This window comes from Vanessa tameamea, chromosome 6 (assembly GCF_037043105.1).
Source record: "Vanessa tameamea isolate UH-Manoa-2023 chromosome 6, ilVanTame1 primary haplotype, whole genome shotgun sequence".
Classification (NCBI taxonomy): Eukaryota; Metazoa; Arthropoda; class Insecta; order Lepidoptera; family Nymphalidae; genus Vanessa; species Vanessa tameamea.
Window position 1 is genome coordinate 9960086 of NC_087314.1, and position 144179 is coordinate 10104264.

The 144179-nt window shown below is 32.7% G+C and overlaps 1 protein-coding gene across 3 annotated transcripts; it reads left to right on the forward strand.

Moving 5' to 3' along the window:
* The first annotated feature begins 911 nt into the window (after positions 1-911).
* On the forward strand, positions 912-85150 carry LOC113393260 (GATA-binding factor C-like). Of its 3 annotated transcripts, none has more exons than XM_026630050.2 (9): positions 912-1229; positions 5752-5846; positions 8574-9013; positions 31579-32115; positions 41655-41806; positions 62147-62281; positions 82697-82910; positions 83291-83430; positions 83639-85150. In XM_026630050.2, the coding sequence occupies exons 3-9, from the start codon at positions 8758-8760 to the stop codon at positions 83663-83665; spliced, it is 1461 nt and encodes a 486-aa protein (XP_026485835.1). In that variant the 5' UTR covers positions 912-1229; positions 5752-5846; positions 8574-8757; the 3' UTR covers positions 83666-85150. The 3 variants fall into 3 exon arrangements, with proteins under 3 accessions (XP_026485835.1, XP_026485836.1, XP_026485837.1); XM_026630052.2 differs by having other exon boundaries at positions 913-1229; positions 41655-41800; XM_026630051.2 differs by lacking the exon at positions 5752-5846.
* Positions 85151-144179: the final 59029 nt, after the last annotated feature.

Below are 144179 nucleotides of genomic sequence, written 5' to 3' on the forward strand. Positions count from 1 at the left end.
CTCCTTCAAATGCAGGATTGTATTTCAATCAGTCTTTATTTAGCGGTTGAAGCTAATTCAATTTTACTTTGATATATTCGTCAGTAACATATTATATTACGGACTTATTATACAAATTTAACAGAACTTAAAGTAATGCTATCTCCTTCTTATACATGCGATTGAAAGAGGAAGCAATTCTTAGTGATGTCAATGTTACCTAAATAGCAAATAATAATCAATGTCATATTGTAGTTAGTATATTGTTTTAGTGTAACGGATAATAACATATTTATTGCTATATTTAAATTAATATTATATAATGTGCTCATAAATCTACCTACTCTACTTTTATTCTAGCCTTTTAAATGTTATTTATTACATTTTAAATAACATGTATCGAAATGTTAGCTTGGTTCAAAAATAAACAAGAAGATGATAAAGATACTAGTATTTTAGGTAGATAATACCTAATGATAAGCTCTACTTAGGTATTAAAAATAAAATCGGTTACAAACTTTTTATTTTATAGTGCTCTTTAAATTACAATTGAAGTGTCAGAATTCATTCAACGAAGTTTCCACAAGATCATAATATACTTATATAGTATACATAAAGTAGACTTGAAATTGTAAAGATGAGTTCTAATGTATTAATTAATCAGTAAATTTTTTTTTCAAATAAATAAACATGACCATTCATATTAACGAAACAAAGTCCTCTGTAATACGTCATCCATCACTCGCGGCGCGAGCGCGACTGACGCACACCACTGCACGCCCAAAAAGAGAAAAAGAAAATTTAAAAAGAGAACACTCCCATTGCAAGTCACGCCCTCAAACCGCCCGTGGAGGTTTCCACCAATGAGGTTGGATGTGTATCGCAGCGGCGGTTGTTACCGAGCGGAGCCGAGGGCGGCCGACGCGTTCACAACAAAAAGTCACACGACTGGTTTAGTGTCGGGTCGCGTCCCAACGACGCCGCTTCACGTGCTGCGGTCTGGCTTCACGCGCCTGCGCACTTACTGAACTATATTCAAAACATCTTTATATCTCCTTACTTAATCGTATATAGCTAAAGCAATAATTATTTTACACAAGTTGTGAGCTGTGCTAGATAATATACTTATTGAAAATGGACTCGACGGAATGGAGCGTATGATTTCAGTGTGTTTTTATATCGCAACGATAAAAGTGATTAGTGATAGTGAACGATATTTAAGTGATACGCATCTTACGAGGACAATTAAGGTATTTAATGGTGTTATGTTATAAATATTATTAGTTTTACATATTCAATCTTTGGTTAATACGTTAATATGTAGACTTTTCTTTATGAGGCTGCATTGACGTTACTGCATATGATTTGGACTAATACAGTAAATACCAATTGAAATGATAGAGTAAAAGCGCGGCTGATAACTCTACTAAGGTTTAAGAAATCCAGTGAAAAATACTAATAATAACCGAACTGTTTTTAACTATGACTAATCAAGTAAATATATTAATGTAAAAATTATGAAATAAAATACTAATAAGCTGTAATACCTACAAAAATATTTATCTATGTATCTATTTGATAAAAAAATTGGTTAGAAGAAAGTAAGACCCAAAAAGTCACCTGGAATATTAAAGCCGTCGGGACAAACATCTTCTGATAAGATCACGGTTTCATTATATTAAACAACCAACTTGTTATTAAATAAATAAATGAATAATGCCTATTAAATTTGCTTTTAATAAACTAATAATAAAAATAATAAAATTAGCATTTACGGTAGAGTCGTTTCTTTGATTAAATTTATAATAAAAATAGTTATTTTAGGGAGAAAATATTTATTCTAATAACTGAATGATAATGATGTTTCTAATACATAAGTACATAAAAAAAACATTTTGGCGATTTTATTTATTGAAACTGTATATATTATATTGTATGTCTTTTTTATAATTGTAATATTATTTGAAATTAGTAGCAGTATGTCAAATAAGATTTTTCACATTTGCTAGGTATTATATAAAATTTCAATTTAAAATTATGAATTAAAATTGATGTATGAAAATTTATTGACTTTATGTTAGATAGAGTCCAAGAGTATCTACAGTTACTACCTAATTATAAAAATATATGTATTCTTGGCGAGAAGATACCTTCTTATTTATTAAATTTTGACTGTTGTTGTTTTTAAATAATTATGCGATCTGTATTTCTAAAAATAATCCATTAAATAAAATATATTTTTTTTAAAAATAAACATGAAATTATTACATTGAACTTAGTATTTTTTATAGGCAATTTATTTTTGAATTTCGAAGCATTGCTCTTAAGTATTCAGAAGTAGATCCGTCTTATACAAATACAGAAGTAACAACAAATCAATGTCAATGTCCCATCACTGTTTTCGTATCAACGTTCAGTTTTCGGACGTTACGATTGGCCGCCATGACAGTTCGCGTTCGAAATTTGAATGCGGGCCGAGATGCGCAAAGGCTGCCATCGATTAGGCTTCGATAAGCTTTATATGTGTGTGTTACGTATATACAAGTTTCCGCCGGAGATACATGTAGGAGCATCCGGTTGCTTTGCTATTTTTTATAATAAATACTTGAGTAATAAAACCCTTAGAAAATTGAAATTTGGTCAGACAATGACGATTTCTTTCTAATAATCTACGTATGGAATTTGATTAGAATATATATAAACTTAATTGCGTATAGTCCACCAAGCATATATAACTATTACAGGAAATTAATGCAAATAAATTCGATAAATTAATTAAAGTATTGAAACATTTTGATTCGAGCCCGTCGTCCGCGGACGAAATCTATCGAAATAAAGCTAATATATATAAGATAAACGTCCTTTTATTACGATGATTTTATAGCTCATTAATTAACATTTAAATGCTTACAATAAAGTATATTGCTTATTTGCAATTATCGACACAGATTTGTATTAATAAAACACCATATAAAGCTTTTAATAAATATTTAATTATTAGTTATAATAAGTGACTATTCTATGTAAAATGTCGCCAAATTTAAATAAATTGTTTTGTTATATTTATATTGTGTTACAAATTATTATTATCTGCTAATGAATATTTAAATGGTGCGATAAGAGCCGATCAAATGGTTCAAACTGTTTTATGTTATATAGAAAAAATGAATCAAGTCCAATAAATTATTCAATCTGATCTTTATTTTAAAATGCATCGATCAAACCCTATCAGGTTAACGTCGAGGAAATAAAGTAAAATGGACTCGGATTCTATTCTCGGTCGAGATTAACTTGGAGACGGCTTAAACATTATTAGGGGTCCGTTGGCTATCATATTTATCATTCTAATATTTTGAAGTTTATATTTGATTCTCACGCAAAATTTTTTTTAATAGTTGGAGTTTTTTGTCTGAAAATTGCTTGAAGTAAGAAAATAACTTTGTTGCTTTATAGTACATCGGTCGAAAAGCACTTTCACACAGACTTCTTGTGTTTCACTAATCCTGTTAAAAGCGCATATTTCCATATATATTTTTTTTAAAATGCACTATACATGATACTTTTATTTATTAAAAAAAATGTCTATACAGAACCAGTTTATTAGTAAGCAGTCAAATTCAGATCAAAATTATTATCTCATAAACGAAGTAGAGTTTTAGAGAGCATTATTATAATCTTCTTTGTTTCGACATGTTAGGATTAAAATACTATTATTAAAGAGTTGAAAGTTTTATAAGTATCTGCCATTAATCAAATTCCTCCTCTTTTTTAATAGATCTTTGACATTTATTGTCAAAACACTACACAGCGTCACTACACGTAATCACTCATTGCAATTTTTTTTAAATTAAAAATGTTAAAATCATTTTATACATTTTATCTGTTTTGTAAAGGTTGTTTCACGTCACATCTCGATAAAGGGCCGGGGATTGTGTCGGACATTTTTTTTTTTGGCCTTACCGGCGGTCGGAGAGAAATCAATTATCTTAATTGGAAGTTAGCCTAATCTTAATAAGGTGCAGTGATAACCCAACGGGTGTAAGTCAACATGTTCATATTAATATTGTAACTCGTTTGGTAATGGCTTTCTGATTGGTGTTATGACTATATTGTTTATTGGCGTTATAATGGATGTATTAACTTTTAAATTTAATATTGTAGACTTAGCTTTATATTGCATCTGTTTTAAGACACAGAGTTTAATTTAGTTTATTCAAAATTTAAATTTGATGTTCTTTATTGATATTAACAAAAAATATATAAAACAAAATTAAGTAAATCATGTTAAATAATAGAGTTTTAAAATAATCATAGATATATATTTAAAATAAATAGGTCATTAATTTATAAATGTCAATCAACTTATAAGTAATCAAAGAAACCATTATATATGGTACAAAAAGTTTATTTAATAATGCATTGACATTATATTTACCTATTGTTCCACGTGTTCCATGTTTTGAGTTGATATGTTGGTATGTACGTGTGATCTGTCGTAAATAATGTGATACAATAAATATACATTGCATGTATTAAATACATATCTTATTTAGTTATGTTATAGTGTATTAAATTAATTCAAAGTAAAATACATTAAGTCTACACTTAAAGTTATGATCGTTTAGTATAGATATGCAGGTTTCTTTCGAAAACTGTGAATACATTTACTAAGTATAAAAATAACTAGTAATGTTATAATATATTATCAAAAATTAAGATTATATTTTATAAAAAATATAAGTAATTTAAATTGTAGCTTCAAGATATTTTAACTCATAGAAATGATTATCACATCCTAGAATAAAATTAGATATTCATTAAAATAAAAAATAAATACTACGTTTCGAATTTATAATTCAATACAAATTAATAAACGTATGTAATGCGTCAATTTTGAATAAAGTTTATTGAATTGGACTTTGGCTTATAGATATTTATGTCTAATTATATCATAAACTTAAAATTATTTGAAGTTAATTATTAAAGTCGACTAATACAATATTGTTTAGAATTATTTTATATAATAAGCCACAAAAAGGTAATGTTCTAATGAAATGGTTGGCAGACTTCTAATAATGCAAAGAATTCCAATATAAAAAAATCGTGACTTCACGATACATCTTCCCTTGTTTGAAACTCAAATATTTACCCCAAATTTAACAAGAACATTATGAAGTTAATTTAGTTTTATTTATTTTCTGAATGAGCTTCTATGAAATATTCCTGGAACTCACTACATTGATATGCCGTATCTATAATTATATATGTAACTAAAATGGACGAACCGATAAAAAAATAAAGTAAATAAATAAAAATTGTAACAATTTTTTTTCATGTAAAGCATGAAGTAACTAAGAATCTGAATATGTGAGCATAGCGTAAGTTTGTTAACACATTGACACTATATGAGTTTATATATCCTGTACGGAAGTCCGACGGCATTAACACGTCTGATTGTCTCTGACGAAAGTCAAGCTTTTGATAACGTATGCATATATTGAAACATATATAAAGAAAACATGTTTTATTTTCATTTATCTAATGTAATACCGAATCAAATAACGTTGTAGTTACATCATAAATTAGTAATATTATTAAATAAAACGTCTTGTTAATTAAAATATTTGATAGTATTACCTTGAATTATTAAAATCTAGTCCTTGTGAACTTATCTCCTTATCATATGATATTGCGAGGAAATCGTATAATATGGACGCAAATTGCGATAAATATGTGATTTCTATTTATTTATCTGCAAAATGATTTTTTCAGTCGATCGTCAGATAGCGCCTTCAGCGGTTGTGATAGATAGAAGATACCTAAGTAGTAAATACCAACTTTTGCCCTGATCACATCTTATCGTTCTGGTGAGAATTTGTTATGTTTTTTTTTTTATTATCGATTTACTATTACTTGTGAAAAGGTTGGATATGCTGTTTTGTAAATTTAAGTTTATTTTATTTATTTAGTTCTTACTTTGAAAACGAATCGTTTTGCTACAATTTAAATACAAATGATATTTAAATTTTGTAATCGTATATTTTTAAAAATGTATGCAACCACAAAAATCTAATTTGTCTTAATTAATTAAATAAAAAAGAAGCCAATTATTTTATTAATAGAAGTGTATATATTATATTTATATAGATCAAAATTTGATACTAATTTATGTAACAATTTTGCTCGCTCGAAATAGTGGAAAGACTTCTAACAATATTTCCCCGTGGCTGTTCAATTATATTTAAGTAGAAAGTAGGTAACTTAGTAAATTATTAGAACTACAATATTTATAATAAAGTCATAATTAATTATGTTTTTCATAAAACATATGCGGAATGATGTTTGATTGAGATGTAATTATGCACTATTAAAAAATGCGATTATTCTATTTTTATTAATATCAATATCAGCGGCAAGATCTAATCTTAAATCTTATCTCGATTGAAAAAATAAAACAAGTAGCTAATATTCAATATTAATATTTTTATTGATCAACAGATCCTTGAGATCCACTCAACATAATATATAAATGAATACAAGTACCTAATATTCAATATTAATATTTTTATTGATCAACAGATCCTTGAGACCTACTCAACATAATATATAAATTTGCTAATTAGTGTTCAACAAGCACTTGAATATGTTATATTGTACGTAATAAAATAATATCTTCATGTAGTTAATGCTTTTTCGTTTATGGAATTAAAAAAAAACTAGATTTTATCATTGCACTCTTCTATGAAACTCTATATCGGAACTATAAATTATTTACTAATCGGTTAATTTACAAATTAAAGAGATTAATTAAAATTTTATAATAATGTAAGTAATAGCTATAATTTAGGCTATTTATGGTGTTTTATGTGATGTTAAATGCGGCTTACATTTTCTTAGTCATTTGTCTATTAATGGTACCTATTAAGTATATAATACACTTGTAAATTAAAATACATTACATTTTAAATGTGTCTAGTTACTGTCTTAAAAAAGAATACAGATTTTAATAAAATTATTTCCCATTTAGGCCATTGTAATTATAATTAAAATTATTAGTTTAATATCTACTACTTTTATTACATCGTAGACATTCGGAAAATTAAAATTGATTTTGTTAATTATATTTATTTAACACTCTATATACATTGCAATGAGTTACATTAGTTATATTACGCCACTGTATAATTTATGTTTTAAATTTTTGTCGAAATATTATTCAAAATTAAGTTAATCATAATTATTATTAAAAAAGTATTTATTTTGTATGAAAATTTTAATAAATTTGGTATGACGGCATGAAGTAAACGCATGATCTTAAGATTTGCATTTACTTTATCTGTCTGACTCGTGCGTCAACGAGCACTTGAATGTTATCTGCTAAACGCCAGGCTTAAAGCCCTATTTGGGGGACGTTCACTTGACCTCGTCTTAATATTAAAAATAAAATATTTTTATTAGAATTCGCTATAGGATGTCCAATAAGTGTACTATATACAGGTTGTAGTGATGATACCCAAAGCGCTTGCATACACGGCCCTAATTATTGTAAAAAACGTTAGTTAAACAACAACATTTATAAAAGATTTACAAGTGCACGTATACCTAGGGGATTTGTTAAATACTTATATTGGCTTTGATTTACATTGTTCAGGCAAGTATCGTGTATTATTAATTTGGACATTGGATGCGATTAAATCTAATCGATTTTATCGTTTTCAATTTCTGACGTATCTTATCTTAATACAAATGAATAGACATGAGCGTAAGTGTTAGTACCTAATCGTTGCTTGAGTTTTTAGCATTATCAAGCGGATACGATTTGATTTTAGTTTTCATGTTGTAATTGTATGCATTCACTAAGTCCTATATTTATTTAGTATTTTAATCTTAAAATCGATTAATCTTTTAGATCGATGGCCTTATCTATATTAAGAATATTTTAATATCGTCGTCTGAAATGTATGCATTATATACAATGTAGAGTCAATTCATCAAATCAAGCAAATTCTTGTGCAGCTATCAGTTGGTTGAATAAATAAGTAGTTATTTATTCGCGAGGCGTTTCACATGACACCTACTGTGAGTTGTTTCATAGAAACCAAGATAAATATATATGAAGGTATTCCACACATGTCACTCTGTTACATTGAAAATTAGTCGATATAAAGAGAACATAAGACTCTGTATAGTAAGATTAAATAAATGCCTTTTGTGATGAAACGTTAAAGAATAATATTTCATATTAATTAAAAAAAAATTGAATATGTTAAATAGTATATTATATCCGCGGTAACTAGATACAACGTAGAGATATCTTCAGTGGGTTTAGTAGTAATAAAAATCAGTGCTCGGTTAGCTAACAACGCTTAATGCGCGGTTACACCTTATCGCAGCGTATCGAGTGTTGTTTGCGGTATATCAGTTAATCAAATTGGGAGCGTGTCGATATCGCATACGTCTTTCGATAGTGCACCATTTTTATCTTAATTGATTGTCACATTTTTGACATAATACTAGCTTATTATTTTAGTGATTTATTCCTTTGATGGTGCGAAAATAACCCGCTCATTTCTAATCGGTGTTCGTCTTTGCAGATACGGGTATGAGTGGCCGTCGAGTCGAGTGACGCGTGATCGTGTGGCTCTCGGGTTCGATGATGTCAAGACTGTACTGGGTTGCCTCTCAGTAAATAGGCCAACGCGAGCGTACATCGGGCGATTGACTTTTGAAATGCGGATAGGGGTGCGGACTTAAAGTGCGTGTATATAAAAGCGATGCATGGTTTGTGAGGTCGGAGCGGCGGTCATGGACATGAGCGGTGAGGGCGGCGGTGCGGGCGCGGGCGCAGGGGGCGCGCTTCAGCAGCGGTGGTACGACAGCCGCGTGAACGGCAGCCCTGCCGCCGGCGATGTCAGCTCCGAGACGAATGGAGACGGCTTCTTCCACTCGCCGCTGGAGGGCGGTCACCATAGCCGCGCCCGCTACTACCATCAGCAAATGCACGCCCCTTACTCTACAGCAGTCGGCTCGCATGGTAAGTCATATTTTTTTATTATTATTTTAAAACGAATATTTCGCACATATGTTTTATTAACTATGCATTTGTAATTCACACACATAAGATTAAACGATAATGTATTCATTTCTTAGACACCCTGTAAGTTTCCATTGTTTATAAAAATAATAATAAACTGGATTATATTTTTAAAGTTCTATTATCTTTATTAAGCAGGTAAGTAATAAATTACGCTCATTTAGATTAGCCAGCGAAAAATTTAGCAACTTTGAAGAAACAATTAAATACATTATATTCCACATAAAAACTGCCAGTATTTAAACCGTATTGCGGACAGAGAACGGTAGGCAGCCGTCTGTCGAACCTTATCGCTCATCAGACGATATCTCTCCAAAAACTCGACAATTAATTCAACGGGTCCGGCCAGTCAAAATCGCCATTCTGTAAGGTGACAGCTTAGGTAAACACGATCTAAAATGGGCTCCGACCGTAAAAGAAAAAAATCATTCCATACTTTTTGTTTTTGTCTTTTGAGGTTTAAATTTTATGGCCGCTATAAAGTTTTTCGTGGAGACAGGTGGCTCTTCTTTATAATTTAACTACTCGTCCGAACGCCCATACGATCTCACCTAGAGGGTCCGTAAAGGCTAGATTGGCATGCGGCTGATACTCTTTAATTTATTAAGCGGTGCGTCGGTAGTGATGTGACATTTAAGAAACTGTGTCACTTCTCAGAATCGGAACTGGGAATCGATTTTGTCGCGCTCACCCGACGCTGTAATGTGCCGTAGTTTATGTGAGCCCTCATTCGACTCAATTTTTAGCCCGTTTGTAAATTCACTCTCTTATCGTGTTATGTCCGCAGTGACGATGCGGCTCCTTGTCGCTTTGATTACATCTAAATTTTGTAAATTCATTTGTCGACAAAGGCGACGGTTGACTCGATTAGGTACTATAAAATTACGTGAAACATCGATAATCCTCTTTTTTTATTGGCCGTTCATTTACGCCACTGAAAATTCGAAAAAAATGCTTTAACATTTGAAAACTCTATTGAATTTCACTTAGTGCTTCCGAAGGTATTTGTTTTATTTATATGCTCTTTGTTCTGTCTTTTTCCGGCCGGTAAAAAAGTAATAAAACATATTTTTAAGTTGGCTGAGGTGTATATAAACTTGCTACGATGACAACCCGGATCGTTTTCACTTAACATTTTACGAGCGGCTCCGCGGTTCGCCCTCGCTCGCCCTCACTTGCCCGTCGCATAATTGTATTAACTTTATTTATTTAATAAACTTTAATGCCTTATTTTTTACATCATCTTACAATGGCGGGTTTCTTGCAACGTTCTTTATTCCCACAAACAAGGTTTTTTTCATAATTTTATTAATCTTTAACAAACATTTAATATAAATTGTAGATTCATATCATAAACTTATTTTTGTCACTTTATCAAATGTATTTAAACATACAAATAAAAATGTACGATGTATATCTCTTCAGATAAGGACGAAGGTGCGTGTTCGATAAAGCCTCGATATCATTTGTAAGAATTCTTAATATTATACAAGCTATAACCAAACTCTTTACCCAATCAATATAAGATCACAACTAGAGGCACTAAACGTGTGACAATAATAAAAAGTTTTTAAATGACAACCTTTCAGCATTTTATTTTATGAGCGTTACTTTTATTTATCGAGATATTAAAATCCCCGAAACATAAAAAGTATTTACTTAAATATAAACTATATATTTTTTAAGCCATTGAAATAAGTTTCTAGCTACACACAGTTTTTGTAATGGGTTCGTTGCAACGCGATACAGGGCAACCGATTTGACGCTCATCCAATAATTTATGGTTTGGCGACGCGATTGATGGCACGGATAAAATTATTTATTTCACACCGTTTTAGATTCATGGCTAGTGGCTTTTTCTTCTCCGAAATTTTTAATTAATAAATAAGCACCTAATGTCTTGTGAAACGCTTACTCGTCTCGTCTCGTCTCTATAAAAATGTAAAATACCGTTGAAAATCCAAGTCTTATTATGTTTATTAATTTGAATATTATGATCAACAAGAATGAAATTAAGAAGGTAGAGGGCAATGTATGCTTGTAATTTGACTCTGAAAGTATTATTAGTTTTGTGAATGTGAAGTTGAATTTGATTCATGAAAAACAATTAAAATTCCTGTGAAAATAGTTTAAAAACATAACAATGAGTCATTCATTGTTTTTTTTCTTATCTTCTAGATGTTTACGTGATGAGATCGAAGATAACTGAAACATTTTAAAACTTTCTCGTTCAAGACTAGGTTTTTGTAAGCAAATTCGATAAAGCTAGCCAAAACCTATTAAAATTGGCTCATACTAGAAATGGTATTTTAATGTTTTTTATATAAAAAATGAGGTATCTTAATTTTTTATTGAATTTTAATAAACAAATTACAACAGCTGGATCGTGATCCGATTAAATAGGAATGTAAAGTTTTTCTTGTAAACAAGCTTAAGTAGGTACAATTACAAATTCTTTATACTTAGAGATCGTAGTTAAGAATATTTTTTTATATACTAGATTGTTTTTTTTTTTTAATTTTTTAAGTAACTATACTTAGAAACAAGTAGTTTAAGATAACCATTCCAAATTTTTATTTTTACTTATTTGTTTGTACACCACAAGAGGAATAGTATCTATAGAAACATGCTTAGAATGAGTTAGACAGTGCCTAGTGCAAGTGTTTTGGCTAATTAAGCAATTTTCTAAACATAACACATTAAAATGAAAATTAAAATAATAAGACCATTACCTTATACCTTTTTTATTTCTTAACTGGATTATCTAATTAGTATATAATGTATGACGATACTTTTTCTAAACACAGACTGACATATGTATGTAAATTTTGTATTTATTTATGAATGCCCATTATAATTCAATTATTTATTTAAACTCGAAATAAATGTTATGTATATAACTACCTACTTATGTAGTTTACTTCAGAAATAGAAAAATGAATATTTTTATAAACGGTGTATTTATAAGTTCTAATATGTATAGCAGAGTAGTTAAATAACAGAGGCAAATTATATGATGCTTATTTTATTTGCAAAGGTAATAAAATTAATTTGTAGAATTGCCACAAGAATACCTCCTACCTATGTATAAAGATAAAGAGGCCTTCGTTCAGCATTTAGGTACATGTTTGAAGATGAGAAAAATTAAATACCTACTATCGAAGTGAGTGAGAAAACTGTAGTTATTTTGTTATTTTGATGTTTCGACAGCTTATTGATTTCACTGAATAACATTTTCTTCCCTACTTAATATAATTATCGTAGATAGAATTTACTATTTTGTAATGGGTACGAAATTGACTTTATATTATATACCTACCTTATTAAATATATTTCTTACCAATTCAGAAAATAATATCGTTACATTGATAATATATTTTTTATTTTTTAAAATATATTACCCGACTTGTATTTTTGAAAACCTGTAAAGTAGGTTTTATGCATGTAAGTATGATTTCTCTAAGAGTATCTATTATTTTTTTTAAATCGGTTTGGAGACTCTTAGCTTTTAAGAATATATATGTATGGATAAGTGAATGATAAATAACATATAAAGGTTCTTCTTAGTAAAATTTAAATACTATATTATTCATAGTTTGTTCCTACCGTATGTAAATACTTGTACTTACCTAAGTTATTGCGTTTCGTACGTACAAAAACAAGAAACACAGATAATAAAATGATGACAGGTCGTTTAATGTATATACATCATTTAAATATTTTATTATTTAGACGCTTAAAAAAAAGGAATATTTACTTTTTATTAAGACAACAAATATTCCATAAAAAACAAGTTTTTTAACGTACGACACATCTAGAAAAAATGTTATAGGGTAAGGTTGCCATATTGTAGGACTAATTTTAAATAGGTGTGGAACTTAAAGTAATTATATTATTTATAAAAAAAATATCTACTTATGGCTGATACAGCTAGGAATAATGTGTTTGTAGTGATATCAATTATTTCAAATAAACTTTTATCAAAAAAATATTAATACCTAATCTAATATTATGTTGAAATAGACATGGCATACACTGATGCTAGGGGACCACTACGATATCCAAGATCGTAATAAAGTCCATTCAAAACGCTGGTCCAAAGATAGCAATGTTTCCTTTTTTTTTTACGCTGGAAAAACGCATAACGCGTTTCCCTGCGTTGACCCTCTGCGATCTCCGCAGAAGAGCCTTGTTACGAGCGGTGAGCGAGTCCACTTAAATGGGTGCACCGTACAATGCCATAGAGCGCACCACGCCAGCATATAAACGCCGGCAAGGTGTTTCCGGTCCTCCTACGTTGGGTAGAAGGCGACCTAAGGTCGCAGCAGAGTTGATGAGCTTCGGGCTGAGTTGGACAAAATGGTGTCCGAAGCTCCATCTTCCGTCCAGGATGAGGCCCAGATACCTCATCTGGGCCTGCCCCTTAATCACCGTCTCCTGAACGGTGATAGACGCTCCTCGAGGGGGACCTCGGCGTGGACTGTGGAATAGGAAGGCCTCTGTTTTAGTTACAGAGACCCTCAAGCCCAGCATCCCGATTCGATCCACTGTGAGCGACACTCCGACCTCAGCTAGGCGAGCCGCCTCAGTAATGTTACCCTAGTTTTAATGATTAAAGTTTACAATTACATTATCTAAGAAAAAAATATACCAATAATCTGAATACCAATTACACGTTATACGACCAACATAGAGTTAGAAGTGCTTATGTGCCTCTATAGTATGCACGTCACTATGGTCGATGCGTGCTTTAGTACGTGTAGGTATGGTAGGTACCTATGACTATAAAGAGCGGGAGCAATTATTTAAATTGACATTAACGTGGCCACAAAAAGCCGTGAGTGAAGACATAATGCTCATAGTAACATGTTCCGAGTTACTCATACTAATTAAATTTATCAAAAACGGCAAGCGATTTTCAGAATCGTATAAAAAAAGTATGTTTCCATTGCCATTTACGCTTAACTACCAAAAAACATGGGCAAATTAAACAGCTGTCATTTGGACCACTGTTTAAGTAGAATGGTTATGAATGTTTACGTTTTTTACACAAATTTTCTGCGTGACACAAATACCAGCGTCATGTAAGAGATGATATAAAATATGATTCCAACATAAATTCATTAATACGTTATGTCAAACGACATTCTATGTTATGAGTTATGAGAAGATCAATACATTGTCCTGCCAGCCGTCCACCTGCCAACTGGTTGGACATCATTGTCTTTTTATAACCAATCCCTTAACAGACTAGATTTTTTTTCAATTACCCGTCTGGTGAAGTAAATGAATATGAAAGTGCCGGCCTCATCACTATACCAATTAAATTGACTAAACATTCGTTTTGCTCAAATATGCTCTGCTGCTGTCCGTCCGTCTCCTATAGACACTACCCGTCATACGACTTCACGAACCTATTACTTCGACTGTTTTCATGATGCCTTTTTCTTTTCTTTTATTTAGTCTTGCAAGTAGGCAGATATGTAATGCGAAATGTTTGCAAGCTTACATCGAAGCCTATATTATAAATATATAATGATGGAGTATAACTATTCATTACGTGGTAGTTACATTCATTTCTTTTGTAATTCAACAATGAATGAGCGCCGCAAAAAATCTGTGCGTGCATTTGCCTAATAAGCTATACGTTTTACTTGTCAATCGTGAATGTGTGGTGTATGCCGGTTGTGTGAGTTCGTAAAAATGCGTGTGTGCGTGAGACGCGTCCCGCAGATTGGCGCAATTAGTTGCGGGGGGCGGGGCCTGCGTCTGCGCAGCGACATCTCCTCCCAGCACGCACACATGCGTTATATGGCACAAAATAATGATGCCATGAAGCATTAATTATTTCCCCCATTCTCAACACACATTAGCAGGTGGCAATTGTGGTTGCGAAAATGCTAAGTAAATTACTTTTATTCCAGCAAGGATACGCAATGTTAAACATTTTAATGTTTTATTTGGATAAAACACGCCCTTAATGTTGGCTTGATGACACTTTCCTGATGTCTTGCAGGCTTTAGTGGGCACCTGGCGTGTCATAGAAGTAAAACTGCTTACACTTCATAAAATATCTTTTTGTTTAACAAATTAATGAGATATATTAAAAATTTTATAATTAATTTGTTTTAACGATACGACTTGACATTAACAAACAGAAAATGTTGTGTGTACATAAATACTGTTTGTTTAATGCTTCTTTATTCCATATTAGCTGGAAGAGCTTTTTATTCCTTACTTAAACAAGTAATGTTTTACTTTTATACTGCCTAATTTGAAGTAATTTCAGTCCGTTGTAATATAATTGTATCTTAACTGTTTAATAATTATAGACTTTTTAACTTTTACATTACTTTATATATTTATTTTCATTACGTTATATATCAAAATTAAAAAAACATTTTTTTTTAAATTTGGTTATAAGAATGGTTAGTTGGTAAGGTGACAGGCATTTTTATTTTAAGCCTTCTTCAACGAAGTAGGTTACATTAGGTACATAACATTTTATCAACAACAACAACAATAACATTTTGTCTACTGTATATGATGTGTTTATCGTTAAGGTCTTTTTAAAATAATATTTCAATTAAAATAAAATTTACGTAACCTACTTGAAGTAAACATAACAAAAGTATAATTTGGGATGATTTTGCTCATGTTAATACAAGAAAAACTATTATAGTTATACCTACAGTAAAATCTAAATATTTGAAAAAAATATTCTGATACAATAAAATTTACTTTAAATATTATCTATCGTGTAAAATTTGTCGAAAGAACGATGACAATCTTATCGATTAGATTAAATAAATATTTTTGCTGTTGGATTTATTTAATTTCATAATCAAATGCGGCAAAATAATATGTACTTATCTACTGTGAAGGAGAGTGATTTAAAACTACAAGTCTTTACTGACAGTCGAAACTAATTTCAAGTAACAATTTACAATAAAAACGTATAATTTTGTATTAATTATCTATATTAATAGTTAAGCCATGCTAAATTGAATCTAACGTAGCTTCGGTTAAGGCATGTAGTACTATAGGCTATATTATATGCCTGTATCTTGCATGAAATGTGTATCGTAGCTGCTGTATGAATAAATAACGCACTCCTATAACCTTCCTCAATATGGGCTTTGTAACACTAAAATATTTTACAAGTGTAGACTCTCTGGCTTTGTATTGTAACATGTATTAAAGCTAAGGATATATCATATACATTATGATTTTTACTGTACTGTACTGTAAATTGTCTATGACGTAGTCTTAGGGGCGTTTTGGACGTTTTGATTTTACTTGTATCTCTTCTCTCTATCTGTCCGTGTTTTTATTCGTGGCTGTAATGGAAGTATCTTCATAAATATGTATTTAATCTAGTCGATTTTTTTTAATGTATCTGTTTTATTTCTGCTACATAAATCATATTTAGAGCATATGAATTATTCAATGTTTATCATGAAATGAACAAAGTAATATTCAGAAAAGCCTGTTATTCACACAGAAACCGGCAGCCGAAAGTTCAACATTAGCTACTCATATCTGAGTAACGTTCGCAATGTGTGTATCCAAGTGTAGTATGAGATGAGCCCGAAGCGCTCACGGAAATGGAATATTGCCGTAAACTTTCCAGACGAGACCGTTTTGTTGCTAATTACAACCAATACGTAACAGATTCTTGTTTTAATATCGATGCTTGTCTTTAATAATAATTGCCTGAAGAGTTATAGGTATATTATTATATTTATTAGGAACAGAAACTTTACTATTAAACTAAATTGTGTCAACAAAATTAAAAATAATTACTGGTTAGATCTTGACCGCGTGGAATTGTGGCACGAACATTTTATAAATTCTTCTTTTTTTTGTAAGAAGAAGCAGAAGAAGCCTGGACGACTACGTTAATGAATAAAATAGTCAATGCGACTTTTTATCGAAACATTATTCAAAAGTATATTCAGAATTATTAATTTTATATATCACTCATATTAAAATACATTACATACAAAAACAAAAAGAAAATATCCAAATTAAATGTCTGCATACAGACACTGGAAATCAGAGTAAATTAACTTTTAAAATAACATTTCTAATAAGATATATGTATGTAGTTCACAGCTTGATTGAGAAAATAAATAGAGAAGTGGAATGAAAAAAAGGCGTTTACTATTAAAATTAAAATTTATTACACGGTGCATCACCTTTTTGCAGCCACATTCAATTATCTAAGACATGCAAAAACTCAGGAATTGAATACCTTAGACTAATGATTAACATTCACAAGTAAGAAAAAATCGAAAGTCGCCAGCAGAAGTTTCACGATTAATTAACCGGGGTACCGTTATTCATTAGAGCTGGCGTTTATTAGCCGTCACAATACATTTAACAAGCGGTCGCTTTGAACATTTTAAATATTGAGGCAAACTATATGTAAATGCTAAGTCATACAGGTCGAAGACGGTGCTCGTTTCTAGTCGTTAAGGTACTGTGTAGGTTTTATTTGTTCTTTTTTAATGTTATATTTATCTGCGATTTATAGTAATGTGAAATATTGTGTCGTTTTCGTTACAAGAATATAACTTAATAAAATAATTAATTGGTAATGACTTCGTATATTTAATATAAATTTAAAAAAAATATTGGATAATTTAAAATCAACTTGGTTCCTCTGGAATTTATATGCCACCTATAAATTCCATATTTGTATATTTTTTAATAATAAGATATATAAAATACTTTAACACATAGTTCATGTCAACACTATATTTATTTTAATAGTAAAAGCTTGCATGCCGGTTTTTTAGTGACGTGAATGAGAAACTACTTTCTGCTGAACCGACGACGCCTGTTACAATTAGAAAAATCGATCCAGCGACCGCTAACAAATAGTGGAGCGTTTAATTTTATTGCCTACAAAGTAATTGTACACACAAACAGACGCTGAAACTAAAAAAAAATAATCTCAAAGACTTTCTATATTAAATTTTAAATGTAATGTAGGTGCTGTTACACAATTTACAATTTTTTCGTTTATTTATACGTTACGATGATGTAATATATAAACAAATTAAAAGTTAAAAATAGTCTGTTATATGGTAAGTGGGTAAGTCGTATCTATAATTTTGTAACAGCAAAAAAAAAACTCTAAAAATATTCTATAATTAATTAACATGAATCAAATAAGTAACGTAATGTATCCGTTCTTAATATATAATTTCACATTTGTAATCGTGTTGCATAAGTACGTTTTTGAACGAAATAGGTGTTTCAAGACAATGTTGTATGTGTGCGTTGGTGGTTGCAAGACTGCCCCCATCGATCCATATAGCTTCTAAACAAGGGACGAGTTGACCTAATTAAGAAAGTTTTTACTCGACTTTAATATTATCCTTGTAACACGCTTGAAAGAATTTATTGCTCAGTCATTTAGTTGTAAATTTAGGTATACATAATTCTATATATACTTATGTATGTAACTCACGAAGGTCTGATTTTATCAAGTAACGTACTTATCAGTTTATTGGTTCATATTAAACTATGTTTAGTTATATATTTATTTAATAAATTTGAAACTTAGAAATGTGGCAAATGTCGTTTATGACGGTTTGGCATCAAATCAGTTACGCTGCGGCAGGCAGCGCACCTTAAGTGTGAAATACAAGAAGGTTCGATTCCCGTGGAGTCTCAGGTTTTGATACGATTTTAAAATTTATAACTCACGCTATACGTTCATAAAAAATGTTGTTGAAGTGAAACTTCTTTGAGTAGGTACGATAAGATTAACAAATTTGCAAAGTTAAATTTGCCCTACTGTATGCGTTTGTATGAAATGCTACCGACGAAAAATAAAAAAAAACTTCTGTCACGTGTAGTAGTTGTACTGAGTTACAAGCTCATAAATTTTTCAAATTAATTGATTTAAGTAATTATTGTTTGATCAAAATAATAAGCTTCATATAAAAAATGTAATTCAAAACACACTGTTTTCGTACACCTTGACTCATCTTATTAAAAGTTAATTAATGAAGTTGCTGACGTCATGAAAATAATGTTTAATACGGCGGGTACACGGTTCCCTGGCGAGTTCTTTTTTCATATAAGCGCTTATTATTAGATTCTTATAAAAACGATTCTGTTCGCTTCGGTGAGCAGCCGTCGCTCACTAGTTTAATGTATTCATTTTGCTTTTATGTTTTTCGCGTGATTAGGTTTGACTGATTGCATCCAAATATTGATGCTTATTATCAAATCCAAGCCGCACTCAATGTCAAGCGGCTATTCCAGTTACATCCCTTGTGGCTGGAATTCCACTGGCTTACCATCTGATGGTATTTCAAATAATAAAATCAAGTAGGTATTACATTTTTTATTAATTTCTAAATGTCGAACACGTAAAGTGTCTATATGACTGTATGGATGATATCGTAAGTGACTTTTTGTTTTATTTACCTACTTATGTAACCGGCTTCGGGACATTTTTTGTCGAATTATATACTGTAAGATTGATAGTTTTGTTTACATTGGGATTTATTTGAGGACCTCGGTCCAATTTGGAGTTTCGGGTCCCTGTTTCCGGTCGATTGCTACGATGAAGGTGATGCGCGGAGAGCTTGATGGATGAAGGTAGCGAAGTCATGCGACCCGGCCACAAGAATTCGTGTGCGTTCAGACAAAAAAGGACTCTAACATCAATATCCGTTAAAATAACACGATAGAAACTTCTGTTATATCGTCGTAAGGTCGACTTTCGTTCGTCTCTATGTTTTGGTGGCAGTATTTGTATATTTGCAAGTAGAGCGGTGTGGATGAGTCGGTGGTTATGTCACGATTTGTCATATGTCGCTTTGCGGTTACTAACATCCCCTGGGTAACATCAGATTTAAGCAGCAGCTATTTAAAAAATGTTACTCTACTCTAAAGAGACTTCAAATATATAATTTTTCTAATTTTAAAACTATTTTAGTCCTGAAAAATACCTACTTGAAAGTGTCGAGCGCTTAATATGTAAATTAATAATTGTAGTCCAACATTTCAATGTAGCTTATTATAATGTGAACTTTAACTTTAACGAGAAATTTGAAACCTTGGCTCCGTGTCAAGACATATATTATAATGGGCGACAAAATTTAATAAATCAAACACACCTCACTTTTGCAACGAAACGAAAGGAATTTGGAATATTCAGCGAGTGCTATACGCTTAACACCTTGCTGAAATCGCTTAAATGAGATTTATGTTTTCATTATGCCATATTTTCTAGGTTAAAACATTTAGGGCAGAGGGCGTTAGCGTCGCACGAGTCGTTCCGCCTGGAAGGCTATTTTCGCAGCACATTACTAAGGATGAATGATTTCCTGGCGAGCCATGATTTATACGACGTTGCTTTGTGCTGGCTACCAGCGGGCACCCTACATAGACTCATTACAGGCCGTTCGCAAAGAATGGACCTATCCATTCATACCTTTGTGTAAAGTTTCCAGCATTTGTCTTTGTTGCGCTCGAGACGCGATATCACGCCGCATCTATCTTTGTAATCGTTATCGAAATTTGCTATAAACATTTCGATTATATTATGCTGCTACGAGCTAATGTAAAATACGAAGTATATCTTAATGAATCAAAGTGCCTTTGTTTATCAATTATCTATTTGCGTCAAATTAAACATTCATATCTTTAATTTATTACCAAAAGTGTTATCCAATATGAATTATACACAAAAATATTATAGTTTATTAGTATTTTCTTTATATTCTGTAAGTTAATAATAATGAAGGACATTGTTTTCGTTTTAATGTTTCTCCGAGTAGGTATGTGTCTGTCAACTAAACATACAAATCACGTAACACAGTAATAAAATATCGGACAGTCCTTTATTATTTCGTTAACATAGTATCAAATCCTTATTCATCCGTCGAACGTGGAATTTGTTATGACTATAAGGATAGACGATTTAAGTGGATATATAATCTGTGGTTGAGCGGCGCGTGCAAGCAAAATAACTATCATCAAGCGCTGATCGCGCTGCGGGTGCATTCCCTAACTCTTAGTTATCTGTGCCGCTAACTTTAAGTTTGTTTTCGACAAAAATTATATTGTTTGCTTATCTGTGGTAACAAAACTAGTATTTGACACATTATATTTAGCTGACATACGTCGTGACATGGTCTAATTTTTAACAGTGTTATGTAACATTGATAGATAAGTGTCTAGAATTATTCAAATAAATTGTAACACTTTTGTAAATTCTACTAACATACTTATAAATATATTAATTTATCTAAAATACTTAATAACTATTAAGCATTACCAAATGTTCATAAACATCACAATGATAAAACAATTACAATTTTGATAAACTTATTTTTATATACAAATCTTTTAAATTAGTTTTCAAACGATATATTTTATTCTAAGAAGAGTATTTTTGTGTTCTTTAAAAAGCATTAGTTCTTATAAATGTTTACGTAGTTTTGATTATTGTGATAATATAGGAACTGTTATCGTATATGTCGCTGAAATCAAAGTAAATTTTTATTCTATAAAGTCATCTATGATAAAATAATAGATAAGGCTTTCTGGTTTCTCATTACAATAGAACTTGTTACAGTCGTTTGGTTGTATATTTACAAACATAAATAGTAAAACGAATAAATTTGATATAATATAGATATGATGCCCTTTCGTTACGTAATCTTAGTAATGTTATAACAGTTTTGCCGCTGACTGTACATGCAATGCTAGTGTTGGCACCACGTCACAGGTGACGATTGCTACAACCTGTCAGCGCATGGCAACATTGATTATAATGTCCGCTTTATGTCCGCGAGTAAGTCGTAAGACTGATTTATTAGCTATGATCGCTGATATAGATACATTAGCGAATTCTCTTGCCACATTACATTTTAACAGTATTTAATATATCATACCGAGCTATTAATTATTAATTTTTATAAGTGTATTTAACTCGATTATCGATGTCACGATATATCTTTATTAACAGTATCGATTTTATAATTAAAGATTTAAATTTGTTGCCAGGTGAGCTGTACGACTTTTGAGTAATAATCTTATTTATAATTAACGTCTTAATCACTAGAAGTCTTTAATATTTTCATCTGGCCAAATGTACATAAGAGATTGATCCGGACGTAAAAGTCAACTTTGCTTGGACGAAAATATAGGCCCCTCATAAATTTTATTTTATATTTTACTTTACTTTTGTGAATTAAAATCTAACGCACGACACCTGACATGACGTCACTTCTTGATATTTAATCATTTACATTTAATTAATAATATTTACAAGAATTTCCTCAATACATATATGCATTTATTAAAAATAGTCGGTCTAACCTCACTATGAAATTATCCGTTGTAATATAGGTATTTCTATTTCTTGCAACCAATATTACATATCCTTAATAGCTATAAAACTGTTTTGTATTGATATACGATGTAATTATATTAAAATATAACCTATATTCAAATCAAATATTGATTATTTGAGGTCGGTTAATAGTTTGGAGCTCGGTAAACCTGCTCAAGTCGATACCGGATTAAGTTATAGGTTGTTGACGATCAACGAGCGGGTAAGACACCGTACGCACAGGGGCGAACTTAATAACAATAAAATCTATTAAAAGTACTGTTTATTTTCACGTGATAATTTGATTTGTCTTGTTTGAAGTATGTAACTCGGTCACAGATAATTTTCCATACGTTAATCAGTAAAAATTTTGCAATTTTACATGTAAATATATAAATTGAGCATGAAGATGTCAACGTAATTGAGTAAACAAACATCAACTATGTTTGTTTCGAAAGTCCATCAAAAGTCACACGCTCCTTTCACTAACTACCTACGTTCATACCAATAAATATGTAGCAGTCGCCTGCTCCGTTTGTAATGATTATAAAATAGCAATTCCAGTGAAACATAATTTAACAAATACATTATAATGTGTTCTGTATCTGTGTGTTGTATTAATGAATAGTATTACATAGAATAGTTGTAATTCCGTCCCTGTGCGTACTTGTATTTTTCTCCCGATACCGTAATGCGCAAGTCACGCGGTTATGTAAGCTGCCATGGCTGCCGGCCGGCGCCGTCATTATAGGCATTATTATTGGAACACTCGGTCTCTCACCCGACCATTGTCAAGATTGTGGGGTCAGAGAGACCCAGACGTTAGCCAGCTACGTAATTTCGCTATTCGTATAACCCTATAAATCCTATCGTAAAACAATTTACCTGATTCCACGTTGAAAAGCCGAGAGCTTAGATCACGTTTAATGGTAGACATCGTGAGCGCGCGGATATTAATTATTGAAATGATTACGGCAACTCATATTCTGCTCATGTCGTGTCTCGGCCGTAGCTGCTGTACGTCAGAGGGCTATTGTCATAACTCAAATGTGCTATGAGTTAGGCCGCTAAGTGCCGCTGAATTATTTACCGCTTACGATGTTAATATACAAAGCCCTTTATAGTAATATTTTATATTAAACTTAATAATGTTTTCATAGAATACATCGTAAATATTAAATACAAATACATTGAAATTCTGTTATTTATCCTTTTTATCCTTGTAACACATATGTATAAAGATGTTTATTACTGCCTTCTGTATAACTGTCTATGCGCACGTCTTGTGTGTAATACTGAGATGTATAAATCGTAGTCAATGCAAAAAGCGTATAAAATATCCTTCGCTGTCGCTGCGAATATAAATAATAAATTTAACGTGAACCGTATTTGCAGGGGATCGAATTAATATTAACAATTAACTAGTCCATTCCGTACTTAACTGTCGAGTCAAGTGTAGTGGAAATTTTCTAGGCTGCGCGTACGCCGCCGGCATCGCAAAGCGTCGGTGTGTTTGATCAAGTGAATCACAAGTGTACCGTGACATATCCGATGCTGTGGTCGCGGTCGCTATGAGATACTTTTACGGATCTATGAACTCTGTCCAAAGTTAAACCGCCGAACTTTGATCCGAAAATGAAACATTTCATTGCTCCATTGCTCGATTGCTCATTGATATTGAGTTTAGTTCCTTTCTATAGTTATTTATTTATACAACGAACGTAATGCAATAGTAATGTTTCTTTATGATAATATTTTGAATTGTTTAGAATCCGAGTATTGTTCATAGAGTAACGTGTAGGTACGTTACAAATTCGTGTTGTTGATTTGTTTTTGAGCAATAAATTGAGATAAGATTTGACATGTTTGTAGTAAGTAGAGTTACAGTAAGTTTTTATTCAAGGAATGTCCAAATCTTCCCAATAAACAGAACTACAAGATGCTACTTCCTTCCTTAGTCGGAAATGAAAGAGAACCATTGACAAGTCTTCGAACAATGAAATTTATTAAAATGCAATAACAATAAAATTCGTGTCCGGACATTAGCGATGTTAAGTTATTCTCCAAACGCCACTTAATGAGAAGTGATGGGTTCGTAAGAAAATAAAAATACAATGTACCCACCCCGGGTACCAACGGGCAACGACGCATTGCGTATGCAGGGCGCGTGCACTTAAAATTACATGTCCTGTATGCAAAGAAATGCTCGCCACCGCTGTTGCAACTGAGAAGAAATTGTTACAGAAACTATCTATTTTAATATAACAAGTAAAAAGTAACAGTACCAAAATGTATGCACCATAAATTAGGAGTAACATGATATTTTACCAAAGTATCAATCTTTCGATAGGCTAGTAATAGTTGATACGATTTTATCATCATAAAGTTCAGATATCTAATAAGGTAATAAAAAGACGGCGAATGCGACGTAGCGTCTATTAAAAACCAGTTTCCCCGTATTAATTCACAAAACAATCGTCGGTTGATCAGTTGCCCGCTGTTTTAAGCGTTTCACAATTCATCTTTATTAACAGCAACGCGTTATGTGTAGAGGAACTTTATAGCTTCGATACGGGGCTATAAATCACTACGAGACACCCACGACGACTCGAATCTATATTCGGCATAATCCGATTCGGCTTAACGGCTCCTGTCGTTTTTGAAGACTGACACTCCACATTATCAATTCGAAAATTGACGCTTTATATTACATAATGAGTCTAAGTAAACCAGTCGCCAAATTTACAATTAAAGAAACGGACGCCTTATCTAAACACATTACATGGTTACGTAATGGAATAAATCGATGATTTCATAGAGCCTAATTAAAACTTCTCCACGCAGCGAATTCGTCAAACGGAATATCGACTAGTAAAATTGAACCCGGATATTAAGCGGGCTCAAGTTCGAATCGATCGACGCGAGGCTTGTCGTTCGGGCGAACGTTCTTCCGCTCACCGTCACTAGTTGTTATTCCCGACGTCGCCTGTCACACGCCACGGTAGCCAACCGTAATAATAAGAATCGTAATATAATAGCATTATAATCCAATCAAAACGTAACGTGAGGTGACCGCCCGGCTGAACGATTTACCATTCGGAACGCGAGTGCTGAGCTCGTAAAACATTTTTTGGGTGTACAAGTACAACACTTATAAGAATTAGAAGGATACTTTGTATTGAATCGGCGCATAATGGTTACATAAATGTAAATGATATCAACTACATGTGTGGCGTAACTTAGAAGCGCTTACAATAGTCTGCCTGTACCTAAACATACGACTAAAGCACTTGCAAACATGAAAAGTGTTTCAAAGCTTGTTTCACGACGTTGACATTTGCGACTTCGCAATAGAGGCGATATTTGCATCCATTAAATTCTTTAATTCTATTTATTTATGCTTAAACAACACGTTAAGCAAAAACTAAACAGTGGATTACTGGCACGTCGCACCTAAGTAATGATCCAATGTGCATGCATGACTTATTTAAGGTACTTTACCTAAAGTATAATAAGTATTAAAAATAATCAAAGTAAGACTGGCATTGTTTCACTTTGAATTCTTCGTTAAACAATAATACATTAAATTAATTATAATCCTTTTTTATAGCGGATTAAATTAACGTTTTCATTGTGTAATAAACACTTATTTATTTATATTTAAAATTATTTTCGTAGAATTTTTAATTGGTTTAGAATCAATGAAATGTTTTATGTAAATGTAATATTCTTATTTTACATAAAACGTCGGTATTTGTTTGAATTCATATAGGTAGTTTTTTTATTGAAATTGTTATTGTTTGTAATATTAACGTCAATTATATCTATCAATATATAGTTACATGCTTATGCTTTTTCAATTTATCAGCGGATGTTAATGAAGCCATTAGACGTGTTGAAAGTATAGATAAAAAATTAACGTTAATTTATTTTAAAAGTATAATAATGTCATGCTTGTCGATACATGTTTAACCTCGCTGTATGTAAATTTGATAGATAGATGATAGTAATCTGAAGATTATGTTAGACTAACATATGTTAAAATAATACATTCCGAAAGCTTTTTCAATTTTAAGATAAACTTATCAGAAGCGTCAAAGGCAAATAAATTTAAAATGACTTGTATCATGTCGAGTCGAATATCACGTCGAGGTTTAAAACTGCATAATTCTCACGATATTAATGAATATATTTCAATAAATTATTTGTTTCTATCGCTACAAAGTTTGTTTTTCACGTTTCGCGACTTCGACATCTACTTTTTCACGTGTGTCGTGTAACTCATGTGTGTCATCAGGATTTTTTTCAATTTCCTACTTTAATTAAATTAGTATGAGTTACTTTAACTTTTTATACACATTGTTGTTAATAGTCATTAAACAAGCGACCGCTGGCCTGCCTTAGTAGGTACCTAAAATACTTGGCGTCGATACGACGATCAATAAATTAAAATTAATTCGGCGTGCGAACGGCGAGATCCGATACGCGATACTGACGCCTACATTTATCATTCGCTAACACGTCGGACATTTCACAAGAGACGCATGTCGGGGAATTGTAGCGTTTACAACGCACGGCATAAGGGTCACGGGATCGCCGATGACGAAGTACATAATGATCTGGTGCTGGAACAAAGGATAACACTACTAAAGACAATAACTCGAAGGGATAAGTTGGCATGCGTGTTGGCGGTTAAGCCGGCGACACACGCGCCAGCACGCACTCCGCATTCGGATGCGGCCGCGGCCGTGCAAATAAACCGCAGCAGACTGGACGACGCTGCCCGGATGGCCTTGACGCTCGCTGGGAACTTTCTCACGATACACTATTTCTACACTTGATACATTTTATTTAGTCTGTAAGACTAATGACATTAATTTTAATTATTCATAAATAAAGATTACGCTGTTCCTGTGTTTCTCTCGTTGCCGAGATCATTTAATCTACTTAATATTAAAATGGCATAAAATAAATGTCAGGATATACGAATAACGTTATATTGTGTTTAATTAAGACGCAACGAATATCATTTTTATGCCGTATTTAAGAGAAAACAACATGCAATTCATTGACAATTAAAAAATAGGTACATAGAACTGATATTATGTAGAACTTGGGTACCTACCTACTCGCGTGTGTATTAAGGTGAATAGGGTGCGTTTCCCAGTGCGAAGGAGCATATAAGAAGGGCTGGCTGTCAGACCACGCCTTAAAATATAATAATAATTGAGAAACCAAGAAACCAATGCATTTTTAAAGAATTCATTTTTATTAAATGATAAATTTAGATAAATTAAATTTTCTCGTTATTTTACTTATTAGACATATTCTATACTATTGACATCAAGTTAGTGAAGATTTTTTCAAGTTGGTTATGCTTTTTGTCAAAAACTTATGTAATACGAATATAAGTACCTAAGTAGTATTAGCGGTCAATGATTTGTGAAACGTTATTAAATATTTATTTGGGTCAATATGGATTACGTCGTCGATGTATAATATTAGGTTATAAAAAATAAATACTCTTTGATTTTCGTTATTTGATTTAATTTTAATGCTTTTTAAAATAATTTACTCATTAAATTATTATTAAATGACATCGTTGAGCCAGAATGCTTCGTTGCATATAAAGTAAAATAATTTAATACGCTTAATTGTTGTTTTTTATTAAATATTTTAAGCTGCTTAACTTACTAATAGCGGAATTGGTATTGAACGTCTATACTATTTTTTTTATTTTTTAAATTTGAACGTGTAAACCAAGAAAAAGTATTATTATATCTTTAGCAACATTGTTTTATGCACATTAAAAAAAAACAGTTGCAAATTAACATTTTCGGTAGTATTAAGGCTGTGATTATTTAAAAGGGGTCTCACAAAAACCGTTACAGAATAAACTTACCGTCAATTTGAACAACACTTTCAGTGCCCTGTGGCGCGACGTGATGATAAGATCTCGGGCTGCATCTGCCGGGGGTACATGGGGGCAGGGGTTGGGGTTCAATTCCGGTGTTTTGTTTGCCGGCTGTGAGAATTTGCTATGATTGGTTTATGATTTAATTTATTATTTACTTTAATTAAATTCACTGGTCACTGTTTTATTAAAAGTGATTACATTAACCACCATGGTTAAACATCTTCAAAATACATTAAAATTTTATCGATAATTATAAAATAATATCATATCGATAATTTCTGAATGTATGTCTAACTTATTTAGTTATCGTATTGTATTATGTTATTTGAAAATTTGAACCTATGTTTAGATAAATATGTTAAAATAATTCCATGTACTTAAACGAAAATATGTTCAACGGATATGATATTATTTATTATTAAATGAAAATAATAATTAAATCTGCTGCAAAATCCCCAAACAATCAAGGCTTAGCACAAATATCCGACACAATGGTCGAAACTAGCTGATCTAATGAATAAAAAGCGTCGGCAGTCCCCGTACCATGATACGCGCACGAACAATTCCAATTCTATGTTTTGTTCGAGTAACATATTATAGAGTCGCATCGTTTGCCGATTTTGTCATCATGGTATGGGGCGAGATGGTGCGATAACAGGAATTATTCATACGTTATCGGGTTGCCATCGCTGGTGGCATTGTGAACGAGGGGTGGCTGCCGGTGTCGTGGACGCTGTCAAAACGTTGTGTGTGTACTCGGCTTAATGTGACGCTGGCGACTGATTATTGTTTTATTTCGTGTTTGCTGTAATGACGAACAATATACTAAACATTACAAAGATTTAAAGAAACTACTGAATATTATCGTATGTTTACTTATTATTACGTTTTGGTTTTTTATTAAATTTAACATGAAGTCCTTATGTGTAGGTATAATTTAAATATAGGTACATCTTTAATTTGCTTCTTAATCGATATTATTATTTAAAATATATATTTCATTAAATCCCTAGTGTAAAAGAAAAGGGCGAATAAATCTATAGCCTTTAAGATGACAACTACAAGAACTAATTAATATTTCGACGAGCAATACTAAATTCACTTTTTTTTTCGACTACGGGCGCTTTGATAAGAATCTCTGGTAATCTCTCGCTACGATCAGCACCTGGATCTACTCGATGCGGGCAGATCGTTGCAAACGAGGCACGTAAGACCCAGTTTTATTAAGCAGATAGTTTATAACATCAACAAATCGGTGTTGGGCCTTAAAAAAGGACACGATTTCCATTTAATCGACATTGTTGACTTGATGTTGTAGTTAGTCACCGTTATTTGTTTATTTTATGCACACATATATAGTAATTCTTATATTTATTTCGATGCGTCAGTTTTGGCATAATTTATATTATGTATAATTGTTGAGTTTTAACGGGTCACCTAAAGCCTCCATTGTTAGTGTAATTTTAATCATAACAAAATAAAAATATAAATTTATTATTATAAAATGATGGCCTTACAAATTGATGTATTTTGTCATTTTTTTACTCTATTTTTCGTTTTGTTTAGTAAAATATTAAAGTAATACGATATGCGTTGGTTTCTTTTACTTTTTTTGTAAGGTCAAGGCGTTATTGTCATGTTTAAATAAATTTAGGAAACTAAATTATAGATAAGAAATGTTGTTAAGATAAGGAATCGAGGCCAATTAAGAATAAATTTATATAATTAATTTGTATCGGCAATAACACAGTTCTACTTAATTTGTACGATTGAGTCAAATTTTATATCTGTCTGTGTTTAGTTAAAACTTTTTCTAGGATTTGAAAATAGAATAGAAAATTGACGTCATGATTATGCCATATAAAATAAAGTTTTAAATTGTTTAACGAAATTGATTCATTTTTCAATGCGTAATTATAGGTAGCTTTACCAATGCTTTCAAGCAATATTTTTTGTTATAAATAAGTATTACATAAAATAATCGAATACAGAAATAACATACCAACTATGCACTTCGCAACTTTGTAAGAAAAATACAATGTATTATCTATAGATTTATATCGATATGAAATAAACATAGGTTTCGATATGAACCGACTATTAGTTACCCGCAGTGCGCCGCAGGCAGACCATAGAGTACAGTTCTTACCCTGTTTTATTTTATAAGGGTATAGACAAGGGATGGTCCCCCCGTGTAGATCCACCAATCCACGAGTTTCAATCGCACAATTATCATTGCCCTTGCATTGTACATATGTTTGCGTTCAATGTTAAATATAAATTTCTGAATAAATTGAATAGGGTGATTTCGTATACGTGTTTTATTTAAACTTAGATATATATTGACGCGTTTATTTTGCTTTTTTAAACTTTTCCGTTTAGTTTTATGTACTGGATATTTAATGCAGAATGATATCTCAATCGTTTGTATAATTAATATTATTTTTGTTTGAAGACAATAGTAACAGTTCTGTTAAAACATGAGAATAATCTAAAGTACCAACTTTGTTGTGGTTGTCTTTTAGAAATCATAACGCATATAATAAGTTAATTATAATTTGCTTTCCTCATTATATAAATAAGTACATATGATACGAAACTAATCACGGCTGTGTACAGACGCTGAGTATTTAATTAATGAAATTTCCAGTTGGCCCACTATTTTAATTGGCCGTTGTTGTGACACGACTTTTGTAATATTTCGGAATGGCCCGCCTTTGTTCTCGCGCGCAACCAACGCGACCACAACGCTATTATAGAGGTTATTTGTTTATCAAATACGCATTAAAGCTTAGAACATTCATGGTCATGTTAATTTTAAAGAATAGAGATGTCGTGTGAAAGAGTTGTTGAGTTCAAATGATATTAATTTCGGTATCACGGGCGGGTCGTAACGCCTCCAAATTGTCCGCCCTAATGATGGTTAGTTCGGACAATGACTCGGCTATCGGTCGATCTTTGTCAGCTGTGCTTAAATAGTTTAGGGCAGCTAGCTTTTGGAAATACTAATATTTTATAAAACTATTGATTTCATTAAATCTAAAAGTTTTTATAGGACTGAGCTTAGCAATTGGACAGTAACAGACCTTATATTTTACCATAAGATGTTTATTAATTATAGTTAAATATACATTTATTTATTGTTAGGTATTTATTATCACTAAGTATGGTATATTCAAAATATATCTGCGGTTTTGTAATTTATTATATTTTTTTGTTCAGGTCGAACGCTAAGCGGCGGCAGCGGGCAGGTGTGCAGGCCACACTTTCACACACCGCTTCATCCCTGGCTAGACTCCAAAGCCCTGGGCAGCGGAGCTTGGGGCGGCGGCTTCCAACAGGATAGCGCGCCCGCCGACAAGCCTCTCTCCCCAGCGCAGCACCCACATCCCCATCCCCTGTTCTCATTCCCTCCCACGCCACCGAAAGACTCCACGCCCGACTCCGTCGCCGCGGCAGCGCTCGGTCAGCAAGATTACCAAGCGGCCGTCGCGCACGCCACGGCGATGAGCGTCGCTTTCATGCAGCAGCAGCAGGAGCTGCCGCTCTGCGGTGACGTCAAGCCTATGATGGGCGCACCGCCCTCCAAGCAACGTGAAGGTGCGCAGCCGGACTCGTGTCCCCAGGAGAGTCAGCCCTCTGGGGAATACAACACGCAATACAATGCCGCCGCCGGCGACTACTACAACTACCAGGGGAAGGGTTATAGCGGGCAGCAGCAGAGTAAACCGCGACCGAACAAGACGCGAACTAGCGCCGGTGAGTCCGCGCGGACCGAAAGCACTGCACTGCCCTCGCTCGCACTCACATTCATGTCCTCACGCTTATCCGATCACATACGGTATGACGAGATTACTAAAATATATAAACAACCACCTAACGATGACTCCAAATGAACTAATGATATCGCTGATTTTCTTCTTTGGGTGAATTTTCATTTCGATTAAATCTAAATACTGCTTTCCAAATCCGTAGTTGCTAATCAGTGAAATCAAATAATATAATTGGTCTGTTCGTTCGGACGGTAACGAGATGGTGGGCGCTAAAGTAGCTATAATTAGAATTTCATTGCTGTGTCGCATCGGGCGCCATGATTAATTCGACGGTATACACTTAAAGTTAATTTCTATTCGATTACTATTTGTGGCAATGATGTGGTCTGATAAGCGTGGTTGCACTGGGGATGGTTACACGGTTTTTTGTACATCACGGTGGTTTCTTGTTGGTGTCACGAGATTAACGCTTGGTTTAACAACTAAATCGGTGGAGGTTACTAACATTATATATACATTAACCTAATATCTAATTACGTTGAACATAAAGTATTAAATTGAGACAGATTGAACTTATAATTATTTTAATCCGAACATTTAGGTTTGACATACATACATATTACTCCGGTAGGTGAGTTTCGCTGTTTAGTTTGAAAAGTTATGACCTAGCTTGAGACCTTAACTGTCTGTGTAAATAATAAATTCAAAACGCAGTCACGTTAATTAATTCAGATATGAATAATGTACTGACGAAATATACCGTTTTAAATCCGGACGCTTTTTACATTTACATGCAATTTATTGCATTGTTTATATGCAAAATATTATTTTAATTAAAAATATGAAAATATCAAATTTAGTTAAAATTATATTCAAAACAATTTTTATCATAATTAGGTATAATTTGCGATTTTATAATTTTAATATCGTTTTAAGATATTTATAAAACGTAACCCATATAAGTGTATGTATTTTGTATATTATAAACCTAAATAATCAAGTAGGAATATATCGCTTTTGGTTATAAACGATTTAAAAATATATTAAACATCGTTATATATTTATGTAAATAATTTGTGATAAGGTACAATACCTTATCGCAAAGATACAACCTTCTCATAATGAATTCTACCATCACATCACTTTGCATTTCTGTGTTCCGGTTTGAAGGGTGAGTATGAGGAATTGTTACATTTCTCACAGTGCTAATGCCAATGTTGAACCAGCCTGCCTGCCTTTCAATTATACAAAAAAACCCTAATGTTGTACAATGATAAAACTATCGTTGTTAACACGCTGATTATTTTCTGAGAGTCGAGTTCGTCAGTTTCCCATTACCTAATTGTAGAGCTATTGTTTTTACGTGAGTTTTAACGGATAAAGGGATTTTTATTTAATTTTCAAGACAATCTACTGAATTAACTTTTTATGAAATCGTCGACTCATCTTTGTTTGCTTTATATTTAAATAAGTAAGATTAACTCACTGTAACTCGACATTACATATTAATTACCTACGTTTTACTGAAACGATATAATTAATATTTTTTTCATTGAAATTATTATTTAAATTAAAAACAATCAATAATAAATATACGTTACGATTCCTTTCACACAATTCACATTTACAAAATTATTCAACAGCTTCTAGAGATGTGTTTTAAATTTTATAAACGGATTCTAAATATATAATTACGTGTTAAATATATGTATGTATAAAAATGGCGAGTTAATGAGCATTATTTAATTTAAATAACATTATAATTATCTTGGAACAATAAACGTACTTATGTATGTGTGTATTAGTACATATTAAACACCAAATTCGGAGATGCAATTAAAACTTATATTCGCGTAATATTGTTCCACTAACCTCTGCTCTTAATGCGACCATTGTTACCTCAACAATTGTACCAAGTTTTCGCAATAACCAACACAATAATATGACGAATATTCATATAACTAAGAATTACTCAACAGTAATTGTATTACGTTCGCTTTATTTTATACATAAATATGTAATTATAACTCTCATAGTTAACCATTGACAATGGTAGGGAACAAAAAGCGGCCGTTTATTGTCTCTCATTAAAGACTTTAATTTACATTACATTTTAATGTTGGCAACATTCAATTCAGCACAATTATGGTTATTCAATAATTTGTGAAATTTCAACTTTTATTAACATGTTCCGATCTCACGGGCGTGGATCTAATCTCGTTAATGGGTTTCTCATGGATAATTAGATTCGTAGTGAAAAAGACGGCGTTAATTACGATAGAAAAAGTGGAACCGCGTTGTCAATAAGCCGTCTCGCGATTATAATCATACCGCTCATATCGGTGGAGGAAATCGCAATTCTTATTGAATTATGTGATGATTTATAGATCGCTGGTACATCGGCAATATCAATGGAATATTAATGGCGTACTTCGTTAGGGACTTGGATGATATTCGCTTCTGTTTGAACCGAAATGTTATTAGGCCGGACGGTGTCGAGCTAGCTCAATATTTCCATCTTTGATTTTTAGTTGTCTCTGAAACAATCGTTTATTATATTATTTTTAGTCTCTGCATACATACATCATTCGTTCGATTAAGGTGGAACTTTGTATAGTATCGTTGGTACAAGACTATAATTACAATAATTATGAACAAAAACATTTAGAGGGAATCAAACGAATACGTGCGACATATATATTTAGATGAGTAATCTCTCTAATTACTCAAAATAATATCCGACATTCTAAATAATCTGGTTTAGATATTAGAAGACAGTTTTATTAGAGTTAAATTTATTCATATTAACCTAAATGATTATTACGGTCTTTATAATAATTTCATATAATAAGCCTTATCAACCGGTTCCAGAGCGAACTCGTTCTTGACACTATTTGTTAAAAAAAAAAAACTTGAATATTTTAAATTGTAAAGGCAATTGATAAACATTTATGAATTTTTGTAATTTATAACTGTATTCTTACGCTACTGAATAGAATCTTGATCGAACATTAATTCTACGTGTAACACCTCGTTATATTTATGACATTGTATACTTGTTAATACAAGAACAATAAATAATTGTACCGATCCCCGCTGTGATATTGATTTTAAATGAATGTAACTTCATTTTGAACTATTTTTATATTCAATTAACAGTTTTACTTGATATGATTTTAATGACTGTTTTAACTCGATATTCATTCGTAATGTTGAACTTTTGCGGTAGTTCTGAGTAAACGTGTCCGACCTCTAAATCTCGGTTCAAGGAAAATGTTAGTTAAAGTCACACTCGCTATTCAGTAAACGTATTCACAATAAGAATTGAGGATTTATTGGTAGCCTTAACATTATCTATTAGACCGTAACTCAACGGATCCCTCTGCAACACTTGCGGGTTCGATCAGCGCTCTTGGAATATTTTGTTTTATCTCATCCGCACAAGATACATGACATCCTATACTGGCGTCTAAAGAGGTTTATATATATATATTCTTGCAGAGCAATCTATGAATGTAGGTATCCCAAAAAATTAAACATAATAAGAAAAGAAGAGCACTTTCGGTTAAAAACTGGAGTTTATATGGATTTAGCATAACTTTCCGAATATATGATCTTTTCTATGAGTATAAATAGACTGAAATATTTATATTTTTAATTCGTTTATCATATTTCAACTTCATTAAGAGGTATGTTTGTGTTAAGGAATTCCGAGTAAACGCGCCCGACCTCTAAAACTAGGTTCAAGGAAAACATTTGCGAAAGCCTCGTTCGATATTCATTCAGGATGTTTATTTGCTAACAGAGCCGATGTGGATGTCAAATATAATCAAAGTGATTATATTTGACATTACATGACATTTATTACATAATTAAAATAGTTAACCACACTTATGATCACTTAACAGATGCTTCCATTTTCAAAGTATTGTTTTATGTAAATTGTATAATAAATAATCGCTAGACGCAATCCGCCCGCTTCGTTAGGCATACATTTAAATCATAGTTTTTTCTTTAAATTAAACAATAGTGTCTAGATATCCCATATTATATTCCATGATATAATAGACTAGATACACATCCAGATACATAAACTGATGCAATTATAATGTTGGTAAAATAAAATATGATGATAATCAGATCATTAATAAAAATATAAAAATCGTTTGTAATTATCATACTGTTTAATTTCGTATTTTTTTTATAAATAAGTATTTGTTGACTTGAGATAGTTCTTTATTATTCGATAAATTCCTTCACCACAAAACTAAATATTGAGTGGACTAACTTCGCATAAATTGATGCCATAGGCCCAAATTTATACATAGCGTCGGATTCTTGGTAATAATCAAAGAATACGAAAGCTGACAGAAATAGCATCACGTATATTGCCTAGGGAAACCAAATACCAAAAATATAATAATGATGTAAAAAGTATTATAGTAAACTAACTGATGGTATTTCTGTGTTTTATGTTCTTTGGTGGAAGCAATATTATGATAATGCGGCTGCCCGGATGTAGCCCATTCCATTGTTGCCGATCTGACCTCGCTGTAGTGCAATAAAACAAGCGGATTTTAGAAGAAATTAAAATTTTCAATCTATCACAATTGTTTTGTTAATATCATTTGTTGTTGTTAAAATCATTTACAGTTGCTTTTTTAGTTCATCGCAACATCAATCAAACTTTCAATCCATAATATTTAGAACATTAAAGGAAATCATCTCATGTTCTATGCAAGTTTATAAAATTTAATTGAAGACTTTAAAGACAAATACAATGATCCAATACCGAGTTTAAACTTCTAAATGGTTTCTTTGTGTACTTTCTAAAACAATACGTTCGGTACGTTCACTTAAATGGCATTTAATTTAAACTACAATTCCAGTGTTTCAACGATAATTCAAATGCATCGTATCTCGAGTCCGTTGCACCTCTAGCTAGTCCTTAACGAAAGGTCTTATGACTCATAATAGACTGTTTTTATCCAAACTATAATACAAAACGACTGTTTCTATGCAACTCACGTAGTGTTGCAGCAACAAAGATGTTTCGCAGAAAGTTGCGCAACCAATTAGCGGAGTCATACATTTCACGAAAAAAGTTAAGTTCAACTGACAAAAATAATGCATGTAATTATGATCTCTATGTAGTCGATGTAAATATTAGAATTGTATAAAAAAACAACATTGAATTTTCCGTCGTGTGATTGTACGCCACGGACCGCCGGCTAAGAGGAATGAAGCCGGGACGGCTCTCTTAGTGTGTTATTATTTTTGTTGAGTGCAATTCTTTCATATTAGAATCATACTGTAATAATTTTACAAATCATCTCCGTACTGTTTCGCATAGATAATATTATTGATGTTTAATTTATTTTTATTTATTTTAAAGGCCAACTCCTAATATAGCTAACATTTTACATTGACCGAAGCAAAACTTTATAACAATCGTTGAAATTTATATCAATTTCAAGTGTATAAAATATTCAGACATAGCGTCATATATACATAATTTTAATGTTTTAGTACATGCGCATTTTACTAGATTAGAAAAAATACAGTAAAGAAAATATAAACAAATATAAATTACCTATATTCAATCTCTAAAAATATTCAAATTCAATATTTAAGCTGTGGTTTATAAAACTATTCGCACAGGGGTTTTTTCTCTCAAAATAAAATTCTATGTAATTACTTGTTTTGATAGTTCTTAAAGAGTACAAAGAGATTTATAGCTGTTTGGAAACGAGCTACTAATGAATATTTTGTGTTAAATATTCTTGTACTTAACAATATGTGGTAGGTAACAATACAGTGGTCCGTCACGGTCTGTCTGTACAGCGCTACAGTGTGGGATACAATGCAACACTCGAAATTTGCATATGACTTCGGCGGAACTTCAGTGATTAATTCATTATAAAAGTGTACTTGCAGGCCGCTAAATGTGTTTTGTATTTATGTAATTAATGGGTTCGTACACCCTTTATTATTATCTAGATATGATTAAAACAACGATTATTTTAGCATCAATATTATTTAGATATTAAATTAATGTATTATTAAATTCTATGTTGTAGAGAAATATAATGTTCGGCTTCTTTAACTAGCAAAATATTCCTCACGGACACGATCAGCCGTCTTAATAAGCTCGCGTCATATCACCGATGTGTGTAATTATACAGGGTTCGATGCAACCGCTCGTTGCAGTGCCGTCACACGTAATTATCTGACCGTATGATAATAACCAATGCAAATATGAGCGCCGCAGTATTGGTCTGTGCAGGCGCCGTGAAAAATGACTTTATTCCTCCGCTTCGCATAGGCATGTCATCCTTATTATAGCTTATATTTAATAAAATAATAAATTAATTAATCTATTGGGCGAAAAACACCAAATAAAAGTACCAAAGATCATCGTCGTGAATACAATTTTCTATTTGCATAGAGACCTATAATTAAGGCGTAATAACAGCCTCTGTGGCGCAACAGAGAATAAGTTTTAAGCAATAATTTAATGGTTTGTATGCAAAATAGCCTCACCGTTACGTGTTGATGGGCCGATGCGCCGAGAGAGCGCGTCACGGTAGACGGGAGCAAATTAGTCCTTCATTTAAATTACATTACCCCGCTTCGTATAAGCGTTATACGTGACTATGTTCCAGTTTTTATGGCGAGATTTCATTCAGGAGTAACATTCTGTCTTCTTTTATTGAACGCATCGATAGTTCCAGAGAGGTTAGATTTATCCGTTAGTCGCGATGTCAGCAGTCCTAAAGGGTTAATATCATGAGATATTTTCCCAGCGCGAGAGGGGCGTGTGAAAACTTTGTGCGCACTCTTCGAGGCCGGAGTGCGCTCTCTTGGAGGCTCTCGAAAAATAAAAACCGCCCACTCGGCTACGTAAATATGGCAGATGAAAATCTTTTATCGCGGTCACGTAGCATCGCCGCGTCACGACCGCGCGTCACTCCGGGCTATAAAGAGCGCGCCGCATTCTAATTTTGAACAAACACTGGAATTTTTTGCTCAAACTTCTGCAGTCGTTCAGGATAGGTTTATCTCTAGCTGGACAGGCACCGTTACGTGCCCACTAAATGATATCTTTATTTCACGTCAGAATCACGTCCAGTGAGCGAGCGGCGTTAGATCATTCGATAGTCAAAACAAGACCAGAAATGAAATAATATTTCTCACAATTTAAAGGAGTTAACTTTGATGAAAAATCGGATTACAGCGACTCAAACTCTAACCTAGCTGTCGACGAATTAAAGAAAAATGTCCATCTTTAATAATACGGGTGAATTTAATATCGGCAGAGCTGGTGGTTGTAAATTTAAACACTAATGCCTAAGGCCAGTCCGACTTTCATAAATGTTTAAATCAATGGAGATGTTACTATTGAATTTGATAGGTCTCCGTGCGAGAGACACTATCATAAAACTTCACGTTGCTTTTAATATCCTGTTATTTTTTCGTAATAATCGTTATTGGTGTTTATTTATTAGAAATCTCGGAACAAATTACAGGCTTTATCGACGTACAAAAAATAAAGGGTTAGCCCAAAAAGTGAGTTGTCGGTTCGATCGCAATAAGTTTTCGATAAGGTCCGGGCGATTTAATTGCCGGTTGTGATCTGGTTTTACATAAAAAAAGATAAATGGCCATACTGCCTTAAGCTCGAGAAACATTCTGAGCTCGGTCGGGATGTTTTTTCTATTCGATATTCGACCACTTTCACCTTTCTTGTTAGATTCCTGCGCGGGAACCATTATTTATTCAGTGCGCGGCAGCGTCTGCCTGGGGACTTTGATGATCGCATCATACCTACGTACTATCATCGCGTAGATATCTAACGATAAACTACGCCAATATCGTCTCTAGAGCAATAAACGTGTTGCGTTCGAAATAATGATTCGCACTTCCGTTTAAGTTTTACGTTTTTTTTAATAATGTCTAAAAAAACGCGCAATTCATCTTTGTTTGTGAATTATTTTTTCTATTTTCAATTTATAATCTGTGAACACGTTTTAAAGATAGGATGCGAACGAACTAAATGGGTTTTTAAATCGATCTCGATAAATAATCGATTTGGTAATCGAGTTTAGAGAAAGATTAGGGGCGGCTTGTTTTCTATATGAATATCCTCCGTAAGTAATGGAACGATGTGAAATTGATTTAGCGTTAAAAAAATTACAACATCCTAAGTTTTTAAAGTTATCTTATATTATAGATCATACTCATAAGCGAATTTTATTGAACAATAATAATTTAACCTCGGCAAAATTGGTAAATATGTTAATACCTAAGGAGTAAAAGTATAAAAAAGTTGCTTGAAGACACACTTATTTTCCCGGAGGGCTACTCGTCTGGGGCTGATTAACAAACTATTGCATGTATTTTAATAAAAATAGAGCATGCTATGACGATAGTACTTGTATCTAATAATATTTTGTTCAACATTCGAGATTAGATTTATTGCTTTTGTAGGAAAAACAATTGATATAAAATACGCCATTAAAATAAGCCTTTTTATAGATCTGCGGATGCGTTTTACGGTTGAAATGCTTGCCTTTGAAATTATAACTTGTGTACGTATAATACAATTACACATAGTGAAAATTAGCATGTTGGTAATACTTTATGGTTCCTTAACGCTCTGTTTGGTAAATCGCTCTCGACTGTTTGTGCAATGTTTTTTTTAAGGAACTCGCTTTTTGTTTGTATTATGTACGAAAAAAATATATCAAGTATTCCTATAAATATTATGCTAATTTTAATTGTAGCATTTATAAAATATTACAGAGATCTTTTTTGACTTTGTAGTTTATATTTTTCATTTCATTTCGATTCTTATTTCAAATTTCAATCGCATTAGATACATTTATTGTAATGTTGGTAATAAGTACTGCTTGAGACTTTGTTAGCATTTTTAATAATTATAGGGTATTCGCTTTAAGTAATAAGCAACGTTACTTTCACCATGTTTTTCCTTGCGTGTTAAAAAAATCTTGATATTTTTCCACGAGTGAAACTTGACTCGCTTTCCCTTGTTAATTGAATATTTTTATATTTTTCTCAGTAATTGCAATACAGTTTGTAACTACATGAGCCGTAGGTCATGTTAGAGTATTTAAATAGCGTGTGTTATTGCATGTTTAAGTAAATAGTGAAATTTGATTGGTAATGTTTCTGAATGTGTTTTCTCTCGTCTTCCCAGCCTGCCAGGAGACAGGTAAATCATCCATTCAAGAGTTTTAAATCGCTTTCTCATATTATTTTATTAATGGTTTATGTATTGTTTTTGTTATTTATTCACTTTAATTAACAAATTAATTATTTCATTTAAAATATGTATTGTACTAAATTTTCATTAGAGTACACATTAAATATTCCAATTCTATTAGAAATATAGTTTTATCCATTTCAAATATTAGATCTTTTAATTTTCGAATTTATTTTCCACTTATTTGCAACCATCGTATACAGGATATAATATGTTAAAGAGAATTGTTGTGTGCACAGAGGGTCGGGAGTGCGTCAACTGCGGGGCGACAAGCACGCCACTCTGGCGACGCGACGGCACCGGTCACTACCTTTGCAACGCGTGCGGACTATACTACAAGATGAACGGACAGAACCGACCCCTCATCAAGCCCAAGCGAAGACTGGTGAGTGTAAGAATCCGACCAATTTTATGAGTTTTTCAAACTTTTTTAAGTTAGGTCGTTGTCTGCTTAACTAATACAAAACAATTCAGTACGGACTGCGTACTGAAGTACTGTGTAATGTACATGAAAAGTAAATCTCGATATAATATTTATTTATTTATTTATTAAGATTCACCAGTGGTAATGACACTGTTAAAGTAATAATTATGCTAAGTTACATGGTTTGTACATGCGTGAGATATTTGTGTCAGCTTAAAGAAATATTTCAATATTAAAATAATACAAAGAATGGAATTTTCTTAGAGTCATTATTGTAAGAAAATGAATCTAAATTGAGTTATACCAATTAAAACCTCGAATAAGGCCTTACCAAAAGCCAGAATGGGTGTTGTTTACAGTTAGGGGCAGCAATAAAAAAGGCGGGGCATGCATACGAGCACGACAGCGCATAAGCGCTCCCACAAATTGGGCTCTTAAGAAACCTGAGCGTTTCGTCGTAAGATCTCTCCGTCCACGAAACTAGCCTGTCTATGACCGCTATAAATCTTCAAGTTAACGTTTAATCTAAGGTCGGGCACGCATAAAACTGAAACAATGCGACATCGCCGCTCAGACGTCACGTCGGCCCGGCTCGTCCGCGACCGCTAACGATCGGCCCGTGCCCACAATTGTACAATTTACCTTAATACCCTTCCCGCGGACATAAACTAGAGGTACAGCTCAAAATATTCGCCTTTTGTTCGCTAAATTATGTAATGTCCAAACATTATGATATAATCGCACGGACTCGTAACGGACTTTGAGACAATTTGCACGTTGAACTGGAAATATGTCCAGACGTAATACGTTCATGGCTTTACAACATTTTGTCTTTGTTTTTTAATTTCACTTGATTTTGGATAACGTAAATATTTCCGAGCAGCTTATACAGTCATGGCTTTTAAACCCGGATGTAATGATACCGACGTAGTTTTAATATTTAAAGTCAGTGTACTGTACAGTGTTACCGTTAATGCGGCGTTGGAGATTGAATTCTCACTTTTAATTTCGTTGTGGGAAATTACGAAACAATGCTTAAGTCGAACTAAACCAAGGAGGCGAGGGCGTTAATCCTCATATTCAGTATTATGGAAATAATCAGAATTATTTACAATATTTTAAAACACCAAAGCGTTATAAGTAACAAATTAATTTGTATAATAGTTTAAATTTTTAATTCGAAGTAGAATGTAATAAAGGCAATTATGAAACGGAGACCTTGTCTGAGTTAAGCAGAGTAATTGGGAGGCAATAGTTAAAACAATCATTATAAAATAGTCTAATTACTTAAACGCACTTGACACGAATGAGAATTGAAGTGGGAATCTTTTGACAATACAAATTAGGGGTATAGCCGCAAATTTGACATTGATTGTTAGATATATTAAAATAGTCAACAATGAAGTGATGAAATTAACAATTAAAGCCTTGAATATTATCTAAATTTTTTTAAGAATTTTGTCTGTGTAATATCAACGTGGAATTATTTTGTTTACCGCCTCAATATTGCTATCTGTGGTTTGCAATCGTATTAGTTTTGATTTAAGATAACAATAATACAGATAGATATTAATAATATTTTTTGTAAATTTATATTAAAGTAATAATAATGACCGTATTTAGGTCAGCGGCAGCCGTATTCAATTGAACTCAATGTTACAAATTAAAAATGGCACAAGGTATAATATAAAAGATGTGAAACACAAAGTCTCAATGTTATCTTATTTTTATAGTCCCATGAGGCCACAATCAGACGCGATAGAAGAGATTAGTCGCAGGACCGACGGCTTTCAAACACATATGAATGTATCACTGGCATCTTCCAAAACCCCTATAAAATTAACCAACCATAATTCACCCTTCATTCATCTCATGCTCGGCTCGGTAGGGAAAATATCGTGGGTCACCTTATGTCGGATGTAAATCTGGTAAATGTCTTAGCCCAGTAATAGGACATTCATAGAGTGTCATTTTTGTCATAATTATGTATTGAACATAATGCGGTACATCAATTACTTTTTAATAGAATTTTGTTGTTTGTAATAAAATACAAATATTTTAAAAATGCATATTCAGTGGTATATGCCTTTTACACTTTACATTATATAGTAGAGATGGGTGTACGATAAATTTTATTATACAGGTTTAAACCTGTAAACTGCATGTGTAATTGCTTTTTTTCGTCTTGCAAATAGTTTTTAACAAAAAAGGTAACACATATATTTTTATAATAAAAAGTAAATTATATTCATGTAATCAGAAGACGTGCAGTACGTTTCTTATTAATTATATAAATAATTGTGTTTTTTTACATTTTTTATTAATTTATATACAAATAAACGTTCGAAAAACATTGCTAATTAGGTTGCTAAAGAACTCTATGAGGATTGCTTGTATTATCTATGTCTTCTAAATTTATTCGTATTGTATTCAAAATTATGATATCTCAAACTTCACCTGAGCGAGATAGGAATATCATAATATAATTACATATAATTATCATGAGTAAATAATACTTATGGAGATAAGCTTGACACGTCGGGGTACAGTAGTTTGTACTTACAAAAATAAATCGCACGAAAACCGAGGAGCGCCCGCGTATATACTTATTACTTTAGGATAGTGTTACATTCGACAATTTTTATTTTTAATGTCTTTAAATATATTAACATAGCTGGCGGACCATATTAAACAATTCAGCTTTAAGTTAATATAATACTACAAATTAATAGTAGATATTTAAAAATCATCTATCTTTATATTATAAATGTAATGTTACGTGCATATTGATTTATGAGTCGTAATGACGTTCATTCGAAATAAAAAAAAAGACATTCTAGTATAATCATAAATAGAGTATAATGTGCATTGCCTATGTTTTTAAACCTAGTTGTAACATTAAACTATCAGTTCAGGCTAACGAGTAATAAATGTTATTTTTTTCTCAAAAAAAAAGAAAATAATGATAATATCCTTTTTTATGCATTTATTCAGTTAGATAGAGGTTATATAAAAGATTAGGCGTAAGTAAATAAAAAATTAGGCGTTCAATCAAGATTATTAAAATTGCTTCAAAAATGTATTTCCTCTTATATCGCACTAAAAATCTCCCACGCTATCTAATCGATCCAGGTGGCTTGCAAATGTCTCAATTACAGCCACTATATAGTACTATCACACAACTAAATCAGTATATTCTCGTTCTACGCATGAGCAATTCAAGCAGAAGGCGGGCGGTCATAGAACTTACCTATTTGGCATTCATGGCCCTAAACAAGTGCCAAATAAATATTACAATAAGAATTCTATAGCCTTAGCTTATGTACGGGACGGTCCCACACTGTCTGCCTTACGTGCCTCGCCATGACGTCATATGAGAATGAATAAGAATGTTTTTAAAAAGAATTAATAAAACGTTCGCTTTGTTTAAATTTAAATTCTGGGAAAATTTTGAAACATAAATATTAGATATTTCTTTATTTTTATAAACACTTTGATGTAGGTAAGTAGGTAATATAAAGAAATAAAATTGAAATAATAAAGAATGATTAGTTTTGAATGGTAATATTATAAAGCTAAATAATTTTTAAATGAACCCATTAAACGTGCATGTCAATAGTTTATTAATTATAATTTGAGAAGGAGGTTTTTATTGTTGATACAGTAGTGACCGTTGTCGATGTCGCCGGAGACCGCTGGCCGCTCATCGATCACCGCGACCTGTCGAATAAATCTTGCTTTAACCTCTGGCGCAGGGTAAAAGAGTTAGCGGGAATCAAATAAAAGCTAAATTTAGATGGAAAACTGAATATAGAAAAAAAACTTTATAGAATGGCGATGATATTCTTCTATTAGGTGATTTTAGTTACGACAGCCATTTTGAGGGGAGACTAAAAACATCACTGATTGGACGGTAAATCAGACACGTCGGCAAAGTGTTCAGGATATAACCAATGCTGTTCCGTGATTTCTGAGGCAAGGGTCCATTACTTTTAAAGGGCCCAACTCGGGTATTGAACTTAATACCTCCAGATCAGCAGCCCTTGTAAACTAGATCATTGAGGCAGTTAATTCTAAAAAAAATAATAAAATGACGAATGTCCTATTTTATAATAAAATTATAATATCGTTAAAACGACTAAGTTTATTAACTTGAAATATAGTCTTAACAACGTTTGAACCGCAGCTTTGTTTCTAGAAAACTCCTTTCATTAATTAGTGTTTCTTAGAAAAACTTATTATAAACAAAATTAACGAAATAACATGCGAGGTGAATTTGAGTATCGTGATTCGATTGACTTACTCATGTGTAGTTAGGTCGTTCACGTCGGTCGGTCGGTCACTGATTCAAAGATTACGGCGAGCGCTCGTTACAAATACAATTACTTACGAAATATTAAGCTCTGAATAAATTATTTACTTTCTGTAATAATTTTCGATACTGTGGTGATATATATAACCCAATATAATTTACATATGAGAATATATTTAAAATTTGACGAAACATTTTTTTTTATTGTGACTTAAAAATGTTAATAATGTTAAATAATAATGTCTGAGGTTTTCTAGTTCGAAGGTTAAAACATTAAATTAAACAAATACGTTGTAACGAATTTATTTTATCCGTCTATCAAAATAATTACCTGTCACACGGAATGCCGTAAATTGTTAAACATATCTGAACATATTTCGCGTCCTAAAGACGATACAAGTTGATGAAATTCTAATGAGGTAGGTAATGAAATTAATGTACCGCTGATCTTAATTTCCTTTAATGTCTCGTTATTATTATCAAAAGTTAAAATTATTAATAAAGTGATGTTGCCATTTATATGTTTATATTATATTCGATAATGGTCACTCTGGTTAAGTGTTTTCTCTAAAATAAAAACATTTATCTTTACATTTTTAAATTATCGTTTCGTATAAAATACTTTTTAATAACCTGCCAGTGTTAACAATTGTAATATTTAGAATACTTTTTAATACAAGTAGGTACAATAGGTTCTCACGCAGGGCCGTGCCCGGTGAGTGACACGGCCTCGCGGCGGGGGTGCACTAACTTTTATCAATCTTACTCGAGACGGATACCTGACCAACCTGTGCGCCACCTGCAAGTAAAGCAAGGTTCGATTCCTAGCGTTATTTATTACATAGCAGATTTCAAGTGATGCCTTTTAAAAATAATTTTTAACTTGCTGTTTCCCACGCGTTTAATTATTGTTATACGTGCCTGTTACATACACTTCACGACACGACCAAGTGCTCGTCAGGGTGATAGGGTGAATTGATATAGCCGTTATCGCAAAACTGGCAATTTTTTAAAATCTCTTTTCAAACACTTTTCTGCTTTATAATTTAGTATTTATTAAAATAAATAAAAGCATCAAAAATCAATACTAATTTAACAAGTTATAAATGTGATTTTAGTGACATTGAGTTCAATCCAATACTTATACGTTTGTAAACTAACAGTGAAGAATCTAATTATATTTTTTTTACCTTAGATTTAAAAAATGTACCGATTATTTATATGACACTAACAAAGCTATGCAAGCTCGCGTCTGTGGGGAACTTGCGTGTCTTTTATTGCATTTCCATAAACACGGGCCCTTTTTTCATCCCACGGCCCGAGCACGAGGAAAAAAATTCCACTTTTGTCAACGCCTTGATTGATATGGTAACCTTCCCTTGTTTTAGCAATAACCCAAAGCTTTCGGTTTGTTTTTTCCCCACCGACTCGTACATTTTTATTTGCCACGTCGAACAGGTTTGACATATCACTAAATTTTGTAAGAAAAATTACAATTCTCAGGATTTTACACCGGTGGCCGGGTAGCGGGAGGTATTATAAATTTACTAAATTTTTTTTTCGAGTCTCATTTCATTGTTTAGAATTGAACGTTTTTCTATACGCACTTCTACAGTCCTCTACCTGTACTAGGCGCCAGTGGCTGTGACATTTATGGGCAGGATATCGGGAATGTATTAATGTCGATATTAATAACGGGGAACAGTGTTTTCGTAGGTCATAAATTGTTATGATAGAATGGAGGGTTTTTGTTTTATTTTCTTGTCAAAATAGAGGACGACATTTTTTGTATCGTTTAATGGGCGTGTGATATTTTTAAGGTAGCTTCGTCCGTGAGCTCGTACGACGGCGAGGTAATCGAGTGATTCGGTTAAACGGATCGGTTTGGGAGCGCTGCGGCGCGAGCGATTTCACGCGTGAAGCGAAGAGAATCGATTGCCAGCTATGTGTATGGACTCAATTGGGAACCTGTGTGGCTACATTATGCTCTTTGTGGTTTTGTTTTACTTAAAAAATTTACAAAGATGTTTCTTACATATCATATTAAGGATTAGATATGGATAACAGATTCAAGTTTATATTTTATAATAGATTCAAATAATACACTTTGTAATTGATTCGTTACATAAAGAGTAATGAAATAAATAGATGATTTGCTATTTCTCACATATGAAGATATCAAAGTATAGTTTAAACGATAGAGTAAGAAGTTCTCGATATAATAACTCGATAAGAAGTGGTAGTGTTGTAGTTGGTAGTGGAAAGACCCTTGTGTTACACAAATCGCTTCGCGCGGAGTTATTTATCGGTAGCCGTGGTACGTCTGCGGACTCCTTTGATTTAAAGCCTCAAATTGCACGCCTCAGAATTATGAGAGCATTTCTCTTGAACTTGCAAATTTATTTACGCAGATCTTCACTCATTTGTAAATAAATAAAAATACAAATACGCTGACTAAATTTCTTCGGGCTAAAGATATATTTTTTAAGAGTAAATTGGGAATAAATTGCTGACATGATGCGATACAAATAATTATATTTATTTAGAATGCTTCCAAGTATTTACTCGATAGGATCGTACGATTCACATGCAGTAGCTTCTCTATAAAAAATGCCAATCATCGTACTTCCTCATGCTGTTGCTCCCAAACTAAGCAATTAAGAGCATTAAGCAATCGTTTGAATGACATCAAAGGCAGGCGAACTACCGTATTACGTTATAATCTGGTCTAAGCTTCGTCCGAACTGACAGGTTGTAAGTGCTGCAAATGATCGTGACGTTCTACACCGCACCACTATCACAACGATATTCGGTCTAATAAATAATTCTATGCGGGCGCAACTATGGACTTCATAAGCAATTAACGTAGCAGGAAGCCGCGGCTGTCATTAGCCCGTCAGCGCCAACTGTTTCTAAAAGTACACGATTCACGGTATACTCTCCGATATAATTAGGTACGATGCGTTATAAATACAAATAAATAAAGTTCGGTGCGATGGCAGGCCACAATTTAGCGGTGCGTTCACTACGTTCAAATTGTCGGGTTGCGCCGATGTCTCACTGCCTAATGACGACTACCAGCACCGAGCCAGACTGCTGTGAGCATGTTCAATAAATATTCATATCAATGTTCATGTCAACTCATGTTCTGGATTCATTGCATACATTGTGTTAAGCCCTAACCAAGATTTAAGAAGATTTTTGTCGCGTCTTATATTTCGGAGTAGGTATTTTCTAAAGTATTTTCAAAATTTTATCAATCGAATTTAGTTTTTAATTATAATTTATGTGACACGTATTAAAAGATTTAATGTTAAATATACATTTGTTTGTTATTACAATAACAAGCCAATTCGGTGAAGCAATAAAACATAATAATCGCGTGAAATTTCTATCTTTATAGCTTCACGTTAAAGTTCATTACTTGTAATAGTACAAAGATATTTGGAGAAAAAAAATTTACTTTGAGGCTTTTAACTTACACAAGAGTAGGTATAATAAATAAATGGTTCAAAGCGACTTGGGAGTATCGTTTTGTCAACAGTGGTGTTACCTCCCACGCGCGAACACTACAAGCCACCGGGCTTCGATTCCCTGGTCGCTTCCGGATACAACTCCTACTTACATGTCCTCGTAAAGGAGATTTTGTCATACTATTGTCGCTACAATCTACATATACTTAAAATAATTAGATAAATTAAATTCCACTCAAAACATACATAATGCTTACTTTGAATTTTAATATAATATATTTTATTATTATTGGAACAATGTCCGTTGCTGGCCTAGAGCCTCTTTGTTTGAGACGTTTGGAGTTTATTCCATCACACTGTTTCAATCTCGTTAGTTATATGTAGATACACATATGGTAGATTTTCCTCTGACACATGGAGGTTTCTTCACGCACTATATAAAATATAAACAAAAAAAATGTGATACTCGAGTTTCAACCGCAACCTTTGGTTAAGATTCACGTATTCCAGCCGCAGAACCATCTCGGATATAAGTAAATAAGAAGGAGCTTCTTAAATTAAGTTACCAGCTAATTTATTTTATTACAGTTGAAATTGATCGCTCGAAGCAAATATTTCTTATTATAATAATATACTCTTATATTTTAATAATTGAGAAGAATATTATAATATAAAGACCGAAGTACATTAAAACTAATGCGATGTTAATTTTGTATTCGTTGAACTGGTTATTCGCCAAATATGAGGGTCGTCGCATACAATACATTTAAATGTATCGCGCGATCGCGGCAGATCAGTCGTAATTGACGCAATCCGATATTATCCGCGATGCGAGATCACGCGTCGACGCGATAGCCTTACCGCGACAATATTCACGTGAAATGCTTAATGAGCCGCACATTTACATAATTGCTTTTATTTGTTTAAGTAATCATGCATATTGTAACAGCCTTTGATTAATTGCACTATAAAAGAACGCAATGGAGTAATTACATTTACATTAAACGGTCGCTGTTTGAGTAACGACTTTATTATTATTGAATAAATACATAAAAATCATGTAAAAATAATAACAAGCTTATACATTATAGCTCTACATAGCCGTACAATGTTAACGTTACGTTAACGTACGTTATTTTATTTCTTTAAAAGTGGCAGGTCTTTCTTAATAGTTTGATACAGCAGGAAATGTGAGATACAGATCGTGTTGATTGTTTCCAAGAGATATTATCTTCATAATGACAGAATAAATACTCATAGACGACTTAGTATTGAATGAAGAAAATGCTTCTAGAAATGTGCGTTAGGTCTCTCACAGTGGTGAAACACTACATATGTATAAAGTGATCACATTGTTCAGCCGTGTTAAAGACCGGTTGGATGCGGAGTAACGAGCATTTCGTATACAATAGACCTTTTAGCGTCATCTCGACGCACGTCAATCGCAAGTTGATCCGTGTGAGCGCTAGTGAGCGACAACCTTTAGTCCCGAGCGATACGGTTACCCGAGGCGACATGACTATGCCATAATTATAATAATTTTAATAATTGATCGCCGTTTATGGAAAGTGCGCTAATCTTATGCAAAGGTTATTCAGTATTATTATAATGCTGTCTAATTATTTATTTAGCAATTTTCCTTATTTTTGCACGTTGCATAAAGTATTTTGCAATAGTTACGCATATTTTTGTTGCAAAAATTTCACAGAATTTAAACTCTTTCGTAATTACGAAATGTAAAATAAGCTACATATATTATATTAAAAAATCAATAAGTTAACTTAGTTATTTATTAAAAGTTTTATTTAGTGATTTTGTTTTACGAATAAGGAAGAGAGATCAATAAAAGGTTATAAAATTAATCGTATACGCGAGTCCAACATCTATGATAACAAAAAACGAGCGGACTCGGTTGAATTCGTATTAAAATAAAACGCATCCACGGAACTGACGTGCGTCCGGCGTCACTTAGCAGCGCTGGAATGATGTGACAGGCCTTGCCGAACCGAATTCCTTTTTCAAATTTAAAATTAAAAATAAAACAAAAATTAAACTTTCCGAATCTGTTCCATTGTGTTCACGTTTTGGAAAAATTTAAATGGCCCAATGCTGGCCGTTTTTTCGTGGTTCAGAATCTTGGATTCGGCGTTTAAATACATACAGTTTCGCGGTTTAGCGCCATGTTTTTTCCATTTTCTGCGCATTCCGATGCGTTGAATGCGAGGCAATGCGGTAGATTTTGCGCGATTAAATCCCGGAGTGCGATAGGAATGAGTTGTTAGTGTTAACGATTTGAATCCGATCTAAACTATATTATATCTCTCATTTTGTACTTATCGATTAAGCAGTTGTTTATTTGTATTTGAGTAGCTTTATTAATTATACTAAACCGGTTTGATCCGGTAACAGTTTATTCACACGCACTAGTAATTAATGCTAATATAATTTAATGTGCGGCGATTTTATGGTGAAAGTATTTTAGGTTCGAATTGTAGAGATTATTTCACATATTACGAGTGGCAATACGAATGTATTTATACAGCCAGGGCGGCCTCTTCCTAACAATGCTACGCTTGTCGCAGCCATGCTGCAGGGCTGTCTCAAGAGTTCCATATTTGAATAACTTTATAACGATTTCGCTAATTGTAAAATTAAAAAAAAAACATTAAAAAAAATAAAATATATATGGTTGTAATTAATTTTATCTGTAGTTATATTAAGCTTGATTGATGATTTTTGTATAAATAGGTACAAACAATACGTACATATTAGTAAATATAGAATGCCAAAAAATGATTTATAATAATAAAACAAGCCAGTCTTGCCTGCCTTTTGAGACACGAAACAATGAGTAAAAGATTAAATAATGTAACAGATTTAATGTTTCAACCCTATTCGAAGGACCGTGAATCAGGGCTGACACAGCCGCCGGTGGTCCGCGCGTCAGCAGCGCGTGCGCAGTTCTCTTCAACCCTTCCGATTTACATAACCATTCTAGGTATAGCTACACCGCACATTAAAAATGACTAAATGTTTAATATATCGTCACTTAGGAAGCAATTAACAAATCAATATTTACTAATTACAATTGTTTGCAATATTTTAATTGCAATATTTTAATAAAAGGTATTACCGTATTAATAAATAAGTAGATGAGTAGCATATTTATTTGAAATTTTAGCATTGAAAAATATTGTCCCTTGAATGGTTTGCAATGCAGAAAATGTTACTATGTATCAATCAACTCAAGGAAACTATCGACACAATGTCAGTGGCGACATTAAATGATCCTGACAGTCCTGTAATAAACGACTTAACGGTTACTTCTCACATTTTTCAAGACCTAATCCGGTATAAAAAATAATATTGTTATTACATGTAATACAGTCTATTTGAAAACAATAGTTAGTAAGTCAGGTCATATCTTAAGCGAAGCCGGCGGCAAGCGTTCATTTTGATTCATTTTTGTTCATTTTGCGCCGTTCCATTGTGTTTACCGCGTTTACCATTGTTCGGGGCCCATATAAATTGGATCGCGTTGTTTTACAGCGGTGACAGGTATATTTGAGTGGTCGATTTTGGCCGATAATTAATCCGTATTGTAAAATGTTGGCCCACCCTTGCAAGTCGAGAGACCCGTCTTTGTGTTTCTCTTAATTCGTGCCGACTGTTTACAGAAGTTTCTTTTAATGATAAATAAAACAATGAATATAAAAAAAAAATTAATACAATTAACACGATTAATACTCATTAATTATATGCTTCTATAACATTACCCGTTGAGTAATATAATACATCTCGGTGTGTTTATAACGAGCAGCCTGTACGTTATGAGTAATTAAAAATACCATAAATACATTTAATATCTATAGTTTATGACGCATCAGTCACGTGTCAGCAAAAACTTAAATTGTGCAAATTGTTCAAGAAAAAGTTCTACGATTGCGCACGCTGAATGTCATTTCACGGTCACTTAGGGCTGGCTGCTAACATTAATTTATACAATAACTAACATTACTCTCTGACATAATAAATTTTGAAATAAATAGACTCAACATTTTATCCTCTATAGAACGTTAATGTTTTTAACACTTTGAAATGTTAAAAACAATTGTTGTTATTATTTCACGCTACTGTATCTACTACTCTATGTAATAAGTTTTATTAAAAACGTATTAAGGCACGTGCAGGTAATATGTTATAGGCTAAAGAAGGTATGGGAATAAAATTAACTGGAGTCATTTATAGAAATGCGAACTGCAAATAAAACATAGATTAATACAAATGTAGGGTTATATTAAATGACGATTTTTAAGTGTTTATAAAAGTACTTATGTTAAGTATATTTAAGTTTATCTTGTATTACCTAGTTTAAATTGAGTTTGTTCTATCATTGTTGCAGAAACAATATCATAACAGTAAAATACATACTAAAAATAATACGTTTCAATAAATAGTTTTTGTGATTATCGGTACTATTAAAATATATACTAATTTATTAGTAGCTTTAAAGAACAAATGAATATTCTAGATTTGGGCGTATAATGCGTTACCAATATACTAGTTTTATTTAGTGAAAGGCTATGGAGTTAGTCATTATCATTAGTTTCGTTTCGACGCGGGTAGCCGTCACAGAGGAATTATTAAAGGCGCACCAATCAACTTTACGTCCATGGAAATGAAGAGCTGTCGGCTAAGTGACGCGTGGCTGACTACCGTCTACCCGACTTCGACTGACGTACGTCTGTGATTGCGCACAGATGTTGAAAATATTTGACCTTTGAGGTGACTAGCTTTTTAAATTATATCTAAAAAGATCCGTTATATGATAGTAGATGATGATTCTCGCAAATAGAGACTATTATTTAAATGACTAATAATGTTTGAATTATTTTTTTACTGTGATTTTATAACTACTTACTTAAAAGGATTTTTTTAACAGAAATATAGCGCAGACCGCTTCAAAATCAATTTAGTGGTTTAAAAGTTGTATTCGCATAAACTCATAATACGCAATTGTCACCAATTTCGAAAATTCGCAATTGAAGAATTAAGAGAGATACTTATTTAAAAGGGTCACTAAGTAAGGCTCGGCATATTCTTTTCGCAATTAATTTGCGAGAACGAGAGATCCGTGTAACGAACCCGTCGCAGCCATCGTCGGAGCTGATCATTTCTCGTTAAAAAAATGATCCAATTAAGGGTCATGCGGGGCATCAATAAGTTACCGAAAGCCAGTTAAAATCTCTCGCACACCCATTGTAATAACGCATACGCTCTCAATATTAAAATTTAACAAGGTATTAATTAAAAAAACTAAAGCGAAAATATCTTTAAATTTTCTCAGGGCGCGCAGAGGGCTCGTTGTTTTATTTTTAATTCATTTTATTCGGCGCTGGCCGAGCGAGCGTCCCGCCCACCGGTGATTTAAAATTTTGATTTATCGACGCGGGCGCGGGCGAAGCGCGGGAGAGCGCCTAGCTCGCGTGCGTTGTGCCTCGGGTAATTATAAATATGACGCGGTGCTAAACTGTGCGAATTGACCCTGCGACCCGTAAGAACCTCGTTCACACTACGCCCATAGAGTCGGAAATATAAGTTATATTTAACCTAACTACTTTTAAATTTCGACAATATTTTTAAGATTTTTTTACCGTATCTTCCAGAGTAAAATGTTTTAAAAATGTTATCTAAAACATTTTATTCGTAAAATATTATGCGATTCAAAGAGGGCCGGTGTTAACATTAGACATGTATCTAATTACATTATACGAATGTATAATTTAATTGTACCTCATCATAAACATGCGTTAGAATACTCGGAATAGATTACAAGTGTAATTTCCCAATTCCGATGCAAATGTAGAAAATCATGGTACCTAGACGGGCAGCTGCCGTATTTACGACTTCCCTCACTTCCCTTCGGAACCCAACTTCGCTTGTACCAGTTGTTGCGCACCTGTTTATGATTAATCATCCATTATTCCTTTATGTAACTGTCCGGTTTTACACCTTAGCGTATTAGTGGAAAGTTGTCGTTGTTTTCATGTTTATTGTATTTTAATTATAAAAATGGTATATTTCATCGCAATAATTATGCAATATTTCTTAGATAATATAATGCAGTTTTATTTTTAATCGACCAATGTTATAAATGTCAAACAGCAATAGTTTGTATTTTTATGTTTCTGTTTGAAGTGTAAGTGAAATAATGTAATTACCGATATAAAATACATTTTAATGTAAGAAATAGCTAATTTACTACAGTTACAATGTCTCTGAATGGTCGTGTACTTACTATTAGAGCCTATTTGCTTATTTAGATCAAATAAAATGTTTAAAGACATTTAAATAGCTTACACTAGAGATCGTAAATAAATAGATACTAAAAATCTGAAATTAATGACCTTGTTCAATGAAGCATAAATAAAATTTGTTTCATGTTCATAGTCTAGAAAAGTATAATATTAATAAAACATAAACCATTTATCCATGAGCAATAACTATAAAAACTGTTATGGTGAACATTACTAATGGAAGTCGTGAAACCATAAATAATAGCTTAAGGACAACTATAACTTATTATGTCATTGAAATAGGTAAATCACAAACGGTAATGTTCCGTTCTAATAAAACGGTCATAGTTTTTCGATAACGCGACACAGAGGACACAGTGCCGCACCGTGTTACACAGATTAGAGAAATCCCATTGAATTCCATACGAATACAAAACACAGTGTAACCAGCGGAGTCGCCTTGTATCTAATTTGAAAACGCCCGCACCGTCCTTTGCCATTCAATGCAAATTCACACGTTACAAGAAGCGACCCGACGCTGAATTACCAACGTTTAGTCGCCTCTGGAAAATTATTTTAAGTTGCGATATGTGTCATTTGATTTGAAATTCAATTTAAATATTATTAGATTACGATTACATGAAATAAAAAAAGAAATCTTGTCATAGTAATTCTTGCGATTATTAAATAGTAAGAGAACTAGATACTCTTGTTGAGTATCTAGTTCAGTAATTGTCACTAGAATTGTTTTAGCCTAATGTTAAAGTTAACGATTGTATAACCTTAACTAAACGATAGAACCAATGCCGTTTCTTATCGAACAAGATAATCTATAGATAGTACCTAAAATAGATTAATCTTTTTCCAATACTATAAAGTGGAATACTAAAAGTTAAAATGTATTTTTATGTTTATAATCGGATATAAATTGAATGCACATGAAATGGATAGGACAGGAACAGAGTGGGGGAATAATCTTAGAGGCTTCTGCTCGAGAGGAGCCCTTGGCCAAGCACTTTGACAAATCCTGGTAATTGTTATGATATACTTATAAATTTTAAATTATCATTTTAAATAAAACGTAACTTAATTAAAAGTGTTCTAAGTGATTTCGATGATGCATAAATCTTACTGTATGATGGTCTAAGAAAATTATAATAGTCTATGTAGCAATAAAATTCCACAGGAAACGGATCTGTTTTCATTTATTAGGTTGAATATACAACGGTTTGCTTATAAAAATTCTACGTACTTATAAATGGCGAAGCATAACATAACATACCTTTAATAGACATATTTAAATAGCACGAGTCTATCATTGTTATTTTGACATATATGCGATAAAAATTGCATAAAAATGTTTGATAAGTTTCTTTAAAATAAAAAACTGTAAGTGTGTTTACGCTTCTTGCGACGTAAGGTTTTATTTGCATTATTGTGGTGTTTCAGTGGCACTATCCATCAACGTCTGACTGAACTAATTGCAGTTCATTCCCATATATTTTTTTTATCTATAATAAGCATCGCGTACTTATTGTTTCTTCATGCAATAGTGACAGGAAATGATGTTTTATTGCAAATTGATTTTAATAGTAGTCGTATTTCTATTCTAGAAGAATTGTTTTTGTTTGGGTCGTTTTTAATAATAAGTTAATTTTATTACTTGTCTGCTTGTTAGTGAAGAGATTGATTACCAGTATTTTTTTTTAAATAATATATACTTTTGTGATAGTGTAACGTGTTATTTACCTTTGATGCCTCTGATATAAAATACAAGTAGGTTTTTTGCTAAGGATTTCTCTGACATAATTTAGCCCGTTAACATGTTATTTAGTAATGTGCTATTGTTACTATGAATACCTTCATAAAATTATACGAATATTATAAAGCTAAACCCAGGATCGAGCGGATCGCTACTGACGAAAATAAATGAAAATAGTTTTTGCAGATTATTATTAATGATGTTATTCTATATAATAGTCCATTAATATCATGTCATGACCCACGCGGACGGTTCAGTGGGTATCATAAGAACAGCTAGTAGTTTATAAAGATAATCCATATAAGATATAGTGTAAACTATGTTAATAGTATCCGTCACTAAAACCAAGTATCTTATGTATTTTTCCACTGTATAAAATTCTCATACTAGCCGTGGCAAAGTTATAATTGAAAAACTTATCGTCGTCTATAATACAGTAAAAAGTTATAAGAAGTTATTGTGTATTTTTGATTCGCTTTTCAAATACGCTTACTCCTTATTAATAAATGTCATGTAGCGGTGGTATACTTACACAATTCTTTGTCTTTTACTTTCGATTGTCAAATCACTAATGGCAGAAAGAGAGAAGTCATTCACCCTCGAGGATTAATAGTTATATACAACGTTATAATAATCGTAAGGGAAAAAGCATATTAGTTTTGTTAAAGAAAGTATAATAAAAAGAGAAGTAGACAGAGTGAGTCGACGAATGTATGATTTTCATGATATTAAATTAATTACTTAAGCTTATAACATCCGTTGTGGGAGAAACCATAACTCTCTTTCAAAGAACTCCACCAGGCTGTTCCAATGCGGGTTGGCAGATACACATGTGGCAGTTCGATACAAATTATAAATATAAATGAAGCACATGCTAACTTTACGGTACTTACACGGGTTTGACTCAAATAAAGTAAAAAATAATAAACATTTTGAATACCAAACTTTTGATAGACGATAATTATTGATTATAAAATAATTTAGTAAGTCGGATGACGTGGCAGCGTGACGCAGGCGTCGATTACGATGTAAGCGATGTAATCTCGTACGCGCGGCTTGATGTGTCAATCCGAATGCGATACTATCGCGATAGCTCCTATTGGGCAACCGCAGCGTTTTGTTATCCTAACGGATTTAAAAAATTCGGCCCATACTCTTATCAAACTACCTTGTCCAGCTGTCATTTTTATTGACGTAATATTGAGCAATTAGATTGAATTTTATTATCGTTGCTATCTGGGAAAATGTAAAGCAATCAGAATATTTTTGAGTCTTTTCATTTTTTTTGTCATGTCCATAAAAAAACCAATGCAATGTTTTCAGTTTTCTAAATAATAATGAAATATATATTAATAAAATAATAAATACTACAGTAAATGGTGTCAATATGGATTACAAACTATACGTATTTAAAATAGCTCGTTTAGTTCTTGAGTATAGCTAGTTGCTAGGTTTATTAAAAGGAACGACGTTTTAATTACAATTTTACTTACCTAATAATTTAAAGGTACAGCCTTTATACCAAGCACCCCTCGTATAAAATAACACAAACCCTTAATACCTACACAGCACACATGTAAAACGACCGCTATATTATTGTTCAGCTGAAACTAGCTCTGTGTGAGTGAACACGATGAAAATCTTTATTTTCACGCTCTATCTCTCTTTATCTAATCGCTTCGGTCTGATAAGGACGGAACGCCGGAAAAACTGGTGCGGGGCGAGGGGTAAAGGCTACATCGATTCCGCGCTTTCACTGCTAGGGGCCGTGTAAACCTTTAAAAACAGTGCTCTTGCTATGCGATTATGATCTTTCGGCAAATTTATATAAGAAAGAAATTCCAGTATAGAGAGGTCTACGGTAAATGGATTGCCTCCCCCTTGGGGTTCTCATAGTGGGATCTAGATGACGTAGATATGCTGATACGCGGGTATGTGTGCATGATGTGCTCGAAAGAGGTTTGTCTGTGTGTAGACAAGTAGGTTTGTGTTTTCCGGCTACGAAGTTATATGGATGTAGTACAGGGACGCTTCCGATGGGTTAAATTTTGCCAGTGTTTGCAAATATATGAGGGGCTGTAGGTAACCATCCCTTTTTGTAATATAATTTTATGTTTGAGTGTAGATAGGCGGATAGATTAGGGAAGACGGAGGCTGTGATTTGATTTGATTAGGAGGTGTTTGCAGTAGGGTCGGGGAAGATAAGGCTGATTGGATCGCGAGAAAGCGGGGAGGGCTGGCCTTTATAGAAATATGTTTTTAATGTGAGTAGCTTATTGAATTAGACTTTGAGTGAGTTGGAATGGTGATAATCCGTTTGGCGTATTCGTTGCTAATTATTAAACGTGTGTTCATTGACTAATGAAACGATTCATATTTAATTTGTTATATTAAATATAGAAAATAGGTTTAAAAAACCTTTAAAACTAAATTTGTAATTTGCTCAAATTGTCCACTTCTGAGGACAGTTACGTCTGTTATAATCAGATAATTCGGTCCAAAATGACAACAATAGAGCTGTTTTTGTTCGTGTCACAGCACAAAAGCAGCCCTGATTTTGTCATTGCGCTCGTTCCTTTGAGTTTACACTACACTGAAAATTAAAGTACTACCATAACAATATGCACTGAACTTACCCTGTTTGTTTGTGTATAGCATTTTTTGCCTTTGTCGGCGTGTCTTCTGTTTGATAGTTATTTTTAGAAACCTGCGCGATATCGATCGCGATGAAATGCTGTTGACAGTGAAATGGGTTTAACAATTAATAAAACTCTTCGGTGTCGGGTACAAGTGTCCGCGTGCTTAGGATTTTATTCATCCCACTAAGGAATGTGAAGTGTTCCAAGTTTGATTACGACCGAAGCTTTCACTGAGACCTCGGGCTAAGCCAAATAAGAATAATTTAATCTATAAAATTTACGATGTTTTTCAACCGTTTCAGTGTTTGAGGAGCGAAAGTAATTCGGTCATAAAATTACGACTAAACAGCCGTTTTTCCATGGAAATAAAAGCGCCCCCACGAGCGGTTGACTTCTGTAATCGGCTTAGCCCGTACCCCTCCGATTCAGACGGCGTCCCCCTGGGACCAGTGTGATGCAGCGGGTGTTATAGCTTGATGAGAAAATCTTATCTACAGATTATAAAATCGGTTTCGCGTAATTGAGTCATAAACCCTAGACATAATTTTTGTCCCGTTTTATGCGAGAGTTAGGTTGTCAAGTTGCTAGCGTCGGAAGACAATATTAATATGTTTTTTTTGGAGTGCCGTCGATGGATTGTACTTAAGTCATTCTTCGATAGGAAGAAACAGTTTCGGTTGTTGGCTCGGCTAATATGGCGAGCTCTAATCTCATTCAAGCACAAAGAAGATGCCATGACGAGGCGAATCTTGACGCAAACCATTTAATATTTAGGTATCCCAATATTCACCCGTACTGACGTGTACAACTACTTATAAACAAATTTTTATTTCATTATTTTTGCAGTTATAATTTAATTTATGAGATTATTTTTAAACAGGATTAACTTGCCATTTGAATTGCCCGCATATATTAATATTAAACGTACTACAGACATATTTTATGATTGTCACGATTATTGTGTTATTAAAACTGTATTCACTACGAGAACATTAATAGTCATTCAGAATAGAATAAATAACATAAGTTGTTAAGGTATTATTATTGATTTTTCGAGCTCGTCAGTACTTACTCGAGAACGATACAGTCACTTACAATATTAAAATGGACAATACGCCGGTGCGGTCACGATAATCTTGGTAGTATTCGATTCTAGTTACCGAGAATCGATCGGAGTCGACGTTCCGAATAGTTCGTTGGTAATATTTTACGACCTCAATACTTTTTGTTCGATAAATGACATGACAAATTAATGGATTTATTATGAGTCGGATTGTGCGACTCGTTTTATTTTCGTGTCGGTTTAGGACGAATGCATTTTTAATTGAGTGAGGCACTTTTGTGGACTGTATAAAACGGCCACCGCATGCCGTGGATATTTTTTGTTTGATTGACGTGTAGTAATGGGCAGGTGCGTAAGAAGGGCCGACGATATCTACTCGCTTTTTCGACTTCATGTTCAAATGTTCGCTTTTTGTTGGCCGACTTGTTTCTCGGCGTGCTTTTGTCATATGGCGATTGTTTTATATTTAATACGTTTGGCAATTTGCATGTGTCTTAATATTTCATATTTTATTTACTATGACTATTTTAATTTAACGATAAAAACTTAAAACGTGTAAACGTCTTATTATTTTAAGCGGTACCTATTCATTTACAGTTGAGACAGTATGTAATAGTATTATAGTCATGGTACTTATCATGTGTCTAACACGGATTCATTTTTAGAACATTACAACAGAAGCGGCTTCAGATGTCGCCGTGTTGCAGATTCTCATATAAATTTCAATTTAACAATTATTAAGATATTTTTTCCTATTTTCAGTCGTTGCAAAGTGCTGCGAGACGAGCGGGTACATCATGTGCAAACTGTAAGACGACAACCACGACACTCTGGCGACGTAACCAGAACGGGGAGCCGGTGTGCAACGCTTGCGGACTCTACTATAAACTACACAATGTAAGTCATTCAATATTTATTGTATAAATAAAATATTAATATCCACACAAAAATATCTGTTTTGTAGATCGTCGACAAACTACGCATATCGTAAAACGTTGATTTCTCACTTTGTAGTTGTAATGATTACGAAGTCTGGGCGGATAACAAAAGCGTCTACTGGTGGATGAACATATATCATCCGTTTTCTCCAATCCATACACGTTACTTTACATATTCCGCATGTACAAAATGCATTTTATGTGTTTTTCAGTGTTTACATGCTCTCAAAATACAATTTTGAACTTATTCATTCGTTACCCGAATACTTGTTCAGTAATTCCTATTCATCACAACATCTACACTTTTACAACAGAAAATCCTCAAAGTTTGTATTTTATTTTAATTGTTAATAAACATTTTTCTGCTAAATGTCATTTATAATAAAAATATCTTTATAATGATGACACGCATTAGAGATGAAACGATTATCTCCATGCTAATACTCAAAAAATAATATTGTTATATCATTTTCAAACCAAATTAAAAAAAAACGTTTGAGTTTCTTTTGCCGATTCTTTTTAGTTCCGAGATAAACAATTTTAATAATTAAATGAATGATTTGAGTTTTTTCAGTTATTATTTTGTGTTGTATCCACCAAAGTAACAATAATTAAATTAATTGACGACTAACGCTTGAATTGTTTAAAAAATACCTACACTTTGTAAATGCTTCAGTAAATATGATTTAAAAGTATTAACAAAATATTAAGTCCCCTCCATCATTTCTCCCAAGGGCCAGTAATCCCTCAGGATGATTTGACTGAATCTCGGTGTCGCCTGCTTGGGGTCCAGTCGCACCCTACAGGGAGTAATGTGTCATAATACCCATACAATTGTGTCAAGTTAAAACGAATGATTCTGATGACATTGCTAATACTTTGTGGTTATGATACATCACGACTATAATTTTTTTTTATTCCACGAGTTGCAAGGTTTAAACTTTATGTTACAATATTTTAGTTGTTAGTGTTTTAAGTACATATATATTTCACTCCACTTTTTAAGGCAGGTTTGACCTTTTCGTCAGCCAATGTTACGGCACTCAAACTTATTCCAAGTATTCGTACAAGTAACTGTTTTTGTTACTGCTAAAATCAATTCTCACGACTCTCACAACCCCGTATTCGGAACGCCCTTACGCGTTCGCTCTGCTATACATTCGAAAAAGAACAAACGTAACGGAATGGAACGTTACAATGACGAGAATTAACATTCAAAGCGACCCTACAAATACTTGAGATTTTTTGTTGTAATGTATACTTTATTGCCGCTGCAAGTATCCGAGCGACAATACTGTTTGGTCTAATTATTCGTTAAGAGCGACAAAGGAGGTTGCTACTTCAGAAGTTGAAGGTATAATGACAGGAGCACAATAAGGAACGAACCAGTAGCGATGTCAAGACGCAAGGAACGCCTTCTCATACATATTTATAGATATCTTGTAAACATTCGTTGGCCTCTTGGCCTTCGAAGCGAGCTCATTTATCAATCATACATAAAAATGTGAGAATCTAGTTTCGTGGAAACAAGTTGAATCCGTTTGCAAGATAAATGTCTTCACGTTACCGACAATTTATTGAAATGTGCATTTATTTGCATTTTGATTACGGAGGATTACGTACGTACTAATGAAACTAAACAGCTGTAGGCACGATGACAATTAGTTAAGTATTTCTTATATTGTAAAAAATGGTTAGTTGGTACAGGCCAAAAATGCCATGTTATATTATATCGTTTTATATTTAGAGCAAAGAATGTCATAGTATAATTTTATAAACTGCATGTTGAGTTAGCCTGTAATGTGTACACACATTTATAAAAATATAAAAATTAAAAAAAATACGAAGTAAAGTTAAGATAAAACCAAAGGCACGGACAAAATGTCTGTGGAGATACAAAATTAACAATAAAACAAACAGCACAATTTTAATTATATGTTCTTAGTTTAAATTTCAATAGAATGTGTTCATTACGTACCGTTGGCCTCCTTACAAAATAAAATACATTTGAAAGATCGGCACACTAAAGAGACATTTTGTAACAATGCGTAAATAAATACAGTATAATGTCGGGGCCGGAGCTCGTGATCGATTTCACTCAAAAAACGCAATTCATACAATAACGCACGGGCCTATTGTGATGCACCTCCGTCACCAGCCGCCTACACCGTAACTAGCAGTTCTTGATACTATACATGAAATTGTAGATGATACGTATAAAAATATTTCAATGTATCAAAATGTTTGTCAAATATCAAAATTAATTTATAACTCTTAATCTTAATAATAAGTTATTTCGCTGGAACCCACATTCCGGGCCGTTACTTACGGTGAACTGACATGATACATTTGTATAATGACAATTAGAAAGTGGTTGTTATAAATTGTATGGTATAAATTTAAATTAACTTAAAAATTATAACACATAAACATATATTAAATTATTTTTTAACTTTGTCAGTTGTTGTATCCTAATCACTAAAAATTCAATAATACAATTTTCTTAACAATAATTCAAAATAAAATACGGCATTTCAAAGTTCGTTTTAAGTATCAAAACTATTAATGTTAACTACACCTCTCTAAACATGAGTGTTTACTCAAAACACGCCTCTTATGCTACAATTGGGACCGCTAAAATTGCCCTCACTAACATTATACTGTTACAAAAGCAACGATCATGCTCCTTCGGTCTCACTAAACGTACTCTTGTATTATTGTTTTTAATAAAAACATTTTATTGGCCCTTTGTGATACATTGCTTGTTTGTTGACTTGATTGATATGGGAAACATTCTTGTAAATAAATGAATGATGACTTTCAAGTCTTATTCGAGAAAATTTTATCCTTATTATAAAATAAATGTTACCTTAGTAAAGTTTTAAAACAAATTATTTTTATTTGTGATTGTACATTATAATAAAATTAATAAAATGACTAATAATAAGTAATTTCAATAATAATGTGTGTGTCTCTGCAGTTATTTTGAACCAAATGACAAGAAATTATTACTAAAAGTAATTCTATTTAAAAGCTCTGTGGGTTCCAATTGAATGTAATCTAAAATAAATTATTTATTTGGGCAACCACAATAGTAGTTAATAGGATTATCGAAGGTGCGTGGGTTCGATTCTAGCAATCTGAAAGCCCAGTAAATTTGTGTATAAGTTATCAAGGTAAACTGAACCTTAAAATATTGGTCATAAATAATAATTTTCTTTAACAAGGCAACCGCAATACGCAACAAAGAGCCTACCCGTCTGTCTGTGGCTTTTTATGAATTTGTTTATTTAATTTATCACGCTCGTTTATTCGGTACTTCCTTCGATTTATACACGATTAGCTTTTTGTGACTTATACTTTTTTGTTAAAACCTTTTAAATATTCGATTATGTAATCCAGTTTTTTGGCATCTTCCGTTACCATGCCATTTAACGATATTTCCCTGATAAAACAACTACACTTTAATTACTATGTTTTTATCACGGGAGCTAATAATATTTTGCATGAAATATTGAGCAAATTTTATTGAACCAATATCAGGCGAAACGATATTACAATTTTGAAGTATACAGAACAAATTGCACAATAAATAACTAGTATTATTAACAAGCTCTGCAAGAAACCCATCCTTATACATTTTACGATAAAATACTAAACAAATTAAGTTCTAACTACACATCAGCCGTTTCGTAACTAGATCGTAACGTTAAGTGCCTTCCATACAAAAGTATTGGATTACCAGGTTGCATTGAAGCTAGAGAGAGAGCGCCCATAATAACAGCTCAAATGATACATTTCGAATACAATGGGGCGATCAATTCAATTTTTGAATTGAGAACGCTCTCCTAGTCTTTTTTTATTTCGTCTAAAGTGCTGTTTTGTTCAGCCAACATCCGAGGGAATCTGACAGTCACTGTTTTTTCTTCTGTTTTTCTTTTGCATTAGATTTAAATGTAGATTTATAAATATAAAGTGATCCCTTGGTTTTTTTATAGCACTTTAGATTACGAAGTTAAAAACTTATGCTCTAATGAGTGTTCCTACGTTATAAATATTATAAAGTATTTTCAGTAATATTTGTACATTTTATTAACGCTGGTTATTGAACCAGTTTATGAATAGCGGCAAAGATAAAAAGAGCGTTTAATTTACTCATTACATTACATTACACATGCAACTGGCTGGTGGCCAAACGGGCAGCACGTTTGGGCGAATGTTATAATGACATCAATTTGAATATTCAACATCGAACAGCGATCCCATTTACATAGATTCGACCGTTGAATTTTGTGGCAGTGCAAAATGTCGTTCACTCCTAATTATGTTGCTGTACTGTTTAATTTTAGTTGCAGATGCTAAAAACTGATATGGTAATTATTTTTTATTACAAGTACTATGTTAACTATATAATAATGACAAAATAGTATGGATCAAAATTTGCCAAATTTATCTTCGTGTAAAACAAAAATGTGCTTTAATGGGCGTTTGCGCAGTAGGCTGGAAAGATTTTATCTGTTGGCAATACAGAAAAAATGGCGCCCACCGGAAGTGTCCGAGCGCGGCGCGCGGCGCGTTACCATTTTTTTTCTTTTTTGTTTTAAATGGCTTTTTCCCGGCAGCGTTCGGCCGGAAATGCGTTTGCGTAGAACTGCCGTACAAAGCACAACGGTAATAGCTCCTATAAAGTTTATATGCAATTCTGATACTTGACACCGTTTCTTAGAGTTAATTTTCGAACACCTGGCTTTCAAATAAAACCGTTTTCTGTATACTGGAAGGCATGGTGTGTAGCGCTAAATAGCATGTTTTTATTCATGAGCCTCCCATTCTGTTTAGCGAGCGATTCCCAGCTGATTTATTGTCTTTGTAATATATTTGGGAAACTGAGCCGTTTCTCTTCACGAGAACGCTTTAAATATATTCATGTTAAGGAACTTTTAAAGTTCATTGTGCGATCTATCTTTACGAAACTATTTATTTACACCTTAAATTTAGAATAATTATACTCTAGCTATAACAATTTTTTGACAAAATACATTTATACTAATCTTAAATCATTTTGACTGCTATTACGGTTGTAAAATTTAATAAATAATTGTATGTTATATTTGGACAACTACTTATTTATAATTTAAACAATTATGATAGTTTTATTAAATTTATTACATATAATTTTATTTTAAAAGTACTAAATAGATAAATTTTGTTTTATACTGTTGGTTTTTCAAATGTGTTTTTAAAATGAATTTTGCGGGCTTTTCAAAAAAGGAACATAGAGGCAGCTGTAGTTAGTCGACTGATCGTTTGCGCGATACGCGTGTCCTTCTACAAAACAATTACACTCTGGTTGCTGCAAAGAGATTTGTGCAATGGCCAATGTCGCTATTATACTTTATTGTGCTATACTATACATTTTATTATTACCGGAATTTATTAATAAATTTTTTTTTTAAGAAAAATAATTTTAAATTACTTCCGGTACATAATACAATTTATTTGTTATCATTTTTCATTGAACATGTCGTTTGAAACATAAAAGTAATCCTAAATTTATGTAACGGAAGAGAATTGATCTTACAAATTTCATTTAGGTATAGTTTTAATCAAAAATTGGTAAAGGTTTTTTTTTTTATGGAATTGACTGACGGACGAGCATATGTGCCACCTGATGATAAGTGGTCACCACCGCCCATAGACAAAGACGCTGTAAGAAATATTAACCATTCCTTACATCACCTATGTGCCACCAACCTTGGGAACTAAGATGTTATGTCCCTTGTGCCTGTGATTACACTGGCTCATTCACCCTTCTAACCGGAACACCACAATACAGTGTACTGTTATTTGGCGGTAGAATATATGATGAGTGGGTGGTACCTACCCAGACGGGCTACCACCAAGTAATAAATTTCTTATATTCGTTTTTTTCATAATATTTTTTAAATAAATAAAGTAGTGGAACAGATGAAACATCTTCAAATGTAGTAATTAGGCGTTGAGCCGCCGAAGGAGATGATCGCTGATCTGGCGCGCGTCCACGATATCTGCCACATCTAGCGTGATATACGCTCACAGGAATAACCTTCCGTTGGGGACAGGTCAAAATTATATTGTTTCATACTCCTATATATAATGAGATATTTATAATAGTCGATAAATAATGTCATCATGCTATTTTGGTTAAAATAGCTCGTTTATTGATATGCTTAGAATTAAAGTGTAGTTTAAGAATATAAAGACCAATATTTCCCTAGGAGTAAGTTACTATGGCGTCATTTCAAACTCTGGTTCTTAGAAAAGTTATAAAGAATACAGTTTTAGTACTCGGTCGTAGAAAAAAAGAACTAAGTTTTTGATTAGTTTTATTATTCGCGCTATATGCATGCCACCACATTTATTTCGTAGATTCTTTGTACATAGATAGGTACTATTTTGATTTTAACATTAACCCGTTTCATAAACCGAATATAATAATTCCTATACGCGTCATAGCTCACATACCACGGACGTGGGTAGAGCACAGGTAATTAACTCGGATATCAAGCATATTAGAGTGTCGGTCGATTGCGTTCACCAGAGATTCGGGCCGGTCCCCTCCGGTACATCTGTAAACATCTTATAGATAACCATCTGACGTTTGACACAAAGCGCGGTTGCGGGAGATACTATCTAAGAACTATCCGAATACCCCCTCTCTCCTCCCTCACCCCGTATTCCCCTCGACTTCCTCAGCTCTCCGTCTAATTATTTATTTATGTCCGCTTATCACAGGATCGATGCGCTCGGCGGCAAAACTGCGTGTTTTCATGAGCGCAATTTTAGAATGGAGCCATAACGTTATCATGCGATCTCAGTGACAGTCCGTTCTAAAATCGCGTCGATACTTTGCTATTCTATTTATGCGAGCTTAGACGTTTAATCACGGCTGACTTTCGAACTATCTCTGTGGTGGCCATGAGATCGTTTTTTATAAAAGCCACTTTTAAAGATCATTATTAAGAATCCAATAATATTGTAAGATAAATTTACTGGTAGATAAAATAGTTTAAGTTCTTACTTAATTTATTTTTAAAGTATATTTTTCTTTACATGTACATTACTTATATAATAAAAAAATTAACTCTAATTTTGTACTTAAATATCTTAGCACTTAGCTTGAGTTATGTCACTCAGCTTTCTTAACGTATAATAATAATACTGGAGCAAAGGTGTCGTCGATCGATAACCTCAAAGAGCCGAAACAATAATTGTGGCACCGTTTTACACCGTTACCACGAAACCGTCGAAGGTACGTAATAACGGTATAAAAAAAAACTTTATGACATCTCATTCGTTCAAAGTGGCCAGGCCAAGGTGTAATTTGATTGAAAGCACCAAAAAAGCCTTATAATCATATAATAAGTGGTAGAATAATTACTGGGGTCTTAGGAGCAGGTGCGTCTTACATGCGCACGCGCCGCCGGCCCATTTACAATTTCTGACCAAGAGCGACATGATTACATTAACAAAACACTAAATTGTACTAAAAATATCGCTTTGTAACGAATTATTTATTTTAGTTATAAATTTTTGATATATCGTTATAAAACAGCAGCTGACTCTTAATTAAATGATTTGCAGCTAGTGTCATAAAAAACGAAAGGAATTGGAATGTGTAATAATTAAGTATATCATTTTAATTAATTTAAATGAATAAAGTATTAATAGCTTTGGTGTGCATAATTATTTGCACTTTCTCGTCTTGTAGGATAAATATTGTGTCATACATTTGAGGACGTTACAAATATATCTGACAAAGCTTTATGCGAGTAAATTCTCTGCGTAACAATAAATCTCGTGTATGGAATGAAATCAACGAGTCGCAGAATGAGTGCCGCGAAGCTGAGTTATCGATAAGGCGAGAAACTGTTAAAGTTTGTGTCGATGTCGACAGTTACGATCGCTCGTCGGCGGCTGCGTATGAATTAGGGTAGCATGGTAGCCGTATGAGATTTACTGAGGACGGAGTCGACATCTAATTGGACCAGGTTCGATGCCACGGGCGAAACAAATAATTTATTGTTTTCCATAATTGTATTTGAGATCTGAGCCTTTAGAACTAGTAGCGCCATCTTCATTGCGCTACACGAAGTGCCGTGTGTTTAATGATTTTTCCCTGCTTATAGTATGTAATTACGTGTTAGACAGCGTGTTCATGTAAAATTTCAATATACTCGCAAAGATATCTGCTTCCGTACAAAAAACCAGTAATAATTTTACAAGCAACGTCCAACAAGTAGCTTCACTTCATATTCGCGTCAAATGAATTACTTCCGTTTGTATAATATCGAATATATAATAAGTTATTATTTTAAGTAAACCTCGTTTACATACCGCGTTGGTTACGAGTCGTGTCAGTAAATCGTTTAGGGAGAAATATTTAATGAAATTCAAGTGTAATTAAAAATGTTGCAAGCCGGTCGTAATATTTAACTTAACAAATCAACTTAATTTACGATCTGTTTCCGCGATATGAACACTAATATCGATAGCGAGAACTAATTAACATTTGATAAGTCAAAAATAAAGTCGCCATTATTTTTGTTTTATACGAAACGGTCATTCGGACTCTTAATTATTGTTAACTATGGTCATGTTCTTGTAAAAATTATACAAAGTTTATAAAGGTGCGCGTGGCATTGTGATAGCAGATTTGTCTTCAGCAACAAGATTGAGAGATTCCGGTTGGAATGAATCTTGTTTTGGAACAGTGGATGATTTTATACTTGAGAATTTCGTTCGTCCGATTTAGCTCATCATTTTCGTAATTTCATAAGTAGCTATGAAAGAGCAAAAGCGTCATATAGACTACATTTTTAAGACTGACATTACTTTAGCTACGCCTTTTTGGACTAAAAAGGGATCGACGTAATTCACAAATATTTAAACAATTTTATAGAGTAGTTTATTTCAAACTTGGACTCTAAAAACCTTAAGATATAGGCCTACAATAGTAGTAGAAGCAGTCTTCGTCGAGGTGTTAGAGGCAATCGTGAAATGAAGACTTGACATAAAACATTTATAATTTATTCAATGCGGAAGGAAATCCAATCATAAATATTGGTGTTGAAAATGATTGTCATTTACAACATTGTAAAAACAATTGTAAAATAATGAGATTGTCATTATTATAAATAGGTTTACTAGCTTATTTCCGTGGATTCTTTAGCGGAGATTTTAGCTTATTACGAAGTTCTTATATCTAATAAATACATTTGATATAAGGATAGCTTAATTTATTTTAGGAAGGCAGACCAGCAAGTGTCTATGCAATCTAATGGTAAGTAGTCGTCTACGCGTATAGCCGGTTTAAGTGTCTTTATTTACACTGGCCCACTCACAATTCAAAATTACTAAGTAACACTATTCGAAATAATATTGTTTAGTTGTAGTATACATCGGTAAAAAATATCAGAGAGTAATAATTAAAAGCTTTACTTGTTTTGTTATTTTATTATTATTGATAGTAAGATGTTTCCATACTACACAAAACACACGTATAAAATCAGTCACGTTCCTAAACGATCTAAGATTACGCGGGGACGATAAAACATGAATCAATATTCTTATCAATGTAAAAATCTTAGATGTAGTATTTGAGATTCGTTTGATTTCGTTTCAGCAAATGTATACATTTGCAGAAGATTCTGTCAAAATATTTTGATTAATAGAAATGTATAGATATAAAATGCTTTCTTTACGATTTAGGTAAAACTAATGTTTTTATGATCATATTTAATGAAATCGTATAGTAAGTACTAAAAAAATAACTATCATTTAAATAATAGTTTTATTTTACAGTTTCATACATATAACTAAGCGATTTTTGAATATAAATAAATAGTATTTAAATGTGTGTGGTCTATGACGTGATTAAATTTTGATGATATTTTTCAATTAAAATTTGAATTTCAAACTAATTATGTACTTCGTTTAATGAGGAGAATCTGTTTGTTATATATTTTCCGAATTTAAATATGATTTCAATAAAAAGAATCCCCTAACAAGATAGCCGTTATACAAGTTGTCATAACATACGTAAGGTTGCGCCCGCTATAAATCGCAGTTATCGATAAATTTGGCGGGTTTATAAATCGTATTTTCAATTATCCCCCGGAGTAGCAGCTGTCCGACTACTGCCCGGAGTATTTATTTTAATCATGCGCGTACATCAAACACTCAGTTGGTGCTTCGTCGACATCTCTCGAGGCACATCCTTAATTATGAAATATTGCTTATTGCAATCACAGTACCAATTGTCAATTAACGATTCTCGGGGTGTCTTATATTGATAAAGGATATCGTAAATATTTCGTATTTATTTGTTCAAAATTTTGAAATAGTGACGAGCATAGTGATAGCTTATATTCGATATCGACAAGACTTGATAAAATTCAGCTGTTATAATATAAATTCATATTAAAAAGTAATTTGTAGATGATATAACCTAATATGACGACATACTTAATTCTTCATATTTGTATTAATCTATTCTATTATTCTCATAATTTGGGACTATCGCAAAAAAGTTGGAGCGCGCGGCCAGCGGCTTTATGAGTTTTGCAATGTCAAAATTTAATCTCCGGCCAGTAACTGAGATTTATTGGCAGAAAAACTTTACATTTACTGCACTGATTCGAAATTTGAACGCAGGATCTCGATATCTGCAGCTTTATAAGCTTGTTACTAAACCAACAAGGCTGTCTAGTTAGACAACTAAAATATATAAAAGGGAGATACTATTAAATGGAACTAGCTTAAAACATGAATTAACAATTTGCAACATTTCAAAGTAACATATGAGACCTTGTTTACGGTTTACCTATTAAATAAATTTTATACAAAACATCACCAATAAACTTAAATTTTATACTCAGAAACTTTTAGCGTAAACGTTAAAATGTAGCGATCAGACCATAATATTAATAAATATAGCGACCTATTAGTTACATCGTTATAGAACATTTTAAGAAGCACTATAAAATCCAGTAAAACCAGCCTTAACGAGCAAATTTTATTAATCAAAAAAAAAATAAAAAAATAGTAAGTACCTCTACAAAATCTTTAAGGTCGCGCTGCTAGACACGGACCTTACAATTGAAGGTAAAAATAAAAACCAATTAAAAACTCTAAATCCTACGAATATTGCAAAAAAGAACAAACCTGTTCATGATAGATATATTACTAGGATAAATCGTGACAAGTTTTCTGTATTTATTGATGAAAATGTGTCTTGGTTTTTATAAATTCTTCTTAATGAAATGGCGCCTTCAATGGCATTAGATGAAGGCGCGCTGCGCAGGCGCCAGTAAGCTCGATTGCTGCGCTAACAACGCGGAACTAATTCACTGACAACGCTAAAATATCCTTCCTTTAATAAACCACCTAAACAAATTTGTGTTTCAGATAACATATATATTATAGAACATACCTTATTTCTACCGAAAAAAGAAACATTTTTTTCACGATATCTTTATTGTATATTTAATATTTTACATTTATTGTAAAATATATTTGAGGTTTTATATTAATACAAAGAATATCGTTTTTTAATATCAACGTCGTGCCCAAAATTTTAATGATTATTTATTTTTATTTATTAATATATTATTGCAAATCCATGACGGAATATGTAGCATGTAAATGTTTAAATATATGTATTTTTTGTCTCAACCTTAAAAATCAGCCTATAAGTGAAATAGCCCTTGTACTATAACATCTTGAACCCTTTCTCTTAACAGTTGGTTGGGTTTCATTCACGCGGTACATTATCCCAGCTGAAACTTACCCAAGGCGCCACAGTTTTTTTAATATAAAATAAAAAAGTCGCTTAAACAAAAAAACTTTCAACGAAATATTTTTAACTTACGTTATTTTTATAAGCTTAGCAAAACTATGCCGTTGAGTATTATTTTGAATTGGTAAAAATTAAAAAGTCAATTCGGTACCATATGTGGTGTGAGGAATTTGGTTGTTTGCCTTTTTTTATCGCTGGAAAAATTTTTCAATGTACGACTGTTTGAAGTCTATTTAAAAATATATTTAACGTTACCTATAATTTTGCGTGGATCAAAACTTAATAAAATGTTCACTTTTCGTGCTGGTGACGAAATTTAAGTAAACCTAATAAAAGTGGCATAATTTTTGGTTTTAAAGCTTTATTTTAATGATATAAGAATTATTATAACAATACGAGTAATTTCCGAATTGTACGATCTTCATGCACTTATTTCTCCGTACGGAGTTGCGTGTGGGCATCGTCGCGGGCAATTGCATAGCTCGTTCATTTTGTCTCTACGCCACATTTCATCCGTCCTCGACCATTTCGCCCTTTAATTGCAACTTTCGACACTCCACTGATTGGATCAGATGGCAGACTCTTTTTGTATATTTGTTTTATTTCCAAGTATTCACGATGGTATATCAGGATCATTAACTTCTTAACATGTACCAATTGTATAACCTTTAGTTAAGGATTTTGTTCTCTTGAGCATTTTTTATTACAAAGAAAGTTTAATAATTATCACCTAAGAACTATATACATAGGTTATAAAACTAGATAAAATACGTCGATTACACCTATAATGTTGTATGGCATAATTCACAGTATCGATGAGTTGAAATACAGCATTAGTTTCAACCTCGGAAATTACGCAAAATCAAAATAAAAAAAGGACTACTTTGAAGAAGTTCAATTATTTTTAATATTAAAAAAAAGCAGATGAGGTAATCGTAAATATCAAAAAGTATTATTATACTTTACGAGGTACTATTGCTCTGTGGATATGTGTTCTAAGAATTGTAAATGGACTTCTTAGAACACAGATATTTTTTATCTATAAGTGTTTAATATGTGTGATGTTGTTACACATTTTAAACAAATAATTAATATTTAATTAGTAAAATAGAATAATCAGACAAAACTGGTAGTTTAATGTTTATTTTTTATTTAAACGTTTATTAGTAGTGTTAGGAAATGATGCGAGTTACCAATATTTTATACATATTCAACAAGACTTTCTAATATACATCTTCTAAGAAACAATTTATCGCGATTACAGTGTTACAAAGTTCTAACAATGCGGCAAAAAGTATGTGCATTGATATAACAATTAACTTCGCCTGTAAAAAGAGTTCCCATATGCGTTCGTTTTTATTGATATTACAAGCATTGATATAATAATTAAACGTATAAGGCAAGTGAATTCGTAGGCGGATACGAGTCTATTATATCTTGCAATTTATAGGTGTTAGCAGTTCACACGATTTATATCTATTGTAAGTCGATCTAGTCATTTCTTGTAACATGTTATGAGTTTGAATGATCTATTAATAAAAACATACGCACACGCGACGTTGACGTTTTGCCTACAATAACAAGTAGATTTTATATGTAAAGCTATTTAGCATCTGATCTCTTTAGCTCTGAAACAGCAAGATAGTGTATTGTTTACAGGAATAAAAATTTGGCGTGATATGTTCAATTTTATAACGTAACGTTGAATACGTTCTTGAAATTATTCAACTAATAAATTATTCAAAAAATTAGTTTAAAATCGAGAACCGTCAACGTGACTTGTAGTTCTTGTGAAAACCGCATGATGTGTCTGAATTTTTAGATAGTCCCAGCAGTAGAGCAACGTAGCGTTATGAACTCCAAATCCGCATTTCTAGTGATTTATTCAATTGTTTTGTACATAATCATTGCTGGACTAATAAATGTTCGATTTATTAAGCTGATGCCGATGCTATATTAATTCAAAACACTTAAACCTGAATTGAGTTTCATTATAATTCAGTGATGTTCATGAGATGTGTGTTCAAGCAAACAAATAGTGTTCTATTTTGAACTTCTAATAATGTCCTTTCTGTTGATAGTTTCAATCAACGACTTACTAACATACGAGTTTGTGAGTTTGGATTTTTTGAATGATATAGGCAAACGGGATTAGACCTGTTGGAAGTGATCTAAACCATCCATAAACATTAGCGCTTTTCTATATAATATTTCTTATATTAATAAAAGATCATCAAACCTTGAAAACTGTGGGGAAGATTTTATATATCCTGTGCCTGCAGTTACACTGGCTTGCTTATGCGGTATTACTTTTTAGCGTAAGAGTATCAGATGGTAGGTGGCTAACTAGGCAGGTTTGCAAAAAGCTTTACCACCAAGTAAATATATTTGTTACTCTGTCACGTGAAAGCTTCTAAATATATGCGAGTAAGCTTTGTTATGTAGAAAGATGATTGAGTATGTCCTGAAATAGGGCATAATTATTTTTTTAATTTAATTTGAAAGTTAAAAGAAAAATACAACGTTTTTAATTACGCTAATTAGGGTCAAGTTAAATATAAAGGTAGCCTTATTATAATTTATGTCATATTAATGATGTACACCTGATCGATTTCGGTCAAGGCGGATATTCTTAACGGAGAAAAGCCAATTGCGGCGATATTACAGTAAACAAATATGTATTGATCACAGGTGAATTAATAAGGATGAAACTGTGATCTCCTTTTCTCTGTGATCTCTTGTGATTCCTGTATTATAAAATATAAAGGAATATTGATCTGACACAGCTAGAGTGAGTTCGCGCATTATACCATCAATGTTACATGACTTCCGAGGCATGGGAAGTATTAGTGTTTTACTGACTACTTAGGTACCAAATTAGTTACCAAACTTAGGTAGCAGCCCGAAAAAAATATTAACTGTGCAGTCATATAAACTAGCTAAAGGCCAACGAGGTAGCAAATGCTAGCAGTGCATTATTTTATAGGCATTTATGATACATATTCTATTAAAATAAATTAACTCATAGACTCGGGGCGTAGGCAAACATACAAGATTAATCGGGACGTATTAACTTGATTATATTTTTAATGTTATCTTGTGAATTAAACGAATTATAAATATCTACATAAGTTTTCGTCTTTGACAGGCTTCGCTACGAATGTTATGATAGTTATTACGAAAGATGGTCGGTTCCATTATAATGGTAATTGCAATCGTTATTTAGGTAAACATCGACATCAATGGGCTATTATCCGACAAAAACAAAAGTCGCACGTGACAGCGATCAGTTTCAATAAAGCCATTTAAGGCGGTTTTTTGCTTGATAATGGGTGTACATTTTTTGTTGTGTAATTGGTTGCTAATTCTTAAGGTTTGTCGTGCACTGGTACGCCTGTCTAATTTATCTGATCTTTATCGATTGATTTACAGCTAAGCGGAGTTTGTACAATTTCTCTCGCTTCGTGTCTGTTGCATTCCATTTTGTTCTGGTTTTGTTGCGACAATTGGAACATTTGGAACGGTACCGAATTTCGTTTTATGTTTGTTCTTTTGTTTGACCGACTGAAATTAAGTTCAAATATTCGTTACGATTCACTTTGAAACAACCGCGTATTATATTTGTATTAAATATAATTTATAATAAATCTACGGCGATATAACAAATTTGAAGAATAATCTCACTATTCGTTGTTAAAGTATTGTGGGTTAAAATAGTTATCATGTTATAATAGTTGAGTACTATAATTATTAATTGGATTGAATATCAAATGTAAACGAACTAAGTGCAAGTATCCATATCGATTTTCCTTTGTTTCGTTGTAACTCAGTAAAACATTCGAAATACCGCTTTAATTACACACGGACGTGAGTATAAAGCTTTCTAGCTGTCGGAAAAATTATGCGCATCGGGGGCCGCATTTTCCATGGCATTGTATGTGAGCCTGTTATTTTCCCATTTGAGTGGTTTTATGGCGGCTGTGGCCAGATGGGAACAGATAGCACGTACGCTAGAAACCTAACGTAATTATTCACACGCACAGCAAACAAGCTCGAAAACATTTTTCACAATGAACGGGTATTTTTTTCGATTTTTTTTTTTAAATATAAATTGTTCCGTCATTCAGAAATGATGTAAACTTGGTAATTTATCCTGCCATTATAATTGATTTAACAACACGGTACAGAACGTAACGAGAGCTTGTTATAAGTAATTTAGTTTCTAGTAAAATATGTCTACAATACAACAAAATACAGTGATAGCTTCTGATATCAAATTGAAATTAAAAATTACGGATTAAACATAAAATAAATATTTGACGGAGAAATGAATTACAATAACTTCGTATTGTAGAAGTTTGTTGGTTAAGAGTTATTTAAGGATGGAGTGCAAGGCTAGGATCGACATATAGGTGAATGCGAACTACACATGCGATCCTACCCTAACGGCATCGCCATAGAGCCATGACGTCGCGCGTCGCCTTGTAATTGCTCAGCAACTTGATTGTGAACGTTTGTACATAAGTGCTACGATATTACATATATTTTGTGCCATTTATATTCTATAAGAACCGAGCTACACCAGAAATATTTAAACCCGCTTTAAAATCCTGGTAAGCAGCGGTGACTTTTCATGCACATGTTTAGCATTTTATGAAGAAAACTGCATGCAGAATCTGTGGCTCACTTGAGTAGCATGGTGATAAGATCTAAACCTATCTTAAGAAGAGAGGAGGACCTTTCCTTTCCGTGGGATATTTCCACACTGTTTAATATTATAATGGTTATGTTTATGGTTGATAATAACAAAACGTCAAATCAATGAAGTTGTTTTGTGGTAAAGATTGAATACTAATGTTTCTCTGTTAAATATTATCTTATTTAATCTATGTATTACATTTTTGTATTACTGGTTGCTGGTGAGTGAATAGTAGATACCTACCAGCAGTACTAACTACTAGTAAAAGTTACAAAATTGTATGACATTTTCAAGTATATTTCTATCAAATATTTGTTACTCAATATCATCCAGATAAATTATCTGATTATGAACGTTTATTGTCAAACTACATTTCCGTTGTCTCGAAAATTGCGAATCATAAGTTACAGAAAACCTCGAACTAAAAAGAATATAAATGTATATAAAGAAATACAATATCAAATTACGTACATACATGCGTCCACATGGAAGCATTCACCTGCTTTTCCTCCACTAAGCATTAAAACTGCTATCTATTGAAAATTATATTTCCAGCTTCAATTTACAAGACATCACAATACAACCAATTATTATCGGAGCCAAAGTAACCTTTATTGCTATTCCATTGATATCAGAATTGTGTGTTAATGTGATGTTGATATAGACTTTTCTATTACGTAGATAGCGAATAAGCTTGCACGAATATGATCTCTATCTATAGTAGAAATAAGAATTTATATCGCATAAGGATTTATGTATATCGTTTGGTCGGCCGTACAAAGAGGCGGAATGTTGCATGCAAAGTGCGTGTATCGTTAGCAAGGAAACGGATTCACTAGCATATGACCAAGATATTTCTCTTCGTAATTGTTATTGTTTTTGTACGCTAAGTGCCTGCTTTTTATATGATAGGAGAAAATGTTTGGACATTTAAAAATTAGAACATCTTACGTACTTATTACAAAAGTTTACCTACTCGATTCAAATATTTCGAACGTAAATCGGATAAATATAATAAATAATATATTTTTAATTAGTACTCACAATAAGGTTTGGACATGTCATAAACAGTTAACTATGCATTTTATTCTTTTATATTTTTGTTGTATGTATGTAGGTGCTTACATATTGTGTATAAGTCGGATGCAACAAGCCCGCAATGCCTTCGTGTATACAGAGCGCATCGTCTCAGTGGGAACGGCAATGTAATTAACCTGACATAATGGCCAGTTATTAAGCAATTCAGCTCCAACATGGCGGATGTCTTGAGATCTAAGTACTAACTGTACTCGGGTACACCTAGGTACCCATTTTAGGTACAGATACGCCTTCCGCGGCGCCGGTTATGGGACTATAATCCTTAAAAGGGACTGAATTTCGCATGCAAACAACGTATGACGATTGCGAACTTGGGAACATTTTCCTGTTTGATGTACTATTTGTTTCTTTGAACACTTTGACATTTCCAACTAAATTCATATGAGCATTATTGTACCTCTTTAAAGAAAGGAAGGATCCAGGAAAGTTGGCGATCCGTTCGTTTTCGGAGTTTATATCTAATGATACATTTGGCTGTATTATAACCATGTGTTATGTATTTGATGCATTCGCTTCCAACACACCGAAGGCTTCTCAATGACCTAATTACGCTGCGCTAAATCTGCCGGCAGTGCTAATGTTAATGCATTTTATATTGGTTCAATTGCAAGCAGCGACGGCGCGGTATGCGAGTGTCGTGATGTGTGGGCGATTCGTAGGAACGTATTAGGGACATTGGGAATTAGCACGCACGGTTTTACTGCACTTGCCGGTTTAAATGACCTTCCATTGTCGAAGATTAAAAACGCACTTGTGTCCAATTGAAGCGAAAATCATATAATTGCAATTTTAAGCTTATTTATTTTTTCTAGATTCATATTTAAAAGTAAGAAAGTAACAAATGGTGAATGTTCTACTTTTAGACAGGAATGAAGAATGCTCTACTTTTTTGACTCTTGTTTTATGGAGAAGATTTTAAGCTTGTCCCATTATTTGGCATAATCCGAGTTGTTGGATAATGGAGTCGAATGAAGGTTATGCGACATAAACAGATTTCCTTACGATGTTTTCCTTTACTGCTGAACACGAGGTGAATTTTAAGTACATAAAAAAAAACAGTGGTGTTGACCGGAATCGGATATGCGATGTTCGATTATTATCCACGTGTTATATCCAATATACCATCTCTGCTGTTATGATAAAATCATATTTTATAAATGATTCTTATGTCATTAGATCATATTTTAATATAATCTTAAATATTTTACTAAACGAGTATCGTCGCCGTCCATTAATTAAGCGGGTTTGACGACCATGGGTCACGTGCGCGATTTCCTGCTGACATTTTTATGGTCTGCTTGTAGATCTTAGTGCGATTTGCTTTTTATATGCATTGTTGGTTCACTTAAGAGGTAGTTGAGTTTGCGTGAAGATTTCAGTAGCAATTTCTTATGTTAGGCGTTTTAATATAAATGTCATCGGAAGATTAATGTTCGTTTCGCTAGCGCCACACGCGTTACACCAAAAGCGTAAATAAGATCAGGTCATGCGTATGAGCTGGTGCCGGCGGCAGGCGCGGGTGCAATGAAATCGTGCGTTTAGGCCACATGCCGCCGCCAAGTTCCATGGAAGGCGATGAATAACTCATTGTCCGTCCGTCCGTCCGTCGTGACGCACGCTTCTTGGAAATAACGATGCAATGCAGAAAGTGACCGAGATACTTGACCCGCGAATTGCTCAAATATGAAAGTGCAATTCGCACGCAAAACAATAAAACTGCCGGTGCTTTCTTAGCGCTCTCAAGAATACCTTGCATTAAAATTATATGTACTTAGCTTCACCTAAGGTTATTCTCGTATCAGGAGCGAAGATCAAGCTACATAGCAGAATGAGATGTGAAAATGCTATTTAGCAATATATACGTGTGAGTTTGAAATTCATAGATTGCAACATTCTTCCAGTAGATATTCAATTGATCAAATCAAGTGTAGTTCCTTACAAAACTAACGGCAATTTATCCAACTTAGAACTTAATCCATTGCGTAAAATTTGCAAAATAAGACACTTTAATAGAAACCCTCAAAGATTCAAGTTCATATCCTGCTGTTTATATTGTGACTTCCTTAGAATGAACAACAAAAAATAACAGATAATGTTGCACGATTGCCACTAATAAACACGATCCTTAGCAATTCGGCATACGAATGTGTGATGACGTAACTCAAGTTTCCCACCAGCAACAAATGTAGTCACAAAGTGCAACGCTGCTGTAATTAGGATGCGTCGTAGGTCCACTTCACGCATGTCGGCTTCGGCAACCAAACAGCTAAATATTCGCACACAGCCCATTGTGATACCATTTTATGGTCTCGGCTCGCCTTTATACTTCTTACTTAGCATTCCAAATTAGTTTGCAAACGTTTTTTATACAGCTATAATGTCATGTCAAAGCAATAAAGTTGGAACGCTTTGGTAAAACTGAGTCAGGCTGCTACGATTGTTAAACTCATGTTAACATGGTTCAACGACGAATGTCCTACGTGCTACCGAGTAGGTGAACTGGCATTTCCTTTTGTAGGCAGACATATTAAGATAACGGTGTACTTACGACATGCAACGATACAGGACGAATGCACTTGCCTAATTAAATTTTAATGCCTTTTTTCAGGTTAAGATCATTATTATTTGATTGGACTGTTTTGTTTACAAAACAAATAACAGAGACAGGAAAAACATACTTGATCACATTACTGCTAAAAAAAGTTTTTGTTTTACAAATGTAACTTTTTTGTTCGCAGGTAAATCGGCCATTGACAATGAAGAAAGAAGGTATTCAAACAAGAAATCGCAAGCTAAGCAGTAAAAGCAAGAAGAAGAAGGGTGGTATGGGAATGGGTGGAGGAGGCGCGTGCGCACTCGCTCTGGGCGGTGTCATGGGAGACATGATCAAGCCTCTCGGAGATGCCACCAAAGGTTTTGGTGGTTCGGCCTTCCCATCGGCTATGGATTTCGGTAAGAATCGATAAAACTTATTGATCACTGTTATTTTTAGTTAATTATGAGTGCTGTGAATGAATTGTTTTCAATATTTGAGATTTGATCTGTTGATGCTTCGCATAAGGGCTACATCAAATAAAAAATTATGGAACATCATCTTTTTTTACTAAAATAGATTGAATAATATTAAGTCACATTTAAAGATATGAGTAACATTGTCTATGTTTCATATCAACGTCTACCTGACAAACTAATAATAATCAATATGTATTTATGTCTTGGAAATGTTTAGAATGTTATAATAGGAGCATTTTTGATAAGCTGAATATTTACCATTCTTAAAATACTTATAAATATACAATTAGCAAACTAGTAACGTTTTTCCATGTCTATAGGTCAACACCAAGTAGGGCTGGTGCACCCCGCGGCGGCGCACATGTCGCACTGGTATGGAGCCCCACATCAGGGCTTTGCCCCACCACCGACATCGCATAATCCCTATCATCACCACCACCTCGCGCAACTAAATTCTATGGTAAGTAATTTATATCTCTAATATAGCTCACCCTTACAATTCTAATTGTGAATAAAACTTTCTCAAATTAGCTGGAATCGTTTAAATGTTTGCTTCAATTTCGAGGTTGTCTTAACGGATTTGTTATCGAACGACATATCTTTGGTCTTTCTATAAATGTTAATGAGTTATGTGTAAACTAGACGATAACAAGACGATTTCTTTACAGACGGGCTGGAGGAGCGAGTACACGTGATAAGTCAACCAAACAAGAGCACGAATACGGTGGAAATGTAGGTACGTCTCGCCAGGTGCGATCTGGGACAAATACATCACAAAATAGATACTGTGATTTCACTTGTAGCATGATAGGTCATCAATAACACAAATACTACGACACATCACACTAATTTATAAGACTGTGACAGAATTGATGTTTCTAAGCGCTATACACCCAAACATCAACTCGGATTGATGAATTGATCAAACATATCTGATTAAAACCAGTTGTTATCCCAATGTCTTTTATATACCGTGATTCGTTCCCTACGAATAATAAGTCGTATCACTCTAAACTACCGGATCCTAAGTCGACTGCTACTGATCTTTTTGGTATGTCGAGTTTATCGATCACCGTAAATCGATTTTGCCGTTTTTTTAATTGTGGATCAATTGATAAATTAAAGTTCCTTTTTAATTTATATTGATAATTAAAGTTAAAATGTTTTTTCTTTAACTATATGTTACTTGAAAATATTGGCAAAATCGATGTACTTATAAATGAAGGTACGCAGTGAAATAGTGAGTTGTAATAAACATTAAAGTTTAAATTGTGTTACAAAATATGTATACACTCGAAGCGGCTACCGGTTGCTCGATTCGGTAGGTAAGTGTGGCGCGGATCTAAGTTCTTTTTACAAGGTGAAGTAACTAGCGAAATTGTACAGTATTATAATATTAGATAAGATTACTATGTCCGCTTAGATGATTTATATAAATATATAAGTAGGTATCTTTCGTAAAAAAATTGTGTATTTGTACATATCTTATTAAGTTATATTCCGTTCCTGTATAGATTGTTTTATTTTTATATTGTATTTAATTTGAACTGTTCGGTTCGCTATAGGAATTGTGATGTGTTCAAAAATTCCAGATGTTTCTTTTGTAAATTCGATTCGTGTAGTCTTTATTAAAACGCAATAGTAATTTATATGATAGATGTAACTCGTACTTTGTAAATAAATTTACGATAAAACATTGTCAATATGAGAAACAATTATTTTCGACTGTCACAAAACGTTTCTCGTCTAACTAAAGAACACTTAGGTCACAAGATTGGGTTGTAACAGATTAACTGTATGTATCTTGATTTGTTATAAAACATTACATGAATTATTTGTATTGCTGTACTTTATAAAAATAAGACATTGTGTGGCCATAAATTAATCGCGAAATTTTGTTTTTGGGGGATGACATTACGAGAAATAAAATGCTTAAGCATGAATGACATTTCCTAAAATCATTGTTTCAATATCAAAAAGTATGTGTAAATATAAAAATGTAAATGACCTTAGAGAATAAAAAAAACTCAAAATATTAAAAATGTAAATTAGCGATCACCGCAGAACAGCCTGTAACGATATCCCGTACCTAAAGTTTTAGTTTTTAAAACGAAACATTGTGAAGTTGTGTATTTTAAATAAAATTGCGAATAAATTATCAATACTTATTGATATTTCAATATGGCTTTTTATTTGTTTTACATAAAACAAACCCGACATTACTGAAGGACCAGACGTCTACAGTTAACACATTTCACGGTCAAATGAACATGAATACGTCGCATACATTTCGAGTAGCATTGAATTAAATTAGAAACCGACTCAATTGACCGTCCGTCTTACGTTCGCCATAAGTCACCGGATCAATTCCGCCATTCCGCAGAAAAAGTCCAAAACTCGCGCTTATCTCGCGGCAAATTGAAAATGCAGCCGGCCGTGTGATTGTGACGCAACGGGGCCGCTGCTGGCGACATATGGACCTATTCAATTTTAATCGCATTTCAGAAGAAAGGACATCGGATAATGTACCTATAAAACGCTCCCCGACTTGCCTTATTTAATAGGTCGGTTTTATTTGCGGTTCCTGGTCGTCTGGATTTCAAGGGTGGCTCGTTGTTGTATACAATTAATGTTTGCGATTGATCTTTTTAGTCCCATAAGATTTAGTTATTTTGTAAGCGTTTTCGCTTCACCGGCATTGCGGTCGCGTCGCTTCCATCTGCTACGTCCTTATAAAGTGTGGGATTTATTTGGCGATTTTTCTTTTCGCAAGACTAAATCTTATATCGGTTTTTTGACATGAAAAAGTCGAGAGCAGGTAAAATTAATTGGATTTCAAATCAGGTTTTAAGTCATAACGTGTAAAGGACTGTCGGACATTAAAAGAGTAACAACAAAATAAATTATATCGGTCCCTTATGTAGACCTGATGGAGGCACGAAGTATTAAGTACGATTAAAAAGTGAACAAAAGGAATAATATACCTTTCAAAAAATGGCGCGGTTTATTTTAAGCGGGACCTGAGACAACCGCATAAGTCACTACGTACCGGCCGGTGATATATGCGGCACTAGCGCGGGAAAAAATGTCGCGCAACAAAAAGCGCGCCATCACTCCCTGCGATTTATTGCGTGTGGCAACACCGCGGAATATTCAAGGCCTACAACACTGGGCGCATATTCTTACACCTAACCGAGAATGCGCGTACCCCCCGATGTGATGGAACTTCGCACTTCGCTAAATTACGACTGTAAAACTGTTGTATTTCCTTCCAACAAAGGTTCTGCGTATATTCGAACGTGTAACTCGAGCCTAAATTGAATTAAGATAAGCGAATTGAAAAATATGCTGACGATTGAATAATGGCTGAAGTTGTATTATTACAACCCCATATAAACATTTCAGCAGTACGAGGTAATACGACTTTATTTATAGTGATTATCGAAGAACGTATTTACCTACTCTAAAGTACTTAGACTTCATAAATCATTGGTAGCCAATATCCACTCTGATTCAAAAGTGTCGGGGATGGCATCACAAATCGCTTTAGGAGTCAGTCATAGAGATCAGTGGGTCGTAAGTAAAGAATCGTCTACACTCCGATGCTCGCGACTATCCGTCTGATCCGGGAATCAATCTTGGACTTACCCGGGCTTATCTCGCTGACCCCGCGCCACACGAGTGTCAAGACATATTTGACTGGCTTTTCAATTTTATAGCACAATTCTTTATTATAATAAGATCATCGTAAAGAATACGGGTGACTTATTTAGCTTTTCTTTAGAATTTATAGAGCTTATATTGTTATTAAGTAAATAACATTTTTGCAATTACATCAAATCAAACCAAAATATACTGATATACAAGACTGTATGATAAGGGGTCAGATATGGAGTATATCGAGATTAAAAATTTATAATATACATGGTATGTCAAGTATTTGTTTTAAAATGTCACTTTGCTTGTATCTTTTATTAAGCACTTATATAATAAAGATATTGATACAATATAACATAATAGATGTTTGTTAAGTAGCATCACCATAACTCTTATGATGAGGCATTCAAACTTCGGGTCTGTCAACAGATTAGTTTTTCGAGGTTGCTTAATTTCGAATAGGTTTTCCATTTAAAAAAAAATTAAAACTTTATTAAAATAAAAATACAGAAGAAAAAACTTATAAGTAATATAATTTTTATTTTTACATCACTTGAAATTTAAATAATATTGACTTATAACCTGTGTCGATATCAGAACCTTTTGTCAACAATAAACTAACGGAAAACTTCAAAATTTTAGACTTAATGTTAACAAAATATTTGAATATTACGAATTACTTACATTCTGAATATAAACTACATATAATAACTACCTAGAATCATATTAATATATGTACGACTTAATTCTGGCGTTCTGGTTAAGAAACATCATATTATTCGTTTTTGATTTTATGTGCCGTGGTACTGATAAATTGTTGCAGTACTAGTATTTGAGTCCGTCATATTCAAGTAAAAATCGTAAAATGGCTGCATATAAATTTAATCTCATTTAAATAGCTCAAGACGAGCAATACGATGATGATATGAAATTTATTTTAATTACGATAAATACAAAACCTCATTTCAAATTTTAAAATCTATTTAAATGAGTGACTCATAACTGGTCTAATTTTTCAACATGAAAGGGTTGGTCCTGCGTCCTTATTTAATATTTCTATGTTAATTCTGCGTGATTAAAATAACGTAATGAATTTTTATTTTTTATATTGTATAATAATAATATAACGTTTACGTTGTTGCATAAAATAATTATCTAACTATTCTTTTATGCATAATATGTGCCCTGATCGATTTTCGCCACAATAAAGATTAACCTTTCGATATGCCCAAGCTTTACATGATTTTCGAGGAACGGGAATAACCCTGCGCCTAACTCCAGGGCATGGAACTATCTTAACAGAAAAACCCAATAATTTTTATTTGTCCGACTAAACATTTGACCCGTACCTCATGAACTGCCATACAAGATAGCTATTGATGCATTTAAATTAATGTTACGACATTCTTTGGCACTTGACCGGTATATTAAAAACTTAAAAACTTCTGTTTAGGCGCCTTTCTTTGATCTATACAAATGTCCCGGACTGCAAATAATGCGTGAATGACTTATGCAAATATTTAATAATTTCGTCACGAACGGTGTTCAATCATACGTGTCTGACGTAACAGAGACTTTCCGATCAAAGCGACTGAGTACCGTTGACCATTCGTAATTACTAAATGTACGACTACAGCACATTGAGTCATAAAAAAAAAATTGCAGATATACTATCGAAACTAAATAATAATATTATCTACTATAAAATAAAATTGTAACAAAGGCGTCAAATCAAATGAAAATATTTTATATAAATGTCATTTTAAAAGCATATCTGAATTGTAAAGCGTTACCAATTCGAAACATTTTTATTTAGATTCAGATTTTTTTTTTGAATCAATAAAATAAACAAATTTTGTGAACTGAGTCATTGAAATCACGTGGAGAAAATTTGTTTATATTCGATATTCAGAAATTTATCCCAGGGATATGTTCTATTGTGGTACAATGATTATATCATAATTAAATTTTTGAAAGGATTAAAAAAAAGATTTTAAAAAATGTTCGATTTTAGCAAGCGAAGACACATCTATTATTATGAACACCGATTCCAAAAGTAACGTACAATAAAACTTTGTATTGTTTTAAGCTTGCTCAAACATGAAGGTTATCAATTCGGCGATATATGATTTTTCGTTTGTATGTTCCTAAGTGTCAACTTATTATTACAATGCTTTTATTTAATCGGTTATATTTCGATAGTTGTTTTATTTTAGTTTAAAATTAAACAAATGTTTGTTAGAAGAGTTTGTCATATGTTCAGAGTGTATTATTTTTATATTATATATATTTTTTAATTTTTTTAAATTATGTCTCGTATACATTTTTAGAAAAAATAATAGGTTTTTCAGTCTTATTAGAAATTAAACAATTGGTATTTTTCATCTTGCAGTTTTAATAACTGGGTAGATGTTGTATGAGATGATGCAGAAATCTGCCGACAGAATATTTTATTTGATAAGCGCCGTCGTGTCGCTTCCTTTACTAATTGTATCCTTACCAGTTCCAATTTAAGTTTCAAATCCGTATTCATGTTAATGTAAATGTAAATTTAATTCATGTTTTGAATAAAAATATTATAGTTAGAAAATTATAATATTTTGCATTCAAAACATTAATAAATCATAGAGGAATTTATACATTGGTTAGGTTACTTTATGGCATTTAAAACTTTAGAGAACTCACGCCTTACTAAAGAAATATAGTAAGCATGAATTATTATTGGTAATAGGATATGATACCCACAACAGAAATACTTCTTAGGCTAAGAATAATCGCTTGAACTCGTTACTATCCATTATACATTGCTTACAAATTTTGAATTGGACATATCATATGGACAAACAAGAGTTATTTAAACTGTGGCAAGGATTACAACATTAAATTTAATGTCAGATTTCTACCTGCGTGTAACTACAAAAAAAGTTATTGATTTCATTAACTGAAGATGAATTAATGGGTCATTTGATGTTATCAGTAGATCGTTTGAATGTATTTTTAGTTTTATATTTGCAAAAAGTTTTTTCGGATCCCATGTTGTAACGAACTATATTATTTTCTTAAATTTTTCCCGTCATCCATGTTAAGATTTATTTATTTTTAATAAATTATTGTCATGGTATGTTATGCGGAGGAATGAGGACCATGGTGTGAGGAAGGTCTTGAGCATGGACGTGGATGGATTTAGAGGAAGGGACGATCAAAGAAATGATGGATAGATTGTGTGAAAGACGATATGGCTGGAAATAATGTTACTTGTGAGATGACGTCAGACAGAGAAGTATAGAAGAAGGTGACATGCTGCGCCGACCCCAAATAAAATTGGGCTAAGGACAGGAGGGTGATGATGATGATGAAATAATTGCAGAAGTTATAATATTTAATTTCTATAGACACCTTATCAGTGCTTAGGTAATCTAATGATTTAAGATCTGCTGCCCATCTATAGTTGGTATGATCGATAATAACAACATATTTTTATTGAACCCATAGCGATGGTAATTTTATTTAGTGATGAATCTATTTTTAACCACCAAATAAATCGTAGAGAACAATTAAATTCTAAAGGATTACTTCAAACATATTTTATATTTATTAAAGATTTCATAACACCAATTATTCATATTGAATACATAAATTATAATTAACTATTTTTATGAATAATTACCATTATAGTCTCATTGTTATCCCTTGACCGATTTCACCCACAGCGGCCTTTCATTCGGGCAATGAAGATTAGAAAACCACGTAGGAGACACAAAAACGTCTTCTTTGTTCCCTGGCTTTGTCCCAAATTATTTGGGGTCGGTCTATGTCTTTTCCTACCATTCTCCTCTATCATTCGTTAAAAATTAAAAAAAAAACATCCACCTCTCTCACACCCTTCCTTACACGTCATCCATGTCTTCATATGTCTTAGGAGACACATAACGTACCAAATGTATACGCAAACGCTTTAACACTCCAATTCTTAGTTTGATAGAACGACAACCCGACATGATCGAAAATGTATCAAACAGAGGTTTTACCTACTCTGCGCGGCGCATTAGTGAAACAAACAACTTCCAACTACGTGCTGTTACTGAGAATCTCTTGACAGAAAAACCTTCCTTAATATTTGTTCGTCCGATTTGGGGCTTAAACCCAAGATCTCGAGATATGTAATCTCATATGGTAGTCACAAGCATAACCAGGCAGTTACACATTATTAATTTCCATCATATACTTATTTAAGTCACCATTTAAATATTTATTATGCAAATATACTTATTGTAATAAATAATTCAAAGAATATACATAATTAATGGCAATAAATCAATTGAATAACATGAAAATATTATTTAACGTAAAAGATACACAGAAAGTGTATATTTTATGTTAAATAATATCATACATACATTGAAAACTACAAAGAATGATTTATATTTTACAAAGAATATGTTCTAGAAACACTAGAAATATTGAAATTGTTACAATAAAATGTAGATATAAAAATATCAACAAAATAAGTGATATATTTACATTAAATTACGTTACGTAAAAGGAAATAGTGATAATGAAATATGGTACATCTGTTTTACGTAATTTTTAAAATATTTCAATAGCAGGGAGAGAATTCAAGACAGGCTAGAAGCCGAACGTACATGTCTCATGTAAATAAATATCTAAGGGAACATTCATAAATATATTTAATATTTAGTGCTAGTTTGTGAAAGTTTCGGCGAAGTCGACTAGGGAGATTAATTCTAGTCGAAAATTTAGGACGCCATAAAATTTATTCGGATGTATGGCCTAAAAAAGTTATTTATATGATATGGATTTAGTAGCTTATTTATAACTCTAATTCTGATTCATAAAATTTAATAATAATAGTAATAATGTCAATGAAGTCTCTTCACTGTTATTTTTAGATAAGAACATATGAATAAAATATATTGTTCCACGTGATTATTGTAGGGGAAATTTAAAGTAGACATCTACTCAAGCAATTGTGTATAATAACCACAGACGACTGAAGATGACGCTTCTAGGTAGCTGGCTGTATGCCTCCACATTTCTATGGAAAGCGTATCTGTGATTATATTTAACCTATGTCCCATTGCTAGGCTAAGGTTGTTCTATGCAGATTGGTGAAGACAAATGTGGCGAATGTCATCCTATATGTACATGCAGCTGTCCATGCTATATGTTATATAAGGTGGTTGTCCGGGATTGAACCTCCAAATCATAGTTAATATTAAACATGTTCTAATAAAATATAAAACATGTTCTAACGAATAGGCTAAGTAATTAATATATAATGTGATAAAATTGAATTATGAATTAAATAATAGACACTTTCAATATAAATGAATACTTATTGGATATATGGATTGGTATCATTTGGATTTATTAAATCCAATTTTTTTGTTGAAATGAGAATTGGAGTCATTAAGAAGCAAGCCGCGACAAGCTGCTTGCACGAGTTGTTTGGGAACGCTTAATGACAGGAATTGAGGATTAGTGATTGGTATCCGAGGAAGCATGTATTTGAATTCTACACCGAAAATCCTTTATTGATAAATATTATACTTAGGTCTTCCTTCTAATAAAGACATAAATTAAACCGCCAAAAACTGCCAAAACCACGGTGTTATTCGTGACATATTTATGCACGGTTCATGACGAAGTCTACCAGTATTGAGTGTCCGTAACTTAATAGTTCCGAATACACCTGCCGGCCTCCCTCGCGCATTAATATTTTAATATATACAGAGAAAACGACCCTTAATGCAGTCGGTAGAGGAACAGTCGTAATTATAATTTGGTGCAAACGTATTGAATTTTAAGTCTTGTATTGGGGAAAATAATATTTTTGTTCGAGTCAAAGTATGGTAATTATCAACTGTGGTAACGGGTCAGGGATCCGAGCGTGGCGCAGGTGACTTGAAAAAAACTTACGGAATTTCGATAAAGTAGCACGACTATGTGATAAATTAATTGTCATTTGTAAAACATCTTTGATATTGCTATTTGAGAAAAATGAACTAAATAAGAAATTCAAACAAACTTACGAACGATCAAAAATGTATGATCTGTATTACATTTTTATATATGTATTAGTAAATTTGATCGTATTTTGTATCTTAAATTGAATATTAATAAATAAATTTACCTATTTCTTAACATTGGTTGTAAAAGAAAAATCTGTTTTTAATAAGGTCGTATGAGCAAGAATCCTCACTTATACGAAAGAGAAAAAAAAGCTAATCTACCTAAATATTAATCAATCAATGTCGGAATTTAAGAAATGTTTATAGTAAATAAGATCCAAGAATCCAAGATCTATTACATATTTTCGTTATGTGGAAATCAAATCTGCAGCCGTCGCCTCAGAAGCTAGTTGTACTGACCACTCAATCGATTAAATTTCTACTAATAAAACTGTCATGATAATAAAAATTATGATTGCAAAGTCCCCTCCTATTTTACACATCGTAGAGGTTTTTAAAGATAGGATTTTTTAAAGGAATGAGAGCACCTGTGACTAAAGCTGCGAAGGGTTTATAGGCGACTGAGTCCAACGGAAGTTTAGACACGCACCTTTAGCCAACGGGCACACTAATTACGAGGTTCTTGACTTCATTCCTGGATTTCGGTTTGGTGATTTTTTTTTAAATTGTTTCCAGAAGTATATTTTCAACAATTACTCCTGTGCAATTTTGAAGTGCGTCGTTTAATTTGCAACGTCTGATTATAAGCATTCTTACGCAAAAAGGTTTTACTTCCGTCACGTGCTAAAATATGTTACTATGAGTCATAGTCAAAATGGGACAAAGTTTTAATATATATATTTTTAAATAATCGATAATATTATATTTCCATATATATAATGTAATTTATATATTATAATGTTAGACGCTTTTCTATTCTATTTTATCAAATTAAATGTTGAACTTATTAATGATTTTACAAGAAAATTTTAAATTGTCATTTCAGAAAATTATTTTTTTAAAATCTTATTTAATTTAGAATATAATTAAATAAAAATGTAATATTTAAGTAAAAAAATTATAGTTTCAATTAATTTTATTGATATTAAAAAATATTTATTATTAAGAGGTTATATTATTGACTAATTATGTACGTATTAATATTTCTTGCCGCTTTATCCATAAACATGAAAATAGTCCTTGCGATTTTATAAGTTCGTCTTTTAAAATGTTTATATTTAAGCTCAAAATCAATATTATGTTAGAATTTCTAGTACATAGGTTGTCATATATTATCGACGTAGCCTTATGCTTGTCTTGAGACTTAGTAATGCGAAATAAAATATAAGTTGGAGTTTTACAAGGTTCCGAGAAGTGAACGGTTGAATCCGTCAGTTCATCTGAGGTTAACTGTCAAAGTTTTGCGCACGCGCATCTGCACCTGACCGAATATTATACGAGAGCGATTTTGTTAGATATTACACGTATATTTAAATATAATACAAAATTTACAAGGCTTCAACTGTAACGCTAGAATAGTCTCTAAAATAAGTTTATTTTAATTAATTTTATAATATGGTTCCTTATACGTAAATAACAATTATTATCAGATAGGAATAATACGTCTATAATTATATAAAAAATATATTATATCAGAATGTTTTATTGGAAACTTATTTGTTGCCTAAATACTTAAATTGACCTAAATTAGTTTAACATCAATACTGTCAAAATAAATTTGATTGAAATTTGTATAATGTATTGATTTCTATATATTTTGGCACTGTTCCGTAATTTGTACTGTATTGTATTAATAACATTTAAGATAAATAAAGCTCTATCTTTACAACTTAGAATTATAGAAAAATATTATTTTTATACGTATTTTTTTATTATTTGATTTTATCAACGTGCTGGGACGGGGCACTAAAATCAGTCTAGAATAGCCTTCGCGATGACGTCTCAAATCATTAAAATACGAAAAAAAAATCAAGTAATTTAACGAGGCAAATTTGTAGACTACGACTTTTACGAAGATATTTTTCTTTTACTAAGAGAGCTTAGCATACTATGATAATTTTAATGTTCAATGAGTCCATTTAACTAAAGGTGAAGAGCGAATTTTATATCTTGCTGTGTGATAGTTATCATAGTAATTTAAGATATCTAAATCGATAACATCAAATAAAAAAATATGATACTGTAAAAGATATTGCAAGCCGTATTAAAGTTTACATCAATTAAACTTTAGGTTTAAAGCAAATTTCTAAATTCGAGTCATAAACCAGCTATAAAACCGGGTAGAAAAAAAAACTGTAATTTTGCGCAAGAAAACAATGGATTATTATTTTATTGTGGTCCTTGAATAAGCACCTTGTTATACAAATACACCTGATCGGTTCTTGCACCTTGCTCCAAGCGTGAGTTGTCTACACCTGTCTCCGTCGTTCTCTTTTATTTTGTGGCATATCCCAGTATCCCACTAGATTTACAAACATAAGTTTATATAAAATCCACTTTATAGTTCTTGTAAGATTTTATATTCTATAAATACTATAGGAGACATATAAAATTCTTAATAGCTCGCACACATTGTAATAGTCATTAATTTAATTATTTAATAAATATTAAAAGTGATTAAGTTAACTCCTTAATAATAATTCATGTAACCATTTGTTTTATTTTGAATGTTTTGTGAATTGGAATATTTTTATACGTCCATCTGATCTTATAGGGGAGCGGGGGCCTAGTTGTAACAATTAATCGCGTCTTGGCTATGGAATCTTACTTGTCTGGTATTATGAAATCTAGCAGCACTATTCCAATTAACAACTATTCAACTATCGATTCCATATAAAATTTTGATCAAACCTGTAACGATCTTTTGTACAAACTGCTTTGAAACTTGCTTTTCCAACTTACCCCGTGATTGGGTTTAGTTGTAACAGGCTTGGGGCAAAATGTAAGATTAGGAATTGAAAATTAGTTTTATATTTAATAAAGATTTATTTGGTATATTTAGCATAAGAAACTACAAACGCCAAATCAGGTTTAGTCTTTCATGTTAAATTTTTAATAAAGCCTTGGTTTTATTAAAAGATGTTGCGCAGCTTAGAGATGTAGCTTCAGGAGTCCTCAGAGACAGTCTTGGATTCTTTGCCATAACATTTTTGAACGAATCAGGTCCAGCTGATACATTTTCACGCCATGACGGCGGTAAGTTGTTCGCTTCAATCATAACAGCACACTGGTATGCTAACTTACTGACATCCAAAGGAAGCAATCCAAAGAAAATGTTGGAGCAAGTAAGCAAATACTCGCATATTTTAGCTTCTTCTTCCTCTTTAAAAAACAATCTGGGTTAGACATATCCGACTGATAAAGATTTTTCTTTCAGAAGAAATTAAAATTAAATTTAACATTAAAGAAGAATCTTTTTCCCGTATCTAAATTAAAATGGTTACACTGGTTTTCTTTTCCAAGACTTCAGCGGAGCAAACTCGTAATCATCTTGGCTTTGGGAAGCACGTTCAATTTTTCTTTCATAGTGTCTCATTCTAAAATAGATAAAATCAATCAAGGCACCAAAGGAGTATTCAAAATATGAAAACAAGGAATTTAAATACATCCACCGTTATTTCATAGAACTTATAAATAACTAAAAAGTTAGAATTTACAACTTGTCCCCTAAAAGTGTTACAACATGCCCCACTGCGAGGTATTTTGAAATAACTTCTATTAAACAAAAGTCATTTACTTGGTGTGAAATTCCATTTAATATAATCAAAGTAAACAAACACTAAGTATATTTGTATAAATCAACAACTGCTAAGCAATTTGAAGTTTACGATAATCAATATTTAATAAACAAAAAAAAATCCATTACCTGGCATAATCGGAGCGCCTGCACAACACCACTTACTGCCCCATCCGGCGGGGTTCTGATCGCGCTTATGTGACAAAATGGGTACACCTTAGTAGGTTAGGTTGAGAGCCAAACGAATATTCTTTTATTATGTAGGTAAAAAAGGCTTGTTACTACTTGCCCCTGTTACAACTAGCCCCCCACTCCCCTACCGCTCTTGTTCTCTTTGGTTAATTAATAAGGTGATTAATAAACATATATAATATATATGAGCTAATTATATTAATATTTATATAAAATATAATTCAATTGCCCCCGGTTTCGGTAGTTATCAATTAAAAACAATTATAATTATATTATATGCTAATCATTTTCTTACACATCAAGGCGTCACAGATGTAGAAGTTATATAAACTTTAAAATTTATTACCGTAACATTTTATTTCATGAACACCGCTATCGCAATTATTATTCGATGAAGGAAAATTATTTAATAATACAATATAAACGTAACACAGATAAACTATGAAGATTTCGTTTCACAAACGAAAGGTCAATAAAACCTTTAGGTATCTTAATCTAACCGTTATTTCTTGAAACAGAAGCTCCCATCCTCTAATGAATTCTTTCTGATTGTGTCTAAGCTTCAGCAATTGGTCTTTAAATCTAACTCCTAACTAGATTCTGATTAGAGATGCCTATTTAGTTCTTACTCGTAAAAGATAAAAACTCTACATATTTGAATCCGCTCGCATTTTGAGTTGTTTCACCTCATTACGTGCACGAATAGCTTTAGAACTACAACTGATATATTAATATTTTCTATACAAACGAAAGACGACTTAATGTTCATATATATAACGACGAAAACCCAGTGAAATGCTTCTAATAGTTAGCGTCTCATTGGTCGTTATTTATTTGCAAATTTATACTTAAAGGATATCGCAGGAAAGTTGGGAATTGATTGTTATTTAAATGAGGTGATTTGAATATAACATACAGACTAAATTATATTTTATTTCTATATAATTAAGGTATAAAATAGCTAGTATAGTCGTTTTACAAAGGTGTGAAGACACGCGCAGGCAGGCCGTTGTGAATGCGACAATTTCGCTCATTGAAATACTGGAACTGGACTAATGCCCACTATCCTTTATGTCTCCAATTAAAATTATTCTCAACATATACTGAAGTGTTAGCTCACTTGCATTCATTTTAACATTATTTGGAAATATTTTTTGAATATCGATTAAATTATAAATAAATAAATAATATACTTCTAGAATGTATTCATTATGAATAAATTTATTAAATTTTTATAAATGGGTTTGGTATGCACAAATGTATTAGTTTTTGCATTCAATAGAATTAATCAGTTAATGAATAAATAATTTATTATTATTCATAAATAAATTAATAAAAATACTACAATATAAACTAACACGGCTCATTTTAAAAACAATTATTCCATTTTTAAATGAGATGGTATGGGAAGTGAAATTATTATTATAAATCAAACACCGTAATGATGAAATATTATTATTAAGACGATAATATATGTCTGTGATTCCACGATTAAGAGCGAAACTAGAGAAAAAAATGAAACTCTATTTATCGTAATGCTTTATTTACTTGAACATAAACAATATATCAGTGCGTAAAAGTAACAAGTTAAAGTTGTTATCGTCCTTATGAAATCAGAAAACGTTACACTTAACGCAGCCGTCTGTCACCTCTTTAATTAATTGAGAAGTTTCAGTAGATGCGTGTAAAATTTGCATAAACAGAGCGTTCACTATCGCAAAACAAAAACAAGATTTTGAACTCGGGCTCACATTGGATAAATCGAATAAAAAATCGATTTTTAGCGTTCGATCTTCGCAGTGGATGCAATTAAAGAGTTCTGGGAATCGATGCGCCCGCGCCGGACTGCACGGAGCCCGCACGAATATAAGACCTTCGTTATTAAGTATGACTGAAAATGCAATTATCCTAAATATATTATTTGCAAGTGTAGAAAATGCGGTCAGTTTACAATTTCAATTTAAATAGAATACATTACTTCGGAATCGATTAAATACTTCGTTGCAGTCTGTTAATGTATACTTGTATATATATTTTTTATTGTAATTCATTAGTTTTCGATGGTAACACAACATCGTGTCTATTTTTATATATATTAATATGAATACTAAACAAAATTTAATATGCAACGATTACCCTAATGTAAATAGTGAGAACTTGATAAATTAAACGTAACGTAACATATGGTACGTGGTAGATTGCGGTTTTTTACCTGTTTTCAAAATAACATCACAAATCAACATAAATAATTATATCATTATAAAGAATGATTAAAGCACAGACTGCATTCATTTGACTGTAGCGGTATAACTGTAGAACGTCGACATATTCTCGCTGCTGAAAGAACTGGTTTATTTTATCCGTACTAAATTCTACTAAGAAGAAATAAATGTCATAGTTTGCGCGCACTGGGCCAATGGCCACGCGTTAAAGACTGTAATCCACGAGAAGGTGGAATAGGAATTGAGGATTTGATTTACGTTATTATATATGCATTTTAGACATGACTCACTCGTGTTGTTCCAAAGCTCTTCTCCCTGTTAACGTAAAGTACTACAAATTGGTATAAATAAGATTTCTGTTAATATTCAATTCTACAGCGGATTTGTAACACTGCAGATCTCGAGATCAATAGACGGTGAGGCCCGAAGAAATAAATATGGAGTGGAAAAAAATTTGAGTGTCTTTAAAAATATTTATTTGTAATAATAATATTTAGCAATTGAGTATATACTATGCAGTATAAGCGCCTCGCACACACAAGGACCTAGAAACCGACAGCGGAGAGGAGGCATCAAGGCATCATGGAGTTGGTCTTATGCCCGAAGTGCGTTATTAAACGACGGTATCAATAAACAGTTCGATAACCTAAATTATCCTTAACAGCTGTTAGTTGTGTTAAACTTCTTTGATTCGAAAAATCTGTACATCTGTCGGTCCCGCGCTTGATCTATCTACTGTTCCATAGGCTCAGATAGACAGATCTTATTTACCTGTGACCAAATATCAATCCGGACTTCGTATCAACAAAATGTTCAATCGTGCTTTATATAGCTATATTAATTCGCGACTGAGGCCAAACTTAATTTTCTATCGATGGAGCCATCTCGACTTACTACGTATCACTATATCCCTAATACATCAACAACTAAGTAATCTAGTATTGATAATATACCACATTTTTTATGCGTACTCAATAAGGACTGAACAAGTGACGTATTAGGTGGGATTAATCGTGTTCCCGAGGTGTTAACAACGACTGTAACAGGCTGCTTGGAATGTGCTTGTCTAAAAGCAGATGCTAATTTAATATTTCTTATTATATATGACTCAAACGATACGTCGATTAATCGGTCTAATAAAAAAAACAATAAATTATTATAGAATCGTATCATTTAAAACCCAGTAACTCAAAATGTACTTTATTCAAGAAGGTTTTTATACTTTTGAATAGTCGTTTTAAGAGATAATTAAATGTTAAACTAGCGATTTGGAATGTAAATTTTACCGAGAAGAACCGGCAAGAAACTCAGTAGTTACTCTTTACGGATTAATTATACATGAATTAATTAATCCTCCATGAATATTAACGAATACTATGCTAAGCTTCTATTATGTACGTATGTTATTTTTGAACAATTAATATGTCTTGAATTATAATTCCTTTTTTAAATTATATTTTCTTTTTAACGTTATATATTAAGTTTTTAATACGTTTAGTGCTAATGTAAATTTTAGTTTTTAAGTACATCAAACATTCGTTTTCATTTAAATCAATTTATTTATCTTCGAAATGAATATCGACATCTCTCATGAATGTTATCATCGAACAAAGCTCGCAGTCAACTAAACAAGGTGTTTACGAAGCTGATTCCGATCGAACAAAAAAACAAACCATACGAAATCCTTAGCGAATAAATTATAAAGAGAGAGTACGGGACTGGCCGTGTTGGGCCTTAATTGGGCCATGTCGCATGGACAACGGAAAAAACTTAACATTTGTTAGGTATTCCAGGAATTATACACTTGTTGCTGACCGGTCAGGTTTTATTTTGCATACGCATAGTGTGTTAGGTGTACGATCGGTCGATACAGTGAGATGGCATTTTAAAGATTGTTAAATTTAGAAATGAATTAATAAATACACCATGTATAATGGATTTGTTAAAGCTTGGTAGATATTATTAAATCAATATAAATTTTTTTTTTTGCGTTAGATGACCTTTTTTTATATAGAAATACATATCACTTACGATACACGATGTCGGAGCGGGAACATTCACCAAAGATGAAACCGTGTGGAGCAGCTAGTTATAAAATATAAAACTGGAGAGTATGTTTTGTTGAATGCGCTAATCACAAGAAATTAATTTCAATAGTTTTGAGTTAGATAGTAGTCTATATAATGATGGAAGTTGTAGGCTATATGACTTTACGCTAGCTGTACGCTTAAAGCTTTAAGGAGTAGAACAGTAACTATAAATGTCAACCAATATTGCAAAATGTATGAATCAGGTTTCCGTGATCGAAATTTAATGCGTGTAACACATGATAATTAGATTTTTTTTACATTGCTTACAAAATAATGTCAGCGTTAAAAAAATGCTTTCCGTACATCTGCTATTTACAATTTGTCAGACAAAAACTAGAATTGATAAGACATTTATTTTATCTGTGAACGAATAAGAACTAATTCTGTGTTCATAAAGATGTTACTTTACTATGTAGTGGTAACCATCAATCAGCAAATTAAAGTCGTTTTAGTTTAAATTATGTACAGGTATTATTATTTTTTATTCTCTGACATCGACTCGTGCTTTTATTCTATTAACATGACATTTGGAAAGTGGGTCCGTAATTTTATTGCTTATAGAATTTATTACGTTTTGTAACCATGTAACTAATAGGTACCAATTAAATGGCGACTGTCTTGTAGATTCCTTGCTGTCGTGTTTTTTATTCGCTTATGGTGTAGTAGGCGACATTGTTTCTGTTTATTTCCGTATAGGTACTAAAGCTATAAAACTTTTCGTATATATTAATACAAATTTTACTTTCTTAAATTGTTTGGGTATAATGAGTGTAATGTGCCTATGATGGACTTTGTCATAAAATAATCGTCAGATTATTTAACTAAAATGTCTATTTAATAATAACCCCTAATTTTGGGCAAGTGAGAAGATTTTGGTAGTAATTCCACAGTAATGCAGATCCATGACAGCTTGGTGGATAGATGTGTGACAAGTTCATTCGCGATATACAAGCACAATATTCAGAAGCACTCAGTCGGATTTAAACTGCATAAGATTTCATATCCCATCCATTAACACACCGCGGCTCTTTAACAATATTAACCACGGTAGGTTTTTATATAGCATAAAAATATTCAAAGTATGCAATTCTGCAATATATGTAAATAAAATTGAAGATAGATAGCACGATAGAAATGTTAGAACGTAACGGACTTTATTTAATTCTGTATTTAGATTAAAGCATCTTCTATCTGATATAAATATACATATGATTATATATATATTTATGTCATCATTCTTATTCCATTTCTATATTAATACACAAAGAGAAACTTTAGTTCTTCTTTTTAAACATATTGCTCAATAGAGGGGCGAGTGTAGGGGCGCAATTAAAGTTCACACGGAGTGTAGATACCTATATATAAGAATACTATATATGACAAACAGTGTTTGTTTAAATAAAATAAAACATTCATAGTTTACCAATTATTGCCAACATCAAAGTGATTATAGTCTGTGGTCATGGTAAACTTATAATCGAATAACGCATTTTGACATTTCCTTGCTTTTTTATAGCCATTCACGTTGAGCCGGTTTCGTCAATTAATAGATAAAAATTTAATACTAAAGCTCTTTATCACTCACGGTTTCATCCCTATTAGTTGGGGGGGGGGGGACTAATTAAAATAGTATAAATAGTTGGGAATAATTATGATCGATTTTTTTATTAATCTACTAGTGATATTTAAAGTAGTACTCGGACATGTTAAATATTCAAATATTTTTGATGTAATCTATCTATATTATACATATATATATAAAAGAACACGTCCTGACTGACTGATTCATCATCGCCGAGCGTAAACTATTAAAGTTATGGCCTGGAAATTTGGCGAGTAGGATCGTTTTATTGAGTAGACACCCACTAAGAAAGGAATTTTGGAAATTCAACCCCTAAAGGGATGAAATAGGGGTTGCACGTTTGTATGGAAGTCCGTCATTTCAAAGTTAGAAACATGAAATTTCATTTTTGGGATACTGAATAAAAATAAGTAAATACATGTTTAAGCGTTTCTGGATATTCTACCCCTAAAGGGGTGAAATAACGATTGAAAGTTAGTATGGAAGTCAGTATTTCTTTAAGGTACAAACATGAAACTTTATTTTTGGGATATTGATAAAAAATGAGTAGATAAGTATTTAAGCAATTCTGGATATTATACCCCTAAGGGGGTGAAATAAGGGTTGACAATTTGTATGGAAGTTCGTTATTTTTTAAGTTAGAAACACGATACTTTATTTTTAGGATAATGGTTGAAAATTAATAGATATGTATTTAAGCGTTTCTGCATATTCTACCCCTATGAGGGTGAAATAAGGGTTGAAAAATTGTATGGAAATCTGTTAGTTTTTAGGGTAGAAACACAAAACTTTATTTTTGGGATACTGATTAGAAATGTGTAGATATGTATTTGAGCGTTTCTTCATATTCTACCCCTAGGGGTTGATATTTCTTATGTAAGTTGGTCTGGAAATCCGTATTTTTTGATGTTATAAGCATTAATCTATATTTTTGGGCTATTAATGAGAAATGAGTAGATATGTATTTAAGAGTTTCTAGATATTCTACCCCTAAGGGTTTAAATAGGAGTTGAAATTTCGTATATAGGTTAGTTTGGAAGTCCGTCATTGTTGAAGTTATAAGCATTAATCTTTATTTATGGGCTACCGATGAGAAATGAGTAGAGATGCGTTTCTGGATATTCTACTCCTAAGGATTGAGATAGGTGTTGAAATTGCGTATATTGGTTATTCTTGAAGCCCGACATTTTTTATGTTAGGAGATAGCCGCGCCAATAATGTTACTGAGGAATTTAAGACCTCAAATTATGCAACGGCATACGGCACCAGACTAATAGTAAGGGTTACATGTCATAGGATACAGTTATCACTGGATATACTAAAGGAGAAATAGTGTATATTCCACGAATATCTTTGATACCATCAGAGTACCCCTTAAATTTAAAGAGAGTACAGTTCGCGCTTAAATTATACTTCACCATGACAATTAATAAAGCACAAGGTCAAATTTCTAAAATGGCCGGAGTAGATATAAGAGAAGACTGTTTTTCGTATGGACATCTCTAAATAGCCTGTTCGAGAGTGAGCTCTGTAAGCAGTCTGGTGTATCTAGCCCACGAAAGTCGAACCACAAATGAGGTTTTAAATTAACGTAATATTTTAAATTATTCTGTAATATAATCAATTTCCACGCGAGCAAAGCCGCGGGCAACAGCTAGTAATTCAATAATTAATTTCGTTCGGCTTCGATCTTTCGTTTTTATTAACAAATGCGTATTTTTGTCTCAATAGGCAATTAATATCATCAAAAATTATATCGTTCATGATATACTTAATGTATGTTTGTCTTAAAGTCAGCGAAGATATCAAAACTTTAATTGAATACAATATTCATTGACACAGTTTTAATTAACAAAACATAACTTAAATATGAAATAAAAGTAATTTTAATTATGCAATTTTCGGTTCATTTCTTAAACAAATGTCCCATCACTGGGCAAGATTATTATTACGCGAGGATTATTCTCAAGGAGATTATTCCACTTCGGAGCTCCAATGCGGTTTGATGAACAAATTTGCTAGTTTGTCATCCGAAAACGAAATGAATTATGTACTTATAAAATTATCAGTTTTTATTCCTTTTTTACTTTTAATATGTAACATCGTTTTGTAAAACGCTGAGACACTTAAGAATAAGAATGTTCGAGAGATTTTCCCCAGAGCTGCGTTCGTGTAAAAATCTCTGATGGTTAATACTAAAGCGTAATGACGCGCGCGCGCGTGTCAGCGAACGTAAATTGTTTATTATTTTTTATGGGATTTTCATGGGAGGAGCGGGATCGTTAAGGACGAGCTAGGCAGCTCTCGTTTCGCCTTCTTTATGTGTGTAGAACAACGTTAAATTTATTATTAAAAAAATCTTTTCCCTTTAAATAGCTTTACATATTTTTTAACTTGAACTCAATTTTGTTTTCAATACATATGCTGAGAGAACATATCCGATGCTGCAATTTTTACCATCTCAATCTCAATCAATTGTATTAGTAAAAAATGTACCCAAATTTAACGTTAGGAAAATAAACTCTTTTTGTTTTAGATACAACCACATACAATTTATTACAACATCAGTTCATTATTTATGAAGAAATAATAATCAGATGTGAATTAAAAAATAGAATATTATTTATATTTCGCTCAATCCCGCGGAGCTTAATACAGGTTCAAATTCTTTATACTTTTTATGATAAACGAATTTCATGACGATTTGATTCAATAACAAAAGAAAGATGAAGTTGCCAATTTTTACAAATTTTGTTTTGGAGTAAATGACGTCATTAGTTAGATTGATGGACCAGTGTTTTTCTATTGTAGCACTACAATGAGCTGTACAGCAGTATTATTATAAGAATAAATAAAAGACAAAAATTCAAATAAATTTTTAGTGCAAAGGTTACATGTGTAATTTTTTACATCATTACATAATATAAAACAAAGTCGCTGGCCGCTGTCTGCACCTATGTATGCATTGATCTTTAAAATTACACAACGGATTTTGATGCGGTTTTTTTTTAATAGATAGATTGATTCAAGAGAAAGGTTTATATGTATAATACATGCACAATATAGTAGAGAATACACTGATAATTTTAGAGGTTTTTTGCACTTACATTGCAAACCCAACGAAATAGACCAAAATAATGTACAACAGTATTGTACACCTTTAGAAAGTCTTCAAAAAAATCCGATGGTATATGGCTCTCTTAGGGAAAACCCACAATAACAATTTTTATCCTTTACTTTTACAAGAAATAATGGCTTATTTTCGATTTCAATGTAATTTAAATGAATATTTTCGAAGATATTACGGATTTAAAACGCATTGACATAGCGGTTTGTATTGTCTGATGACAAAAAAGCTGTGAACGTTGTAAGACATTCTGTAGTATATTTGGTATCAGCATTGCACCCGAGCGAAGCTGGGACGGGTCGTTAGTATATAATAAAGTCATGTTATATGTTAAAACGGATTTTTAAGCACTTAAGATTTACTGTTTAGTCGAATATGGGAGCACCTTGTAACGTTTTTGTAAAACATTGTTGATTTGCAGTGTTTTGTTTTAAGGAATATACCAACCAGTGTAATCATAATGCTAAGAGTGTCAGTCTCCATATTAATAATATTATATAAAATCTCCCGTGGTTAAAAGCGAATTGAAAATTGAGGGAGTGGGTTATAATATAATATCACTATTTATGTGTAAAGGTGACCTACCATTAGGTCACGTATTTAACCTTCAGCCTTCTTAGTAGCCTTACTTTGTACTAGCCGTAATTAAATCATTAATTAAGTAATTTATTTATAAAGGTTAATTTGCAACATACATATTTTCATTAATAAAAATATCAACTTTCCTAACAGGTACTGATATGTATGTATATCAATACCAAATGTACACAACATTCCAAAATTGTATCATGGAATTAATTTGAGTTACTGAAAAATTTTTAGTACATTTCCACAACTATGAATGTATGATAAACGTCTAAATTCATAGAATCTCGATAATGCATTTTTTGTAATATACCATAGATAAAAAATAATCCACGCAACAACCTTACGTAATATTTGTTTGTTGAAATTACAAATCTTAAATCAAGAGTCAATGTCACATTAAGCGGCTTTATACACGGCAAATGTATGCTTTTCGAGGTGAAATCGCTAAGCGTTACCCTGTCAGGCATGAGCAACGACCGGATAGGTGGTAGGGTGGTGGTAGGAGGGGGAGGTGGTGTATTGTAAACACAATTACCCTCCCACGGGGCAACAAATGGCGCCTAAACGACCCATTCGTTTGTGATTTGTTAGCAATATGCTTGAGCTGTAGGAGTTCTTCTTAAGGTGTATCTTAACTTGTTCAACGTTAATTAAAACAAATCAACGACAATTTTTAATCGATTTCTTTAAATCGCGATTGATATAAATGAAGCTAATAAATATATTAGAAACGACTCTTGTTTTTTTTTTTTTTAAAAAACGTTGCTTATACTAATTTAATACTGTATAGTCATATCATACGACTATTAAACTTCGATATTAAATCAATGAAAAATTATTAAATAAAAATATATTACTTTTACGATATCCACATCGAACGATATAGTGTGTTTATGCTTGTATTTATAGACTTATATGCGTGTAATGTAATATAAAAATTGTAAGTAAAGAAAAAACTAAACTATATATGTATATATTAGCAATTAAGTTGGACAATGGTCATATAAAAATACCTTTCTTTGTTTGTTACATTACTTTCCGATACATACAATTTTAATTTCATTACAGATTTCTGTTTTGAAAACATTTAAATATTAAAAATTCATAAAAAAAAAATCTTTACTCTTAAACTTAACATATTACTCAATATTGTGGATAGCTTAGACACATTTAGCCTTAGATATAAAGCACTTAGATTATTTTTTCACTGCAAGCCAAAGATCAAGCTCGCGATGGATTACAAAGTGCTTATGCAGTTATTCCAATCGAAATTGATCACGGAAGACTTGTAACTCGTTAATCCCATCGAACGAGGCGCCGCGCGGGGGCGGGCCGAGCGATCTCGCTCGTATAAACAACTCAACTACAACATTTAATTATCGCTCTTTATTAAACCAGACGCCCTACCATCGCTATACACACCTACAGAGCGGATAACAACTGATACAAATCATAAGGATGAAACATTGTTCGAATGAGAGCCCTAACACCTACTATAGTTGAGAATTTAAGAGACCATTGTTGCTATTGTTTTTTCATTTGGAACGCTTTAACGAGACGGAATCAAACACGATTTGTAATAGATGAATTTGATTATCAAATGATTATGAAACCTCCGAGTCAATAATAGCTATTGTTGTCAGCGACGTTCTCGTTTTAAGATGCTGCTAATCATTGTGGAAGTACTCGTCTTATATGACTAAAGTAAAATCTTATCTTACAACATTTCACTCTTGAAATTGTGAGACATATAAAATATTCCGAATTTTAAATCAGATCAGAAAGTTAAGAAGCATCATTCATAGGTAATTATGGAAAATCTTAAATCAAGATATCGTGGCCTCCAGGTGATAGAAAGTTTAGGTTATAAAATGCATATTGAACATTCTACTTAGCTGAAATCATCGAAGGATATCTTACCACGTGAACCAAACGGTTGAGGAATATTTTGAGGTGCGCAAAGCAGAGCAAGCGCCGGCGGCGGCGCAGGCATGGACGGCGCGGGCGCATATCGCGCGCCCCACGCCCCGCGCCCGCGGCACCCTCACGACCACCACGCCTACACGGCGCGGACTATGAATGTTGGATTTGGTAAATAAAATGATCACATGGTTCATGTTGATATTTGAACTATTTAACATTTATAAGTTGGGTAAGAGAGCGCACGTTTTAATTCAAAGTTTTACTATTCTTTAACTATAAACTAGTATCTATTTGTTTAGAGACTGTGAAGGTTTACCAAAATCTACTCGATTAAGCATTGCATTCCATCAATAGTAAGCAAGATAAATATTTAAAAAAAATGGAATGCAAAAAAAAAACTACAATAAACTCTTGATATTTCGACTGTAATTTTTATGATTTGCCCACGAAAATTGCAACTCAAATGTTAGTATTCTTATTGTAACTGCTCATTCACATATTTAACCAGCCTATAAATCTGCGCAAAAATCGTGACGAAGTATTAAATGGGAATACTTTGATACTTAAGGTGCTGCACATTGCTAAATATAGCGTGATATTATTGAAATATTCTTATAAGAAGAAACTATGGAAAATGATGATAAAATCTAAACTGATGCGACCACGCCTGAGGTGGTTTCAAATCGGCAAAATACTTTTTGGACATCTTTTTATTTGTAAAAAGATAATTAGAAAGTATTTTAACTGACCAATTATATTAGACCTTTCCATTTGAATTGTGGTGTAATTGGTCTAATGGTAATAAACTGCATTGATGGTGATCGTTACGCTTTTTACGGAACAAAGGACCGCATTCAAGAAATCTTAGAAACATTTCGGCGTTTCTTTTTCGACATTTCATAGTTAAAGATCGTAAAGATATTTCAAGTGGTCCTGGAGCTTGTCGAACAATGTATTCGAGAGATCAAAACTGTTTTTTCGAAAAAATGGTACTACATACTTAGCCTTTTTGCTAAAATTGTATTTGTAGATGATTCTCGAGTATATAACATTAATTAATCATACAGTAATTGGCGTAAAACCATAAAGGTTATCATATATCACCATAAAATTATAAATACGAAACAATGCGAAGCAAATTATTTTGTAAAAAAGGGGAATGATTTATTTGGTTTTCTTTTCCATATTCCTTATTTAAGCTCACTCCCTCCCTGTCTCCACGCCCAATCCCTGTATCAGAGGGCGCGTGAAATATTGTAGACAATCCGCGATTCATTGTAATGAGATGTTATTTATTGAACAAGACTAATCATTTTGCGCCTCGCTTCAAGCTAAAAAATGTCTTATAACCCCTTGCTCCTTATCTCACTCTTAACTTAAATTCTTCTCATTGTTAGATGTCAAAGAACTAAATTTAGGCTAAGGTAATATTTACTATTTACAGGTGGTAATCCTGAATGCAAGTCTATGGGCACTGACCACACATCGGGTATATTACTTCTAAACATCTGAACTTCAAATTGCTTTATCCTGGTTTAAAGGGTGAGTGAGCAAGAATAACTAGATGTGTAAGATCTTAGATGTCATGGTAGCGATACTGCAAGGAATGATTAACACTTCTTACAGTGTGTCTGTAAGTGTAGTTGCCCAATAATCATCAGGCAAAGTTGCCTACAACATATACAGCCTGTAGCCACTGCTAGGCTAAGACCTTGTCTTCTTTTTGAGGAGAAGGTTAGGAGCATATTCCGCCACGCTGCTCCAATACGGATTGGTGGATCAAAAGTACAATATATAAAAATATAAAGATATAAATTTAAAGTTGCCTATTTTCAGCTAAATGAAAAAATTAAAGTTTTTTTTTTATATACATATACATTTCAAACCATTATCATAATTATTTAAGCTATTTGAAAATGAAGCCTTATTGTTTATTATTAAAAAAATACCGATATAAAATAAATAATATTTAAAAACAAATCCATATGAGAAGCTCAAAAGCAATAACTAAATTTTAAAAAGATATATTTTTTATTTTCAATCACAATTATATATGTTATTCGAGTATGCAATATTTTTAAATTTGGAAATCACCGTGCTCGTTTAACCATAGGTGCTGCTTTCTACACAAAACAATAATTTTAATAAATCTGTTACTTCACAGCAGTCATTTGACAGGATCACGCTTTTTTAACAATTAAAGGTAACAATGAAACGTATATAAAAACAAAATAAATTTGATATTTAGATAACAACTAAATATGAATAATATTTACTTTAACGACATTTTAACTTGTGTAAACGATTAATTTATCCAGAATATATTATGACAATTTCCAAAAATATTTATTGATTGATTTCTTTATAATTAATTTTGTATTTAAAAGTCACGCCTTTAACACTTTCAAGTATATTAAAAAAAAACTAGTTCACATCAACAACATAAATATTAATATAACAAGGTATTATGAAAACCGTTCAAGCCTAGTTCGGTTGTAGGTTCATAACACATGCGCGCGCACGCCCACCGCAGATAGTGCTAACGAGAGAAGTTATCCGATCGGACGCAGGCCGTTCTTCATCCTAGCCTAGGATTATTCATACTTAGTTATGCCCTACAATCTCTATCTAGATCGAGTTATAATATATCTACATTTTTTATAAACCAGCCATTTTTTTATTTTGGTATTCATTTTTTCTGGCTATCTGTAAGTTTTGAAAATACTATTTTTGGGTAAATTATAATATTTCGAATTTGGAACGTATAGCTTATTAACTTTATTTTAAATTAAAAACAAAAAAAAAATACTTTTATTGAAAGCTTTTCATTTTTAACCTTATTTCTTATAATTCTTATTTTATAATTAAATATATTTTTTTAGTTTGATTTCCTCGTTCGTTGTTTAGATATAAGATCACAATTCGCGAACGAAGTCTTTGACTTAAACCCCAGATTAGGACGATAAAAAGTTATTGGGTTAGTTAGGGAAGTTCGAAGTGAGTACGAAGTTACGTGCTTTCCGAGTAGGGATTGCAATCCGGCGTGATTTTCAGTCCGGCCGGATTCGACCGGATTCCCATCGATCCGGCCGGATCCGATCTGATCCGGTCGGATCCGGCCGAATCGGTTCAGTTAAATACTATTTGATAAATCTGTCTAATGAGTGGCACGATTACCACAGTAATGAGTTTGTATTATAAATAAAAAAAAATAGTTTCAACAACTTACGGTAAAAAAAAATTAATTAGGTTTTTAGCGGTAATCCAAAGTAAGGCGTTATTCTTTACCTGTTTCGTCTGTCACATACGTTTGCAGTTATATATCGTTTTTACAATCTTTTGAAAAGCTTTTCCACTTTTCGCACTTATTGAAGAAACTCATTGTATCTAAGAATTACTTCTGCCTTAGAAAGATAAGGATGACGGGGTTCAGTTATTGTAACTGTAAGTCCTTATTCATGATCATTCGTTATGTCTTCATCATCTGTATCTGATTCATTTGATGTTGTTGGCGTTCTTGCCAGGCGGTCATCTGACTTCTCTTCATTATTTTTTATATAAAATATCGACCATAGCTAATTATAGCTAATGTGCGAAGCACAGCTGCTCATAACAATTCATAAGCTTACCTACTTTGACCATGACTCTTGCTCATGCCAATAATATCAGTTCAGTATCAAAACCGGACTTTTTTAAGCAGTGCTGATGGTATGTTCTGCAGTACATAAACGATGTAATTTAATCAAGCCTAGATTAAAGAGTTTTTAACAATTAAGCACATTTAAAGTGTCTACTCATGCAATAGTTCTATCATTTTGCCAAAATTGCTAGCATCGGATCCGATAGACGTATAATGATGCCGGATCCGCCGGATTACCGGATCCGTTTTTCCGGAATGCAATCCCTATTTCCGAGGCTTTTTTCTCCGCCGAAAGAACTCTTTCCGGTCGCATAGGTAATGCTTACGCACACACTGCTGCATCATAAAATGTTCTGTGTAGTTGGCTGGTCTCCTATGAGATCAGTGGCCGTGCCCGAGATCTCTTTTTGAGTTTCCTTCATGTATGTTATATTTTCATGGTCATGTTTTCTGTTACAACCAGATACTTCGTGCTGCCAATATTTAATTGTTGTAACACCTCTTTTTATCGACACTAATTATATAATTCCTTACGGAGGTGCCATGGAGAGAATAGTTTGTATGTATAACATGTAATCTTTTGGTATGTAATCTTGTAACTTAGTGTATAAGATTAGATACCTGTCTAACAATCATCATGTACTTTAGGGGTGCAAAAGTGCAGTAAAATTAAAAGAAAATAGTTTACATAAACGCGTTATAGATGGCGTTGTACTGGTTCTTTTGATTCGCGCTGTGGTTTCGTTCACTATAATAAATTATATTCTCAGGCGACGCTGTCTGCGTTGTACTAATATTTGAATGTAAATGAGCGCCGTCGACCAAAAATCGTTTTGTGATTTTGTATATTATATTAGATCTTTTCCGCAGTTTTTACTGCAGTAAATTTCTATTATACATGCCTTAATACATGCCTATATCTTCATTTATTCTTCATTAAGAGCCTAGTGGTTAGAACGCGTGCATCTTAACCGATGATTGCGGGCTCAAATCCACGCAAGCACCACTGAGTTTTCATCTGCTTAATTTATGTTTATTCTTCTCGTGCTCGGCGGTGAAGGAAAACATTGTGACGAAACCAGTAAGTGTCATATAAATAATTAACAGTAATTTCAATTAAATTATGGCACATATGTATCCACCGAGTTAGTAGATACATATGAATCACATTAAGATCGAAAATACTTATTCAGATATATTATAAAGTATGCCAATAAATGCCAATAAAATCATTAAGAACCATATTAAAAATGTATCTTCGGATATCGGATAGTAGATTGAAGATTATTCTTTGTATTGAACTAAACTAACTACTTTACGCGTGTCAATAATCTTCCGATCGATTTTGACAAAAATAACCTCTTTGAAATATTTTTATTGTTATTAGGATCAAATGACACCATAAGAATGCCTGTGTTGAGGAGAATTGACAAATACTAACTGTAGTTTTGTAATATGGAAGATGAATTTCTTTTATTGGGACGCAATCTCTATTGTTTGGTACATACATACATAATATGAAATCTCGAATTATAGATACTTTAATTTGGGCATATAAACATTATTACCTGGAAAGTATGTTTTTTTAGTTTTACCAGATGTATAACTTGTAAGAGTTAATAATTAATGATTATATAATTATAATATGTAAATGTGTTTAAATAGCTACTGCGTTTCTTGGTTTTTTCGGTAAAACATACATTTAGATTTGGAGATAATTTGGTACGCCTATCTAATAAAATCACTGTTCAGAAGTGCTTCTAAGAGTCTACTTGAATACATTTTTAAATTCACTTTTGATATAGTTAATTTCCGTGCTGAGTATCGAATCTTTTGATTTGCGTGAGTTGCATCATGATTCATCACTTTAAGCACCTAGTGCCATTTTGACTATGTCAGTGGTCGTCAAACTACGGCCTGCTAGCCAACAGGCAATTATTAATATCAATTTTATCACCACAAATAATGTATTAAATAAAAACGTAATAATACAAAATACATGTTATTGGGTTTTTCTACCAAAATATTCTCAGTAATGATCCGGAGTCTGGAAATTGAACTTCCGTGCCCCGGAAAGCACGTAAAGCCATTGGTCCTGCGCCTGAAGTCTATCTCATCTTTCTCATCGGATTATGCACTCTGCACCTGTGTTTGTACACACACTTGTGCATTATAATATGTCCTGGATTGACTGGTCTCCCTTGAGATTGGCTGCAGTCGGCCGTCGGAGTTAAGGCCCGTCTGGGTGGGTACCAATTACTCATCCATATTTCTACCACAAATATCAATATTATTTACTTTATACCTGTTTTTATAAAGTGAAAGATAATCTTAGATAACATCTTAGATCCCTCAGTTGGCAACTCGTTGGTGGTATTCAGAGCGGCATTTACTTCTGCAGTGCCGATATTTATGGGCGAAGATGGTCTTATCATAGAAGTCCATTTGCTCGTCAGCATTCAAGAAATACATTTATAAAAGACTTGTTTTCGCTACCACCCATGTCATCAATGGCCGCGTGATATCCATATAGTTAGAGGCAACAATGTTCCCAAGCTGTCTCACCATCAGAAACAACAAACAGAGACGATATCCATTCACAAAACCTATTATGTTAATTTAAAACACATCACAGGCCCGATAACATCTGGCTCGTTCACACCACACCTCCCGAAACAATAGTTAATAAGATGATTTATATCGATCCGAGATAGTAAGTTCGACACGTCTAACATCGCTTTAGCATAATCTCAATTTCGGATCGAGTGCTATATCGATTTGTACAGATGTTACGAGCAACGCCCGGTGGAGGCGCAACAGCTAATAACTTACATACAGGTATGAAACGATTTGGAAATCACGATAAGAATGATTTGCTTAACCTTTTTTGGCCTTCGAAATTTAAAAATGACGTTTCAATATGAAGTTTAATGTGATTTGCAATCGGTATCGACATCATAGGATGTATTTTTTTTTTTATTATTGTTATTTTTTCGTAGAACATTTTCTAGTTTTATTGCAACAGAAACTAATTAAAGTTCTATTGAAATCTTTCGCGAGGTACTCTTAAGAAAATCAATGACAATAATTCATTAATTACGATTGTATCACGAATTCGGTTTGCAGAAACGGCAACGCGCGGAGCGACGTTACCGCCCAGAACGTGGCAATTAATTTGGTAAGAGTTCGTTTCGGCCGCAGCATGACAAGGAGATTTCTCGCCCTGTATCAGAGTTATTATAGAATAATGAAAGGTGCGCCGCCCGCTGCGAGCCACAATTGGTCTGCTTAGTGGCGGGGAAGCCCGTTTAGCTATTTTAATTTTTAGTTTGTCTAATAACGGAACGTTTCGTAAGTCAGTATCGGCGGATCAGATCCGAGTGTACGTACAGCTGTTTAATCGTTGATTGCTGTTTGAGATGGATTTCGTTTTAGGTATCGCTGATGACTCAGTTCTTGAACACGTACATAAAGTTTACACAACAATTTTAAGTATTTATATTAATGTACATAACAATATTAATTATTCATATCTATAAACAGATTGATCTGACTGATTTGAGTGATTTGATTGAGATTGATTTAAATATGTTTAATTTCCATTATATTTCCCTAAATCATTATTATGCGTTAGACATTTGCAGGACAGCTTTTTACTCTCAAAATAGCCCATTTATAGGTATATTGCTTTCCTATATGTGTTATGATTCAAAGCATTATTAATTGTAATCAAATAAAACCATCAATGGAATCTCTAAAAATATACACTACAAAGTTAATTACCGATTGTCTCACACCATGGAAAGTGAATAAAAAATCCATTTACAATCAGCGAAATGATCGCGGACTGCGCATACGCAGGCGTCATGTGGCAGGGCGGTTAGCTATCGCGGCATCTTCACGCGTCGCCGACCGTACCCCTTGCTGTACGATTAGTGTCGAAGCGAATAACACTCGATGCGAACAGTAGATAACGTTTAAATTTTTTTTAATTAGGTTATCTAGAGCAGTGTATAATCCATTTCTCTGTAATATTATAATCGCATTTATTGACTTACAAGATGTTTCTGTATGCAATTTAATAGAGTAAAAATAGCCGCTGTATTTTTTAAGGGGAACATTTTTATAATTTAAAAGGAGCCGACAAACGCACGTGTTTCAAAAATTTATACTAAAAACTCGAAATATGCTGAAGTTTCTCACAAACTATCGGCGCTGGTGACAACACGGGTTCTATATTTGTCTGAGTATCGACGAAGCAAATATTTGTTGATATTATTCTGCATAGAAAATTAAACGAATACAATTTTTATTAAGCAATATTTTTTATGATAGAAAATGAAACCGCTTGGAGTATTGTTTTCATTGAAGTTCCATTACACATTTATGCAATTTGTAATATCCTGTTACCACTTAGTTATATCCTGTGATTAAAATATCTCAATATATTTATTTTATCTCGTTTCGTCGAAGAAGAAAATTAAGTCATAGAAGTAATTAATAATACACACAAAACACCTGGTAGCTTATAAAAAATGTGTTTAAAACCACATTTACTCAACACGAGTGACCGTAAAATCGCTGATCTCGCTTGAATAATACATTAGTAAAGGCTATAACTAAGCATAAAATGTTTTACGTCACAATCGACATGGTAAACTTAAGCAATTTCACGAATAGGAAACGTAAAACACGTCGATCAAGGCGAGCTTTAATCAATGAAGTTATGTCGGTCTCTTTGGGACTTAACTAACCGAGTCCGACGAAGAGCTACGAAGAAATAGACGCGGTATTCTCCGCTACATAGATACTTAATATTACAGTTCAATAATTATTATACAATAGTAGCAGCTCATCTGTGTTTCACTTCTGGTTAAATACCATTTTTTTCCAAGGACGAGTTTACTCTACCATATTGATCAACTTTCCTCCAACAGCCGAGCGAGTAAAGTATTTCAATACATGTGTTTCTTTATCTATTTAGATAGACCGTCAAAGCTTGGAACGCACACTACTACACACACTATGCACACTAGTAAAATAGTATGACGTTTGGTGAGTGTCAAGACTAGATCTCACACACACTAAGATAATAAAATTGGCTCGTTTGTGTTAGTTATTTTATAGTGTCACACTATCTGGATATATAAATTATCTAAGTTGAATACAACTTCCTCATGTAAAAATTCCTTGGCGTTTGCCCAGATTTGACTGTACGATATTTGTTTTAGATCTATTTGTTCAATCCACTGGGCCATCTCATACATAATTTGTTGGTTGTCGCGGCTTACAAATGTTATTTTAAAAAATATTTAAATTATAACCCGAAACAGATAAGGCGACCATTTATTTTGTAAATGATAAATTTTTACCAATTCGATGTTTGCATAAATATTTTTTTTTTTAATCAATTCCTATAATTAACTCGAAAACGCAATATTTCATAAATCAATAAGTGTTAAATGAAATTCTCATTTCTTCAAAATATTTTTGAACACAAACCTCAAATTTTATACTATAAAATAATAATATACACGAATCTAAAACGGCGACGTACGGCCCAGTGAGTGGGATGATCTTAACCGAATATTACATACTCGAATTCGATAATGCAACGCTGTGTTTATGAGTTTAATTTATCAATGGAAACCTGGTCATGGCATATAAATCTTGGCCATATTTTCATCCACCGACCGTTTCTATAATATTCTAGAATAATCTCTAAATCTTCTCATAAAGGAAATGTTTAAGGAGGGAAAAAATCATTTACAGCCCAATAAAGACAGTCAACTATTATCCATAATAATAGACAATTTTTCAAGTAGTTTTAATGTAAGCCCATTCCTTTTTTATTATATTATTATTGCTAAATAAACGTATTACGACCATTGCCACCTGTCTGTTGCAAATTGTTTTAGGGGTACCTAATATTATGTTAATATAACAGCTGACATACAACATAATATACGACTAGGGTTTTTATAGGTACACGCTTGAAAAGTATCTTATGTTAATAAATACTTTTTTAATTTATGTATGTAATTCATTCGGAAAATTTACAATAAGTATTTACATAAAATGTTGTTTTATATTAAAATACTTGTATATGTATGTGTTAATATTATAACAGCGAATGTAGCTCTGTCTGTTACCTCTTAGAGCTTAAACTGCTGAACCGATTAAGATGAAATTTGGTAGGGAGATAGTTTGAGTCCCGGGAAAGGACTTAGGACCTTCTTTAATTTACACCTCAGTGTAAGTATTGTTTTGGCGTAGGTGTATCTAGTTATTGATATTGGTGTACAAAAAAGTGTATTATAATGTAAAATAGTATTTTTTTATTATTAATTAACCAAGTATAAATTATTCAATACTTTCTGGGACACTATACGAGCTGACTGTATAGAGCCTAAACACATACGACGATTTTGACAAAAAAAAAAAAACGCAACGGCAATTACAATGAAGAACAACACAGATTCGTTACCCGTAACGCAATTCATGTTTCTCAGCTCGTTGTAGTTACAAGTCATGTCCCACCAGCTTAGTGCTGAGTCAGCATCTCCTCTTTAACTCTTACCATCGATTGTTCTGTCCGACATTGTCATGTCAATACCTCCCCCGCCAGTTAATTACTTTTCATAAGACAATCAACGTGTGTTGTTTGGAGTTACTCATTGTGTAATATAGGATCGTTTTAACTTTATGCAGAGATGCTGTTTAAGTTGCTTCATAATGCTAACTACAAATACTACACGTACCAGCAACTTAGAGAGTTTTTTTTATTCGAAATACATCCGCAAAAAAAATAAGTAATTATAAATGAAAACCTATTAAGGTAATCGGGATATTATTCCATACAGTTGCTCTATTGGGAATTGATGGAGATACATGTTACTCAAATTCACTCAACACATTTAAGGTACCTCGCGTTGTTTTACTGTAACGTCGAACTAGAGCAAAAACTTATATTAGTGCATAAAGTACGATATGATGATGTTTTGATAATAAAAATTAAATTAGCAATTTAATTTAACTATAGAGGCTCCGCTCATTAATAACCACTTCGAAGCTTTTAAACACAATGCTGTGAAATAAAAATAGGATTATTATCAATTATTATTATTTTTAATATTTAATTACATTGCAAATCAAAATTCTTTTGTTAATTTTTTTTATCTTAAATTTATCGTTTCGTTTTTTTTTTTGTTTTGTTAACCGTACATATAAAATATACTTCATTTATTATTGTATTTTTTTTTTTAATATCTATAATATCTATTACAACCGGATGAGGTAACGATAAGTTCTTAGAACCTTTGCTTATTACAAGATTTTATTTAAATTCGCTTGTTAGTATGTGTCAGTATTTAGTGATTGTATTTTAAACCACTTTCAGCCAAGCGATTTAGCCGAAATGTTTACACACTTTTAATACTGGTTATATTAGGTTAGTATAGTCAGTCATAGATATGTATGTAGTAAATCTTTTGTTTCTAAGAGTATTTTTTTTTTTTTAAATATAACCAAGCAATAATTCCATTTAAATAATTAAACAAGTAATTTTTTTTTATTTTATTATTTGGGTATTTCTGTTTTAGTATATGAAATAACGAATAAATGAATGAATCCAATGAAGTTTTTCTAAATTTTTATCGTTCAAGTATTATCATTTTCTTATAAAAAATAAATGTCATAATAATGAACGAGCGCAAGTCCTTGAAATATATTTTGAGTATAGAATTCCAGGTAGTCATTTTGATATTATGGTTAATCGAGATAATATTTGATTTGAGTTGACTAACATAATAGTGATAATTGTTATCAAAAATAAATGATATCTAAAAATAAATACTGTAAAACATTTTGTTTGCATCAAAGCTTATTGTATCTATATCTATATTTAATATTGGTCTTAAATTAACTTACATATGAATTTTAACTAATAGAATATGCATATTATCGGTTTTTAAAGCTATTGGTTAAAACACAACTCGTTTTACTCGTCACCATATCAGTTATATTTATAATTAAAATTTAAGTCTGGAAGCGATCACCTCATTCCCACGATGCTTAAAATAAATAATCATTAAATTTAACACAAATTGACGCTCAAGCATATTTTAAAATAATCTTTAAGAGCTTGATTCAAGTAATTATGTCGCCTCCTACTTGTAATAACATATTGTAAACTTATTTTTATGTATTGTATTATACCACCATTATAGCTGCGGTTCGGCTGCGGTTCCGGGAAAATAACATAGATACTTAATTCGTTAAATATAGGTACTCGACTTCATTTGTTCAACTAGCTACGACCAGGCTTTGCCCGGGTAAGAGTTTACATAAAAGGGTTTATATTGAAGGATAACATCATCATCATCATCATCCTCCTCCTGCCCTTATCGCAATTTTATTCGATGTCGGCGCTGCATGTCTTCTTCCATACTTCTCTGTCTGACGTCATCTCACAAGTAACATTCTTTCCAGCCATACACACAATCCATCTATCGTTTCATTGGTCGCCCACTTCCTTTATATCCATCCACGTCCATGCTCGAGACCTTCCTCACAAACATGGTCCTTATTCCTCAGCATAACATGCCGATACCATGATAGTCGGTTTCCAATATAATAAAATAACAATAAAAAGAAAAAATATTACCAGAGAAAGGTTTTGTTGAGAAATATTTTTGTTTCCATTATCAGTTATTCGATATATATAAAAATATATGAAATACCGACGACGTCATACTTAGGAGTCGTTTAAATAATACTGATGTACAAATAAACTTTAATAAATAAATTAGGGATAATTATATTGAGTTATTTTTTTATTTACAAGACGAACTCCGGCGATTGGGTCACCTGGACGTAACTTATTTTAGACATCGGTATTTTACATATATAAGCCTTATCGTATTCCATCAAAGAGGATCAGCCATAGGTCATCAGATGATAGGTTCTTCGTACATTATGTTCACTCACTCTTTAAACAGAAATACATGAATATAGATCTATCAAACTGATGAGAGGATAGGAAATGCCTAGACTTGTAAAGAGTTCAACCAGTGAATGTTGTATAATATGTATAAATCAAAGACATAATATTCTTACAGTTTATATGTCTTAGTCGGTCTGAAGTACAGGGCACCTCATACTTTAAAAAAAAACATCCGTATACACCCCAATGTCGAATTCTGAAAAGTGTTAAAAGTCGAACCAAACAGAATTTATTTTAATACAATCTAATTCAAGGAAATGTTTTTTCTTTTACTTACTTTAACTCACTTTAGGTATTCTTAACCCTTTTTGAGGTAAGGACCAACTAAGATATATTTTTTTTTGTTAAACGTGCATGTCAATACTGTAGTCCACTTAACTGCCTCAAACATTTACTTGGTGGCGAAAAACCAACCCACCAACTTTCCAGTTTTCCCAGGATAGGTAGGTGGGCAATAATTAACTCTCTGTGTTTATTATAAATGGGATAAAGGCAAGCGAATGACAATAAATTTTAACCAATCACATAATTCACTTGTAAAACTGCATCTTAATATTGCTAAGTTGAAATATAGTAATTATATTGACATGTTAAACAATAGACAATCCTCTAATTCGCGAATAGCCGACGCCTTTCGATGAGATGCAATAGCTCATAATATCTAAGCGATAAATCCTTTGCGCCATTTATATTCGACTGTCATGCGATAAAATATTACTAACATACACTGTACTGTCGTATTGAGTAATTACTGCGCCTACATATTAGTTAGGTAATATATGTCCTCTGCGAACTCCTGACAAATATGATGTCATGGTTAATAATAAATATACCAGGGGTTTATTAAGAAAATCAATACTGTAAAGTCTCAAGATTATTTGTATAGTTTCATAATAATTATGTAATAGACCTAAATTCAATGATCCAAAGGTAAAATGGTCCAATAAGATCAATAAATAGTTTAATATTTGCCATATTTCAGAACTATCATAACTTACATTAAGCTGTTTTAATTCTAAATCAATAATTATAGTCGCGAATAATTACCAACGGCTTGGCAAACAAATTACCCAGACCTGAAAAGAAACAGCGAATGAAAATACTAATTTTAAAATTGTTTGTAAATTTCAAAATTAGAAAGAAATAGCCAAGAGCTGAATGTTTTAATCCCAAGGTGTCCTATCAACTATAACCTTACTAAGTGTATACATAACCCTCTGTACACAAACGTTCCTTTATCTTTTTTTTTTGAGCATCGACGGCCGATGTTCAGTTTCTGGGATCCTGTAAATCTGCATATGTATTGCTCACAAACAGTTACTGCCTATGCCGCCGAAATTATATTAATCTATTCTAATATTATAAATGCGAAAGTAACTTTGTCTGTTGTCTGTCTGTTACGTTTTCATGATTATACCACTGAACGGAATTTGCTGAAATTCATGAAGCAAGCTTAAACCCCAATAAAGGACGTCAAATAAAATCAAAATATTTTTTAATCAAGTAGGCTCATAAAAGCAACCGTAAGCAATTCGGAAAATAGATTCTACCGAGAGGAACCGGCAAGAAACTCAATAGTTACTCTTTTTTTCACCATTTTAATTTCATATTATGTCAGTTAAGTACAATGTTTTTTTTAAATATATGCTGCTTAGAAATCCATAAATACTAAGTTCACAATTTTTTATCATTAATATAATCTTGTATTGAGTAATATGCTTTATTTATATATATTTATTTATAAAATAAGGTTAAGTTAAAAATAAATGTAGAATATTATTACAGAAACGAATAGGGTGCCCCTGGATTATGATATTATATATTATACCTATTTTAAAGCAGACACGAGTTACTCGTAGACTCAAGTATCGACATTTGATTCAAACGTCAAATCTAAAATTATCTTGGTAATATGTATTTCAAGAGCATCAAATACATTCGTTCTACACAAATTCCCATAGCGCATTTACCGAGGGCGTTACTAGCGAAAGGAAACAAAGACTAGAGGTAGGCTATGTTATGCAGCAGGACGCTGTGAGTCCGTATTTACATAGTAATAGACCTACGGACTGCTTTTAATTGCGACCCTTACAAACTTCAGTATGAGGGAATTCGTATTCCTCCACCGAACATGTTTTATAGTTTATATTGGGACACGTTATACTGCCTTATCTGATTCAATTCAATTATCTTGTTCTGCGTAAAGCTTAATTGAATTGAAAGCCTTTCCTAAGCATTTGGGATTTTGGTCAGTCGATTGTTATTTTCAAAGTTTATATTTTAGTTTAGTACATGACCTATGAAGCAAGTATCGATTAAGTATATATAGTTGATTGAAAAACTGCTTATTTCATAGTAGCAATTCGTCATCATTCTGATTGAGACATAATAAAATGTCAATTATAGTAAAACAGACGTTACGAAGCGCTTTTAAGCGGCTTTAAAGCATATTAACATTGCTTGCTATTGGTCCTAGTTTATGACACCTCACTCTTTAACGTTCATGCCTGGTCGCCGTTTGTGAGGCCCCGTCTTGACCCGGGCCATAACAATTAATTAAAATACAATGTAGTCGCGCTGCAAGCAACATTGCTACCACAAAAGCCAGCCGTCAAAATTATTTATTTATTTAACTCTTTATTGCACACCAAATATACAAAAAGATACAAAATATATTTTGTTTAAAAGAAAATTGGCCAAGCAAAAGGCGGTCTTATGGCTTATAAGCCATTTCTTCCAGACAACCTTTGGGTTAGAAGGATAATGTGTATGGAAGACGGCAATATGGTGGTGCAGTAAAAACTTACATTATGAAATAATAACGAATACAACTCAATAAATATAGCAAATACATAAATACAAAAAAATACTAATAAATAGAATATAAAGCAGATTATAGATATTTATAAATAAATCATATATACATACATATATCTATATAGTGTATGTAATAAAAAATAAATAAATAAATATAATATTATTAATAAATATAATAGAAAGTATAATAGGATATTAAATAACTGTATCTCAAATGTCATCATTATTAGTGTCCAAATAGAATTTCTTCAGAGATTTTTTAAATATTTGTAACGATTTAGATTGTCTTATGCTTAGCGGTAAGTTGTTCCAAAGTGTTATTGCCTGCACAGTGAAGGACTGCTTATAATATTTACTGCTATAGGTAGGCAGTTTTAGGATGAGACTTCGTGATGATCTTATACTAGACTGATCTCCAAGAAATTTGAATTTCTCCTTCAAATAACAAGGAGCGGTCGGATTAAACAACACACAGTACAGAAGAGAGAGAGTATGCAAGTTTCGGCGACGGCGTATAGGGAGCCACTTGAGCTTTGAACGAAACTCTGAAACATGGTCATACTTTCGGAGACCGAAAATAAACCGAATAGCTAGATTTAGTAATCGCTCAAGTTTATTAAGCTGGTCCTCGGTTAGATTAAGATAGCTTGCGTCCGCGTAATCGAGAATAGATAGTAGAAGGGAGTTTGCTAACATAGTTTTGGTAGGAATTGGTAATACTTTTTGTAGACGTCGCAAGGAGTTCAATGACGCGTATGTTTTCTTACTAATTTCAGTTAAATGTTCTGACCAGGAAAGTGTTCGGTCAAGATGTATGCCAAGGTCTTTAACTGTTGAGCAGTAAGGTAAATTAATGCCGTTGTATACAACTTGGGGAATGTTCGCCCAATCAATTCTTGCAGTCATAGCTGGGCTGCCAATAACAATGACTTGTGACTTGGTAGGGTTTATTTTAAGACCATACTGATTGCTCCATTTAGAAATTGCCACTAGATCTCTGTTAATAGCAGCAATTGCGTTAGGCAGGTTCTCAAGGGTTGAGTGTTGATAAATTTGAATATCGTCTGCATACATGTGATAGAGAGAAGAAATAACATGAGTAATCGAGTTAATGAAGATAGAGAAAAGTAAGGGAGACAACACGCCACCTTGAGGTACCCCAGCACGGACTTCACACCATGACGAGAAAGTCTCGTCGATACGAATTCGTTGTCTTCTGCCTCTGAGGTAACTCTGAAACCAATCTTTCACTGATGGAGATATGTTTAAAGAACATAACAGACTCAACAAGATATCGTGATCGACGCAATTGAATGCGTTACTGAAATCTAGGAGCACTAAAATTGTGAGCAGTTTATTGTCCATAGCCCATCGAATGTCGTCTGTGACTTTAACTAAGGCTGTGGACGTACTATGACCTGTACGGAAACCGGATTGGTAAGGATCAAGAAGAGAGTGTTCGTTGAGGAAAGTGTTGAATTGTTGGAAAATTAGTTTTTCAAGTACTTTGGAAAGGAAAGGGAGAATAGAGATAGGACGAAAGTCGGAAGTTGATTGGGGATTACCTTTTTTGGGGATTGGAATGATTTGTGCATCTTTCCATGCGTCAGGAAACTTTTGACAGGTAAGGGAGAAATTGAGTATATGAGTTAACACAGGAGTAACAATGTCAAGGATTGGGATGATCATATTACGACTGATACAGTCTGTGCCAACAGCATTCGAGGTCATCGACATTATGTTCTTTTTAACATCACAGTCAGAGAAAGACGCGAAGCTAAACGGAGGAAAGTTAGGAGTTGGATGAGAAGAGATAATATTAATTGTGTTACTTTTTTCGTCGCTATTAAGTGCGGTTGAAGAAGCGAAGTGTTGATTAAGGTGTTCAATGTCAATATTTATAGAAGTATTATGAGAGGATTTACCAACTCCAAGAGATTCGAGAAATTTCCAAGTTTTTGCTGTGTCACCGTTTTCGACAGATTGGAAAATGTGGCGTCGTTGAGCATCTCTACACGATGTATTGCAGCGATTTCGCGCTTTATTGTACTTTTCTCTGTTAGAGTCAGTGTTATTTAATTTAAATTTGAACTTAGCTTTATTTTTTTTATCAATTAGATCCTTTATATTATCACTCAACCAAGGCGCTGGGAGGTGTTTTCTTTTGATTGGTTTAATGGGCGCGTGTTTATCATAAAGCTGCGTAATTAATAAATTGAAAACTTCAAGTTTTTGGTCGATTGTTTTGGCAGCTATAACCGCAGTCCAATCTAGTTTAGACGCATCGTCACAGAGCCGGTTCAGGTCCATTCCTCCAAAACTACGCTGCAGAAGTATTCTCGATTTCGCTTTAGGAGGACGGATTTTATATGAGAGATAGATCATGTCATGATACGAGAAGGCGTCAGCAGAACATTGGCCGAATTTAGTAACAGAGTCCGGAGAAGAGACCATAATAAGATCCAGGAGTGAAGGTGAAGAGCCAGGAAAATAATGTGTTGCCATTAGAGGTAAGATTTTCATGTTATGGGATTCCGTTATGTCTATTAGTTGCCTGCTCTTAGTGTCGCCTTTAAGCAAGCAGGTGTTAAAATCTCCCATAATGATAGCGTGGCTGTAACCTGGGATAAGATTTCCTAATAGGTTTTCAAAAGAAGGATAGTAATTGATCAGTGAAGAAGGGTTATAGTAGACACCAAGAAGAATTTTAGTGCAATTAGATAAGGAAACTTCAATGAATAAGTGTTCGGCCGCATCAGCCGAGGAAGACGGGGGTGATGAACTAAGTAAAGCAAAAGGGATGTGGGACCGCAAATAGATCGCCACTCCGCCTCCTCTCTTGCTAATGCGGTCGTTACGGATAAGTCTGAAACCAGGTAATGAGTACGATGTAGAAGGTAGACATGGCTTAAGCCATGACTCCGATACAAGTATGGCGTGAATGTTACGGGAGTCAAAAGACGCAAGCAAATCAGGATAATGGGCCGGTATACTTTGTGCATTAATGTGAATGACATTAAAATTTTTCAGACAGTCTGAGAAGTAAGAATCAATGGCGACATTAAGCGGAAGAGGTAATGTACTGTGGTAACTATCATCACTGGATGGATCATCAGAAGACAAGGACAGAAAATAGTCACTATCTAAACTAATATTTGATGACATACAAATAATAATTAAATAATTGTAAATAAATACAATAAATATATATAATAGACTATAAATAAATATCAATAAGATGAACTAAAATAAACCTATACTAAACTGCTATGATATAATAAATAAATGTAAACAGCAACTACCCTCTAACCCACCAGCTATATGAAAATACCAAAAAAAAATTACAAACAAATATTTAACAATAACCAGACTACGCGTAAACAATAGTAAAAATTAAACTAAACGAATCCAAATATATATCTATCGTTAAGATTATTAAAAGTAGTAGCTAAATAAGAAATCTATATAAATAAATTAAAAACAACACTAAAAGTTAAATTATGTTTACATCATTATAACTGCTAACATGTTTCCGTACGAATGTTTTTATCTTTTCTATCTGTCACTTGCCATTCTTTACAATTTGACGTTTGACAATTGAACTTTGATATTAATAACAGTTAAATGCGTAAATTCAATACATCAAAGTTATTACATTAAAAGTTTTCAATAAGTGGGTAGAACTAAATCTAATTCATGTACAAAGTGGGATAAACAAAACAGAAACACCCACATAATAAAACATAGCGTTCATGAATAATAACAAGTATACTAACTACTTTTTAACAGTCCTGACTGCCCTTACACTCCTAGAATTAATGCCTTTAGTGGTTTTGGAGGCTTCCTCTGAAAGTGGTGATACTTGCGGGATTGATGCATCAGTCACAGAGCTTGGAATCGCCTGAAGTTCAGCCATGGTGGAGATATGATGCCGCGTGCTATCAGGAGACAGAACTATGATGATACCGTCCCGAGTCCAGCACTTTGTTACCCCAAAACGTTTCCTTGCAGCCAAGAATGTTTTGTGCCGACTCTTCGTAAGGAACTCTGACATCGTTATCCCAGTGCCTTTGAGATTCGTCTTAGCCGACCAGACTTTGTCCTTCACGCTGCCATCCTTAAATCTAATTAATATTGGACGGGGCTTCTGAGTGACCGTGTGACCCAGCCGATGACAATACTTAAAGGAGTCGGGAGTAATGTGTGGCAGTTTAAGATGTTCAGTAATAATTTTCAACGCATTGTCGCCAACATTCTCTTTACTCCCTTCATCGACTCCGTGCAGTAGAACAACTTTCTTCCTCGAGTGCATTTCAAGCTGATCATATTGCCTTGATAGAAATTCAACTTGCAATTGCAAATTTTCTAAGGCAATCAGGACAAAAGATCGAAAAGCATTGAACTGCGAGTTGATGTTGGATGTTGGGCTCGTCGCAGGTATAGAAGTCTTCAGCTCTCTTTGGAACTCTGTCATTTTGGTGTTAAAAAGTGTAGTGAGTTCTTCAATAGTGACTTTAATAGACTCCATAATGTCAATGTGTTGTTATAGTTTATCACTTGGTAATTCACAGTTTTGTATTAAGCGTAAGCACAGTTATTGTATTATAGTAAAGTAGCTGGCAGGCGGAAAGGGGTCACATGTACATATTTATTATAATTATAAACTTAATTTTGTATTTTTAACAAATTAAAATATGAGGAGCACAAAGAATTTCGACTTGTTTATTTGACACCTACCGCCTTATTTCAAAATGTCAAGATGGCGAAAAATATAGGCCCCTAAATGGGGTAAAACCACACTAAGTTAGAAAATGCAAATGGGTGGCTATATTTTGTCACTGTGAGACTCATTCAAGTGCCTTATTTCATGTATTTTTTAATTTAAAAAGACGAGACCTTTTTTGTGTTAAATTCGATGTATATAACAAGGAGTTAGAGGGTTTGTGTGAGGCCTCTATGTTTTTAGAAAATTAGGTTGTTGACAATATTATTTAATGAAAAAAAAAAAAGGTTGTCATGTATTAATATGCTTATCTGTAAGCAACATATTCCATAATTGACTTGTTCGTAAAATGTTAAAAAAACTAAGTTACGTTTCTCCATTCTCAAGGTGACTAACCAATTGCACGGAAGATATTATGCCGCACAATTATACACGCAATTATAGGGGCAATATAATATATTTCACTCTGCTAATCCGATGGGATATCAATTCGATACATCTAGAGAGGACACTGCTAACTTCCAAGCCGATACTGAGATTTTACTAAGAGAAAAATTCATTAACATTTTCCCATTGACGCGACCCAGAATTTGAACTGATCATTTCGGGATTAGCAGCCTCATAAGCTAGCTGTTGGACCAACGATTCGGTTCATATCGTATTATAATCATTGTAATCAATTTCACATATCAACATAAATAATTTTATTGACATTTCACGAGTTTCGAGTTTGTTCTCACGGGACTTACTTCATAGGATAATTCATTCTTCATAACCCAGTCTTAATTGGAAATATTTATAAGAAACTAATAGACAGTTCAGATTAAAAATGCATATATTATATTGTCAATTTATAATAATGTTCTAACCGCAGATAAAATATAATAATAGGGCAACAGGCGTGATTACATTTCTCTTTAAAAACTAGTTTAAGAGCGCGCCTAAACCTAGCGAAATTTCAGATTTTTCAGCGTGCTTACAGGCGACTGCGACGAGCAATATTCTATTTAATTATATGATATTTTTTTTACACTAATTCTGGGCTGTTGCTCCGAAAGGGGCATTTGGATGTATATACGCAGATTTGCTTACATATATTCTCGATTGAATCGATATAATTCTAGGAGTAATAAATACCCAACCTTCTGATAACTTTGATATCATGGAGATCCTATAATGATATGGCCAATAATGTTTAATATTCCGTTTTTCGGAAGTTAATATTTCTATATCTCAAAAACAGTTCATTTGCCGTTGCTGATTCTTAAGATGTTACAAGAAAAACTCCCAATTCAGAGTGTTCTTTTCTGAACTATATCCGTATTTTGGAAACTGTGGTATAGTTCCTTTAACTATAATATAACCGCAGCGATTGATTAAGGAAACCGATATATATTTGGAGTATGGGTGACGTGCGATAGTAAAGGTGGTTTTTCGCAGAAAGAAAATTTAGGAAGCTCCTTTTAAAAAACTTTTTATTGCAACAAAATAAACCGAAAAAAAATCCTAAAAGCAAGACTAGATATTAAAAAATTGTATAAATAAATAGTAAATTAGCTAACGTTTGCGTCAATAATTATATCACGAGTTTTTAAATCGAGAATATTTATTCTTGTATGTTTTTGATTAAACGCATTCTTGTAAATATAATGTAGTTATACTTACAATCCATTAGAAATTAAGAGGGTCTCTTAAGCCTTACTTTACGTGTACTAACAGTTACTGATACTTGTCGTTTGGCTAAAGGAAAAATGCTGGTTCTGAGTGTAGTTCGTGCGTGCGCGTTTGTGTGTGATTTATTTTAGTTGATCTTTTATCTATTTTGGGGTACAATGTACCTACATACATAATTCTTATTATTCTTATTGCATGTTTTAATTTACAAATCGATACAGATGTTAATTCAAGTTTTTATTTCTGAGAAAGTAAATAAAAAAATGCAGTTTTCATTTTCGTTAATCGTTGACAATCTATTAATCATACCGTTTCAACTTTATTGTTAATGAAACAAGTGATTTAAAAATATTTTTCATTCAATATAAAATATATACAATTATGATCATTGCTTGAAACAAAGTTAACACTATAGGAGAAATCATACAAATTAAGCATTCGGTTTTTAAAAACGAGATCCCCTTTGTTTAAATCGGCTAAAACTATTGTAATACGTCGACTGGCATACAAAAAGGCTGTTTCAATTGTGTGTATGCAGTGCAGTGTAAACGAGATAACTAGACAAGTATAAACACAAACAGATGAAATGCCGAATGATACTTTATAATATTTACTGTACATTGAATTAAAACTTAAGTGATATTTACTTAATTTTTAACTTTTGCGATGTATGCTATTAATTTTATACATTGTTGTACCTTTTATTTTTTATTCTATGAAATGTTATGGTCATCAGCTGACTAGGAGTTCCGCGCGCCTTACTATCAACGTAAGGTCGGCGGCCTGGTATTATAATGCTTTAAATAAAATTAAAAAATGTATAATTATTTAAAAAAAAAAGGTACTAATATAAATTTGAAAGTAGTTTTGTCTATGTCACGTTTTCACGGGTGACACTTTTTGATAATATTGAATAACGAAGCCGAGATGGCCCAGTCGTTAAAACGCATGCATCTTAACCGATGATTTCGGGTTCAAATCCAGGCAAGCACCACTGAATTTTCATGTGCTTAATTTGTGTTTAAATATGAGCGTTAATTATATCTGAATTATTAAGTTCATAACTTATTTGCTTATCTTTCATAACTAAAATACAATTATGCAGAAACAAAATCATAGGTTCTATAAAATATTAAGTACTATTAACTTGATTTAAAAAAATTAGTCAACTTAGTTGTGAATTACGACGAGTATTGATGTTGTAAATGATATGTGATAAATAACAAAATATTACGGATATATTAGAAAAATATAACAAATAATTTACCTCCATTCAATATTCTCAATTTAAACCTAATTTGAATTTAATGGAACCTATAACAGAAACTTATAAAAATAATATCAGAACCTTTTTGCTCGCATTCGACAGCATAAAGAGCTTTATTAATTTCCCACTTTTCCGCGTCTATAATAATTTCACGAGCAATGGCTCGCTGAGAACGCGGAGTCCGCATCGCTGGATACCGTTATCAGGACAACAATGAGTTTCTGACTGGCTGACCATCTTCAAACGTAATTCGCATTTTTCACGGCTGCGCCGGGGAGGCGGCGGCGCCCCACGCGGCCTCGCTGGCTTTATGTTTCTATGTAAATTGAAATTGAATATATTTATTCGTTTTAAAATTCTGTATTCCATTTATTCTATCGGAGTTTATATGCGACTCGTTTGATATCCGAATATGTTCATATTTTCGGTGACATTTTCCAAATCATATCAAATCCGCTCGTTCGTTCGTTATTCAAGTCGAGTTTAAAAAAACTATCTTTATAAAATGTAAGTGATCGATTTTTTTATTTCTGATTTCTCAAACGTGGGTTAACATCATATGCGTTACAGACTTGCAGAATTTTGGACGCACGTCATCGTAAAGCGGACACGAGTCCTCAAACTGAGACCTCGCACAACAATAAAATGCACAGTATATAAAATTACTTACATTAATATAGGAATTATTTAAAACGGATCAATAATGTTTGTCAAAATGTTGCATAGCTTCAAATTCGTCTCAATGGAGTTATTAATTTTAGCAATATTGATTTAAGGTATTCGTAATATATATTATAACTATAAAAAAAATTATTGATAATACATTGTATTGTACGTTCTTAAATATTTCAGTAAGTCTGATAAAGTTTAAGCGTTTATCTAACAGTGTTAAATGGGCATAAAAATACAATATTAATAGCTACAGTTCTTTAGTTTAATGTGAATGTTATTCATATACTGGAGTGCTGGTGGGGTGTTCCACGTGCGCGGTCGGTCGTTAATTGACTTTTGGCTCCAAGTGATTCGGCCAGTCATCGTTCTAGTTTTATATTTTGGCGCCTATTTCCAACCTAACAGCCCTCTATATTTTTTACATGGCAGATCAATTATGATTTCGAATTGGTTTGATGAATCTGAATAAAATTCCATTGCAGTTGTTTAATTGCCTCGTTGGTTGTTTGAAAAATAGTTTAATCGATACAATGGACGAGTGTTCTGTTGTTAACTTAGTTAATCGAGAGCTGTTATGTTTCATGTTGAATTAGATGTATTGTTACGACATCGTATCTAAAATATATATTATTCAATTTAAGATGTAAATTAAAACTTCGCTTTATAATGTCGTTAGTGTCTCGGGAAAATATTTATTCTTTTCTTTTGACATCTTTTTTTGTTTATTTTAGAACATACATATTCTAGTCATTTTAAAGCAGATGTTAAAAGATAAAAATTAAAAAAAAAAATTTTTTTTTAAAATAATGTAGGAATTATGTATGACACAAAACCGTATAATATCTATACGATTAAATTTTATTTACTCATCTTCTTTACATATAGAGAAAAAAATGTCCTTAAAAAGAGATGCATTTATATTTCGTATTACATATTTTAAAATAACAAAATCGTACATAGTAAAACGTAAATACTGTTTGATAAATAGTGCTTTTGAATTTATGGAAAATTAGGTACATTCATTTTTATAAATATAATACATTTTCAAAGATAATTATTAAAAGTAATACACATCTCACTAATTTTAAAGTGTAAATGGTAGAATTTTAATGTGAAGAAACATTTTTTATTTGATCGTAAAATGCTAATTAGAATGCGTTACGAGCATGCGTGCACGCATTCTACTGCACCATAAAAAATATAATTTCAATGCAAATAACGAAAATTACGAATTTTCGCTTTCGATTTTCGCGATTGGATCTGTTAATTGTCGTATATTTGTAATTAAAAATATGAATTTATGTTAATATCTGTGGCAAAAAGCTAGCGTTGCATCCCGGTGCGTGGGCCAGCTATCAGGGTAGGGCGATTGAAGATGCGATTTCGATAACTTCGCTATAGTTTGCGGCGAGAAACTTACAAGGTTCAGACTGAATGCGGGCCGGTCACGCGATCCACGTCGCTGGCACCGTGATGAACGGAGCCTCACTTTACAAAGTAAAGCAGTTAAAATTAATTTAACTCCAAACTAGTACAACATATAACTTTGGCTCTTTAACGTTCATAATTTGTCTCTGTGGTCAATTTATGGTGACGACTGTGTGATTCATTTATTTACGATACGTCCTGCTGTCAAAGTCGCGTATTCGTTTCGATACTTGATAAATATTTATACATTTATATGTAGTGTTGCAATTTGTGGAAGTTATTTAACATTTTTTGAAACGACTACAACTTGCTTGAGTTTGGTTTAAATATGTTGGGTTTTAACCGAATATTTCGGGTTAAATTCCGAGTAAGCACCATTGTGTTTTCAAATGCATATTTTGTGTAACCACAAACATAGGATTAATTAATAATAATATAGTAGTTTATCCCATGATCGACATTTAACAAAGACCTAATAAGTAATCTTTCAGGTATTGGTAGAAATTCCTACTAATACATATCCATTAGGTGTAGAAATTGTTCTAAATCTTATTCTTGACAAGAGAGCAGATTTTTGCTAGATCGAAATTTAATTTTTATACCTTACATTGACAATGTTAGGTATTGTAGTATTATGAATGGAATGGAATGGAATTTACTAAGTCTAGCACAAAAAATCTAGTCATACAAAGGAATAGTACTTAGTTGTAGTAGTAGTTTTAGTTTAGTACTTAGTATTTTGGAGATGGCAGCGACATTACTTTACACATATGGTTAGGATTGAGTTAGTATGAAAACTTATTGGCTTTAATATACTTACTACGGTTAAAATAACTTTTCCTCGATAGCACTCTCTAACACTGCATATCATTCGTTGATTGTAATTTCAACTATTTAACTCGATATACGCAGAACATTAAGAGATCGTGAATGAATTTTCCAATGCAATGGCATGTGCAGACATCTGTCAATCCAAGGTGTTTGTTGAGAACTGAAATAAGTCCACATAAATACAAAATAAATAAATATTAAATAAATAAATATTAAATAAATATTGGACAACATCACATACATTACTCTGATCCCAATGTAAGTAGCTAAAGCACTTGTGTTATGGACATCAGAAGTAACGACGGTACCACAAACACCCAGACCCAAGACAACATAGAAAACTAATGAAGTTTTTCTACATCGACTCGGCCGGGAATCGAACCCGGAACTCGGAGTGGCGTACCCATGTAAACCGGTGTACACACTACTCTACCACGGAGGTCGTCAAAAATGAAAAGCTACTGTAAAAATAATAACCGCGTGGAAATGGTGGACAGAAAGCTAGCAGCATTTCGCTATTGAATCACAATTACGATTTTCTGGCCGCAAAATGAACCAGCTCTTCTCTCATTAATGGAGGTTACAAATCAGAGTGTTAATAATAATAACGCCAACAACTTGAATAACAATCGAACGCAAATAAAATACAAAAAAAAAAAAACCTAGAATATCGAATTCTTATAAAAAGCAACAATGTTTATTACAGAAAACATTGAGCTATTTTAAAGAGTTATGTATTATTTTTCAATTGTTTAAAAGAAACGCTACGAAAAAAAAAAATGGTTTCATTATTAAAATTTATGGCATAATATATTGGCGGTGTATTTTAAATCAATAAACCATTGAGAAGTAGTGAAAGGCGTTGGCAATGCACTCGTCTCGGACACTGAATAAGCTGTCAAAGGGTTCTTTATCTATTTACTATCTGCATTATACCATATAATTTTTAAAATAATTATAATGTCAGTATTAATGTAATATACGAGTTAATTAGTAATATCTACGAACTATAATCGTGAACAAATATTAAAAGCAACTTAATTTCACACGAAGGAAAACATAGTTTTCTTGAGTTGCTTGATATTAAAAAAAAAAAAAAAATCTATAAACTAGCATATAAAATAATTCGAAACTTAAAAGTATTGCATATTTCTATTTTGTCTACTATACAATTTATTTGTGAAGATTTTTTATGGTTTTGCTAACCCTGCTCATATTGAAGCCATTGATACATCATATCTTGTAAAATTAATTTCAAATATTATAAATCGCATCTATGGACATAACAGTCATATAATTTATCATTCCTTGCCGTATGTATGTCTGAAAAAAAATTTAAATAGCTTATTTAAAGAAAGCTCGATTCGTACAAATACAACAACGGAAAACGTTAAAAACCATATTAGGATAGAAATAAGGTTTAATATTGCAAATCAAAATTTAACTAATACAGTAAATTACTGTTGTCGCTTCTTATTAAGTTTGCAATACTAGACCAAGCAGGTGTCGTCAGCCCCTTGTGGAAAGGCCCTTATCTTATTAATTGGTACAAAATTATTCACATCGCTTCATTTTCAGAGTAATTGATAATTTTAAAAGCGTAATAAACTAACGCGTGAATAAACACGTAACTCTGACCTATTTCATTATTAAATTATCAATCCAATTACTATTAAAAAAAGAACAGCTGTAATGTGTCGTATAATTTTGTGATAAATTACTTTTACTAGGACGATTACAATGTATGTGTGTATGTGTGAATTGTAACGACTTTCAAACGTAGCAGGGCTTTTTATGATGTCGATTGGTGTACGAGCAAATGGGTCACATGATGGTAAGTGGTAAGTAGTCACCCCCACCCATTGACAATGGCGCTGTAAGTAATATTAACCATTCCTTCCATCGTTAACGCACCACCAACCTTGGGATATAAGATGTTATGTGTTTTTTGCTTGTAGTTACACTGGCTCGCTCACCTGCTGTTTGGCGGTGGAATATCTAGAGGGGGTGGTACCTACGCAGACGGTATTGAACAAAGTCGCACCAAGTATGGTGCTGCAGTCGTTACAGAAAACTTTTCCTTACATCACCAATGCGCCACCAACCTTGGGAACCAAAATGTTACGTCCCTTGTGCCTGTAGTTATACTGGCTCACTCACCCTTCAAACCGGAACACAACAATACTGAGTACTGCTGTTTGGCGGTAGAATATCTGATGAGTGGGTGGTACCTACCCAGATAGGCTTGCACAAAGCCCTACCACCAAGTATATTTTTACCCTACATTTTTCGTTGTCATCTTTAAAAGGATTCCGACTTTGTATTAGTATTATTGCTGGAATAGTATGTACTATGAATCGTACTTATCAATCTATACAGCTCACTTCTTACAGTCATATAACCTATCTTGATTTATTACAGCAATATAAGACCTTAATAGCTTAAAGATAGATCTGAAATCGCAAGTTCGATCCTAGCCCCGTTTTGTCTTACTTGCATAGAATTAACAATTACCTTACGAAACGAGTATTATTGAGCTTTGGTACCTGGTAACGTGAAAAACGATATTTAAATTAGACTAACAATATATATATAAATTTATTTAAATATATATATGTATTATAAATCATATATTTCTTTTGTTAATTATACAACAAAACAATTCAAATATGGAACACATGGTAAATCAACGAGCATGTTGTCGACAGCTCGTTTTCAAATGATCTCCAACCGCAAGGAACGGTTGTTCGCGTGATCAACACGTCTGTGGTTTTGCGTTTTAACTAAAATAGCTAGCGATTATTCGATTAAAATTAAATTAAATTTTATAACAGCTCAGCACACAAGAGTAATCGTTATCCACTTTCGAATACCTTGTCGAAACTCGTGCGCATAATATATTTATTGTTTTATTCTAAATTCTTCATTGCATCTCCACGTCTTATTTTTCTCACTTCTTTTCTAAAAACCTGTGTCGATGGCAACCTTTATTCAGACAGTTTATACTTAGTTTTATAAACAACTTGATGTAACCCGCTTCCCTGGGTATTAATTAAACTATAACAATCTTTTGATGCGAAACGTTTATTGACGCGCCGTAATCCGTCACGGCAAACGGCAGTCAATCCCCCCTCCTCAACGCCGCTCTATACTGCATAATTCTTTGTTATACCTTATAATATTAAATTTATTTCATGTATCTTGTTTCCGAGATTTTTCAAACGGTTTAAATCACTTTTTTGTTAACATTATATTTTGATTTGTAGTACGAATGTTTTTCCTAAAAAAAACGCAGGTTTTTACAAAACTTTTTTATTTTCATAAAGTAATTTCATATAATTGAGCTAAATTGATTCCATTTACATTCTATTAATCGAAATGTTTGTACTTATGATATTATGTAATAAACATTCAAACAGATTATTATATATAGAAGTAAAACGTTGGTCGGTTGCCGAGTTTCAGGTTCTAAGCAGGTTAGTAAAGTTAATCATATAATTAGGGGCTAATGCAAAGTTTCCGTCGAGATATTTTCAGTAGCAGCCCCAACACTGGATGTCGACAGTGCTACTCTCCCAACTACCACTTGTGTCCTCATTTTTAAGATTAAACGACTTCCTTCAGAAAAGCGGCTGTAGCCAAAATCGGTCACAAGAACAGGAGCGCATCAGACCTTACCTAGATGTTACCTACGTTTTAATTACCGAAAATGATGTGATCGAATAACCGTTTCAACTCACGGACGATAGATTAGTAATACAAAGTTTATCCGAAATGCTTGGTTAGGGCTTCATGAAAGCCTGTCTGGGTAGGTACCCACATTCTATCGCCAGCATTTGGTGAGTGAGTGTGTGTATATAACGTCTCAGTTTCGAAGGTTGGTGGCGCCTTGGCGATGAAAGGATTGGTTAATTTTTTTATCAGTGTCATTGACTATCGGCTGTGGTGGCCTCTTATAGTCCGGTGGCTTATTAGCCCGTCCTACCTATAATATAAAAAAGAGAGAAAACAAAACACACAATATATGTACATAGTACATATTATATATATATATTAACATACTAACTAATGTCTGAAATGCGTAGCAATTAATTTTTATATTATAAAATATTATCCGATCTTACGTTAAAATATTCTCCTAGCTGAAATGTAATGTATGCCAATTGTAATGGCGATGGCCTAAACGGTATAGAACTATACTGCAGCATCACTTAGTGGCGTTTTACTTCAAAGTGGATATAAAAACATTCTCCAAGAAATACTGCAAATTATGTGTGTCATGAAATATACAAACATTCATTTTCAACACAAGATTAAAGCAATTTTGAATTTTGAAACATTTTTTACGATGTTTTCGGAAATGCTGCTATCTTTAAGTCTCTGACATTTTGAATAAATAATTTACAAGCGCAAAATCATACGTTATTTTATAATATATCAGCTATAACACCATGACAAAGTTTATTCTACAGCGGATAATATTGTACCGAAGTTATTAAACTATAAATCATTTGACAGAAAACGTAACATTGCAACTTGCTTCAGAAGACATATTGTCTATATATAAACTACCTATGTTAATATACTGTATAGTAACGTGTTGTAGGTATACAACAGTCCGTCCAAAATTTTATTATGTATATTATTTCATGAGTATATACGCATAAATGTTTTATATGATAACAGGATTTACAAACATTGTCAAGCAAGTTAAAGTTATATATATTGACATTCATTTTTCTAGAAGCTAGCTTATAAAACTACAGGTCCACCAGATATTAGGCTGACATTCCGGGTCGCCTATTAAATTTATAGAGGTTTTGTATAACAATTATGAGCTGCAATTTTATTTTTCGGGAGTTGGCAATGATGAATTTCCGTGTCTTGGAAAGTGGGTTAAGCTAACGATTGAGCACTTTCCTGCCGTGTCAGAATGCCATCCCGTCGGACTGAGAGTGTAAAGAACTTAATATACGTAGATACATACTGATGTACAATAATACAATCTTGTTGTATAGCCAATTTTAAAGTTTTTATTTATTATTTAATATCAAAATAAAATTATGATCTTGATATTATTTCGCTGCATTAAAAGTTTAGTATTCAAAACTTCAATTCAAAGTGTCGTATATCCGCTTTGCAATGTCGTGTGTATGTTTGAGTACACGTAATTCATTCGTTAACATTTCTCGTCGTTCATAAATAAAATTCTGCAAGAGTAACTATTTTGATAACAACGCAAATTTAAATTTATGCTCATGGAATGCATTTTAAGCGTGTAAAGGTTGGCTTCGAACAAAAAGCGTGGTAGACGTAATCTCACGTGATCTCGGTTCCTTGTTTAGTTCTCAAACATCTGGTGATGAAATGTTCGTGCATTTTTATATTGTGTTTTCTTACGATTATTATAAATAAAAATGGAAAGGGCCGAGTTGGGTCTTTGAATAGATTTTGTTAACATTAACCGAAAGTTTGCTGGTTAAATCCTGACAAGCACCTTTAGTGCTCGGTGGTAAAGGGAAATATCGTAAGGGAAAATGAATGCTTGGGATAACATTTTGCCACGAGTGTTTCTACCATCTTTACAGGAGCAATGTGTCCATTAGGTTCTATATTGAGAGGAGGCCTTTGATCATGAGTAGTAAGTACAGTGTTTTTCTTGTTGGTACCGTAAAAAACCTTCATGTAATGAAAAAGTTCCTAAGGCAGCTTGGTGAAATAACCGCAAATTATTTATTAACCCAGCGGCTGGACAGTAACGAGTAGAATTCTTATTTATATATTTGTTCCTTTATTACTACAGTAATTAGTTGATTATATTAACTTTTACTTAAAGTATCTGCCGGTGCTATAAATAAGTAACATCAAAGAATAATAGGTAACGCGCGAGTTGCTTCGTATACCTAATTTCGCATTTATAATATTGGTATATTTTAACTGCAAAAGTAACTCTGTCTGTCTGTTTGTTTGTTACTATTTCACGGCTATACCAGTGAACCGAATTTGATGAAAGTTGGTATAAAGCAAGCTTGAACCTCAACAAAGGACATAGATTTTTTTTTTATTTTAAAGTGTGACGATTATCCCTTAAAACGTGAGTGAATCCGGAGACGACAACTAGTTGTTTATAAAGACATTAAAACACAAAGATCATGCTTTGTTTGTTTACTGTAAACCTTATTATGTCTCACGATCGGTTTACGTTTCCACTGTTAGATATATTTATTTAATAAGATACTATATAAATACCACTACAAATATTCATCATATTCATAGATATTCATCGTTAAAGCTTGTCAAAATTCAGAGTGTATTTCATTAAATTTTTAAACTAATAAATAAATGTTAAATTAATCAGGTTATACTTCATTTCAAGTTTTTAATTTTTATTTGATTCTTTAATGTTATGTATTTTTTCACTTTCGATCGTAATGGAGAAAAAAATATTCTTTATTCAGGAAAGCTCATAAAAGCACTTTCGAATCGTCAAGTTCCAGTGTTGAATTGAATGTAAGGCTACCGCCGGTTCAAAAGGTAGATTCTTACGAAAAGAACAGGCAAGAAACTCAGTAATTAATCTTATCCACCATTTTGATTACAGAGTATGTCAGTGAGGTACAATTAAACTTTTATATATGAATAAATTCTAAGTCCACGCTTTCTTACCTAAATATAATCTTGTATTGAGTAATATGCCTTATTTGTCATTTTTTTTATATGAGCTTTAAATTTTATAATAGGCTAAGTTAAAAATAATTAGAAGTATATTTTTTTGCTTATACTATATAATATGCTGTGGTCTCCTATAATTGAAGGAGCACACAACTTGTAAGCCTTATATTGATTAATCTTCAAAATATGTATTTGGTGTATGTATATCTCTTGTTGGAGACTAATAAATGAAATTAATAAATAAACACAAATTATCACAACTATGACTTGTACATACAGTATATTACTAACGATGAACATATTTATACAAGTATTTTGGTATGCAAAAATGTATCGTGCCCTATCAATTACCGAGGACAAAATTATGATTTATTAGTAGTATTCCGTGCTTAATATTCTCATTAAGCATTCAGCTCCTACTGTTGGAGACAGGTGAGCCAGTAGTACTTTTAATGCATACCATTCATTATCAGAGAGATCCCGATCTCTGTTCTGATGACGAAACGTGCGACAAATATGATGCATGGGACGATGGGCGATAACCAGGCCTTTATAGAGAAAAGTAAGTAAAATACCATCAGGGTGTAACTCCAACAAGCGATTTTGTATCTTATGATCCAGAAAATAAGGAGAAATATTTGGGTATCCGATTAATTCTGAAAGCAATATATAAATTTGTCGTTGTTTATCGCAATTATTAGTGCAGGAAAATCAATGAGACCTCATTTGGTGGATTACCTCCCTACTCACTTGAAATGAGTGATCGAAACTCACTCATTGAGATATATCTGGTGGATATTTTGCTTAAATAATGGAAATGGACGTATTGTAAACGAGACTGTGTGAAATCAATCGGTAAATGGGAGTATTTTCGTTAGATTGCCGTGTTATCTAGTCAATCATTGCGATGGTTTCTAAAACTGTCCCATGTTTTAGTGCAGATTAATTTCGGTGGGATCAGATTTTTTTTTAACGGTTTTATGTATCAAAGAGGTTTTATATTTTACAGATAAATTGTATGTCTATCAGATCTAACTCAAAAATTGCATTTATTTACTGTATACTCTGGTATGTAGGCTTTTGATTTGATGCGTTTAAATAAACGAATGAATAAATATTCATAAAAAAATTAGGCGCCACATACAGGTTTTCCAACATCCATATGTATTTGATTTTCAAAACAAGTTCCGATACTAGAAACTGTCGATTACAACAAGTTTAACTTGTTAGCAAGTTCATTATAGAAGATACGTTTCAACTCTTACGTTATGATCGAGCAAGTAAAAGAGGAAATGAGACCACACATTGAATGTGGTAATTAAAATCGTATGCAAACACGATGATGAGTAATTCTAATCGGTCATTGACATTGTGAACGCGATGCTATGATAAGGCGTGTCACACGCGCGGCATAAACGAGCGATTGTGGCCCGCACACGGCGCCTGCGCGCTTTGCATAACAAAGGGCGCAATTTGGAGGAAAAATGGGCACAATCTCGGAACATCTCGGGTGCTCTCGGCCGCGGTCGGCTGTTATCGGATGCTCTTGCGCTTACTAATCAGCTGGTTTTGTCGTGCCTTTACTGTCGTTTGATGAAATACACTAATTTTTAACCAATGATTCAAGTAAATTATATGGGGTCTAGTTTAGGTGATGTTAATCTAATTTAATTTTCCTTAGTTTCATATGACAGGACTACAGTATTTCTTGATGAATGTATAGAACTATAATACTAGTAAGTCAAAGGTAGAGAGAGAAAATATAGAATAAATAAATCACTTTGAACAATTTAATTCGATACAATAACTGACTAATGCATTATTTTACCGTCTACATAAATACAAATTCTGAGCCAGATTGCTTTGATATTAGCTGGCAATTGATATTCAAAATATTTAAAACAAATCGCTTGTTGGATACAATAGTATTACCGGGAAATAACTACACTGTCTGTTTTGGAGAAGGTAGAAACTTTCTTTACTTTAAGATTAAATAAATTGACATGTACTTAAAAAAAAAATTTTTTTTAAGAATATTATTATTCATTCGAATATGCTTTCTGGAATGTTCCGTAGTTCATAGGTAGCAAATATAAAGTAGGTATCGAGCACTGTTAACATAAGTAAATATTATGAAGTTAAAGTTCGAGAGATAATCTAGTAATCCAATTCTGCGCTTGCTCCAACGGTAGATATACACGTGGATAGGTATCTTAATATTTATTCTCGGCGGCCGCACGACTTGCATTTCACCTAATGAATATTTTAAGAGATTTATGTCGAAACCTGAAATGTCAGAGGACTTGAATTAAATAAAACGAGTTCTTATATACCTACTCAATATATATATATATACATAATTATAACATATTACGGATGACAGATAGTAGCTTTAAAAAATTTAAAACTCACTTCAAAAGAACATTGATAAATAAGGCATATTAGTCAGTAAGTACAAGATTATATTAAAGATAAAAAATCGTGGACTTTGTGGGTATTTGTTGATTTCTAGGCAGGATATACCTATATACATTTAATTGTAGTCAACTGACATACTATGAAATTAAAGTCATGGAAAAAAGTAACTACTGAGTTACTTGCCGGTTCTTCCTTGAATATAGAATATTCTGATTTTATTGTTTTTGGTTAAGCTTATGGGGGGGGGTGAGATCTCAGGAAGGGATCCCAGTGGATAGGGCACTCTTAAACATATGACTGCAGGTTCATATCCAAGTAAACAATATTATGTCATTATGTGTTAAACTTTAATGTAGATATCGTTTAGGCGATAAAGCAAAATTGAATCACATTCGAAAACGAGTATTAAATTCTGAAATTCCGTTTTCCGATTCCGTCACATATAACTCATAAAACTGTATAGAATGTTCTCAAACCTTCGAAGTTACAAGGGAGAAGAAGTTTGTCTAACCGTGGAATATTTACGGAGAGATTTAATGATAGCTACGGAATCTGAGAGATTTGAAATGAACGTTAAATATGAACATACAGGTACCTATTTGTAATTAAAATAGGTTAATATAATATATTTATTTTAAAATAACTATTTTTTTCTTTATAATATTAGAAAAAAATAAAGGTATAATACTTTAACATATTTTTCAATGCTTTGGCAACATAATGACATTACCTATACTTTATACGTAACTACCTACTAAATTTCATTAATACGACATAGATTGTTATACCTTTATACGACTTAAATACGAGGGAAAAATCTGTTTAACATTGATACCTCATTATAATAGTATTACATACAGTTTTTGCGAATTAAGACGTTAAAAGAAATATATGAATTGCCCATTGTTTAGGAAATGTGAGCGTTGAAAGCGACACCACGCTCAAACTTATAT

Coding starts and splice junctions, on each gene's coding strand:
- LOC113393260 (XM_026630050.2), top strand. CDS start 8,758: ATGGTTTGTGAGGTCGGAGCGGCGGTCATGGACATGAGCGGTGAGGGC. Junction 82,911..83,290: donor CCCATCGGCTATGGATTTCG/GTAAGAATCGAT, acceptor CCATGTCTATAG/GTCAACACCAAGTAGGGCTG. Junction 83,431..83,638: donor TCGCGCAACTAAATTCTATG/GTAAGTAATTTA, acceptor ATTTCTTTACAG/ACGGGCTGGAGGAGCGAGTA.